The following is a 144,179-nucleotide window of genomic DNA, read 5'->3' on the forward strand; positions in this document are numbered from 1 at the left end:
TTAAGTTTGCCAGACTGAAAGGCTTATCTGAAGGAACAAAAGGTGAAGAATCTCAAGAGAAACAATGAAAAGGAGTGAGGAAAGAGGACCTAACAATACCAGATAACAAGCTATCCTATAAAACAGTAATAATTTTTTAAAAAATGGTACTGGTTAAAAATACAGAGATCAACCAGAGGAACAGATTAAATAAGCAATAGACCAAAGCAAACAAACCTACTCGCCTAGTATTTGATGGACCACACTTACTGGGGAAATGCTTCAACCATTAGCAAAAACTGCTGAAAAAACTGAACAAAGTCTGACACAAATTAGGTTTAGACCTCATACCATATACCTAGATAAACTCCAAATAAATACATGATCTAGTTAGAAAAGGTCCCATCATAAACATATTAGAGGAACAAAGAGGAAATTACCTCTCAGATGTATAGATAGAAAGATTTGTAACAAAATAAGGAAGGATCTCAGAAAATAAAATGGACAATTCTGGTTGCATATGCAAACAAATCCAATGCAGCTAAGATTAGAAGGGAAACAGATGACAGGACAACTTGCAGCAAGTTTCTCTGATAAAGATCTCATTTTCAAGCTATATAAGGAACTCATTCTCTTTTCTTTGCAATAGTGGGGGTGGGAAAGGATAGGGTATAAATATGGAAAACTGAAGATAATATCAGACTAGGTTGATGTGCTGGTTAGTTTTTCTGAACCTCTTTTTTACCCCTTTATTATAAAAGATAGTTCTCTGTTTGGTGGGGAAGGGATTTATTGAAAAAATGAGGGTGATTTAAAAACAAAAGATACCAACAATTTTTCTTAACAAAAAAGAAAAGTTTTGGACCAAAATAAAGGGAAAAAATGAAAAGTAATGTCTTTTGTATCTCACTTTTGTATAGGTACAAGTGTCCATACCTTTAAGAGCTGAGGCATTCTGGAATACAATGATTTTTAAGATAGAAGCAGCCATGCTTAATTGAGAAAAAGAAATCTGCCCTGATAAACCATCAAAATATTGCCCTAATGAACTATTAAAATCTATGTCTCTGTTGCAAGAGTTCAGCTTGAAGCCCTAGCCCAACCTGACTATCCTGTTCAACTATGACACAGTAAGTTTTCTCAATCCATATGGAGAAAACAGGTTAAGTATCTGATTCAGACAAAAGCAGATGTCATCCTAACTTATATTCTGAAGGGAAAACAGAACTTTCCCCATATAATCTGTGCTGACAATTGTAGTGTGGTTGCAAAAAAGATAATGGAGTTCTAAATTACAAGTTAGCAATTGGAGTAAGCATTGACCCCTTAAATAGATGAACTGGTTGAAAAAAAATTTGTGTGGATGATATCTCAAACGTTAGGATATGTACATGTGCACAAAACTACAAAACTATCCATGCTTCTAGCTTCCTTCTTACCAAGCTTCCTGGAATTTCTTTAGTCTGCAAGGTCTTTCTTGATTACGTCGTCTCTTAAACCATATTTCAACCTGTTGTACAGTCTGGTTACACTTCTTTGCTAGACCATATAGATCATTCTGAAAAGGGACAGGACAAAAGAATGAATGATTGATCAACAATAAATGTATATAGAGGGAAATCAAGAAGCATAGACTAAAAGAGGAAAGGACCTATTTGTACAAAAATGTTTATAGCAGCTCTTTTGTGACATCAAAGAATTGGAAATTGAGGGGATACCCATCAATTGAAAAATAACTGAACAAATTGTGTATGTGATTGTAATGGAACACTATAGTGCCAAAAGAAATTACAAACAAGATGATTTCATAAAAACCTGGAAAAACTTACATGAACTGATGCAAAGTGAAGTGAACAGAACCAGGAGAACATTTCACATAGTAACAGCAATACTATGTGATGATCAGTTATGAATGACTTAGCTATTCTCAGCAATACAATGATCCAAGACAATTCCAAAGGACTCATGATGAAAAATGCTATCCACCTCCAGATAAAGAACAGATGGAGTCTGAATGCAGGTTATTTTTCACTTTCATGTGTGTGTGTGTGTATGTGTGTGTGTGTGTGTGAGTGTGTGTGTGTGTGTGTTTTCTTTTGCTGTATTTCTCTTTTCACAACATGACTAATATGGAAATATGTTTTACTTGATTGAATATATATAACCTATATAAAATTGCTTACTGTCTCTGGGAGGGGGGAGGGAAGGGAGGGAGGAAGAAATTTTGGAACTCAAAATTTTTAAAAATAAATGTTAAAAATTATCTTTACATGTATTGGAAAAAATAAAATACTTTTTAAACAAAGAAGAATCAGGACCAAATGTTAGTTATGGTAGTGGAACTATAGGAAACTCTATTAGCAATCTTCTGCATGACCTTGGGGTGGACATTTTGAGTTATGAGCTCAGAATTTTTTTTAAATTAATGCCGATTATACTTGAAACAAACTTCTATGAGATTCTCATAAATAAGATATTTCTTCAAGACCTGCCATCTATAATCCAATAATAATTTCTAACAATACACATGCTGGAATACAAATCTGAGTTTGCCCTAGTTTTTAAAACCATAAAAATCTGTGCCACAAAAGCCAGGTAGACAATTTGCAGTTTAGTATTTCCATTTAAGTGTTCATCCAATACCTTATCTTGGGATACTAGCAACCCTGGTTCTCAAAGGTTATCAGTATAATGCATGATCTGGCAAATGATAAAAAGGCTGGAAAGGTTTTGAGTTTGGGTTTAGTGGGAGGATTTTTTTCCTAGTTCAGAGAGTCTTATTTGCCAAAAAGTGATAAATTTTTCAGTCGCAACAACTTTTAAAAACTATCTCCTAAGTCATGGAGAGGTTATGAATTGCATTATTGAAGGAATGCCCACATCAATTAAATCGCAGATCCTTGAAATACTTGTACAAACTAAGCAGAGGGTAATTGGACAAACAACAAATATTACCACTTTGGGCATGAGAAGGTTCATAAAGTTTTAAAACTACAGCACCTTTTTCTACAGCAAGTTAAAAGCAGTATTAGGAGAAAAAAATAACAAAACATAGAAAAAGTCATTCACTACGAATATAAATTATTTGAAGATTACAATATTTTTTAAAAATTACATGTACTATTTTCACACGTTAGTGAAAATGATCAAGAGGTCTGTATACTTAGAATAAGAATTTTTTAAAACTTAAAGAAACACTGAGATTATGATGTTTAATTACCCCTTCACAGATACTGTTATTGAAACCCAGATTTAAAGCTATAAAGGACCTTGAATATTATTCAGTCCAACCTTCTCATTTGCAGATGAGGAAACTGAAGCCTTGAAAGTTTAAGTGGTTTGTCATCATAGATTTAGAATTTGGAAGGGCCTTAGAAGTCATCTAGCTTAACCACCTCGTGTGACAGATGAGGAAACTGAGGCACAGAAAGGTTAAGTGACTTTCCCAAAATTACATGATACAGATGGGATTTGAATTCAGGTCCTCTGGTTCCAAATACAACATTCTTTTTCTTATACCTTGTTTTCTATCTTACACTGAGGGTGAGAATTATATAACTTGTCTTTGGTCATGGATAATAAGTTTGAGCCAGGACTTGAACCTTGATGTCTTTAGTCAAAATTTCATATTCTTTTCAATACACCATGCTCTTTCTAAGAAGTTATTGTTAGTTAGTGGCACATTTGGTCCTAAAACTCTTAATTCTTGGTCCAGTAGTCTTTTTATCATATCATACTTTTCAACAATTCTGGAAATTACCTTGGGGCGAACTCAAACCAATATTGACCATTTGTTTTCATACTTAATCAGTAACATATGATACATTTCAAGACCACTCCCAAATAATTTCAATGATGAAATCAATTCCTACTTCTCTTTTGGGAAAGAGAAATATGTGCTACTATAAGAAAATGACTTAGTATCTGGAATAACATGGATATATAAAATCATGTTGGATTATTATACAAAATTTATATAGCTTGAAACATTGCAAAAATATTTGCAGCAAATATGCCAGATAAAGGTGTGACATCCAGAATATATATGGAAATCTATAAGACTAATAATACATACTTTCCAGTGGAAACTTACTAGACAATTTATAAAGGAAGAAATACAACTTTAATAACCCCATGAGAGGTTGCTCAAATTCCCTAATAATCAGGAAAATGCAAATCAAGACAACCTGAAGATGTCACTTTAAACCTACCAAACTTGGCAGGGAGGGGAGATATTGACAGGGCTATGAGGAAACTGTTGATAGGACTACAGACTAGAAGAAACGCTTTGGACAGCAATATGTAAATATGGAATACAAGCCAAAAATGGATCTTATCTTTCAAACCATACCTAAAATCCCATCCCCAAAACATATCTGTACAAAAAGCATTCAGAGCTGCTTTATTTGTAATAACAAAAAAGAGACATTATGACAACATTTAATATTTGCATTAGAGTAAGCTAATTTAACATAGTGAAATAAAAAAGTAAGTATGGAGCGTACAAAGAGAGTCAGTGTGGCATAGTAGATGAAGAGCTGATTTAAGAACCAGGAAGACTTGGATTCTGTTTCTACCTCTGACATACTGGAGTATGACCCTGGGCAAGTCACTTAATCTCTTAGTGTTCTAGGCAACTCTCCAAGATTATAAATTACACAGAAGATGATGACCTGCATTGGTAGGGAGAATTTCCTTACCTAAGAGTTCCTAACCAGTGAAAGCACAGATCTGGTCCTCATACCTAACCCTATGAAGCATGCAAGGAAATGTTGAAATACATATCTGGGATGTGTTCAGTTGTCTCTTGAAAGTTTCTCTAAACTCTGCAGTACCAAGGTAGCTAGATGGAAGTGTGGAAATTGCATCCACTCTACTCATATCCTCTCCACTCCAAACAATAAACAGATGGAGAGAAGATGAGAGAGAGAGAGACTTTTGAACTGACACCACAATTACTGTACAACTATGATGCCGTTACAGATCCATACATGAAATCACCTTAGTCTTCAAGATAACCCCCTTTATTTTTAGATTGTCATTTGAGACCAATACTGAAAGTAGTGGATACAGTGCTGGATTTGGATCCAAAGAGAATTTAAATCCTCCTTCAGACATATCACCTCTGTGGCCCAAGCAACAGGGTTTCTGTGAAGATCAAATGTGATAACATGCAAATCTTAAAGCCCTATATAAATGATAGCCCCTATTATTTCCACATTTGCCTCAACTCCTTTATCATGGCAGTACATTTATGGTTTGGAGGTTGAGAGGATTTTGTTGGTTTGGGGGGAAGAGGCATATGTTTTTTGATGTTTTTACAAAGTAAAACTGCTAGCACAATAAGTTTCACTGCATCATTAGTTTTATCAAATAGCAGAATGTTTGATGTGTTGGCTAGAATTGTTGGTCTGTTACTATGGCACTATCCCAATACATCTTGAAGTAGTTAAACTAATATACATACGCATTACACATATATGTATGCACATATACCTCTACATATACATATATTGTGTTTCTTAGGTTCATATGTGTTAAATCCTGTGTTAATTTATCAAGTCACATTTGAGGATTGGCTGCTATGTATGATTTTAGTAGTATTATTATAATATTATTATTTATATGAGTACAATCCATGGTAGCCAAAGTGATGCATACTTTGTTCCATTGTCACTAGTCACAAAACCACATCATACGCAATCTGTACATGTTGCCAAACTTTTCATCACTATATGTATGCAATACTTTTTAGGGGTAATAATTTCTATCCTGAATCATCACTACAAAATCTTTAGTCACACTCAACAAATAACCTTGCATTCCCCTTTCTATATATTTGACAGTTTTATCTACATAATCTTTTCTAAGCTAATGTGCAGAAGTATTTTGAATCTCTTTTTGATAATATATATGAATATATTGATGGGTCATTTATTATAAACTACTGGATCATTATATTCTATTTTCCTAAACTCCAATGATATAAAACTATGGTCAATTTTTTAATAACCAATATACGTAGGTTATAGTCTGATGTTACAGAAATAATGCCTTGATTTCACAACATAAATTGGTGATATCAATTAGTCCTCTGTTGCCTTCTTGGTGTGGTACAGCAACTGTTTCCACCATACATCTTGAATGATATATTCAATGCATCAATACATATTCTTGATGGTATTCTGTTTATCCCTGCCCTTCATTTATTTTTACCACTAATCAGTCTTTTCTAGGACTATGGAATACTAGTGAGTTCCTTCCAACATAATATTATTCAAGTCACTATAATTCAAGCTATAGGGCTTAAGTCTCATTCCATTACTTATGATACTATTTAGGGCTATATTAAATCATGCTGAACTGTCAAATAATTTAGACTGTGTACAGCAACTACTAATTTACTATCTTAAGTTTACTACCTATCCTGTGCGTATATGTGTTGTTTTTTTCTTTACTGAAAAGAGTCATATTGTATAATGGAAAGAGCATGACAATTCAGGTTCTATAATTGGCTATCTCAGCTATGTGACCTAATAAAATGATAACCCCTTTGATTCTATTTCCTACTGTACAATGAAGGGATTGGGTTAGATAATGCCTAAAGGCCCACATAGCTCTAAAATTCAGAAATTCCATAAACAGAATGCTCTTTTTGAAAAGATTTTCTTTAACTATTATGTGGTTAATTCCTCTGATTTGTAAAGTTTTTCTTTGGGTAAATTTTTTTTTTCTTTTTTGATAGCAAACCTACTTATTTCATTAAGTTTTGCTTTTACCACTTGTTGTGTTTACTTTTATTTATTCAAACCAAATTCTAAGAGTGTAACATACCAGATTCATTCATAATTCAATGTCTTGAATAACTTGTTTTAGAGTTGGCATATAGTTCCAAGTCATATAAGCAGAGCAAATGTCTGATAATATGATATTTCCCTTCATGTCTTATGTTAAAATTATGACCAATTGAGTTTTTAAATTCCAAATGGATTCAGGCCCCTAATAAGGAGTCCACCTCTGAAATAGCCTCCACTTTCTTTTTTTCTCTTAAAAGATAAATAATTACATTCAACTAACCTGATTAATCACATGACTATTTGCAATAACAAAAAATATATGAAATTTACATTTCATATAGCCCCTAATTAAAAATGAGAATCCAAACACCAAGGTTAGAATCATGATTGAGGTAAGAGCAAGTTGGTTATTTCATGACCTCATGATGGATTATGACTTGAAGAATTCTGACCACTAGTTTACCTTGTTTTATAAACAAGTATTAACACCCCACTGACATAAGCCAATATCATACCCTTCCGAGAAATAATTTTTCCTTTTCATAGTAGGAATGACCTAAAGCTAGCCACAGAATCAGAATAGAACATTTCCAAAGATTTTGTTACACATGCTAAAACTGTGCTGTCATTAGATGATACTATTTCCATGGTCTAAAGCTGTTAAAATTAATCATAGAAATTGTGATTTTCCAACAAAACAAACAAACAAAAAGTTTCACCATTTTCCATTGTTGCAATTTGTTGGTTTTAGCTATAATAAACTAAAGTTGGAATGAATCACTTCTACTTGGCTTAGGCTATTTGAATTAGAAGGACTAAAACAAAAAAAAAACTACATTTTTCTTTTGCTTCATGGGTCGTCATAACCATATTTCATCATTTTCAGGGCCAACGTGGTGGTAGTAAGCTTCTCCAGTCTTAGAATATTCTTTGAAAAGCACAGTCTCTTGTTGCCAGATCATTCTCTAAAAGTCTTTGCAGTATGGCAAAATTGCAAAAGCTTGACTGGTATTTCATTGCTGTAGCTTTCAAGAAGCCAAGGATTCCTTCCATACCATTAAGAGGCTTTATAGAACATGCCATTGTTACACTTGACCCTTGTCTGTCACTAATACCAAACTCAGATGCAGGCAGTATGGTTTCATTCCCTGGAACCTGAGTAGACCTCTGTTTAGAATGGCCTCTACAGGACATGCTAATGAAAAATGTGATAGAGTGTTGGATACGGATTCAGAAACACTTGAGTTCAAATTTTGCCTTTGACACTGACTAGCAATGAGAGCCTGGATAAGTCATTTAACTTCTCTCAACCTTAATTTCCTCATTTGTAAAATGTGAATAATAACAGCATTTACCTCCTAGGGTTGTTGCGGGAGTCAAATACAAAAATGAACGTAAAATGTTTTATAAGCATTGAAGCACTATACAGATACCAGCTACTCTTACTGATATCAGTTAGTTCAATAACTGAAATTTTGACATTGAATATGCTTCTGCAAGATAGAAGACTCTGAATGGATGTGTGAGGTAACTAATGATATGCTATATCTTTTTGCAGTCAATAAAGAACTTTGATGAACTTGCAGGGCTAATGAAAGCACATGTCTTTTCATCACCATCAGTCTCTGTTCTGAGTTAAATTTTATATTCAAAATCAATAGCCTGATGAGGAAATTGTTGTTTATATTGCTAGGGTGTTCCATGTTGCTTCAATTTTATGTACTTTTGCCAATTTATTGATCATATGTTAAGAGACTGCCTTATATTTAGAATTCACGATGAACTCTATACATAACAACTTTGAATGAGCCAAATTTGGCATTTATAATGACTTAACACCTTAACCAGGGCAGCTAGGTGGTATAGTAGATAGAACACTGGGCTTGGAATCAGGAGGACTCATCTTCATAAGTTCATATCTAGTCTCAGACAAGCTAGTAAGCTAGCCAAGGTCAAGTGTGACCTTGGGCAAGTTGCTAAATCCTGTTTGCCTCAGTTTCCTCATCTGAAAAATGAGCTGGAGAAGGAAATGGCAAACCACTCCAGTATCTTTGCCAAGAAAACCCCAAATGGGGTCAGGAAGAATCAGACATGACTAAAAAATGGCTCAACAACAACAACAAAACACCTTAACTGTTACCTGTCATTGAACTTAAAGGAATATTTTCTGCTGCTCATAATACTCAGGTAAAGAGGTATTGCCAACAGGATTAGCAAAGCACAGAAGATTCAGCATATATTAATTTCTAATAATGTATTTTCATTTACATTAGTAGAGTTTAAGGAATATGTGAACTGGAAACTAAACCGTCATCAATGTACCTTATCACCATCAAACAAACAATCAAAATAAAAGGATGGTTCAGGGCATTAAGGATATTCCAGAGCAAATTGGTGGAAGAAATTGTCCTAGACTTGCCAGGTCATTTATCCTTCAGATCAAAACAAGTCAATCCTGCTTAAAGACCAAGGGTGTAGACTCAAGACCTGCCTTATCATTCAGATTTATATGAGGACTTGTAAGAGAAGTGAAAATATATTCTTGAAATTACTCTGTCTGAACTATAATGCATTCATGTTGATCAATAGAGTCAGTCATCTCTAGAACTATGAATTTCTTCTACAATAAATGAAGTCGCCAGACCTATATCATAAAAGGTCTGGTTCAGAGTTCAAATGAGTTTCTGTGGCATCACTGCAAATCAAAGGCATGAAATTTTAGATAAGTTCCAGTTAATTTTGTTTTAGGGATGTCCACTTTTGATCAATATAACTTATCCTCTTACTATTAAAGATATCAACCTTAAACACTGATTCCTTTATGTTAAATCAACCATTAAAATTTATCCATCACTTTTTTTTTGTTTTGGATGCTATGTGCCCTGTCAGCAGGATAATGAAATGAGTCCAAATGAATCAAATCATTCACAGGTCAACTGGAAGAGATTCCTTAAGCAGATGAGGTAAAATATGGATGCCTGATTAAAACATTAAGGCTGAGGTTTTCTAATCCAAAAGCTATCTGCTAAGAATTAATATGCTTACTTGGGAAGGATGTCTGGCGGATTGGATGAAAAAGTTCTCTAAGACAGCATTGTGCTGAATCTTCTTTGGGATTTTCTTTATGCCCAAAGTCTTTGCTAGAGGTGTGGCAATAAACCTGTAAGAATATAAAAGAGAAAATGAAGAGCTTAGCCCTCAAAGTGGAACTGTAATTTCCTGATTCTATCAAAAGGCTGGTCATTTATTTGTATTATTGCTGACTTTGCCTGGATCAAACATCTGTATAGCAGAAGTTCAGAGAAAGAAACATTTTAGGACTTGCACAAAGGCAGTAGCTTAAAAAGGAAAAAAAAAAACATTAAAACACTAAACACAATTTTGAAATGCAGTTTGTGGCAATCAAAACATGTTTATATGCAAGTTTAGGAATTAAAATAAACAGTTACATTACCTCTTTCAGTTTCATTCTCATAACTCCCAATAATTAAAATAAATAATTGTTCTATTCCCAGAAAGTCACATTTGACAAAAAGGGCTTAAATGTAACTAGTTTGGTATGTTACTACTCTAAATTCTGAGTGATTCTGGCATTTTTAAGTGGCAAGTTTCTTTCCTATCATTTTATCAATGGCCCTGAACTTTAAGTCTTATCTGCAGGTTAGGATTTACTGTGTTTAATGATAGAAGGTTTAGTTGGGAATAAACATTCAGTCATTTAGTTCAGTTTCTTACTCACACCTCTGGGATTAACAAAATAAAACAGGAAAACTCACAAAACTATTTGTTAAGATTTATATGCCATCAAACTTCCAAACAAGCCAAAATTTCCTTGGAAAGGCCCTAATACTGTCAACTAAAAATTGGAAATTCAGCAACGTGAAAAAACAAACTAAAACATCCTTGAAAATTCCTAAGCAAGGCAAGATTTGACAACTTTCAAACAAAGGTATTCCAACTATTTCATCCATCTTTTGGAGGAATTAGGTGTCATAGTTGCAAAATAAGTGTCCACTTATAAAAAAAATCTGGAATTTTCCAATTAAGAAATTTATTCTGTAAAACATGTATCTCTGGGACTGGCAAAATCTTATCCAATGTTTCAAATAAAGATATAGCCAGTATAAATTGACAGTATCACCTTAATAATGTTTAATTAATTGTTGCCCCCCAGAAAGTTAATTTTTAGGAAACATGAGCAAAAATGAAAAAATATAAGATGAAACCAAAATAAAAACATGCAAAAGATTTACATCTAAGTTCACTGTTTGATAACATGAGACAAGCATACTATACCCAGTTCTGAACTACTGGCATAAGAAAATATATGTGTATTTTAAAGTTCAGAGGATCATAGATTTGAAACTAAAAAGGACACCAAACAATAGCTACCAAAGATCATCAAGTCCAATCTCCTCAATCTATAGAGGAAACTGAAATTTAATAGACTTGTCCAAGGTCATGCAGGTAATAAATGGCCAGGCTTAGATTTGAACCCTGGTCCTCTGGCTCCAATTCCAACACTCTTTCCACTGTAGGATGGAGTTCAACTGTCTCATTTTGCAGATAAGATTAAGGTCCAGAGAAGTTAATTGATTTGCCCAAGGTCATACAGGTAGTAAGTAGCAGAGCAGGGATTTGAAATCTCCAATCTCAAATATTGCTCTTTTCATTATACCATCTTGCTAATGAAACTACAGGCCCTCTTAACCCAATGAAAATTACAGGATTAGATAAAATAATAATAAAAGGCAATTCCTTCTTGTTCAGTGAATATGCCCAGAGTTAAGAACTGAAAATAGCATTCTTATAATGAAAGGGAATGGGAAAACATAACAATATAATGTTCTATTTCAGTTCTTTCTTCCATCAACACACATTAGGAACTAAAAAAGTCTACAAAGATAAACTGTGGTTTGGGGAGTTATTTTGTGGTTAAGAATGATAGAAACATATCACAATTTCTATAATATATTTATATGGATATGTATTTACATTCTACTAAATTAATTCATTGACAAGGCATTTATTAAGTTCCCACTATGTGCCAAGCTCTTTGCTAGGTTTTGAAATATAAGGCAAAAACAAACCAGCCCTTGCTCTCAAAAACTTACATTCTATTGGGAGACACACAATAAGTAGGTACAAAATCTAAACAAAGTAAATGTGATGTAATGGAGGAGAAGCAGGGTTAGGAAGGGCCTGAGAGTTCTTGGACCAAGCTTTCTAAGGGAGGGGGGGAATATAGGCAGTGGTAAGGAAGAAAGGCACTCCAGGAAGGGGGTCAGTCCGTGAAAGTAGGGAACTAGGAGATGGAATGGAGGATAGATTGTGTGACCTAAATAATCAATCAATCAACCAAATGATTAGTATTTATTGAGCATCAATTATGTGTTAGGCATTATGCTGGATACAAGTACAAAGAATGAAGTAATCCCTGTTGCAAGAAGATTCCATTCTAATGCGGGAGATAAGTACACATATAATTATATGCAGAATAAACATAAAGAGAACAAATAAATATAACCTAGTTAAATGTAAGGAAATTTGAGAGGGAGGTAAAGAGCAGTGGGGGTAGGTGGGGGGGAATCAAGCAAGTATTTTCATATAAATGATGGTCTTGAGTTGTTTATTTAAAGAGAGAGGGATTCTGTCAGGCAGGCCTCAGGATGGAGGGAATTTCAGATATGGTAAATGACTAGTGTAAAAGCAAGGAGATGAAGTATCCTGAAAGAGGAACAGGGAGGTCAGTTTGCCTGCACTGAAGAACGTGGGTGGGGGAATAAAGTCTAAGGAGGCTGGAAAAATTGGTTGGGTCCATGTTGTGTGGGGCCTTTGAAGGCTCAACATAGGCATTTATGTTTCATCCTAGAGGCAGAAAGCTGTCACTGGAAAGAAAAAAACATTTTTTTTTGGTATGTACGATGATGCTTACTGCCTGTGTCACCATGGGTAAGGTATTTAATCTCCCTGGACTTCGGTTTCTTTACCTGTAAAGTGAAAGGTTTAAACTACATGGCTTCTAAATTCTAAATTACATTTACAATTCTAAATCTATGATTGCATGATCCTATGATGAGAGCCAATCACAGGAAAGTGGTCTCATCTCCTAGGCCTGTGCCTAGCACATAGGGCGTAATTAATAAATACTTGATTAATTGTTTCAAGGTTGTTCTTTTAGAACCATATCACAGGGCCATCCTTACCACCCCCTAAGTTCCAACTACATTGGAGCTAGGAATCCAGAGCTTTCTTTAAACACTTCCATGGAGAGAGAAAAAAAAGAGGCAGGGAGGGGAAGGATATTACTGAATTTTGGGAGTCTTCACTCTACCACATGCATAAAAATATATATGTATACACTGTGCATGTATGTATATGCATGCATAAATATGTGTATACATATGTATGTATACATAATACACATTTGAACTTTCTATTATATACATACACATGTATATACATACACATATATATATACACGTGTACGTATATAATAGGAGATTCAAAAGTGTATTATGTATATATGTCTCTGTGTGTGTGTGTGTGTATTTAAGGTCTAGGTCTTTTAAAGCAAATTTCCCAGGGAAAAAAAGTCTTCTTATGTTTTGATAACTATGAAATACACAGATCTCCATTCAGTCCCACCCTGCAAGACAATTCAGGAGCTGTTTCTCTAGAATTCAATCCCACAAGCGTTTTCTGAGAACACAGACCCTCTTTTTAAACAATAAATCCTCTTAATTAGATAAAGATTAGCTTTTTGACAATGAAGGAGAACAAACAAGTATTAGAGAAATTGCTGGCTGCCTTCCTTTTTCTTTCATGGAAATGGTGTATAATTAACAAAAGGTAAAGCAGCTCTTCCAGATATTTTTGCTTGGAACCTCAAGGGTCTATATTTTAACATGGGTTAATTTGTTTATTTTGTGGGCCCTTGAACTTATATACCTCTTAAATCACCCTTAAATCTGGATATATTAGGCATTTAGATGAATCGAGTACTACACCTGGGGTCAAGAGGATCTTACTCAGACACTTACTAACTGTGAAAATCTGGGCAAGTCATTTAAACTTTGTCTACCTCAGTTTCTTCCATTTTAACATTGGAGTAATAATAGCATTTATCTCCCAGAGCTGTTATGAAAAGAAAATGAGATCATATTTGTAAAGCACTTTACAAATCTTAAAGAGCTATAAAAATTCTTGCTATTATTATAGTTATTCTTACTACATACTAAAGTGGTTCTCATAAGGCATAGAAGCATCAGGGCATACTGATTGGAAATGCTAACCTAGACTAGAAGTCCTTAAAATTTGTAACTGAAGGTTGAGGGAAAGCAGTCTTAAATGCATACATCACCTTCTAAATCACTTTGTCTCCTTTCCCAGTTTGTGTCTCCAAGTTCCTAATAATCTAAGAGGGTTGCTAATTTTCAGTTCTGAAACTGAATGGCTGCTGAGCAAGAAGACAGAATTGGGACAGAATTGGAGCTATCACTGAAGAAAACACTAATGATCCACTTGTAGTCAGGAAAGCCTGAGTTCAAATCATACCTTAAATATTTAATAACTGTGTCATCTGCAAATTATTTAAACTCCTTCAGCCTCAGTTTTCTCATCTATAAAATGAAGATAATAATAGGACCTACTTCACAACACTGTCATAAGGATCAAATGAGATAAAATGTAAAGTGCTTTGCAAATCTTAAAGAACTATATAAATGCTAGTTATTATTACTATTATTATTATTTTAAACTTTTGCCAGTTTTTCCTTCTTGCTAAATTTATAGACTGACACAATTTTAATTCATAAACTTTCCTAAAATTGCTTCTTTATGAAATTAATGATTACTTTTTTTTTAGACAAAGAAAGTAAGTGGATGGAAGAAACAAAACACACAGGCAACTTACCTTTCAAAAAAGTATCTGATGATCAATAAGAGGAAAGCACAGGGAACTGTTATATATAAATGAGAAGGTTTTACAAAGACAAGTCCATCATGATCTTCAAGATCTGACCATTTCATTGTGGGAGGAAGCCATAATTCTTCCAACCAGAACCATTCTTTAATTGTTTGAAACATTCTAAGGAAGGAGAAAAAGAATAAGAAGTCAATACCATAAGAAAAAAACAAGTTCATATCAAACACTGTGCACTAGACATAAGTACCCTCTCACACAGATAGATTTAAGTTGATATTATCAACTAGACTGAAGCTTCATGAACTCACGAATTCAATGATATAGAGAATTCCTGAATAAAGAAATTACCTCAGCAGTTGGGTACCTTTTCTGTAACTTATTGTTTCAGAAAGTTACCAGAGCATTAAAAGTGACTTCCCCAGAGTCACATCACCAGCATATGCCATAGGTAGACTTGGACTCATACCTAGAGTCTGTCTATCTGTCCTCCAGTGTGTCTATAGAGAGCTGTCTACCCACCACACCATGCTGTCTCTCACATTTTACCCATTAAGCTTACATGTTACACTTATGGATCAAATAACTCCCATTTATCTAGTATTTTAAAGTTTATAAAACTGTTTCCTCACAACAACTCTATGAGGTAAATAAACCCTGGTGACCTTCTGCTTTGGAAAGTGACCTTGAATCAAGAATACTCTTAAGTCACATCAGAACTGCACTAGACACCAAGAGAAAGGTTGTCAAGCTTCTCACACACAAAGAATATGCTTCAATATGTTATTGGCTCCTGTGTGCTTATCTATTGATCTATCAATTCTATACTTCTACCCATGAGCTCCAGTGGGGATAGGACTGGGTGAATTACAGAAAATATGAGTATTTTTACTATTACACTGAAGAATGATCTAATAACTATCATACAAATAGGTATAAAAATTACACTTTCCCTCTAGAAATGAAACTCCAGGTGGGATAGAAAATTATAATTAAAATCAGTCTTTTTCACATAGGTGTATTTGGGAGTCAATAGGCAGAACTTTTATTCAGCTAATGGTGTCAAGAATAAATAGCTCATATTGATTATGTTAATTATAAGTATGTATATGTATGTCTGTATTCATTAAAAAAAAAAACCCAGACACTATATTCAAAAATCACTACTCACAGTAGGCTCCTTGAAACATTAACTCACCCATTTAATTTTTAATGTCAGGAAAGCATCACTAAGAAATAACCTATTTTTTTCTTCTGAAAACATGTAAATAAAGGAACAATTGTTTCTGTTCAGAGTTCTTTTATGTAAGATTTTAGCCTAAAGCAAAACATTTTACTGGAAGCCATAAACTGCTGGAAGTCCAGGTTTATGACAAAACTGCTCACAGACCTTGAAGTCCAATGGCTCTAGCAGGCGCCATTATAATGAACTCCTGAACATTAAAGTTTGTGTCAAATATAAAGCCTTATTTTAAAAAATAGTCTATCAAGATACTCTATAGGTTACTATACTAAATAGCTATTTTTGTTTTGCAGGCAGACTACGAATAGAAATATAAAAGCCACTACTATTTTAGCACACAACAAAAGACATATAATAGAAGATGGTATAAAAACTCAGAAATTCTTTGTGGCCTTTTTCAGGAATGCTGTTCAAATTGCTTCAGAAAAAAAAAACCCAAAAAACAACAATTTTCTTTCTTCCCTTATCTACTACAAAATTTCAACTGAGAAACTTCTTCAATATCCCTTATCACCACTACTTTTCCCAACCTCCATCTATCCTCTACCTCCATATATTCTCTAACTCATAAGACTGATTTACTTTTAAAGCACAAATGACTTTGGGCCAGCTCATGACTGTGGCAACATCTTGATAAAAGAACAAGTCTTGAGGAAAAACCTAAACCATTATGTCTCTTAGAGATCATGACAATACCCCAAGAATAAAGATGTCCAGTATATAGCTTAAAGTAAAAATCCTCTCTCCACTGATTGTAGAGAAGGAACCCAACCTGCCTTTTCCCCCCTAGCCTCCTGTGAACCTCCCCACCACGTTCTGTCTCTCTCAAGTTGAGAATGAGTAACTTAAATACAGAATCTCAGAGTTGGTAGGGACCTCAAAGGAAACCTGATCCAAAATGGTGCCTAAACAGGAATGCCCTCTGCAACATAACCCACAAGTGTTCATCCAGCTTTTGCTTAAAGACCTCTAGCATGGGGGAACCCTTGCCAAGGCAATTTGTTGTACTTTGGTATAGTGCTAATGGTTAGGAAAATTTTTGTTACACGAAGTCTAAACCTGCTTTACTGAAATTTCCATCACCTGCACCTAGTTCTTCCCACCGAAGGTTAAACTGTAAGAGCAAAATAAGCAAAGTTGGGACATGCATGCTCCCTCATTTTTTTTTCCATTCAGTGTCATTAGTGAGGAAACAGGCTACTATCCTTGGTGCAATAGCTCCTTTGCCAGTTTAGCACTCCAGATCTTTTATTTGTTGCCCTCTACTGATCCTGTCACCTCTTCATCCTTGGTTAGGTAAATGGTTCTGTTCCTCCTATGTAAAATGAAAGAGTTGGCTAGCTGACTCTCTAAAGTCTCCCCCAACTTCCAATGTCTAAACCACTTCAGTTCCCTGAGCTCTACATTTAGCTGAGGAGCTTCTTCTGAGGATTCTCCTTCAAAACATAAATCATGTCAAAAACAACTTCATTTTGTTTCCCAGGAGGGGAAGTGAAGAGACTACTTCGGCAAATGAGGAGACTGCTGGTGGCATTCTACCATTTCCTTCTCTCTACATTTCTTTTTCTCTACTTCCTTCCTTCTTCCTCCCTCTTCCTATTCCCACACCTATGCTTCAGGCTTGCCAGTGGCACCAGCTGACATTTTTTAAGTCTGCTGGGATGCTAAGTGCCAGAGAGGTGACTGATCCCCAGGAAAGCCTTAGAAGAAGGCAAGGTTGTTATCAAGATGTGGAACTTATACTTGAAACAAGATCTTCAAGGAACTTTGTGCCAATTGTTTATGTGCCACAGTACTTTAGCAATGTCTAGCTAAAAAGATAAGCAGCTTATAAATACCAAGATAGAGAGATACATACATTTTTAAAAGTCCCACAAAACTTCTTGCAATGAAGTAAACCTGAAAGTTCACTATGGCTCTGTAACTCAATGACCTCAGTTGTTCTATCCATCTGCTAAGTCATAAACAATTCACTACTTGTGACACTGCCCTCAGGAACCTCTTAGACTTATAAGTTAAAATCACCACTATTCTCTCATTTTCATTCTTATAGCCCAACTCTAAGGTTTTTGTTTTGTTTGTTTTTTGGCTATAAAATCACCTGTCAATATAATTCACAAACCTATTTAGTATTTTCTTTGCTGTAAACACATTTTTATTTCCTTCCTTTCCAGTTCCCCTCAGCCTAATTTTTTTTCTCTCCAGTTAAAGTTTTTTCCCTGTTATGTTGTCTAAGTACTATACTATGACTGCACCTGCTTTTTTTGAAGAGAAACAACTAAGTAAAATAGCTTATCTCTAGTTAATTTATGCTTCCTCTGAGGAAGCAGTGATTGTGATGGTGGCATCACAGACACAACTGTGTTTGGCCACCTGCTAATGCTAGTGAATGGTTAAGTCTAACTTTCTCTACTTCCATCTGCTATTAGCTTGCAGAGAGAAAACCTAGCCAGCATGGATTTTTATGACTCATTACTTTTTGACTCAATGGATACAAAATTTTTAAAAGTTGATGAAGTCAAAGGAAGAAGGCCTATAGCCACTTTTAAATATGAACTTAAAAGCTAAGACTGAAGAAGTCAGACTATTTGGGTTGAGAATTTATTAGCAATTGGAAATAATGTTTTTTTCAAAGGGAATAAAAATAAGAAACTTGACTTTTCAGTGAAGAATTGTAGACCAGACTGAAATCATAGTGAACTACAGCTTGCACTGTCCACAGATAAGTCTAATCATTGGCTTATTTCCATACGTGCTAAGGAAAAAAATCCTCTGGGAGGAGGTACTGAGATGAAGTAGGCTTAAAAGACAAGAGGAGTCAGGAATAATTGGCCAAGTTGAAGGAAATAAAAGAGAAAGAAAGGAACTCTTACATTCATATGCTCTTTCTTTCAATGTTCACATTACCTAATCAATTGGAAGGCAAGAGAAAACTGGGAGGACTGCTGGATCTGACCACTTACTTTATAAAAATGGTTATGGAACAGGCAATATAGTGTTCCTAGGTTCAGAGCTACTGGGAATTTTGAACAATATAAAGGTTCACTCTGAAGCAAAGCAAGGGAAATGGATATCCTATTGAAAAGAAAGATACTATATGAGTCTGAAGAGCTATCTAATTTATAACAGGCCAAAACAGTTTTATTTTACTAAACCTCAGTGAAAACTCACTGAATCTATTTGACTATCTTCAGGACTGACTTTAAAAATTCAACTAAATAGCAGTGCTCATTAATTTAACAGAAAACATGAAGATGAATACTATCAGCTATTTGTTGTACATGAACAATTTGAAGCCCTATGCCAGATCTAAATCCAACTTGACAAGCACTTAATTCCTTTGGTTATGCAGTTTGATGTAGATAACTCAAAATGAATGGAGAAAGATCAACTTACTATGAGGGATGGTTATCCTATCAGTGCAGATCAAATCACTGAAGGCATAGTGAAAAAAGTGGACTATAAATACCTAGATTTACTAAAGCTTTAAGAAACACAAACTACAGAATAATTTTTAAAAGATTAAGAAAAACTTTAGTTCATGCATAGCTAAGATGCAAACTTAAAGAAACAAGACAAAGACCATAATAATTTTGTAGTACTGTCCTAAAGACTCTTATACTTCCCAAGCCCTTGGCAAGGGCCTATGCATATGCTACAATCTCAGAAGATTCCTTGAAAAATGTAACAATAGAGACAGTATAGTTTGAGAAACCATTAATATAAATATCAAGTAAGATATGAAAGAGGGATATAAATATCTGCCAAAAAATGTTTGCCACTGCCACAGAAGATGTTCAGTACAGAGTTCAAATGAAAGGATAGTCAGGTCCTCCAGATGCTTCTGTTACTGTATGACATTGTGCTGACTGCATCAAGCCCCAGGATCTTGCAAAGCCTCCTAAATGAGATCCATAATCACTCAGAAGCATTAGACCAAACTATCAACACTGGAAAAAGTAAACAAATCAAGAATGCATACTGTCCAGACAGGCGGTCAGGTAGATAGCCCATAAAGTACGTCCATCAGGATATATATCTTGGACAAATATTGCAGATGGCAATTAGCTGGGCTCAGAGAGCAAGCTAGACTGTATTTCAGAAACTATAGGGTATTTTGAATGTCTTCAACTTTCTCCTTAAAACAAAGGCCCATCTTTACAAATACCAACATTCTTCACATGAAGCTAAAAGACGGCAAAGCATGGAATACCAAAATTTCAGTGGTATTAAAATTGTAGGTCACTCTAAGAGTTGAGGAGGGATGCAAGGTAGATATAGGCAGGCATGAGCGTATTAGAAAACATGAAGAATTATCTAGGAGAAGTGGCATTAAGATATTATCAAGAAATACATGACCAGAGGTAATTTCCAGGAGAGGATAGGGGCAAAGCCAAGAGGGCAAAGTAGAAGAAGCACTCGGTCGAGTTCTTCTAATTTCCTCCTCCAAACAGCTTTAAAATAAAGCATCCGATAGGATTCTGGAGTGGCAGAGCCAACAAAAGGTCAGGTAAGACATTCTTCAAGCCAAAGATGACTAGATCGGGGAGAGATCTGTGACAAGAGGGCAGAGGCTGGCTCGCAGCCCACGTGAATGTAACACCAGTGGTGGGACCAGACCTTGGCAATAGCAACTTCTGCAGCTCTCAAGCCAGAAACTGGCCAGAAAAAGGTTACAGGGGACCCCTGTGCGAGCCCTTGATGCAGGAGCAACTCCATTGTTTATACCCACTTCCTGATCACAGTTCAAGGGCGAAGAGGAGCATTTTCATTCAAGAAGGAGCAGGGGCCCTGAGGAGCAGTATCACTTTCAGTCACAAGGGATCAGACTGTGAGGAACAGTGTCCCTTGTGGTACCAAGGGAACAGGGGCTCTGAGGAGCAGGATCACTACTGGTTTCAAAAGAACAGGCGCTCTGAGGAGCAGGATCACTTCCGGTTTAAAGGGAACAGGGGCTCTGAGGAGCAGGATCACTTCCGGTTTAAAGGGAACAGGGGCTCTGAGGAGCAGCATCACTACTGGTTTCAAAAGAACAGGGGCTCTGAGGAGCAGGATCACTTACTCTGAGGAGCAGCATTACTTTTGGTTTAAAGGGAACAGGGGCTCTGAGGAGCAGCATTACTTCCGGTTTAAAGGGACTAAGGGCCCTGAAGAGCTGTATCACTTCAGATCCCAAAAGAATAGGTGGCTCTGAGGAGCAGTAAGGGACCTTTCTTGGGTAAGGACCAGGAAAGCAGTGACCATATCTCTCCCCAGGTCACACCCTGTTGGAAACACCAAAAACTTCCAAACTCCCAGAGCTAGCTCTGAAAACAGCAGTGCAAAAAGGCCTGAAGCTGGAGAGTGTGCTCCTCCTACTCTACACACCCACCCCAGGAAAAGAGCCCAACTTTAGCATAGAATTCCAAGTTAAAATATCAGCTGGAAAAATGAGCAATAGAACCTGACTTCAGATAGTTCTCATTTAACATAAGTGAACTGTTCCAGAGACCTCCTCTCCCTTCAGGAAGTTTGGGGACTCCTCTCCTCCTGGGTTCTACACCTGGAAGCCCAGCTTCAATGCCTGGGGCCACCATAGCCAGAGCAGCTTTAGTGTCTAACCTGCAGGGGTCCTGCTGCCTGCCCTCAGGGGACTAGAATTTGCATAATGCAAATTTACAGAAAGTGAGAGCTATTTGTATAAAAATCTACTATGGTGACACTGAAGACAAAGACACAGACTCAAAAGAAGATAACAATGTCAGAACAGCTACAAACAAAGCCTCAAAGAAAAAAATGTTAAATTAGATGCAAACCCAATAAGAATTCCTGGAAGAGCTAAAATTAATTTCCTTTTTTCTTTTTTTTTTGGCTAGGCAATGGGGTTAAGTGACTTGCCCAGGGTCACACAGCTAGTGAGTGTTATGTGTCTGAGGCCAGATTTGAATGCAGGTTCTCCTGACTTCAGGGCCGGTGCTCTATCCACTGCACCACCTAGCTGCCCCTAAAATTAATTTTCAAAATCAGAGTGTTAGAGTAAAGATTGGGTAAAGAAATGAAAGCAAGAGAAGAAAATTATGGAGAAAAAAACAACAGATTGGTTAAAGAGGTGCAAAAAAATACTAAAGAAAATAATACTCTAAAAAACAGAATCAGCCAAATGGAAAAGGTGGTGCAAAACTTCACTGATGAAAATAATTCCTTAAAAAACAAAATTGACCAAATGGAAAAAGAGGTACAAAAACTCATTGAAGAAGATGATTCTTTAAAAATTAGAATTGGATAAGTGGAAGCTAAGGATTCCATGAGACATCAATAAAAAATAAAACAAAGTCAAAACATTTTTTTTTAAAAAGAAGAAGAAAAAATTATTATTTGAAAAACAACTGACTGGAAAATAGTTTGAGGAGAGATAAATAAAGAATTATTGGCCTAACTGAAAGCCATGATCAAAGAAAGAGCCTAGACATCATATTTCAAGAAATTCTCAAGGAAAACTGCCAATAACCTAGAATCAGAGGGTAAAACAAAAATTGAAAGAATCCAACACCTGAAAGATATTCCAAAATGAAAATACACAGGAATATTATAGCCAAATTCCAGAGCTCCTAGGTTGAAAAGAAAATACTTCAAACAGCCAGAAAGATATCATTCAAATATCATGGAATCATAGTCAGAATGACACAAGATTTAGCAGGTACTACATTAAAGGAGTGAAGGGCTTAGAATTTATATTTGGGAAGGCAAAAGATCTAAGATTATAACCAAGAATAATCTACCAGCAAAACTGAGTATTATCATTCAATAGATATTTAATGAAATAGAGGACTTTCAAGTGTTCCTGATGAAAAGATGAGAGATGATAAGAAAATCTGACTTTCAAAGAGAAGACACAAGAGAAGCATAAAGAGGTAAATATGAAAGAGAAATCCTGAGAGATTCAATAAGATTAAACTGTTTTCTTTCCTATATGGGAAGATGATACATATTTATGATTGTTAGGGCAATTAGAAGGAGTCTATATAGAGTGCATGAGAGTGAGTTGATTATGTTGGGATGATCTTTAAAAAAAAATGAATAGGTGGGAAAGACAGATGAACTGAGAGGAGGGGAAAAGAGGAAGTATAGGGAAAATTAGCTCACATTAAAAAGGTACAAAAAGAAAAGCTTTTACAGAAGAAGTGAATATGTGGGATGGAAGGCAATGCTATCTGAATTAATGCAAAGAAGGAAAAATATCTGTGCACACTCAATTGGGTATAGAAATCTATCTTACCCAATAGGGAAGTAAAAGGGGAAAGGGATAAGAGAAAACAGGGGCAACAAAAGGGAGGACTGTCTGTATTTCCCTTCCTTTGGAAAGGAAGATAGTGATCAGAACTAAAACATTTTGAAGGAGAGACAGGATAAAAAGAGAGAGAGAGAGTGATAAATAGAAGAAACTAAGATGGAGGGAAATGCACAGTTAGCAATCATAACTGAAAATGAACGGGATGAATTCACACATAAAATGGAAGTGGATAGCAGAATGGGTTAGAAACCAAAATCCAACAATATATTGTTTATAAGAAACTCACTAGAAACACAAAAACACATAAAGTTAAAATAACTGCCTGGACCAGAATCTATTATGCTTTAGCTGATAAAAAAGGCAAGGGTCACAATCACAATCATAGACAAAGCAAAAGCAAAAATAGACCTAAGTAAAAGGGATAAGTAGGAAAACTACAACTTGCTAAAAGGTACAACTTGCTAAAAGACTAGGAAGTAATATCAATACTAAATATATATGCACCAAATGTCATAGCATCCAAATTCTATGTTAAATTTAAAGTTAAATGAGTTATAGGAGAAAATAGGTAGTAAAACTATACTAGTGAGGGATCTCAACTTTCCCATCTTAGACTTTAGAAGCAGAAAAGCAGAAATATTAAATGTCTTTTCTTTGCAATACAGCTAATATGGAAATATGTTTTGCATGACTTCTCATGTATAATTGATATATTGCTTGCCTTCTCAACGGGTGAAGGGGTTGTGAGAAGAGAAGAATTTGAAATTCAAAAAATTTTTAATGAATTAAAAAAATTAAATGCAATTGGGAAATATTTAATGAAATAAATATAAACATATTTTTAAAAAATAAAATAACTACATGAAAAAGTATGACCAGAAAAATAGGTGGATCAGACATGTGGTAAAGATGAAAAATACTGGATAGACAGCCTGTGTACTACAATGGCACCCATACCATGTCAAGAAGCTTAATAGACTTCCAGCACTTTTCCCATGTCTGCACTACTTTAGGACTTATCAGACTGAGTTCTCCACTGTGTCCCAGGAATGGAGCAGCACCATGTCTCATTATTCAGATGTCCTTATCAACCAGTAAGATCTCAGCCTTGATCCTCTACTTCATCATCAGTCTCTGCCTCTCTGTTTGGAAGCTGAGGCCATGAACTCCAAACCTCCATTTAAGGAGAGAATTCAGCTCAGAACATCTCTTTTCTCACCTGGTTGCACTACTTTGTGACTTCTTTGACTTTTCCACAATGTCTCCTTATCCAATACCTTCTCCTCCTCTCCTCACCCCTTACCTAGTCCACCTTATTTTGCTTTTCAGCTTCCTTTTTTGTTTTGTCTTCCCTCATTAGCTTGTAAATTCCTTGAAGGTAGGTCTTCTCTTTCTTTTTATTAATATTTGTATTTTCACCACTTAGCACAGTGCCTGGAATATAGTAGGTGCTTAATAAATGTTTTTTGTTTGATTGAAAATCATGAACAAAAATGGCACAAGATCAGAAGGCATGGATGGGTTAAAATCTGTACTATTAGAGGGTGTACCCATAACAGTAAAACCTCAGATACATAGAAGTATTAAAATATTTTGATATTAAATCTAGCATCTTTATTAGCTTTTACAAAGGAATTTAATACAGTTCTAGAAAATATCAAACAACTACAGCATGCTCATAAGAAAGCATTACAACTATTATGTGATAGCTGTCAGAAAGGCTTTCTAAAGGAAGAAGACAAAAAAGGAATAACACCAATAATCTCTATTGTTCTCTGATGATAAATTTAAGGAAAAAACAAAACACTTTTTCCCGGCAGGTTATCTAGCAGTCTGATTTCACTAGAGTTCTGCAGTGACTGGCATCATGGGAATTCACTCTGTGGTATTAGCCTGATTCAGCTGATGAAGGAGCACCACTGTACTTCCATTGCCTATTAATATTCTCCTTTGGTAATTGAGTCCTGCAACAACCCCAATGTTTATATATTTGAATTACAATCTCAGGGAAATATTAAAAGACCAAATATATGAGAGGAATAAAACTGGTTTCTAACGGTAGAAAATAAGGAGGGATGGAGGAGAGGAGAGTTCCTCTAATTTGTCCCTTCTGGTATGATTTTTGGTCCCTAGTGATACCACAAAGACCTTACTGTGATTCTACTGCTCTTTGTTACCTTACTTCAAGCCTTTCTTATTGAAAAATGTAAAATTAATTTAGGATTAGTGGTTAGGATTGACTGGCCCCTTATTCTCTTAGAAGTAGGCCCTCAAGATTATGACTAACCATTGTTATTACAAGCCTATAAATCATCAATGGGTTATAGCCAGACCTTTCCCTTCTCTCCAAAGCTTTGTCTTTTATTTTTATTTTGGGGGGGGAGGATTGATCTTGAAAATATGATTGTCAAAAAGAAAGAAAAATGCTGATGAAGCATTTGGCACCTGGATGTGGCCAAAGCCACAACAGTTACTCCTAAGTTTCATTCAATCAGTCAATAAACATTTATTAAGTACGAACTATACTCCAGACATTGTGTTAAGTACACATCATTGTCTGAGTCTTTTCTTTCCAGAGCAGTGTTTCTTTATTTTTTAAAAGGAAAACTTGCCCAATAATCCCTTGTCCAGGCTGTCATCCAAATAGTCTTTTCCTAAAATAAATACTGAGCTAATGAACTTTAGTTCCTAGAAGAGCACAGGGCAAAATTACTATCCATTGTTGTTTGCCGAAGATTTCCCACACAGAGATGTTTCTCTAAGTAAGTTATTTCCCAGAGTGGTTCCAAGCCTGCTCAGATGGCAGTTAACCACCTGCTGTCCTCATTTAGGGCTGGTTCCAGCCATTTTTCAAGCATAGGAATTCTGTAATTGTACCTACAGAGACTCTGGCTTGTCTAACACTTAGCTCTATCAAGTTTTGATGCCTAAAACTAACTGAGCAAATACAAGATTGGTATGAAAACTAGCTGAAGTGACAAAATCATATTTCCTACTCAACCGCACATATTCCCTCACCCTCCAAAAAGAAAAATTTCCAGTGGAGGTAGAGAGATCTGAAGGTAGGACATCCAAATCATACGAGTTCTAAAAATTAAAAAAAAATAATCACCATAAGCTATCCACTAACTTTTTTTCTGAAATAAATTGTTTAATATGTGGTTGGTAATGTATCATATGACTTATCTGAATCTTGTTCCTAAAAAAAGGGGGTCATTTAAAAAAATTCATTTATTTTAGTTTTCAGTATTCACTTCCATAAGTTTTTGAGTTTTAAATTTTCTCCACCTCCCTCCCTTCTCCCCTCCCTAAGAGGGCATGCAATCTGATATAGGCTCTGCATATACATTGTTATTAGACATATTAGTCATGTCGTAAAGAAGAATTAGAACAAATAGGAAGAACCACGAGAAAGAAGAAACAAAACAAAGAGAGAGAGAGAAAATAGTATGCTTCAATCTGCATTCAGACTCCATAGTTCTTTCTCTGGATATGGGTAGCATTTTCCATCATGAGTCTTTTGGAGTTGTCTTAGATCCTTGTATTGCTGAGAATAGCTAAGTCTATCAAAGTTAGCCATCACACAATGTGGCTGTTACTGTGTACAATGTTCTCTTGGTTCTACTCATTTCACTCAGCATCAGTTCACATAAGTCTTTCCAGGTTTTTCTGAAGTCTGCCTGCTCATCATTTCTTATAGCATAATAATATTCCTTTACATTCATATACCACAACTTGTCGAGCCATTCCCCAATTAATGGGTATGCCCTCAATTTCCAACTTGTGAACACCACAAAAAGAGCTGCTATAAATATTTTTGTACATGTGGGTCCTTCTCCCATTTTTATTATCTCTTTGGGATATAGCCCTAGAAGTGATATTGCTGGGTCAAAGGGTATGCACATTTTTATAGCCCTTTGGGCATGATTCCAAATTGCTCTCCAGAATGGTTGGATCAGTCAACTCCACCGACAATGAATTAGTATTCCAGTTTTCCCACATCTTCTTCAGCATTTATAATTTTCTTGTTTTGTCATGTTAGCCAATCTGATAGGTGTGATGTGGTACCTAAGAGTTGTTTTGATAGTGATTTAGAGCATTTTTTTCACATGATTATAGATAGCTTTAATTTCTTCATCTGAAAACTGCCTATTCATACCCTTTGACCATTTATCAATTGGGGAATGACTTGTATTCTTATAAATTTGATTCACTTCTTTATATATTTTAGAAATGACGCATTTATCAGAGACAATGATTATAAAAATTCCCAATTTTCTGCTTCCCTCTTAATCTTGGTTGCATTGGCCTTGTTTGTGCAAAAACTTTTCAATTTAAAGTAATTAAAATTATTCATTTTGCACTTCACAATGCTCTCTATCTCTTGTTTGGTCACAAATTCTTCCATTCTCCATAAATCTGACAGGTAAACTAGTCCTTGCTCTCCCAGTTTGTTTATAGTATCAGCCTTTATATCTAAATTGTGTACCCATTTTGACTTTACTTTGGTATACAGTGTAAGATGTTGGTCTATGCAAAAAATGGGTCATTACTACAATGGAAAGTACTAAATGATCTTGTGATAGCCCTTTCAGGCCTAAATTAAGTCATTTACTTTATGATGACCCAAAAACTCATGGATCAAGAGTTCACAAAAGAAAGTTTGCTTAAAATAATATAATCATACCATTTAAAAATTGTTAGAAAACATAAAGTGAATTTAGTCTAGTGCCTTAATTCTACAAATCATATAAATGAGGCCCAAAGAAAGATATTTATTCAAGGTCATCTAACTACTTAGTGCCAGAACTAGAATTAGAATCTAGGTCTCTTGATCCAGGATTTTTTCCACTATGCATGCTACTGCCATTGACCATCACATATTAAATTAAAATTATTTTTCCTTTACTCTTAGCTGCTTTAGGCCATATTAGTATTTTGGTATGTCAAAATATCTATGATTTCACTGATACAGCTTGCAGCCTCTCCACACAGTAAACTGTTTCCATAAGTCGTTATGGTCCTTCTTCTGGTGAGCAGCTTTTCCAAACCTTGCTAAACTTTTGTTCAAATAAAACACACAGTTGATCACCAGGTCTGTACTTATGGTTTTTCTATCAATCAATAAACAAATATTTATTTAGCACCTTCTATGCTTCAGGCACAGTACTAGATTCTTAGGAAACAAGTACAAAGAATGAAATAATCCCCACACCTGCTACAGCTTGTTCTCCTCTGGTATAAACCTCAAGAAATGAGGGTCACCTCCATTGGACCATTACATAAAAAGGTAAATTCTTCATAGAGAGTCTTACACAGTCAAAAATCATTACAGCAATGATAAAAATGCAGTAGGGCAATCTTTCCACCTACAGAAAATTCTTTTGTCACCCCTGTTTTACATATATAACTAGCAATCAGAAAACTTTAAACACTAATGTTAACAGCAACTAACAGGTAGACAGAACAACTGAGATAGATGTTCTGCCTTTGGATAATTTTGGTAATCAAAATGAAATGTTAAGTACAACCAAAATAGGATTCTTCTTTCTGAGACCCCACCTTTAATATGGGCAGCTAGGTGGCACACTGGATAGAGTGCCAGGCCTGGAAAAAGGAAGACTCATCTTCCTGAGTTAAAATCTGGCCTCAGACACTTACTAGCTGTGTGACCTTTGACAAGTTACTTAGCCTTGTTTGCCTCAGTTTCCTCATCTGTAAAATCTGCAAACCACTCCTGTATCTTTGCCAAGAAAATCTCATATAGGGTCACAAAGAGTCAGACACAGCTGAAACAAGTGAATAACAACCTTTAATATATCTGACCTCAGTTCAAATCACAATACTGAAGAATTGGTAGAGAATGAAAAGATAAAGGCTCAAGACTAAGAAGAATGAAATAAGATACCAAGGAAGTTTCATTTATGTAGAAAAACTGGTTAAGTGTCAGCTACTTGTGGAAAAACAGGTTTAACTGAAATGCTGAAGGTGAGAAGCAAGGCTTGACAAGTAAGAACTCTATAGAGGAATATTAAACCCAGAGCTTAAAGAAAGTCAGTCAAATATGATTGAGTAGGAATTTATGGTAAAGTTTCAAAGCATGTGGATTAATTCTAACACTATTTTACAGCTAAAAGAAATCTCTCCAATAAATATCCAAACCTTTTTTTTTTTTTTTTTTTTGCAGTGGGGAGCTCCCAAGTATAAAACTAATGTCTCTGGTTATTTAGCCAATAGTGTTATAATGTTAGGAAATTCTGACCCAATTAGCATCATCACCAATCTTCTTTATGAAGAGTATTAACACTATAATCATCTTAACTGGGACTTTGCAATCACTTCTCTCTTAGTGAGTCATATACCTTGCTTCACAAATCACCCTGTTATTATCATTTTTTTCAGGTACTAGTGGTCTTGGCACTGACCCAGAATTCAATGACCAGCTCTATCACTGACTGTCCAACTTCAGGCAAGTCGATTACTCAACTTCTCAGTTTTCTCTATAAAATGCAGAGCCAAGCTATAAGCGTTTGTGAAGCACTTGTAAACAAATGAAAGGGACAATGTGTATTTTATCAATATTCACAAGGTGCAGTAAATTTAACTGTAAGACTCATGCAGAAATAGGATGGCAGTAAATGGTGAGTTAAATATAATATTTTCAGTCCGTATAGTTAAAATAGACTACTGGTAGCAATAGATTACTGGTAGTAATATAGTGAAACTATAAAACTATTAAATGTGAAATGGAATTCAATATATGGCATCAGTCTCTCATTTAACTACTAAGGTAAAGATTTTCACAGGGGAAAAAAAGGAAGTATACATAAAAAGCCAAGTCACTTAACCTCTTTGTGCCTCAGTTTACACACTGGAAAAAAGGGGTATACCAGTACAGTTTTACAGAATGTTTATTAAAAAATCACTTTGTAAACTTTAAGACATCATATAAATGTTATAATGATTATTATTTTAGTATTAAAATTTCACACAGTATTTCACACAAGGTTGCAAAACCTGAAGGTGTTGGTCCTAGGAAAGACTAAAATGGCTTCATTTAGGATGGGGTCGAAAAAAATATACTGAATATGGAGCCAGAAGACAAAGGTTTAAGCCTGGGCCCTGATACTTGTATAATGACCCTAGGCAAGTTAGTTTCTTCTCTCTGAACTTCAGTTTCCTCATCATAGTAGACTATATGACCTCTGAAGCCCCTTTCCTTCCAATTGAAAATACTATGATGCTTTCTTTATTTCAGAATGGAGACTACAGTGCCTGCATGGGCAGATATTGAGCTTTTAATAATTAGTCCTACTCCATTCTCCTCAATAGCACTTGTATAGGGAAGCAGGGAAGTCATAGAGAGGTTGAATAGTCTTTGCTACTTCTCCACAGAATACAAAGTTAAGCTTACATTTCTCCCTCACCTAGCTGGTCAAGCCATGAATGAAAGGACAGCTATTTTGTGCAAGTTTTCTGAGGAAATAAATTACTTTAATTCCTAAAGGATAATAGATCTATTTTTTTTTCTAAAGTGTTCCTTTCATAGGGAAAAATCTCATTGGGCTTTGTCAAAAGAAGCAATTTTCTGGACTCAATGAGAGCCAGAAGAGGGCATGGAATCAATTTTGTTTTGTCATTTCAGCAAAAAAACACCACTTGGAACCACACCTCCTCCAGAGGTGAGCATGAACTGTAACTTTAGCAAAGGAAATGGAATTACCAAATCCTTCTGATTAAGGCAAGCCCAACATTATAATATTTTATATATTCATTTAAATAATATGCTAGGCTAGAGTTTCCTATTGCAAATTCTGCTTCCCTTACAAAATGAGCCATCTTTATGAGAAGGAAGAAAAATATATAATGACAAAAGTCTTAGTAATATGCAGATGGGCATGAGGAACAGTGTGTTTGGAAACTGGGAGGGTGGGGCAAGAGGGAGGTGTGGGGAATTGTAAATGACTGTAGAAAGAAAATCTCAATTTTGTTTTTTCTTTGGTCCTTGGAGAAGAAAAACACAAATTATTATTATTAGTATTCCTTCATCTAGGCTGAGGAGTCATCAGTACAATGCTGAGAGGTTGAGGGGAAGGGGGTAATGGAGAGATTGCACACCTGTTTTAATATTGTTCTGTTCCCCCCTCCCCACCCCCCACCACCAGCAGTCAAATTGGATTTATTTTTCAATGGGTCAAAACAGCTGCTGGCTCTCCTCCAGCTGCTAAAGTCACCCAACCTCTAGCATTCACCATTTATTGGTGCAATATTATTTAGTACAGTGGAAAGAAAGTACATTGGTTCTTAAATCAGAGGACCCAGATCACCAGGGCAAGTGACAATCTCAGTTCCTCAGCACTCAAAAGAGGGGGTTGGCCTTAGAGATAGCCTCTGAGATCCCTCCCAGCTCTATCTAGAACTATGGGATCCTGTTATTTTATGCGCTCTTTAAAAGCTCCATTCTCTTTCTGATTTTCACCTATTGTTTTTCTGAGACATGCCCACACATGCAAAACTAAAATCAATAATAGAAAATATTTCCTGGGCCAACCCCAAAGAGCTACCTCTTATAGGGGAAACTTTTGCACATATACCAATGTAATTATTAAATTATGTGTCTGTTGAATTCAGTTTGGGAATTGCAGGTTAGTAAATTTAATCATACTGAAGTCTTTCTTGACCAAAAATCCACTGCGTGTTTTCTATATTCCTGGTCAGTTTTTTTTTTCCCCCTTTTAAAACAGATAGTGGTATGATTCAATCATATTCATTCATTTAACATTTTGTGTATGAAAATGACCGCTGACAAATTCGTGGTCAACTTTTAAGTGGCAAATAGAAAAAAGAAAAAGTGGGGCTCATCACATGCATCCAAAGGAACCTTGCTGCAAACCCTTTGTTGTTGGGATTCTCTGCCAAAGTGATCCCTCCTTCCAGTCATGGGCTAGTGTTCTGACTTTCCCCTAGAGTAATAGAGAAGCATTGGTCTCTCTGGAAGAAGCTGACCAAAAGAACAGTATAACCTTGGATTTTAAACACTCCAAGTGGAAGCATTGATTGCATAGTATGGTGTGCTTGAGACCTTTGTGAGTTCTAAAATAAACATATAAACACATGTGTGTGTGTGTGTGTGTGTGTGTGTGTGTGTGTACATATATATCTTTAGTGGGATTTTCTTTAATGGAATAAAGGAGGTAATATTAGCTTCCTCCCTTTCCAGGTTGAGAGATGGGAGGGTGTGCTTTCTTATCCCTTTTTTTTTTGCTCTATATTTCTCAAAAGTAGAAGAAATTATGCCCAAGAAAGTATCTCTCTCTCTCTTTTTTTTAAAGATGAAAGCGAAAATTCCTCAAGGCAAAACATCTTCATTACAATTAAAAGAATAGCTTGGGAGGAGGGGGAAAGGAGCAAGGATAGATATGCTAGATATGACAGATATCATCTATGATTCTGGGCCATTTGCCCCTTGGTATTGTCAATTTAAAATTACCACCCATTATCTCCAGATTTAAAAAAAAATGAAAGAAAAATGAATTTGTAATACTTAATATTTTGGCTTTAGCACTAGCTGTGTAATCTCAGGAAAGTTACATTTGACCTCTCTGGACTTCAGTTTTCTCCTTTATAAAATGAAGAGGAGGAAGAGTATGACTAGATCATCTCCAAGGTTCCCCAAAGCTCCAAATCCTATATATTATGAAGTAGTCTTGACGCTAAATATTTCTTTGATGACATTCAACTATAATACGCAAAGCATGTGTCTTTTTAACTAAGATTGCTAAATTCCAGAAGAAGCATAAAACTTTGTTTTACTAAAAGCAGTCATTTGGTGGGTATAATATATAACAAAAATAAAATTACACGATGATAATTAACTTGAATGTATATAGTGCCTTTCTACCAAGAAACTCAAAACACTTTACATATATTTATCTTCTCATTGATTTTCAAACATAACTGAAAGAAGAAAGGGAAAATTATTGTTTACTAATAGATGCAATAAAAGGAATTAAATCTTAGAAGTAATGTAAGGATAATGATTCTAAGGGTAGAGGTAATTTCCTTATCAGGACTACCAGTGAAATCACAAGTTTGCTCTCTCACCTCCTCCACAACTTCCTCACCCCAAATGATCACAAGAGTAAACATAAGTAACTTACAGAATAAGTAAACTCTTAAGCCTTATCAACAATTCACATCTAATTTGTATTCTGAATTACTAAGTGTTATAGTATTGTGGCATATTTTAACTCAGTCTTTGAGACAATATACCGAAGACAAGCATTTTAGAGTCATTATCTACTACATTGATAAAATAGAGGGACTCATTATAGTATTGTTCCTGTTATGTTTTCTACCCAGCATGGACCCTAAAAAGAAAGTGTATACTTCTAATGTATAGCTAATTAAAGAAGACTAAATTACTAGTAAATAATATTAGCAATTTGGACTTTGTATTTTAGAATTTTTAAAGTTTAATCACATGAAGAACAACTAACTAGCTGGTAAATGATTTTCAGTAATTGTCATTGTGAATGAAAATACTTTCAGGATTATTAACTATTTCAGTAAAAATGGCCAATGGCTAAGTAAGAGACTGGTTTTGTTGGTTCTTTTGTCCTCTGTCATGGTCAATCAATAAACTAGTAATTATTTGGTTTAGCATTTTGCTTCAATGAGAAGACATACAGAAGTATACAAGGTCCTATCCAAGGAAGTGGGTGGGGACTGGAGAAGATATGAATTTTAGAAAGAATAATTATAATTAATGATAACTAAACATTCAATTTAAAATGATTTAACATTGATAAATTAAGCTGAGGCAACTTGACTTAAAATGCAAGCTCTTTGAGAACAAGGGCTGGTTTTGCCCTTTTTATTTATTTTTATTTTTTCATCCCCATTGCTTAATGTAGTGTTTAGCATATAGTATGTACTTAAAGAAATACTTGTTGACTAACTAAAGATAGAACACTTGGGTTCAAGGCCCAACTCTGCATAACACTGGGTAAGTCTCTTAGATGCTCAGTCTCCAAGGCAACTTTCTAAGACAATAAATTGCTGATCAGGCACTGACCTGGTACATTGAAAAAGAAAGGTTCCTACACCAGGGAAATCTCAGGTCAAGACCAATCAATCAATCAACAAATGAAAGTGAACTAATCATTATCCTTGGGTAGAGTGTCCTTACTCTTTAGATACCCAAATATATGCTTAACTGCTGTAAATTTTACAAGTTTTTTTTTTTTGTCAACATTAAAATCATAGTGGGATTTGGGGGTGCCAATACCTTGATTTGTGGATTTATTTTTGTCTTGTATCTGAAACAGATTCTCTCCTGTTAGATTTTCTGCTGAATAACTCAACAGAAAATAAAATATAAACTTTTCATCAGAAAAGAGGCACAGTAAAACAGAACTTTAGCTGTGAGTGATGCCTCTAGGTTATTTGACTTAGAAACCAAATCCTACTAATCTCTAGGACAAATACTCTTCTCAGTCTAAGTGGTTAGGCCTATAAACTTAATGAGAAGAAAAGGTTGGATTAAAGATCAAACCCTTTACTTTAACTGAAAATTTGCATAGCACATGTCTACACCAGGACCAGGCAATTTCGAATTTAATGCCAAAAACTTTAGAAAAAACCAGTTTTTCTCCACCTTCACCAGAGTCCCTAGGGCCCCTCTCAGAAGAAGCTGTCTTCCTTTTGTTGACTGACTTCGCAGCCTTTAAGGTTTATTAGTTTCAATAATAAATTTTGGAAATAATTTAACTATTTTAGAAACATCCATGGTTGCTGAAGGCCATTTTTAACTCAACATATGTCCATCATCACTAGAAAGCTCTGTTGAAAATTTGGGCTCCATATACAATTGTTTTTTAGGCTTTTGGATTCTTAATCTATCTTGCTTCTTCTATACCCCAACTCCCAAACTAAAGCTATTAGGGGTTTTAAATGTAAACTCTACTTTATTTTAATTAGGTCTTGAGTTTTATTATATGCCTGTACCCTCAACAACACTTAGAAAGACATGGTTTTAATGCAATATACAAGTGTGACTATAAAGTAGTGAGACTAGTTCTCGTCTATGGTTTGTAGCAATCAGTCTCATTGCTTTGTAGCCAAGGACCCAATATTGACAATTTCCCATCTTTATAAGGTCTTAAACACATATACATTTTTAGTCAATCCTGAGCCCTAGAGCCAATGGATACATAAACAGAAGGACATGGAAAACCACAAACGAGTGGTGTGTCAATGTACATGCTCTGGAGGGGAGTGAATGATAAGAAAATAAGCAGTATTCCACTTAACTCCAAAATGAAGAGCCCTCTATTTCTCCCCTCATCTGTAATACTGCAAGGTTCAAAGTTTAGGATTATTCACAGAAGCACACTAGCCATGAGACTTACTGGCCCACTAACCTGGCTTGACTTGAGGCAAAGGCTAGACAAACATTCTTGTTCCAAATTCATCTTTACACCAAGGCATATTATCTGAATGCCTAATAATGTGACTGGACTCTTAAATCCAGGACTGGCAGGTAGGGTAATTCCAAAACCTATTCCAGAGATGTCTTGAGCTCTAGATAAATATTTGTCACACTCTTAGTTTCACAAATGGAATAAGTTGCTTTAGAACTTTGTTGGCACATTACTCACAAGCATGAAAATAGCCCACACTCATATACATTTTAAGATTTAGAGAGTGTTTTTCTCATAACTACCCCAAAAATACCATCCCAATTTTACAAATGAGGAAACTAAGACTCAGTGAGGTTAAGGTTACTAGGATCACACAAGTAGTAACTAACAGAACCTGGCCTTGAACAGATTCCAAGTACAAGACTATAGTCTTTGGTCCCTGACTTAAAAGCTTAATCTAGGGGACAGAGAGCTAGTCTCAGTCAAAAACAGCTGGGTTCAAGATCTGCCTCTGATATATACTGGCTGTATAGCCCTAGGTAAGTCTCTCAACTCTGAGCATCCCATACAACTGACCTATTATATTAATATGAATATGATTGATATTATAGAAATCATCACTAACATCTAGATATCACATTTTAAAGTTTGCAAAGCCCTTTGAATCATCTCATTTGAGTATCACAGAAACTAAAAGGCACTTTAGGTATTATTATCTCCATTTCATAAATGATGAAACAGGGGTTTAGAAAGGTTAACTGATTTACTTGCTTATGATCACACAGATAGTAGGTATTAGAGAGGAAATTTTAACCCATGTCTTCCTGATTGTCAGTCTAGCCTTCAATCTATTACCAATGTTGTCTCACCATAAGCTATTCCCTACACACAAAAAACAAAACCAAAAAGAAAAACAACAACAACAAAAAAAAATTTGCTTGGCAAAATATACGTCCTAGAATTTCACAAGATTTTTTTTCAGTCATTTTCAATTTGTCTGACTCTTTGTGAACCTTTTTGGGGTTTTCTTGAGAAAGATACTGGACTGGTTTGCCATTTTCTTCTCCAGTTCATTTTGTAGGTGTGGAACTAAGGCAAATAGGGTTAAGTAACTTGCCCATGGTCACACAGCTAATGAGAGTCTGAGACCAGATTTGAACTTAGGAAGATGAGTCAGAGAGGAACTGAGATACTAGGCATTTGAACATTGTTAGATAGGTCCAGAAACTTCTATGGTACAAAGAAATTCAATAGGGGTTAATGAGAAGGGATAGATCTAGGGGAATGCTCTCCAAACAATGCCCATCCCAATAAAAAATAAGTTAAAGCAATTTCTACTTGGGAAAAGGAAGAAATAATTTTGTGGTGACAAAGGGTAAGGAGGAAAAGTTTTGAATTCCTAAATAAGTGAACAGCGTTCCATATTCCCTTTAAAGAACTCACCCCTTTGTCCAGTAGTTCTACAGATGAACCCCAAAGTAGGTCTTGTATCTTGAAAAGTTCTTAAAAATAAAAAGGAGAAATAAAAACCTGAATCACAGAACATAAATTCTTCCCTAATGGTAGGAAAGTCCACTGAAAATAATTAATGAGTAAAAAACCCTCAATCTGGTAAGTCCCAAATTTCTATAGTCCTTATATTGTGTCGTGCATAGGATGTTTCTGAAAATAAAAATTTCCAAGAGAATATCCTTGTATTCAACAATTGCTAAGAAGTAGGGGAAATGTTTTATTTTCTCTGTTAAGCCTACAAGGTGGGTAGTTTGGTGGAATTGACAACCAGCATGCATTCTTCCATGCATGGCATCATAGGTTCTATCCCTTAAGGCAGAATCAGTTTTTCCCCCTAAATGATCAGAAATACCTGTTATTTTAATTTGAGTAAGTCCTTTCCAGTTCTGATTTGTAAGTGTTCAAAATTATTTTAAAATAATCTCCCCTGTGAAACTTTGAAACTTACAGCCTTTTTTACATTACTTGACAATAAATAAATGAGTCTCTTGTGAATAGTGTGTTCAATATTATGTCATTATTCACACCAAAGCTTCTAGATGTTTTAAAGGATCAGTTTTGGGCCCCAAGACATAAGGAGGGGGGGGGAAGAAGTTTAGGAGCAAACACTTTGACTCAACCTTGTTAGAAGGTACTATAATTCTTTCAATGTAAAATTAGTGATGAACATATCTTCATATTCAATTCTTCCTTTCCAACTCTATCCCAACACTGGACTAAGGAGTTTTTGTGAAAATATTAAAATTTCAGTCATTACTCTCAGACAAAAGATAGTCAGGCCTAGTGAGGTTTAAAAGTTCTCCCACTATTGTTGCTTAGCTGACAACATATAAAAGAGGCTCCTACCTTTCTGAAAATTCAGTCCACAATGATGCACCTCACTAGCAAAAAGCCATCAGAGACATGGATTTCCAGCATTCATGCCAGCTTCATTCTCAATAGTGATCAACACACCTCATCTCTGAGCTTTGAAATTCTTTGGGGACGCACCCTCTAAAGTTGCAAGTCAAGATTTCTGACTGAGAGCAATTAGTGACGTGATGAAAAGTGACTGGGTGAAGTTTTGAATTCTCACAGATAATTGCTTCCTGTTTTACCAATTTGAAAAGAGAAAACTGAAGTTCAGACCCCGTATTTTAAAGTGTACTAAATACCCCAGACTTCGGAGCATTTTTGTACACACAATCATTAGTAAGCAGCTGAACAGGATGGGTTGGTTGCAATAAAAGGCAAAAAAAAGAGAGAAAGAAACTTGAAATACAATCTACAATTACATTGTATGAGCTGGTTTGACAACTATATAGCACTGTGTATACTTCTGGGAGTGTTCAGAGGAATCACAACTTATTGAAAAACACTACCATTATCATTGGTTGAAATACAAGCTAAGCAGGCAGCACAAAGAACAAAATAGAAAATTTGCTCCCTTTAATGAGACTTATTTCCATGAAATTTGTTTAAATTATTTTAAGCTAATAAAGCAAATGAAAAAAGTCTCACTTTAATCTTACATTTTTATTACAATAAGATATATAAATCCACTTTGCTTTTTACTTTTTTTGGCTCCAAAGTATAACCATCATGCATATAGTAAGATTTAGAAAAAGCAAGACCTAATTGAATGATGATATAAACAGTGCTTGGCACACAGAAAGCATTTAATGAACATTTTTTTATTCATTAATTCATTCATTTTTGCTTTGAGGATTCCAAATTCACAGTCTAGACCAAGGGTATAAAAGGGTAAGAACATTTCTTTTGGATGGACCACCTCTTTGTGCCCATTTTCCCTTTTCTCATGTCTGAAGATGAAATGCAACCAGAGGCTCAGAATATTTAGAGGTGGTTTTCCAAAGAGGAAAACCCTCAGCAAGTTGATTCACGTTGCTTGGCTAATGTTATACACCCACATTGGCAAACTTGATTCATACTCTTCTCATTGGGCTGTACTTTTCTCTTTAAATCTCTCTTTACTTATAATTTGCTCTAATAGTTGACTGTTGAGCACAGTATGAAGACAAAGAATAGAAAATGCCAGTTTTAAATGCTTAAATGAGATACACCAGTTCCTCATCTTTCACTAATAAATTTGGTTTAAAGCAGAAAAACTGGTAAAGGGTAACCACTGCCTTGTCAAGGGAAACTCTAGCAGTTAGACTCAAAATGATAGGCACTTATAATCTTTTTTTCAGTATATTTTATGAAGTATATTTTTATGACAAGATTCTTACTCTCTTTTAAGGGAGTTTGTTATAATCATAAAAGTTCCAACATATTATAACTTTCATGATGGGAGTTTTAAGTATGTGATATTTACTCTGATACCATTCCTACAAATTAGGAGCTATTATTCTTCCCATTTCATTCCAGTGTTTGGGTCACAAAGGGACAAAGCTGACTAGGGAAAGCTAAAAGCAGACACCTAGAAGAGCAGGAAGGCTCTGGTAGGTAGACAAATAAATGTTCAAGTCCAAGATGGTCAAGTAAGGTAGGGAGAAACAGGAAAGCAGATTGGTGCTGGCAAGGTCCAGATTATGGAAGACACATCACCAGGGATCAGGAATTCAGGATAGGAAACTGGGCAATACGAGGTCAGAATCTGGACAAAGAGCCTATGGGACAGTTAAGAGTACCAGTAGAAGGACAGAGCTTGATGCTGAAGTGAAACCTTTGGGAGTCAAAGAATCCTGTACACTTTCTGCCCAAGGCTAGAGTTTATCTTCAAGTAAAGGTGGGCTTAAGTTTGAAGGCAGTGGGTTAGCAGCCAAAGCTGACTAATGTGGGAAAATAAGGTCAGAAGCAAGAGAGTTTCTCACATCCCATGTTTTAAAAAAAAGTCAGAAAACAAAGAATCCATTTGCAAAAAAAAAAACCCTAAATGACTGCTTCCTTGAGAAGAAATTCTGATTTGAATAGAATCTATTTGTCTTTCCACATATGTTGGCATAAGCTACATAAAAGAAGAGTTCTCTCTCAGGATATAGGGGGCAAGTAATTTCTACACATACAAAAAATGGATGCAACATCTACAATAATTAAATTCCAAGGCCACAGACCATTCACAGAAAATAATTAAGGCGATACATTGTAAGAGACACATTATATAGATAGATTTACATAGTCAATGAAACATATATATTATATATTTATATGTCTATGAAGTATAGGGTGTTCAGGGAGGACTAGCACCTCCGATGAGAGGGCTTGCTGAGCTCTTTTCAGGCTTGTTCATCCATTTTTGGTGTCCACCTTCCATCCATTTCTCACTTGTGGCTCCAAAAAGCTGCAGTATGTGTAGTAACCACACCCCAGTAAACCATCTCAGTAGGTGTGCTAAACCAGATTGAGCATAACCAACAGGCCTCAAACCAGTGAATAAGTTAGGGGAAGTCTACCCCAAGCATGTGAACACTTCCCCTGGTGGAATGGGTTAATGAGAGCATTTATTCTAATGGCCATGAAGGTGGCTGAAGCAGGTGCTATGGAGCACTTAGAGCTTGGGCAGACATTGAAGATGCCAAGGTCATCCACCATCTTAGGCCATTGCTAGTCATCTTGACTTTTGCATTGACATTGGACTTCAATGATTAGAAGGGTGAGTGAGGCTAACAACTTTGTCCAGCTCTGCCTCACTTAAATACAATTCATTCACAAGTCAAAACATCACTCCACTGATCCTCTTTGAAAATAAGGACAAAAACATCAATTTCTATGGAATGTGCACATATATATATATATATATATACGTACATACATATGTATGCACCCAAAGAAGGAATCTGTTTTGTTTGACTGTGAATATTTATTACAAGGAATTTTTCTTTTCTTTTTTCTTCCCAGTGGGGTAGGAAATGGAAAGAAAATAGATTTCTGTTAATTAATAAAACAATTTTTTAAAAAAGAGGTTGGGAGAGTGTGCTATATATGTGGAATGTTGTATGCACTTTCAAATAAGTTGACTATATAGTTGGTTTTATTTGTTTTGTTACAAGAGTTCTTTTGTAACAAGAGTGGGAGTAATCTGTAAATGTTTGTAATGTATAAACAAAACACATCAATAAAACTTTTTTTTAAACTACACACAAAGCTCCCTTTAGTAACTTAATCACCTATCATATTCAAGGAATTATACTAGTAGGGTAAACAGGAATATAAAAATTATTCAGCCACTAACATAACTTCTGTCCCTCAAAGATTATAACTTAATAACTAGTAGGTGATCTGTTCTCCTTTTGGTTTCCATTTGCTTCATAGGATTGCTGATTTTGGGTTGGAAAAGACCTGCCTACCTTTGAAATCATTTCATCAGTGTCCTCAGTTTATAGATGGAAAAACTCAGGGACAGAGAGGTTGTGATTTGCTGAATACCACATAGGTAATAAATATTAGCAACTAAATTTGAACCTAGATCCTTTGACTCAATGCAGCGGTGTTTCCATTCCACCATCGTGGTGTTGTGTCTTGTGTCATCTGGACTCAGTATCAGGGAAATTTTTGATTTTATGCCCATCATGATACACAAGACACAAGCTGGGGCTCCAAGGCAGTCTATTCTATTTCTCTAGTGCATATTCACTTTTTTCCATTTTAAAAATTCTAAACTACACACACGTATGCAAATATTTTCATATACAATGTGGAATAGAAGAAGAAGATTGTATATGAAACCATAAAGTATTTCTATAACGTAATTTGTAGTCATGTCAAGGTGGGGTATAAATGTGTGTGGGGAGGTGGAGGAGGTTATTGACAAATCAATTATTGCCTAGGCAAGAAAGTCTTCCTTGTTAATTCCAACTTTACTTTGATCCTGGAGGGCTTTCAAATACCAGCCCACTAAGGGGATTCAAGCAGTTGGCTTCAAGCCCACTGATGGACAATATGTCTGATGTCTAAAGACCAGCTTAGCTAAGTTCAGAAAGCCTCTTCATCAGGTTGGCCACAAGGTGATGGATTTTCCAACCATCACAATTCTCATATACTATCAATCTGTAGAGAGGTTATGACATGTGTTTGTGGGTGCAGTAGCCACACTGACAAAATCCTTTCACTGTTTAATACTTAATAGGATATTGACATGCTTTGTAACTGATCTCAGGTTACTTCAGGTGTATATAGTTCGTTTCCTAACTAAAGTATAAGCTTTGACAGGTCAAGAACTACATATACTGTTTTTTAAAGCCGTATTAAATAGTACTTATTACACTTCTTTAAACCTACATGGTAGGTGCTCATTAAATGCTTCTGGCAAAGTAATTTTACAGAAACAAAACTGTAAGTTACACAACAGAGCTATAACAATGTTGCCAAAAACAATCAATGAGCATGTACCAAGCACCTACTGTGTGCCAAGCACTGTTAGGCGTTAAACTTATTAACACAAATTAACAAAAGCACCCACAAACCTACCACACAAGTCAGTCAACAAGCATGTATTGAGTGCTGTGTGCTGGGCACTCACTATGCTTAGCCCTGGAAACACAAATACAAACAGAAAGAGACAGCCCCTGACCTCAAGGAATTTACATTCTAATGGGAAAAACAACACATAAAAGAGAGCTAACAATTGGGAGTAGGGGATGGTGAGGATGAAGGTACCCAGCACTGAGACTTAGTAGAGAAAGTCCTGTGAAGATGAGTCAGCAGTGCATCCTGGAGAGAAATTAACCCCTGGTTGTCCTGGACCCCTTCTTAAACCTGAGGTCCTAGAAGGAACCAGCCAATAAGAGAGAGAGGCTTCAGGGGCTGAGGGTATTCCAATGTGAGTAAGTACAGTTTACAGGATGAAGAGGTTTTTATGGTATAGGTAGAGAGAGTCCTATGGAGATGAGTCACCAGGACAGCCTGAAGAGAGGTAAAGTGCTTTGAGGTTTGCAAAGTGCTTAACAATTATCATTTTATTTTATCCTCACAACTACCCTGGGAAATAGGTGTTATTATTATCCTCATTTTTCAGTTGTAGAAACTAAGGCAGATAGAAGGTACATAGAAATAAACAGAAAAACAATACACCCACACACAATTAAAATTCAATTCAATTCAATAAGTGACAAATAATTTCTGAGCACTATGGTGTAGTTATTTTAGAGCCAGAGAACATAGGTATGAATCTGGTTAGTTACTTCATGTGGGATGATGGGCAAGTTTCTTAACCTTTCTGAACATCAGATTTCCTCATCAATGATTGTCTAATTTGAAGGTGAGACAAAACAGATAACCTACTGGATGACAGGATCCAAAATTATCTTGATAAACTAAATCATTGAGCTGACTCTAATAAGATGAAATTCAATCAAGAATTTAAAGACTTGTACTGGGGTTCAAAAATAATTTTAAAAGCACAAGTTGGTGGAGACACAGAGAGAAAGGTTTTCAGAAAAAAGATCTTGGGGGGATAGGGTACAATAAACTCAACATGAGTCATCAGTATAATATGGTACCCAAAAAATCTAATGTGATCTTGAGTAGCATTGAAAGTTATAATTTCTAGGAATAGGGAGATGATAATCCTTCTATATTCATCATTCACTCAACAAAGATTTATTAATGCCTACTTTGTGCCAGACACTCTGCTAAGCAGTGGGAGCATAAAAAAAAGGGAAAAAGTTCTTGCCCTTCAGGGGCTCTTACCACTGTGGTTAGACCACAGGCAGAATATTGTGTTCAGTTCTGAAGGCTACAGTTTAGAAAGGGCATTGTTAAAATGAAGAAAATTCAGAGGACAACCACACCATATTAGGGGACTAGAAACTTATATCCCAGAAAAGAAGTCCATTACAACTATGTGCAAATATTCAAAGAGCTATCATGTGGAAGACATATTAAACTTGTTCCAGCTGACTACACTGGGCAGAACCTGATTCAATATGATAGAAATTACATGGGAAAAATTAGGCTTGATTGTTAGAAGAAATTACCTAATAATCAGAGAGCTGACCAAAAGTGGAATGGGCTTCCTTAGGGGTACTGGATTACCCCTCATTGGAGCTCTTCAAAAGGGTCTGGATGACTCCTGCAAGGATATAGTAGGGCCTCCTTTTGGGTATGGGTCACAACTCTCTTCCACATCTAAAATTCCTCTGATTCTACAGAACTGCATAAAAGCACTTGGACTGGAAGATCTCTTAGGTCCCTTAGAACTCTAAAGCTATAATCCTATAAAATGCTTCTTAAATTGAATTAAATAAACAAGAGGACCCACAAACCCACTAAATATATAAAAATTAAAAAAGAGACACATACATAATGGAAACTTGTACAGAAAAATAAGAAGCAATAAGGAAAGAGCCTTTTACAACACATACTTAGGACAGAAAGTAGAGAAGAAGTTGTGTGTCTATCATCTTCCTACTGATCAAGATTTCAGGAAGATTTTTGAATGACTACATTTCTCCTCCTATATTAGGAAGTATTCCACAAGGAACTCATAGAATAGTTGAGGAGAAAAGGGTAGACATGTAATTAGTAAAAAAACAGTATTATATCAACATTTTACAAAGCTAGTACTTGATTGGATAATAAGATTACAGAATAACAGTACATAAGGTAGTAATAGAATTGTAAAAACAATAAGGGCTAAAGGGGTTTAGAAAAAAAAAACACCTTTGTCTCTGAAACCACACTTACTGTAAGGTCCCTATGCTTCCTAAGAAAGCAACATAAAATTGTTGATATAGATTGTGTTTAAGAAAAAGAAACACTGAATTTACTATATACTTCTCGATTGTAAAACTTTATTTCTAGTTTTCATTATGAACAGTGTATTCAAATATCCTAGTATGGTCACACATGGAAATAGTAGGAATAACCTATAAATCATACTTGCATGAAAAAAGCTGTGGCTCACAGCTTCCATAATCTGCAAATACTGTAGTGATTTGATCTCACATCTTGGAACAATTCTGCCATTCCCTTCATTTAATGTCAATAAAGACATAGATTTAATGTGGAGGAAAAGACACCTAAGCACATACCATGTTAGCAATATGTTTTTTTTTAAAAGCAAAATACTGAATGAACTAGGGCAAAGATATTTTTCTGCCTTACAAATGTCATGTACTTTTCAGTAAATATTTGACATACGCTATTTCTGTACCCATAGCACTTTTCTATTCTACTGAATATTTACTAGATGGTCACAGTACAAACTACTCTAAAATAATCTAATTAAATTATCTCCTTATGAGTTCCAACAGTTCCCCAAACACTGTATGCATTTTGATGCCTAAATTACTTCTCAAATTATCTCTAATGCATTAAGGATATTTTCTAATGGCTTTTAAAAAAATCAACATGCTCAAGTGCTCATGTCACAATTTGCTCATGTAAGCAAACTTACCGCCAGGAAAAGACTCGGGCACTTGGAAAATTTTAGCTCATTTTTTCCTATAGTCTTTAGGAATAGGTAAGACATGCACTATCTCTCCTTTTAATAAGTCAAAACAGATGAAATGATTTGTCTAAAATCACTTGCTATCAGTGGCAGGAACCAGAACCTTAATTTTCTTTGACTCCTGTGCCAATATAGGATGAAGCATAGTATGGTGGAAGGAATCTTGGATGAGATGTTAGAAAATGTGGGTTTGAATTCTGATTCTACTATTTACTATATCCTTTTCTCATTCTCATATCTAAAATTAAGGTTTTAATACTGTTATTGGATGGCAAGAATGCCAAATTTCCTTCTACCTCTAATATCTCATCTACTGTGTTTTAAAGCCCATTACAACTCTTCCATTCTATTTTACATTCTTACTCCCTCTTGCTTTTAGCACATTTTAAAAAGTTTTACCTGACCTTCTCAAATCACTCTGTAAGTAGCCTATATATACCTATATATGTACATGCTGTCTCCCCCATTAATATGTAAGGTCCTTGAGGGAATGGACTCTTTCTCCTTGTTCTTTCCCCAGCCCATAGCACAGTGCCATTTGACACAGTAAACAATAGATGCTTGTTGATTGATTCATGTCCTTTTCTCTTGATACTTTTACCCAACTTGCTCACATCCAAAGAACCAATGAGATAGATTCATCCTGCACAAAAGAATTCAACCACCGTCTGCTTTGCATATCAATGTTTTAAATGGCATGCTGTGTTTGTGTATCTAACGTCCTAGGGTGGATATGTGTCACCACTGACCTGAAATTAATGGAATGACAAATCTCTGGGATACATACTCCTGCCATCCTTTTACTATTAATGTCCAATATTAGTAATAATGTTCATTTACTTTTCATTATATTTAGAAATCTCACCACGCAAACAGGAATGCAGCAAAAATCAGTGAGTATATGGCCCCTTTAGGAAATCTGTGGTCTATGTCAGGGATAGAGAAAGTTAAAAGCTATGATTTCATTTGTAAAAAGAACTCCCACAACAGGAAACTTCTACCAATGCCTCTAAGCACCTTCTCTATAACTTACTGCCTAGAGAACACTGAGAGTTGAGTAACTTGCCTGGGTCACATAGGCCAGTATGTGTCAGAGATGGGCCCTGAACCCAGGTCTTCCTGGCTCCAAGTCTTGCATTCTACACATTCTGCCTTTTATCAAACATTACAGTACCATAAATTCCAAATACTAACATTAAGACCTTCAAATGTCTTAAAATACTGACAAAAGCTTCCAGAGAATCAAGTTCAGTTTATGAAACTTGATTACTCCCAAATGGTGTTCTAGTTCCAATGATTCGTACACTATTAATTTATAATAAAAACCACCCACGAAGTGGAGGGAATATGCTATGGCCAAATATTTTTTAAAACTCACAAGCCATCTTTCCTTCTATGTATACAATTATATATTAAAATTTGTGAATATTTTAAAGGTTATAATTCATTTATCTAATAAAAGATTACCTTACTAAAAACTGCTAAAATGTAAAATGTCTTATTTTTAAAACTTTCTCTACTGTTAAAAAAGGGAGGGGGAAGCATTTTATCCTCAAATGCATAAGGGGAAAAAGCACCTAAGCATCACAATTTAATGGAAAAGTAAAAATTAGAACTCAGGTTTTTACACTAGCAGACTACATAGACCATTTTCTTAAATAAGAGGGAAAACACACCAAAATATGTGATTAGAGAAATTTTAGGGTTGATTACCTCTCTCAAATGAAAAAAATAGGCATTGAAAAATATTCCTGCCTTTATAATTTATTGCATAATTTTAAAAGCATGTGCATATGCAATAATGTTGCATAGTATTCACATTATATGCCTCAAATGAAAAATGAGAATGAAAGCAGAGAACCTTAAGCACCTAAGAAGCACAAATGTTACAATTATCCTAGCAATCTGTTCTGTATCACCATTTCTATAAACTGACTATTTTCATTTTTAATGTAGACTCATGTTTTAAAATTCCACAGCCTTCAATCATTAGTCAGACTATTCTCTGAAACTTAGTTGTATGGATGCCTAAACTTTTCCATGATATAACAGAGCAGGAAAAGGAATGATATGCATTAACCTAACACTCAATGGTTTTGTTTCACGTTCTTCACAAATATTAGGACATGCCATTTGAAGAAAAAAAAAAGTAAATATATATACATATATTTAAATCCTGAAAAAGAAAAGTTCACATCCAGGATGATTCTTAAGCATATAAGATAAAATTCATTTGGAATTTAGAGAATTTTGTGTTCAGTTATTCTCAGAGGAAATGTAATGTTATCAACAGGAATGAAAAAAAAATCTTAATGAAGTGACAAATTTATATGAAATTGTAAGTGATTATTAATACTGACAAAAGCTTATTTCAAAACATGGGAAGGTGTAAAGCATAAGCATTAAACATATAAAGGTAACAAACCACTGAATTATTTATGATTCTACTTTTCATCATTACACAACCCAATCCTTGCTAGATTTTGACTTTATATTTCTTTAGGATTTAGTGCAGTTAAGACAATTCCCTTTTGCAAACAAATAAAGGCAAAAAGACAAAAAAGAAGCTAGATTCAATGATTGAGAACTCCTGAGTCTCTAACTTTCAACATACCGTCTGTAACATAAAATGGAGGCATGATTTTCTATCATATCTAGTTCTTACATCTAGCTTCCCAACTCTAAGGTTCTACCTCACACTCATCTGATTGGCAAAGATGACAAAAGAGGAAAATGACAAATATTGGAAGGGTTCCAGAACAAACATATTAATGTACTGTTGGCAAAGCTGTGAACTGGTCCAGCCATTCAAAAAAGGAATTTGGAACTATATCCCAAAGGACAATAAACTGTGTGTACTCTTTGACCTAGCTTTTCCACTACTAGGCCTATACCCCAAAGGGATCAAAAAGAAGAAAAAAAAAAATATATATATATATATATACATACATACACACTTGTAACAGTTTTGTGTGTTTGTGTGTGTGTGTGTTAGCAAAGAACTGGAAACCAAAGGGATGCCCATCAACTGGGGAAACTGTTGAAAAAATTATGGTAAGGGATGATTTCAGAGAAACCTGGTTGTTTGAAATGATGTAAAGTGAAGTAAATAGAATCTGGAGACTAATTTACATAATAACAATAACACCAAAAAGGCAAACAATTTCAAAAGATTTAAGAAGTCAGTTTGAAATGATCAACAATGATTCCCAAGGGGACATTAGCACTGGGGAAGGAAAATGTAAGCTATTCTCTTGAAAGCATTTCCTCTCTTGGCCTCATCCTCCTGACTGCAGGGTAAAGAGAGAAATACCATTCTAGTCTTCTTGCTTGGCCTCTTCCCATCTTTCAGATACTTACCTCGCTTCTTCCTGCCTGCAGGAAAGGGCAGAAATGCCATCCCATCAAGCCAGTCTCCTTACCTGGTGTTACCTCTACCTATCTCCTATCCTGCACTATTCCTGCTAGCTTGGGAAGAAAACAACATTCCACCCTGCTCCCACCACCACTCTCCTGGCCTGGCTGGCTGACAAAGGGAAGGGAAAAAAAATCATCCGTCTTTTCCAGCAGATTGACCCTTCTAGCATCCCCATTCTTGTACTCATCTTCAGTATCTACTGGCTGCTTCCCTACCGCCTGCAAACAAGTTCACATCTGCATCATTCTCAAAAAGCCCTCATTTGATCCATCCATACACAAAATATCTTCTCACATTTCTCCTCCATTTTGTGGCTAAATTCCTTGAGGCTATCCACAATCGATGCCTCCCTTCCTTTTCCCTTACTCTTAACTCTCTCTAGGCTAGCTTTCAACATCAGCATTCAATCCAAATGGCTAAAAGTGGGCATGAGCCAGCTCATACCCACTTGCTGATTATTAAATTTTCAGTGTAAGCATTGTTACCTCGGAAATCAGCAAACTACAAATCAGGACTTGATTTATTTTGTTAATTACTTATATTTAAGAAAGTGATAAAATGTTAATGCAAATCAAACTTAAAAGTTTATTGTGAGAACTACTTGTTAAACATTTACCAGCAAACCCCTTAAAATGGCTGTCTCCAAGGTTACAAATGATCTCATAATTGCCAAATCTAATGAACTTTTCTCAATATTCATCCTGCTTAACCTCTCTGGAGCTTTTGACAATGCTCATCACCCTTTTTCCCTTCTCTCTTTTTGTAACTCTACTATATCCCTATTTGCCTTCTATCTAACTACTGCTGTCTCCTTTAGTGGATCTTTGTCAAGGTTATACCCACTGTCTCCTTCTCTTCTCTCATGATCTCATCAGTTCCCATGGATTTAATAATCATCTCTATGCTAACAATTCTCCTATCAACTTACCTAACCCTGACTTACCTCCAGACTATCTCAGAATGTCCAGTATCTCAATTAGATGACCTATCTTAAACTCAACATGCCCAAAACCTATCTTCAACCTTTCCCTCTTACTGTTGAGGGTATCGCCATCCTCCCATTCATCCAGTATCTCAACCTAAGTTGACTCATCCTCAACTTCTAGTTTTATCTCCCAAGTCCAATCTGTTGTCTAGTCCTGTCAACTTTAACCTTTAAAACATCTTAGATGTGCCCTCTTCTCTTCTCTCACACTGCCACCACTCTGGTACAGGCCCTTATGATCTCACACCTGGACTACCACAGTAGCCTGATTGGTCTCCCTGCTTCAATTTTCTACCTACTCCACTCTGTCTTCCACTCGGCTGTTAAATAGATCTTCCTAAAGCACAGATCTGAACATGTGACTTCCCTGTTAAAACTCTATTGGCTCCCTATCACAGTGAGAATCAACTGCAAAATCTGGAGTTTCAAAGCCCTTCTTAATCTGGTCCCCTACTCTTCCAGTCTTCTTAAACCTTACTCATCCCTCAAGTGGTCTGGAATTCAAAGACACTGTCCTTTTTGTTCCTTGCATAGGACATTCCCATTTCCACATAAGCCTTTTTCACTGGCTGTCTCTCATGCCAGGAATTCTTTCCCTCTTCATCTCTTCCTCTTAGCTTTTCTGGCTTCCTTTGAATGCTAAATAAAACCCCACCTTCTATGAAAATCCTTTCCCAATCATTATGTGCCTTTCCTCTTTTGGCTACCTCTAAATTTGTCCTGTATATGTCTTGTTAGTAGATAGTTGTTTTCGTGTTGTCTCTTACGTTAGACTGTAAGCTCCTTGAGAACAGATATTATCTTTACATTGTATTCCAAGCCCTTAGCAGAATAGAGTACCTACAACATAGTACACAATACATTCTTGTTGACTGATTATGATTTTGCTACCCACCTCCTTACAGATAAGTGATGGATTCAAGATGTAGACTGAGACATATATTTTTGGATATGGCCAATGTGGAAATTTGTTTTGCTTGACTATACATATCTTTAACAAGGTTTTCCCATCCCACCTTTCTGGAGAGAAATGAGAGGGAGAGAAAAATGTTCATTAAAAAGTAAAATAAAAAACTTATTAAAAGTCTACCTACCCTCTCCTTAACATCATCAAAATTAATCTCACAAGCAAAAATCCTATCTGCTTAAGAGAATCATTATAAGTTGTATTGTGGTTATCAGGCTGTTTGTTAGTTAAGTTGGCTCCAGTAAGGAATAAAGTTCTGATTTAAGCTACACAGTTAGGATTTTTTTCTTTTATTATTACATCTTAAAAATATTAATCCTCTAATAAGATTAAGATCTCTTGAAAATAAAATTCCATTTAGAGATTTGATTCCTTACAAATTAATTCAACACACATTGAATATATATATTACATACATATATATATATTTATACATATATACACACATATACACACACACATACACAAGGCATAGTGCTAGATCTTATGGAGGACAATTAAGACAAGTGTCTTAATAGAACTTACATTTTAACAGGGGAGATGTAAACAACAACTAAATTGAATTCAACACACAATTATTAAATGCCAATGTATAGAAGGCACTGTGCTAGGCACTGGAGTATATAAAGGAAAAATGAAATGGAGACTGATCTCAAGAAGTTTATGTTTTACTGTACAACTTTTATACAACACATATGAAAGTGTAATAAGAAGCACTTTACAGGAAAATTATTTCAAACTTGGAGAGCTGAAGGAATACTTCATGGAGATGGCATTTGAGCTTGGTCCTAATTGATGGGTATGAACTAGGCTAGCAAAGCTATGGGGAAAGAGAGGTGCTATAAGTAAAGACAAAAAGGCAAAGAAGGATTTAGTATTTAGGGGAATGAAAAGGAGTCACTTCCAGTCTCAAGGTGTATGATGGGGAATAATAGGAGACAAGAGCAGAAAGGATAGAATCAAATTATGTAGCACTTGAATGTGAGGCCAAGGAATCAGTGCTTGATTCAGTAAGTAGTACGAAACCAAAGATTTCTTGGTGTGGAGGTTGTATACGATATTATCAGAGCTTGCTTTAAAGAAAACTAATCAGCAACAATGCACAGGATATTTTAGAAGGCAAAAGACACTGAGGGTACAGTTATGAGTTAGGAGATTTATTAGTACATGCCAGATCATCTAGTTCAAGGTATGGTGAGTTATTAAAGGTTAAAAATGAGAAAGAAAATAAAACAATGAAGCAAACAGCAGGAAAAGTAAGAAAAAATGAGATAAAGGATACCATGGGCCAGCTAGCTTTATTTCTTCCTTTGAAAAGGGAAGGAAAAGACAAAAAACTTTTGAGTCAGGAAGGATGGAAGTTGGGAGCACTCATGTCAAACGGCCTCTGTTGTCAAACTGAAGTAAAAAACAAAGTCATCCGCAGTGAGTAAAAGGGGGACTGATGAAAGTGGAATAAATCTATAACAAATTGTGTGAGGAAAGTAATACTAAGCCAATTAAAGATGAATATGATTTTTAAAGTCAAATTGAGGATCTGAGATTAGATAGCATTAATTTGTTTTGGAACAAATCAATACTATTGTGTAACTTTCTCCAGCAATGCTCAGCCCCTAACGCAGGAGGTGAACAAGGGGACCACAAGATGGCAGAAGGGCAAGAGAAGCTGACAAGAGTCCATGGTGTTAGTAAAAGCAACTGAAATAATAATGCTGAGATTCAGTCTGAGTAGGGGAGTGGTGACACCAAAGAGTCAAAGAGGCTAGATTTCAAGGGTAAAAAAACAGCTGATTTTTATTTATTCTTATTTATTGTATCAATGTGTTTTAACAATTTCAATAATGCCGAAGGATTATACGGAAAAAGATGTCTCCTATGCAAACGGGAAATTGCCTTTTCTAGCTCTTTCAAGCATTTAAATGTTTTACAAGATATTACAGTTTGGGAGGCAATACTTTGGGAGGCTGCTTCACAACCAAAAGATGACAAAGTAGAAGACTCTTTTGGATCTAGAAGCCTGGCAGTAGATGCGAGGTAACTCTGGTTCTTTTCTCCAGTCGTAGATGCTAGGTAACTCTGGTTCTTTTTTCCAGTCACACTGACAGTTTCCCTTATCCTTGTAATGACTTGATGGTTTAAAGGAGTCTGTTTAATGTTTGATAAACATTCTTCCACTGACTCCTCTTCAGAATCTTCTGAGCTGTCATAATCGACTAGGCTTTGAGAGGTTCCTGATGAAGATGTATTATCAATGCCTATTACGAAGTTGGGTTGCTTCGATTTCACAGTTTGGTTGTCTTTCTGTTCCATATTTGTCCCAGAAGTAGTAGGGTCAGAAGCCAAGGGTAAAAGAGCATAATAATTTGTACCACAGAAGAGAGGCTGGTGAGTAGCTTGGTTGCTGCTTCTTTCTTCAACATGTGAAGTGACAATACTAGAAATATACACCTCATCTCTTAATTCTGTTGTATCAAATAACTTACAAACTTTTGAAAAATTGTTTCTCTCTCCTTGAAGCAGTTTTAAATACCTAACAAAGTATTCAAGAAAGCAAGTTTCTGATGAAATTAAAAAGTCAAGGAGAACTGTTGCATCAAACCCAATATTTTTTAAGAGAAATAAGAAAATACAGTGAGGATTAAAGCCATTTTCATGTGTCTGATGGTCCCAAGTTTCTTTTTCTTGGGTCATGCCCTTAGCAGCTTCATTCCATGCTCTGTAAATAAATGTAGTTATACAATCCAGATTAAATATCAGCTCAACTACCAATTATTTCTCAAAGCAAATAGACTTCAAAAAACCATCCTTTTCCAATATACTTAATAATCTGATCCAAAACGACAACTAGAGTGAAAAAAACAAGATACTTAATACATTCAGTGTGACCATGACAAACTGAACATCTAACGTTCATAGGGCAGCCATTTCACATGAAAAAATCCAAATTTATGCAAAATCAAATCCAATTTAGAAATATCCCCTTCATTGTGAGGGAATAAGAAACCAATTTTAATATAACTAAGATAAGTTCTAAAAGTTGAATACATTTTCAAACTGGATTTGCATTTGACCTTTTTTAAGCCTAACTCAAATCGCAGAGAAATTTATGTTCTTGATTAAAATCCTTTGAAAATTTGGCCCTAATAAACATTCAGTCTCATAACAGATGCTGCCAGCAATGTCATAATACAAGTAAGTACTGGCAGCAAAAAACTTCACTTAAGATCATTAATAAGTAATCTTTCTCACTAGCCAAGAAGAGAAATGGAATTAAAGAAAATGCTTTTTGGTTTTAAACAAAGCAGAAGCAAGACCAGTGTAAAAGGTTTCAAACAAAGCAGAAGCAGAACCAGTGTAAAGGTCATCACAATTAATTATAGACACTGACTTTATGAAGACATCATCCCAAAATCATTTGCAAAAGAAAATAAAAATAAAATTCAAAAGGGACGGTTTGATTACGTGCAAGTATATACTTACATCTACAAATATAAAGATGAAGATAATTTTTAAAACAAGTAATATTTCTTACTAAAAATTATAGAATTTTAGAACTAGAAGAAATCCTCGACAGCATTTAGTGTAATTTCTCCACTTTACAAATGAAATATTAAAGCCCAGAGAAGATAAATTATTTGACTGAGGTAACATAGTTACTTAGTAGAATGAACCAGGACTAGAATCTGGGTCTCGACCCCTAGTTCAATATTCCTTTTGCTGTGCCACTCATAAGGCTGCCTCAGTTAGACAAGTTTTCATTGTGAGGACTGAAATTCATCCTGTTAATTTCTGTGTATAAAATTGGACCCCCTCAGAAAGTAGGAATAAACACTTAATGGGAAACCACAATTTTAGAGTTTGTTCCAGTTTAAAAAAAAAGTAATAAATACTTTAAAAAGCAACTATTAAAATATTCTCATTTTCTTGGGATTTACTAGTACAATAATTATTTTTAAATATTTTTATTGGGTTAACTAATAAACACTATACCAACCTAGTAAGCTTTAGATAAATGCTTAATGATGCTTTTGCAGCTTCCAACATGTCATCGTCTTGTTCTATAAAGATTTTAGGGAGCCATTCACAGTGATGATGCAATTTCAGGGAGGAATGAAGGTGCTGTTTTAAGAAGGTCAATAACTCAGACATGAATTTCTGTAATTCAGCTTTAAAAAAAATCCCCAAAATAAAACAATTAAAATACAATCAATACTGAAGTATTCTATTTCTTAATACAAAATTCTTACAAAAACACAACCTTGTCAATAAAAGAAATAATAAAAAACATTTTCTCATGGTATCTCAACAAGGCAAAACTAAGTTTTTTGGGTTTTTTTTTGGGCAATTGGGGTTAAGTGACTTGCCCAGGGTCACATAGCTAGTAAATGTGTCAAGTGTTTGGTCTGAGGCCTGATTTGAACTCAGGTCCTCCTGACTTCAGGGCCGGTGCTCCATCCACTGCGCTACCTAGCTGCCCCCAAAACTAAGTTTTAAATGGCCAATGCAAAATAAAGTTATTCACTTAAACACGTAACTCACAAAGATACTTTTTATAAATCAATAGTTTACTATAGGACATTATAGACGAGGATAATTTTTTTCAAGTAAGTTTTTGTTAAATTTAAATTGATGAGTAGAATGTGTATAAAAGATAATTATAACAAGTTCTATAGTGGAAATATGAATTATGTAAATTCAAAAATGATTACTACTGACCAATTAAAGATATGATATAAATAGCTGAAGCATTATTATATAGAAAAACAAGTACCTTTTTAAAAACTCTTTTTAAAAAGAAGTATACCACCAAAAGTGCTAATAAAACTAAAACTTAGAACATTATACCTTGGGCATTTTTTTTTTAACTGCAGTTACATTCTAAAATTACATAGCATATGCCACCTAGTGTTCTAACTTATAACTGCATATGAAATAGAAATATTTCTAGAATGAAAGAGTAGAAACACCAGGGATAAACTTGTAAGGCTTTTAATTTGTTGTAAACGACATCCTAGTGTGAAACTCTACCATAGAATATTCTCTTCAGGTAAGGCTTATATCCTGTGGTTTCTCTGAAGTAAAACCAAGGAATCTTTTTCACACCTAAACTGAAATGTCAGAATTTAAATTGTCTTCATTTGATAGGTTATCAAAATGCAACATAATAAATTCATAAATTAACCTTCTAACTAGTCAATTCAACCAAAAATTCTTTATATGCAACAAAGGATCCCCTATAATAATTCCCTAAGAGATCCTGAATAATTGAAGATTTCATGCAGCCATTTCTTTAGAAAATATGTCACTGGTCAGGTCCATTTCTAATTTTTATGTATTAACACAATATTTTGGCACATATCATTCTTTTATACAGGGTTATTATAAAAATTCAATACTTGTGTGACAACTAATTAATTTTGTTGGTCATTTTGTTCACAGATAACCAGCCACTTACAATATTCTTAAAAATAATAATTTTCTCTAAAATCAATTTAGTCCATAAAATGGTAGCTGCAGAATATGCTCATTTAGAATTAAATGAAAACAACCAATTACACAAATTTATGTACATATAAATGCATTAATTTATGTATGAAAAATTATAAAAACTTATATCATTTACATAAGATTGGGGAAATCTCATTGGTTCAAATTGGAAAGATTTACTAAAGCTTCAAACTTTGAAAATAGCTGATAAGATCATGTATCACTCTCCTTGAAGGGTGGGGGACAAATTGACAAATTACCTTTTACTTCATTTGCTGACATACAATTATCCACCTTGATTTCTAAGGATTTCAGTAAAACCAAACTTGATGCTCTGACGACAATGAGGTCAGGGACAACAACACTTTTATTTCCAGGTTGAACTTCATTGCCTCCAAAATGGCTGGGTTTTCCAGTAACAGATAACTGCTTCAACCATCCCAAATTCACAGCTTGCAAAAAAGCATTACCTAAAGCTAACATGTCCATATCTAAATAAGGATCTTGTTCAATTAAAGTGGAACGTGAAGTATTTAGGACATCCTCACCCACTTTATGTAGCAGACATCTTTTAATAAGGATGATGAACTTCTTTTTGACTAAAGAGTGAACAGGCCAGGTAATAATGTCCAAAGCACAAAATATTTTCAAATAAAAAATTCTCTGGCAAGTGAGATATAACTTCAAGTGAATTCTGGAGGCTATAAGAATTTCAAGCAACTCCAGAAAACAAATCAAGAAATTTGTAATTTTAGGATTTAGTGATGTATCTTCATAGTTTTCAAAATGCTGAGAAAAAACTGAACAGTAAAAGACTTCAAAAAGAAAATCAAAAGATGTCAAAAACTGCTTCAATATTTCTGAAACAATAAAAAAAGTAATTATAAATGGGACATAGATGACTATGTAAGTGATTAAAGCACAATTAAACATACATTTTAACTTTTTTTTTTTTGGCTAGGCAATAAGTTTAAGTGACTTGCCCAGGGTCACACAGCTAATAAGTGTCAAGTGTCTGAGGCCACATTTGAACGCAGGTCCTCGGGACTCCAGAGCTGGTACTCTATCCATTTCGCCACCAAGTTGCCCCCATATTAACATTTTTTTTTTAGGACATTTTTTAGGTAAATGAAACCTGCATTTTATTTTTGTTTTGTTTTGTTTTTGGTTGGGCAATGGGGTTTAAGTGACTTGCCCAGGGTCACACAACTATTACGTGTTATGTGTCTGAGGCCAGATTTGAACTCAGGCCCTCCTGAATCCAGGGTTGGTGCTCTATCCACTGCGCCACCTAGCTGCCCCCCATATTAACATTTTTAAACAAAATTTTAAGACTGATTTTATATTTGTAATAGCCAAAATCATAAGAAAAACAAAATAACCAACAATTTCTAATCATCTAATCTAATCTAATCTAAAAGCCTCTATGAGGACCTTAGAGTCTTATATGGAAAGCCACTTAATAGAAAAATAGAATATAAACCAGAATAAGATAAAACTGGAAGTACAAAGTAGTCTTAAGGTTAGAACTTGCAAAAGAAGGGAAGAGGAAAACTTGAACTTGCAGGTTATGTGGCGAAGCAGAAAAAACACTGGCCTAGTCATCAGGGGACTTAGATTTTAAGATTCAAATCCCGCCTCTGACATTATTACTTGTGAGACCTGGACAAGTTATTTATCCTCTCTGGGCCTCAATTTCCACTATTATAGAATGAGGTTAACTGGATTAGACAGTCTTTTATAGCTCTAAATTTATAATATATAATCTAAAGGTCATAGGATTAGATAATAATCAAAAACTTCAATTTCTACTTCAAAAATACAAACTTATTTTAAAAGTTAACCTATTACTCCAGGACGTTCCAAAGTATTGTGGGGAAGGCCTATCTTTCTTATTTCAGAGATAGATCGGCAGTTACGAAATAGAACTCATTCTATAATATAAGCATGAACTTCTTCCAGTGGTAATGATACTTAATTATGTCAAAAGAACTGGCACCTGCTTTCTGTAAACATGTAGCCTTCAATATTTCTTTTATTACAGCTGTAAGAATCCAGAGACAATATGAGGCTGTATTACTTTCAGGGTAGTCAGAAAGAGTTTTTAAACAAAAAGCTGTCCATGTTTTATTTACTACAGCCTATAAGAGAAAAAAGAATAAGGTATGTTTTAAATTCTACCACAAATCAATTAATTCTATATAAACATTTTAAAATTTAATATTCTTTTGTCAACAAAAATTTATTTTCTCTCCCTCCTGCCCTTGCCATTGGAAAATGATAGTCAGAGAAAACAAATTTTCTCATTGGCCATGACCAAAAATGTCTTACTCTAAATTGAATACTTCACCTCTCTGTCAGGAGGTAGGTGGCACACTTTATAATAAAATATATTATCGTGGGACCTCTGGAATTGTGCCAGGCCACTGTACTGTTTGCCTTTAAAATGTCAATGTTATTGTATAAATTGTTCTCCTAGTTCTGCTTACATCAGTTCAAACAAATCTTCCTAGGTTTCTTCGAAACCACCCTTTCATACTTTTTTACAGGACAATATTATTCTATTACATTAATATACTATAACCTGTTCACAACCACTTCTCCATTTGATAGGCATCCCCTTGGTTTCCTGTTCTTTTCCACCACAAATAACTGTTAGGAATATTATTTTACACGCAGATCCGTTTTTGTTTTTCTCTGATCCCTCTGGGATACAGGCCCAGTAGTGTATAAATAGGTCAAACAGTACACAAGTGTATTGACTTTTTGACAACAGTCTCAAAATGCTTTTCAGAATGACTAAATCAATTTACTGCTTCGCCAACAGAGTATTAATTTGTCTGTTCTACTAGAGTCCCTCTTGTCATTTTCCTTCTTTATCATCTTTGTCAATGGGATGAAAGCAAGGTAAATCTCCAAATTTGTTCTAATTTGAATTTTTCTAATTACTAGCATTTTTTATATGGCTACTGATAGATTTTATTTCTTCCATAGAAAATTACCAGATCATATCATTTGACTATTTATCAATTGGAGAATGGCTTTTACTCTTTTAAATTTGAATCAGTCTCTTATATATCCGCGAAATTTTACCCTTAGAGAAATCTGGGGAAAAGATTTTTTTCCTTGTTAAACATTTCCTCTCTAATTTCTCCTTCAAAGATAACTTATCAGTTATCATTCTAATTTTAGCTGCATTGGTTTTATTTGTGGGAAAAAAAACCAAAACTTGTTACTTTTACATAATCAAAATTTCCCTATAAAATATTTATACCAAATGATATTCCTGCTCACAATTTTAGAACTCTATGAAAAAAGGAAGCTGAATAGGTTGTGTGAAATTACATATTCTAATATTATTCAAGCCAGTAAGTGATATTAATTGCTATTTATTTGTGAAGTAGAAGTTAAAATATAAAAAAGGAAATGAAGCTGAACTTGTTTGTGTATAGTACATATGTGTATATATGTATATAGATAGATGTGGCAGGGGGACTATGTTAAAGTCTATTCTTAAAAACTTATACTAACTTATATACTTACACTAAACTTTATGATAATGATTTATTTGAGTTTTTGGATTCGAATTATTTACTCTAACATTTATATTATTAGAATGCTACTTACTTAGCACAATACAGCACTAATCAAATGGCTTAGAGAATAAAATTTTATCAGTTGCAACCCACAGTTTAAGAAACAGTGAATGGATTGTGAGGGGAAAAAGTTTAAGAAGCCCTGTTTTAAATAAAAAAAAAAAAGAAAGAAATCTCAAAATAATAACTTGAAAGATTTTTAAGAAAGTTTATTTAGAAAAGAAATACAACATTTGGTAACAATTGTCTATACTCACCTTTTCTCTTAGTTGTAAATACAATAGTGAGGCAAGACACTTTGCAGCCATATGAGATAACAACTTATCAGAACCGTGGAACATGGTGATCTGCATAAAAGCAAATATCCATATTTTTAAAATCTGAATTTTAAATGCTAAACCTTGACATTAATATTTTTAAATAAAAAAAAACTTACTAATTTAGATTCCAGTTCATATGGCTTTAAAAGAATTTCAATTATATCACTATACTTCTCTTTTATACCGAATTCCATTTTTTTAGATAGTATTTTGGTTATCATCATCTTGATGACTGTTAATTGAAGTAGCATTATATCTCTGGGATTATTAACTTGAAAATTCATTTTCAAATTTATTGATGTTACAGGAGTGGAAACGGCATCCATGTTGACAGAACTAGCTTGATTACCATGATGAACACATGGCCACTTAAGGAAATTTGACGTGGATAACTCTTGGGCTGAAAAAGGTAGATTGAGATAAAACGCATATTTTTGGCTGTCACTTTCAAGTGGAGCTCCAAGAAGCATCTTCTTATATAACTGTTCTAAAACTTGATAGGAAGCTTCCATTTTTCCCCAAGATGTTATTTGTTTGTTCTCAATTTTCTTGAATAATTGTAGTATCTCCAACCTAGACACAAGCAGAATATTCCTTCAAATATACCTAAAATAAAAACAAATACAACAGCATTAAAAACTTCATTTCTACATTACTACTTAATCATCTACATAACTTCATTACTACAAACTAAACTCTTTCTATTCAATCACTTAATTTACTTTTAAAACTGATGATATGCAATTAAAAAAACATTTAAAAACTTTTAATAGCAACATGGCACAAAATGCAGACTGGCATTTTTTAATGGCTTTTTGAGTAGAATAACTCAAGTTTATAATCAACCATAATTAATATCTTTAAGTGAAAATTATGGTTGAAATAAAGTCGATTTGATTTGGTAAATATTGATTGTCTACTACTACATGTATTACACTCTGTTAGGCACCAGGAGAAACAAAGGGTTTGGTTAAAAAACAATTCTTATACTAAAGTAATTCACAATCTAATAAGGAAATGACACATAGGCAAAACAAATCATCTAAATGCATAAGCAAGGTCCAAGTCAAATGCCGCATGATGTCCAAGTGGACAAAGGTCACTTCTGCCTAGGAAAGATCAAGGAAACAATGCATTATGAACATCTGGTACATTCCCTTCATTGGACATCTTCAAAATGCCAGATAACTATTTGTCAGATAAATTACAGTGGGAATTTGGAGTACGAGTTAGAGTTGGTACCTTCCAACTCTCAAGTTGTGATTTTTTTTTCTTTTAAATTTTGATGTAGCATTTCAGATGGCTTTAAAAGGTGCATGTAAATGTTTTAAAGAAGATAAAATGTAACTGGGAAATATTTAACAAAATAAAGCCATATTAAAATGTAGATAATGTTACATTTTAAAATTATGGTAATATGTGGCTCATAGGGATCCTCATGCACAGATTAGTGGTTCTCATTTCTACTTGAATTTAACTCCACTGCTTAAAAGGATACAGAGACCAGGCAAGCATGAAAGGTAGAAGGTAGTTCTCAGCACAAGGAACAACAGGAAAAAAGGTACAGGGTATGTTTAGCTACAGACAGAGTATGTGGGGGAAAGTAGGGAAGGGATTAGCATATATAGTGTCTATTATGTACCAGGTACTGTGCTAAGAGCTTTCAGAATGACCTCATTTGATCCTCATAACCACCCTGGGAGGTAGCTGTCTCCAGTTTACAAAAAAGAAACTGAGGCAAACAGCTTAAAGTGACTTCCCTAGGGTCATACTGCTAGTAAGTAGCTAAGGTCAAATCTGAACTCAGGGCATTCTGACTCCACATCCAGCACTCTTATCCACTGCATCCCTGAGCTGCCTCAGTAGCAAAAGATAAAGTTAGAAAGACAGGGGGTGGTCGGGTTATGGAGAACTTCAATGCAAGGCAGAAAAGGCTGATTTTAAGCAAAGAAGTAATCCAACAAAAGATGTTTTATAGCAGGCAAAGTTGGAGGCTACAGTCCCAGTAGGGAGGAATAAGGTCCCTGAACAAAGTTGTGGCTATGGGATTAGAGGGGGTGAATGAGATACTACCAAAGTTGTCTCTATAGGACATGAAACAATGGCTTTACCATAGTAGATGCTTAATAAATGTTGATAACTAACTGGATATGAGAGAAAGGAGTGAGGGGAGGGTCAAAGATAACAGCAAGGTTTGAACATAGGAGGCTGGATGAATGGAGGTCCCATTGACAGGAAAAGTAAAGTAGGAAGGAGGAATTTGGTTTTCAGGCTGTAGACTGTGAGGAAATGGATCTTCTAGGTAAACATGTCCTGTAAGAAGAGATATAGGTTTTGGACTGAGAGATGGAAATTTGGGAATTATGTGCATACAGGTGACAGTTAAAATACCAGGAACAAATGGAATTGCTGAGACATTGCAAAAAAAAAGAAAAACCTATTTTACCTATTCAAGAAAAGACAGCAAAGGAGATAAAAGGTATGTTTTGAGAAAAGAATGATGAAAGGGAATGATGAAAAGTCAAGGGAAAGAAGGAGTATTCAGAATCTTTAATTGATCTCTTCTAGAAATATGCAATCCATTTTTAAAAAGAAAAAAAATTCAGTTTTCAAAAAGTTTAAAATCCTCTTTCAAAAGACCATGAACAAAATGCAAAAGAATACTAAAATTGATTACAAAAATATGACATAAATCTATAAGGAACTCATGATGTTAATGCTTAGAATGGGCTTGTAAAAAGCTAAAGACAAAAAACAATTCTTTCTTAAAGCTATGTGTAGAATAGGATAAGATTTAGAGCTGGAAAGGTCCTTTGACTTCACTTAGTCTAACCCTTCATTTTACAGATGAGGAAACTAAGACCCAAAGAGGTTAAATTACTTGTTTAAGGTCAAACAGGTAGTAAGAGAGCAGGTAATAGGACTCAGGCTCTTCAAATATAGGACTAAACTGAACCCAGATATTTCAAATCTGGGACTTGCTTAGGGAAAATGGCATGTTAAGAGATGAGTTGGATTACTCTACCCCTACTTATAATTTTTCCATCAAGGAGAAACTTCACTTTAAAACGGATAAAGCAAACAGCATTAACTAAAGTCTAAAAAAAAAAAAAAAAAAAAAAGGAAACATCTAGCCATTTTAAATTAACTTCAGATTTGTGACCTAGACAAAATATATCCTACAGTTCCAAAAGGACTTCTAAATTATTGCCTAGTTATGCAAGTTCTTACCCGTAGAGTCACTTTTCACTCGTCCCTTTCCCTCACCCCTATCTCCACGTAACCATTCAACTGACTCTCCATCCAAGTCCTGGGTGATTCTACTTTTACAACATCTCTTATATGTGCTCCTTTTTCTCTATTCCCCTAACCTCTAACTCAGGTTTCAGGTCTGCATCATCTCTCATTTTAACTATTCTAACAGCCTTCAAATTGTTATCCCTGGCTTCTCCAACCCATCCTGTCCACAGGTGCAAAAATAATCTTTCTAAGGCAGAGGGCTGACGATGTCACTCACATCCTTGCCATAAAAACCTTCAGTAGCTCCTTAAAAGGAGGAATGCACAACAAAATACAAACTACTTGGCCTTATAATTTAAGTAAAATTCTCTATAATCTGGCTCCAATCTTCCTTTCCAGATTTACTTTAGCATTATTCTCCATGAGATGGAGCTAGGCACAGAATGAGTTCCAGGCACAGGTGACAGCCAGTACAAGGACATAAAGATGGAAATAAATATAGCATGGTGTCAGTAACAGAGAGAAAGCCAGTTAGGGTAGTCTGAAAAATACAGGAGAGAGAGTAATTATGAGGCAGGAAGGATAGGCTGGAATCAGGTTGTGAAGAGCTTTAGGGAGCCACTGGAGGTTATTGCACAGGGGAGCAACATAGATCTGTTCTTTAGGAAAATCATTTTGGTGGCAGTGTGGAGGATAGACTGGAGTGGGGATTGACATGAGAGAGAGAGAGAGAGAGAAGAGACCAATGATGAAGCCATTACAATAACTAAGAGGTAATGAGATCCTAAAGTAAGGTGGTGGTTTTGAGGGAGAACTAGATGTCATAGAGTTTGAAACAAGACCTGGCAACTGACTGAAAGAGGGATGGTGAGGAGATGAGGATGAACATAGCATAACAATTTCTGCAAGATATCTGATAAGACTTTCATGATTTCTTTATGGACAAAAGAAATGTGGCTCATTAATTATAATACAGTTAAATAGGTTCATAAGTGGTTGTATAGTCATAACTAAAAATTTTGATTCATTTCAGGCTAAAAGATCCCTAACGAATGGTATGCCACAAGGCACGTCCTTGGCAGAGGTGGAACAAAACACCCATCCTTAAGCAGGGTTTAAAAATTAGTATACTCTCAGCTTTTGAAAATAGGGTTTTGTATTAAATTCTATTACAGGTTTTAAGACTTTACTGAAATAGGACCAAAATTACTTTTGCTTAAGTAATCAAGCCATTACTTAATGCAGAATACGCATACGCCATAGAAAACAGAATTTTTTTGGCATTAAAAAGTAGACATTGGGGCAAAAAGCATCAAGTCTATACCTGTGATTTAACTGATGTAGAAAACTCCCTGTGTGGAGTTTTTCTCCTTAATAATGCAGTTTCAACTCACCTACATAGGCTTTAAAAATTGCTTGGGGGCACCAAGAGATTAAGTGACTTGCCCATGATCAAACACATAGTATGTGTCAGAGGAAAGACTCCAGCCTGCGTCTTTCTGACTTTGAAGGCCCGTTCTTTATCCATTATATAACACTGCCTTTTCAGGCATTACAAAATGTAATGTTTAAAAGGATTTCTCATTATGACCCTCCCCTCCCCCACAGAATTCTCTATCATTAGAAGTCTTTAGGCTAGATGTCAAGGATATTATAGATATCCTTGGGAATTTCTGCTGAGGTGCTAACTGGACTAAATAACCTAAGTTTCTTAATTGAGATTCAATATAGTCATCCCTTGATATTCATGGTTTTGGTTATTTGTGGGTTGGCCATCAATAATTAAATGGGAATTTTTAGAGATTTGTGGTGTACTGCAGAAAATCACGAATAACACATATATGTAAAGAAAACTTCAAAAAAACTCTAAGTCATAAATGCATAAATATTGTATATTATTAATTTTTTTATTTACTACCATTAATATACATACATAAATTTATTATAAAGTTAAATTCTGTTAAAAGTTTCATTGCATTAAACTAAAAGCTAAGCCAGGGGTGGGGAACCTGCAGCCTCAAGGCCGCATGTGGCCTTCTAAGTCCTTGGGTGCAGCCTTTTGGCTGAGTTCAAGTTTTCAAAACAAATCCTTTTATTAAGGGGATTTGTTCTGTGAAGTTTGGATTGAGTCAAAGGCTGCTCCTAAGGACCTAGAGTGCCATATGTGGCTTTGAGGCCATAGTTCCCCACCCCTGGGCTAGGCATTCTCTTTTGGAATGCTTGCTCTTTGTCTTGTTGCATCTTGTGCTTCTCTTAGAAGGAAATTTGTGAAGCAGTTATACACTGGCAGCTGTGACAAGTCTCCACAGTGTGCAAGACACTAATCTCTCTTGCATAAAAACTGCAACTTTTTTTATGGGTGCAGTATGTTGTTTTACTTGTTTTGTGTGTTAAATAAATATGATCAGAATTATTAAAAATAAAGATTTGGGGGTGGGGCCTAGACTTATTTACAGTTTTTCAGATTCATGGAGGTCCTGTACTCCTAACCCCTACAAATATTGAAGTACAGGTGTACTGCTGTACCCTTAGCAGCAGCCTGTCTTGTATAATTCTAGTTCTTATTCTGATCCTTGGATCTGACCTATTCAACATTTTAATCAGTGATACACTGAAAGCATATTTATCAAATCTGCAGATAACAAAAAACTAAAGACAGCAAATACACTGACTGATAATCAGGATAAAAAATTATCTAGTTAGGAGAGCTAATTTGCTGAGTTCTTAGTGTGTACAAGGCACTGTGAACAGACTGACTTCTAAGGTAGAGGCTTCCTATCACTGAAGGTGTTCAAGCGTTCTAAGTTATAGATAACCTCTCAGGACTGTCAGGAAACTAAATGGGGGGGAGAGAGAAGGGTGCAAGAAAGTAAGTGGAAGAGCACAGAGGAAGTATGATTGGATGACAACTAAAGTCTACTCCAAATCTAAGATTTGTTAATGACCCAGGGTCAATATAATTTCAAACTAGTTTCCTTTATCATCTACACCTATACTTATGGTATTATATAACTGATGCTAAAAAGCATACTTACTATAAAATCCTGAACAATAACTTACATTTCTAGAGCATTTTAAAGTTTACAAAGTACTTTACTTGCATCTGATTCTCAATTCTATGAGTTAGGTACTGCAAGAGATCTGTGACCACATTGATTCCTCCAATAACATAAATTACAATCTGTCCAGGCCTGCTCATCCTGACTGTTCAGTCCTCCCATAAATTCATCATAGAGGGGTCTTTCCAATGTGCTGGTGGCCTTTCTTGAATTCACCTAACAATAAAGCACATAGGGTCATTAATTACCATCATTCTTACCACGTGAGCAGCCCATTTTTTTTTCCCCATCAAAAATTCCTATACCTTTCTTCACATTGTTTCTTTAGACTAATTCCTTACTCAAAATATCTTTCAGACTGTTCAAACTCACCACACACCTCTCCACTGATCTCTGGGTGATTTTCAACTCCATTTCTTTGGAAACTAGTATGGTATGACTTGTAGCCATGTATCACCACCTGAATATTGGCATTAAAAAGATGGGCCTTTGTTTCAAAGCAAAGTCTGGGACTATTACAAGAATTTTACAATTTCCTAAAGGCAATATAATCTATTCACCTAATCCTGTTCAAATCCGGGACCAGTTCAGTGTCCATGTGAAGGGGTTGTCCAAAACACATATGCTAATTTCCAAGTTCTTTAGTTTGTCGAATTGCATCAAAGTCTACACAAGAGTTATGCTTTATCTACTTTTTTTTTTCTATGTGGATAGTCAGGCCAAACTCTTCAAGGGGGATGCTGGATCTTGTTTACGAGGCAATATCCCTGGACTTGATATAATCTATCACCTGTGAACAGCAATATCTGGTTCTCTGACTTATGCTCTCTGCACTAGACCACCTCCATGACAGTGATGTAAATATATTCATACTATTTCATCCTTGCTAGACATGAATAATCAGAGGGTCAAACCAGGTTCCCCATGTGATTATCTCTGTTTCACAGAAACTGAAGTTCAGAAAAGATAAGAGACTTGTCTCCAGTCATACAGCTTGTAAGCAGAAGGGCAAGAACGAAATACATGTCTCTTGATTCTATGGATTTAATACAGTGCCTTGTCAGTGTGGTAGAAAGACTATAGATCTTCAATGTTACTGTCCTTGCCATCACTAACCAGCTAGGGAACCTTGAGCAAATCACTTCCCTTCATTATGCCCTGATTTCTTTACCTATAAAATGAAAGTGCTAGATGGGACAACGACTATAGTCTGCTAGCCCCAAGATTCTTTTTTTTTTTTGGCTAGGCAATGGGGTTAAGTGACTTGCCCAGGGTCACACAGCTAGTAAGTGTTATGTGTCTAAGGCAGGATTTGAACTCAGGTCCTCCTGACTTCAGGGCCGGTGCTCTATCCACTGCGCCACCTACCTGCCCCCCAAGATTCTTTAACTCAATCAACTGAAGCTTTATTCTAAGTGTTTTAAGAGGCATCTGTTTCAGAAATTTCAATTTATAAAGAAAAGCTATCCATATGAAGATGACCTACCTCACAAGATTTTTACAAAATGCAAAAAAAATCAGTGATTTTTAAACATATGCATGTGACCAAGAACTTAAGTTTTATCCATAAGTGGAATACCTTCAACTATATAGATCACTCCACTGATCTAGAACACCACGTTATTTTGTGTCTGCATTTCAATAAAAATTTAAGCTAATTAAGATTTTATTATTTAACAAAATTTCTAAACCTCAAGTGAATCAGAATGGGAATTTTCAATAGGTATAAAAATATGTTTTCCTCAGGAAAAAAATAAAGATAAAACAGAAAAGATATCTGAGTAAGGGCAGATCTCTTAAAAGTACAATTTGTTCACTGGGAAGACAACATTGTCACATCATTGTAATTCCAAAAGTATCAAACGATGGGCTGCAAGTAATCTATGTCTTATACTCAGCCAAACAAAATAGCTGATTCCCTTCTGAAATGCCTAATAATTTTTTGGTTTACTGATAGTTTCAGAAATAAAAAACATTACTGATGCCAATTAGGAAAAATAAAATCTGATAATGGTAGGGAAATGTAGAAATATGAGATTTCAAGTCAGAGAACATGGATATAAATTTTGCCTCTGTTACATACCACCTATGTGACTTTGGGCAAGTCCTTAACCTCTCTGGGTCTCAGTTTCCTCATCTGTAAAATGAAAGTGTTAGACTAGATGGTCTCTATGTTCCCTTTCAGTAGATGATCCTATATAAAGTAATGCCTCTATTAATGAACAAGTTGTATTCCAATGATTTTTTTTTATCAAAAAACGTCACAAGCAGAGGTAGAAATGATACATGAGACACAACTCTGCATTTCAAGACAAAATTTTTAAATCCTTTAACAGTGAAAATCTTGGGGAAGGATGAGAGATTTAGGCAGAGGTTACATTAAAATTAGGATAGGTAAGGAAGAGGGATCCTTCAATTCTCAGGAAAGGAAAAGGAATAAGGAGGTTTAGAAATTATTCACCTGTCGCCAAAAGACTTTATATAAACACTATTAAATTTCATCCTCTTAAGAATCAACCTCTCATTATCCTTTTGAGACTGTTTGAGATCCCAATTCCATCATCCACATGTTAATTATCCCTCTTAGCTTCACAAATTAAGCATATCATCTATGCCTTCATTTAAGTAAATGACAAAAATGTTAAACAGGATAAGGCCTTATGATACTTTACTGAAAGGTTCTAATCATTTTGCCAGTTCCAAATCAACCTGCATAATAATGAAGATACAACAGTATACCCCTGGGCCATACCCCCTCATGGAATTCTCACCTACTTCCTTCAGTATTTGGTTCAAAATATTCCCTGAATGCCCCCTCCTAGAAGGTCTATATTTCTGGTGACCTCACCAAAGCCATGCCCTCCCTAAACACAGCAGCACCTATTGTGATACCTGTAGCTCCAGAATCTGATTATCCTTGCAAATCTTCCCTTCCTAGGACCATGCTCCTCTACTGCCAGAAGGTCCCTGGGTTAAGCTTTAAGCAATTTCACCTAAGCATCCCTAGTGACCTGAGGGAGAAGGGGAGAGAAGAAGAAGGAATATCTGAAAGATAACCACTAAGATTTACATAAAACTGTCAGGACTACTTAACAAATGAAGAAACTGAAGTGACCTGCCCAGGGTCACATATCAGGCAAGTTCCAGTGATTGAATTCAAACTGAGGATTTTAAGACCAGAGAGCTCCTTCTTATCATACTGACATACAATGGATTTTCTCAGCTGGCCTCTAGAACCTCAAGTAATCTGAAAAGGATTAATTAAGAGTTATCTTCAGGTAGATTATACCAGTATACCCAGGGGATTTGAAAGCCTAATCTCACAATCTGGCTTCAGAAGTCAAATTCCTTTAAGGAGCAGAAACAAGCTTTTATTTCACAACCAGAAGCTTTAAAATGCAAATGCTTAGTTGCTTCTATGTGAAATGATCACAAAAAATAAAGTGTAAATCCTCAGCTGAACATAAAAGACTGGAACCAATACAACTTCAAATTTATAAATCTAAGAGCCATTTCCCATTATATAAATGGCAAAAGGATACAAACACAAAATGTTCAAAGGAAGAAACCCAAGTTATCCATAATCATATGAAAAATGCTATTAACTTCTAATAATTACAGAAATGTGTATTAAAGCAACTCTGAAGTTCTAACTTATATCAATTAAACTGGCAAAGATGAAAAAAAAATGGAGGGGCTATGGAAAAAATAGGTACAATTAATGCATTGGTGGTCAATCTGTGAATTGGTCTAGCTATTTTGGAACTAGGCCCATAATGTTACCAAATTGTTCATACCCTTTGACTTAGCTAAAAAGACTTCTAGGCCTACACCCCCCAAAAAAATCAAAGAAAGAAGAAAGGGAACTAATCTAAATATATTATAGTAACTTTCTTCGTGATAGCCCCAAATTGGAAACTAAGGGACTATCCTGCTATTGGGGAATGGATAAACAAATTGTGGTACATAAATGTAATGGGGCATTATCATGCCATAAGAATTGATGAAATGGACAATTTCAGAAGGAACTAGAAGACTTTTGTTAAATGATATGGAACAAAGTGGATAGAACAAGGAAAATAATTCATACTACTATAGATAAAAAAAAACAACTTTGAAAGATTTTAGAACTTTGTCAATGCAATGATAAACCATAGGTCCAAAAGAATGAAGATGAAATACTCCTCACCTCCTGACAAAGACATGATGGAACTTAAAATGCAGAAAAAAGATATACGTTTTCAAACATGGGTAAGTGGAAATTTGTTTTGCTGCACATGCATTTATGTGCCAGTGGATTTCTTTTAGGTTTAAAAAACATCTGGCTTCATGGGTTTGATGAAGTAATAAGAACAAGAAGGCAAGATGTGCCCAAGATATGCACAAAGATGAGGAACTTGTCAACAAGGAAGGTAAAAAGCTTAAGATGTTGGGTACAGAAGAAAAATGTCTTAGATTTAACCTCTACTCTGGTTGCAGGCAAAGAGAATCTGTGCAGAGAGGTATTTTCCCCCAATACAGTTCTAAATTTATGTGGCTGTTTCATATCATTCATAAAGTTTTTCTTATTTTTAAAAAAGTATGAAACAATTTTGTTCCTAGAGAATCAGTAGTCACTTGAATGTCACTATGAGCTAGAACACTAGAAATTACCTACCTTTGTATGTAATGACATAATACAGACAAAATTTAAATGTTTCTATTTTGAGAAATTTTATTTAGATTTCTACTAAAAATAGTTCTACAGTCTAATGTTGGACACTGGCTAAATTACTAAATTACATTTTGCTAGATGATTTCTTTCTTTCTTTCTTTTTTTTTTTGCTTTTTGGTGAGGCAAACAGGGTTAAGTGACTTGCTCAGGGTCACACAGCTAGTAAGTGTGAAGCATCTGAGGCTGGATTTGAACTCAGGTCCTCCTGACTCCAAGGCCAGAGCTCTATTCACTGGGCCACCTAACTGCCCCTAACTGATTTCTTAAAGGCAAAATTGTATTAATCACTGTAAGACAAAGTCTCCTGAATTAAAAATGTCAACTTCTAGTTATGTGGCAATGAAATATTAAATGGAAGACTTGCTAATCACTCTAAAGTACCCCCCCTCCAAATATAACAGAAGCACTGCAGCAGAAAATAAAATTACAGAGTACATATTATTTAACATGGACATGTATACACAGCAAATAATCTGGGATAATGTAATGAAAGCAGCTAAATGGCTCAGTGGATAGAGTGCTGGGCCTGGAGTCAGAAAGACCTGAGTTCAAATCCAGCCTTAGATACTTACTAGTTGTATGATGCAGGGCAAATCACTTAATTTCAATTTGGCTAATTCACTAGAGAAGGAAATGGCAAACCACTCTAGTATCTTTGCCAAGAAAACCCCACACAGGGTCACAAAGAGTGAGACATAACTGAATGACTGAACGAAAACAAATATGCAGTAAATAATCTGGGACAATGTAATGTGGTCATTATATAACTCTACCTCAGCTAACTAAAAAAATGGATTTCATGCATTCATCAGACCTCGGCATTCTTGATGAAATAAGAGATGATTTAGAGAAATAAGAATTTGACAGCCTACTCTACAGTCTTCTATTTCAGACTGTGTTCATTCATTGTTAGCATATATTAATAACAAAACTAAATTATCTCATCTTAGGCTATAAAGTCTTTTTTTCATTCAAGAACTAAACTCAAATCTGAGGCACAACTTTATGATCTAAGGTCTCATAAAATTTATTCCTAATTACCTTGTGAACATGTTCAATTATTGCTTCCATTCAAATTTTATATTTGTCTAAAATGAATGGGAAATAAAATATATGTTAAAAACAAATGATCATTGGTTAAAAATCACTCTGCAGAAATGTTTCTTTGAAAAATCCAAAGTAGGGGCAGGTAGTTGGCGCAGTGGATAGAGCACCGGTCCTGAAGTCAGGGGGACCTGAGTTCAAATCTAGCCTCAGACACATAACTCACTAGCTGTGTGACTCTGGCCAAGTCACTTAGCCCCAATTACCTCACATAAAAAAATAATAATAGTATTAATAATAAATCCAAAGCAGGAAAAAGTTATTGTCAAATTTAGAATGAACCCAAAAAAAGGGTGCGTGTGCGTGTGTGTGTGTGTGTGTGTGTGTGTGTGTGTGTGTGTGTGTGGCAGCAGGGAAGGAAGGAGAGAAGTACTTTGCATTAATCCCAAATCACCCTGGTCCCAGACCAAGCCCTACTTGGTCACAGTTGCTCAGAATGAATTCGAATGACAATTGTCTCAGTTTTGGCCAGAAACCCTGAGGGTCTTCCCCTCCCAGATCTATTTTTTTTTAAAAGAGGCCATTCTTTGCCTTATTTCTTTAAAACCTTAATCACTGAATGGGAGCAGCCTCAGCCAAACTGAGACCTTAAAGGCCTTAGCTTGATAAGGCCAAATGCATCCTGGGCCAACTCCAGTCATCCTGATCCATATCTGGCCACTGGACCCACATGGCTCTAGAGGAGAAAGTGAGGCTGGTGACTTTTCATAGCTCTCTCTCACTTAAATCCAACACATTTGCATGTCATGACATCACATCTCTGATGTCACGGTTCTCTTTGAAAAGGAAGGACTAATAGCAGCAACAGTAGTTGTATCCAATTCTTTGTAACCCTATTTGGGGTTTTCTTGGCAAAGATACGGCATGGTTTGCCATTTCCTTCTCCAGCTCATTTTACAGATAAGAAACTGAGGCAAACAGGGTTAAGTGATTTGCAGAGAGTCACACAGCTGGTAAGTGTCTGAGGTTGAATTTGGATGAGTCTCCCTGACTCCAGGCCCAGCACTCTATCCGCTAGGACACCTAGCTGCCCTACTTCACCATCTGGCAGGCATTTAAATACAAGTTGTTAAATAATAAAGAAAATTAAGTTTTGATGACCTGTACTTTTAATTTCTAATTCTGGGACCAATAGTATGGTCTGTGGTTATGTTAAAGATGACATTCTGATTGTTTCGAAGACCATTTTAACTTCAGTGTAAGAGCAGGAGAAGCAGTATGTAGTAGTAAGGCACTAGACAGAATCAGAAAAACTGGGTATCAACAACTAGCTCAGCGACCTTGGGCAAGTCACTTACCTTTTCTGGGTCACAGTAATCTCATTTGTGGTATAAATGGTTTGTAGTAGATCATCTCTCAAGTGCTCCATTTCAGTAGTAAAACAATCAGTTTTACTATCAATGTAGTTTCCTAAAATGGAATTATTAATTTTGAAATACTCTGCCTGTGGAAATTAATAGTAAAATATAAAAAATTACTGAGGATGTTGAAAAACTGAGTCACTGAAAAGTATAAGTTTTACAAATTTATTAATTCAATAGACTTTATATATATTAAAGGCTAGGTATAAAAGGAAACAAAAAGTATAAGCACACACATACACACAAATCCAGCCTCAGATATTTATTAGCTGTGACCTTGGTCAATTCACTTTACCCTGTTTGCTTCAGTCCTCATTTGTAAGATAAGCTGGAGAAAAAAATGGCAAAACACTCCAGTATCTTTGCCAGGAAAACTCCAAATGGAGTCATGAAGAGTCAGACACAACTCAAATGACTAAACAACAACAAAGTAGTAAGGTTCTCCAGAGGCTTCTTTGCTATGACATTTTGTCAACTACATCAAGCCTAGGCAGGCTTCACAGACTCCTAAATGATATTATCAAGTTTGGCCTACTGATCTACAAAGGGGGTGGGGACAAGCAGATGAAGAATGCCTTTTGTGCAGACTGTAAGTCAGCTGTTACAGATATACCATCAGTATGTATATCTTGAACAGCCACCTCACCTGGGCAATGGTCTACTTCTAGAAGTTCCTGGGAACAGGGGAGTGGGCTGGAGTGACTTTGGAAAATAACACAATGTTTTTAAGTTTCTCTCTGAAACAAAGGTTTATCTTTTTACCCTAATATTTTCTTATAGCACAGTCTAGAACTCCACTCTGTGCTTAAGGCACACTATTTTGTCTTATACTCATTTACACACACACACACAATGGATTGTCAGCTCTTTAATGAGAGGTCCTTTCATCTCTACATTCCCAGTGTAATCATTTTTACATACTTACTTGAATACTTCCAAAACCTATTTCAAGTGGGTACACTGCAGCAATGCAGATCACAACCTGGCATTGCTCAGTGGTGGTTCAATGAATTATAGAAGCCAAAAATAAACAAATGTCATTTTCTTTTCAGTCCTTTGGTGAAGGGATTCTAAACTTAGTTAGCTAGGCTAGACCTTGGAGAACAGACATATAGGGTCCATGCCATACTCATGGCCTTCTCAGCTTAGCAAAACCTATTGTGGCCTGTACTTTGCAGGCATAACATTTGAGGAGTAAGGATCACCTCTCCTGAAACAATGAAGCATTACAGTGGGAATTCAATGGGTGTCTTGAACAATGTTGTTGTTCAGCAGTTTTTCAGTCATGTCTGACTCTTCATGACCCCATTTGGTGTATTCTTGGCAAAGAAATTGGAGTGGTTTGCCATTTTTTTCTCCAGCTCATTTTATAACTGAGGCAAACAGGGTTAAGTGACTTGCCCAGGGTCACACAGCTAGTAAGTGTTTTAAGGCTAGATTTGGACTCAGGAAGATGAGTCTTCCTGACTCCAGGCCCAGCACTCTATAGGCTGCCTATTGTACATAACAGATGCTTATAAACATTTGGTGAATTGAAGGGTTTTAGGATATGTGGGTTGAGAAAAGAAATTAGACTCTCACCAGTCTTAACAATTTTACATTCCCAAATCTCTAGCCATCCTATTCTAAAAAGTTTAAGTTTCAATTTATGAACTAGCAAGAAATTGAGACAGGCCAGTTTCACAGTATTTATGAAATGAGATTAAGCTCTTTGAGAGCAGGCACTGTTTTTTGCCTTTATTTGGATCCCCAGTGTTTAGCACAGTGCCTGTCACAGAGCAGGTGATTAATGCATGCTGCTTTACTGAAACACTGAACTACATCCAGTTTAATTAAGTTTTTTCTAAAAATAAGAACGTTATACTTGGATTTCTATGTTTAGTCTCCTAAGAAATGTCTTGCTTGAGGCTGTGAACAGGCCCTCTCTGCAGTCCCAGGATCACAAGATTGAGAGCCTGAAGGACCCTTAGAGATCATCTAATCCAACTCTATCACTCTACAGAAAGTAGAATGACTAGTGGTCTGGCAAAGTTGGGGGTGGGGGAGAAAAGAGGGGAAGCCCATTATTCCTCATATATGATTGTACTGTTTACATAACGCTGCATTGTGGAATACATTATAAATTATTTAGAAGGAAGTAAAATTTCATGAATTTATACCTCACAATTTGTGATCATCTGGTCTGTGCTCAAAAGTTAGTGACTCAGAGTTTGTAGAGACCTCACAGCACATTAAGGCTTACTTTTTCAAACTTTCTTCATTTAAAAAGATTCACTGAGCAAAACAATAGCATAAATACGATGTCAATTTGGTTAGACGGTAAATATAATTGCTAAGTGAAATATAACACTTATTCCCTAAAATTAAACGAATATTATTCCTTCCTTAAAATAAGTGTTTTTTTTTTTTAATACAGTGGTCCATTAATTAAGTCGGACTTCCCCCGTGACTGCAAAGTAACAAAACTTGTAATTTAGTAATAGAACACTGGCTCAGATTGACTTGGATCTTTATCATTCACAAAACGCTACCCCCCCCAAAACACAGCGAAGTAGACAGACCAAGATCTCTATTTTACAAACACCTAGTCCATGCTCCTTTTTAAGAGTCATGACTTCTCAGTCGTATTTAAGAAGGGCAGGGAAAGACAAGCTGATCGGTGCCGGCCTCTGACCCCGGGAGAACTAACACTTTAGACCCTTAAACTTTTCCAAACGCACGTGCAGAGCTCGGGGTTGGAAAGGCTCCAACCGCTCCTCCCAGCGCCCTCCGCGTCACAGGGAAGGAAGAGCCCGGCAGCCGGGACGGGCTGCGACAGCCGCCGTCACCTGTCCCCACCCTCAGCTTCCCGGGCCTACTCCCTCTTTCTCCCACCCCTTCCCCTTCCGTCAGTCTCAAAAACTCCTCGGCGAAGATTCCCCTACTCGCCGGCGTCCTCCCCTCCTTCCATCATGTCACCGTTTTTATCGGCCCAGGAGTCCCGTTGAAGCCGCCCCGCCTTCACGCTCTGTATCCAAGTGGACCATGGATCCCAGGGATGCTACTCCGTCCCTACCTCCCGGGCACCGTAGTTCGAAGAGATTCGTATGCCCCCCTAGTCTCCGCCCACCGCATGCGTAGAGACCCCTCCCTCGGGCTGTCGTCGCTTAGCAACTTCCCCGAGTCCTCTCACTAGGGGCGGAGTCTGGAAGGGAGTGGAGAAGCGGTGAGGGAAGCGGGGAGCGGAGCCAATCGGAGACGAGTCCTGGCGCAGAACGGCACGCCTCTTCCAACTGTCGCGAACGCGCATGTGGCTTTACGGCAGAGAAGGAGGGGTGGGGGAGCGGGGAGAAGGCGGAGAGAAGAAACCATCCAACCAACCAAGCCACCCCCACCCCCACCCACCTCAGACCTGGTTTACGGCTCCAGGCTTAGTCCCCTGTGAGGCAGCTGATTGGTTGGTGGGGGGTTGGTACCTTCCCTGTGACCCCAAAGTGCTGAAGGGGGGCGGGGGTGGCCCTGTGCAAAGTGCACCCAGAAAGCCCCCTGTCTTGAGCCCCCTGGCCGGCACCTTCCCGCCTCCAGCACTCTCAGACCCTGCATGAGGTGATTTCTTCCTGCCCAGAGACCTTCCCGGTCCCCCCACAACTGCGGCGCTCCTGCCCCTGACATCGGCAACCCCCTGCCCTGAGCACCCTGACTGGATCTCCCCCTTTTTCCTGACCTGGACTTTCTCCCTCCCCCACCCCCTGCCTTGAGGTTCCCCTAAATTAGGATTCCCTCCACCCCCTCTGCTGTCTTGATGCTCGCCTGGCTGAGACTGAGGCGCTGAGGAGAATTGGAAACACCAAGTGATTTGGCCCTGAGGTGATTTTTTTTTTTGAATGGAGAAGTTGGTGGCTGTGGTAGCGGCTGAAAGGAGGAGAAGAAACAGCTGAGGAAAAAAAAAGGTAAAAAGTCAGTTATCTCCTGGGGGTGGCGGGGAGGGGAGGGAGTCATTTCTCCGTCCCTCTGACTCTTCAGTCCTTTGCCCTTTTTACCTTACCTCAGCTTCCTTTCCTTCTCGTACCCTTTTCCCTCAGACATTGCACTAACTGAGTGCCGCTTGCTTGTTTGTTTGTTTTTTTTCCAGGCTAACTGGAGATCTAAAAACAGGAAGATTTCTTCTGCCATTTACGCACGGAGAGGCAGTGAAAGTGGGGTCAGTTTCCAGTACAAAGGTAATCATAATAATCTTCCCCTCCCCCACTTAGTTACTGCCTCCCCCCTCCTCACTGCCGCCTATCTCTATAGTCAGTGCTATATTTTTAGGGTAGAACCAAGGGAGTATTCACAATCCCCTCTCCTCACCCCAGCAAAACAGAGACACTGTCTTGTTTCTTAACCGTGAACATTCAATAACTTCCTTGCCCCAGGGACTATATTTTTCCTACTCTATATGGTGTTTTTCTATGGTTTATGTCATCATTTCTTATACCTCACTTATACTTTGCTTTTCAGCTTTGAGACCTTCTGTGCCATTTTATTGCTACACCCATAGGAATTTCACAAATAAATTGCTTTGCTTGTTCTGTGTAACTATAGTTTTTAAGTAAACTGTGATTTATAGTCATTTTCTCCTTTACCAGTAGCCTAGCTTCATTCTTCCTTATCTTCAAAGTTATCAACCCGGAAATTTGGAGGACACTAATAAATAGTTTGAAAGTTGATGTAGAATAATCTAAGTCCTAGAAAATGTATTGATTACTGTTATGTATAAAATTAATCTTTATACTTTGAATTATTTGCAGGCATTACTTTTGTGAGCACAGCATATAGAGAAATAATTATTTTCACTCTTTTTTGATAACTTCAAATTTGAGATGTAGATAATGGGCCTTGAAATTATTATCAGAGCAGAATGTAATGCATTTCAGGATTTCACAGAGAATTGTTACATCTCACAATATTTTGACAACAGTTGATTCTCCATTTTTTTTTTCTAAAGAGAGAGATGGTTAACATTAAGGTTGGTTGGATTTATCATACGCCATGGTCTGATTAGAAATATGGGACTTTATTTTGGCAGTCTTCACAGTTGGCCTGCTTTTTAAATGTAAAAATTTTGCAGAAAATGTGCTGCTACTATTTTAAAACCTAGTAAAGGTATTTAAAAATCCTCCATTTTGAGGTTATATTATTGAAAGTGATTGAGAGATAAATTCAGGCATTTATACATGTAGCCCATACACTGGAGAAAGAAACAGGAAAATGGGCCAGGAAAATTTTATGTAGGAGTTGGCCAAATGAACAATATGTTTCTGTCATACAATGACATTTAAGGATATAAAATGACTTCTATTAACTTCTCTCGTAATCTTTTTAATATTTCAAATTATTTAGGATGTTTCCTTTTTAGTTACAGTTACAAAGCATCACTTAACAGCAGAAGGAGTTGATAGGAAGTCTTTGCTTCATCTAACTACCCTGTGGCCTTGTGCTTTCCTTGTAGAAAACAAAAACTGTGTCATTAATGGGCCTTTCCACTGTCATTCTAAGATAATTCCTGTCCGATGTGTTGCATTTATAACTACTATGAACCTTAGAGGGAATTGGCTATCAGAGGGACAGTGTACTGTACTGAATACATTTTATAGTTACTATTTACTAATGAAAGTAGATAGTAAAGGTGAAAGTTTAATGCAGTCCCTTTTGCCCACTCACACACTTTTGCATGTGTTTGCATGGGCATAGGGTGTAAGGATGCATAAACATGTGTGGAATCAAAGACAAAGATACTTGCTACATTTCAATAAAACTAGGCAGTACAGTCAAGTTAGAGAATAAGTTTCCACATTGAAATACAAAAATTTCAACTGTAGATAGTATATATGTTAGGATTTTTTTTCCCCTAAACTCTTCAGTTTTTGATACCAAGTTATTTTGTTATTCAAGCTTTCCCACTTAAGCATGTTTCAAGCTTAAATTTGAAGAACCTTCTGAAGGGTCTTTTTATATTCCTTTGCTAAAGTACTACTAAAGCCTCATTAGAGTATGCAAACAATCCTGGTTTCTAGGAGGGGGTGGTGTGAGTGAAGCACATCTCTGGAAGGAGCTATCAAGGTGAAAGGACGTGTAATTCAAAGATAGTCCTAGTTAAATTTGGGGAGGTTCATCACCAGAAGGTTGACTACCAAGTGATAAACTTATTTGCCCACAGCAACACATGAAGACCAAATAAAACATGGAAGAGTTGTGATCTGTATTGGTAGCAATACCTACACCAGTGAAATCAGGGGTTATTTGACATAATGAAGATTTTTTTTTTTTAAATGATAGTTCTACAATTAAGTCTGTAATTAAAGTGCAAATCTAAAGTAAGGAAGGTTTGCACCCTTACCCTACAACTTAACCAGTCCATCATCTTTTTTTTTTTTTGTATTATACCTTTCTTAATTTTATTTCATTGATTTTTAAAATTTGTTGTATGTCTCTAATGAGTTGTTTAGCTGATAAAAGTTCTAAACATCTTTTGTGTCTCTGAGAGTGTAATTGAGTTGCATCAGAAAGGGGGCAGGGGTAGCCCTGTTCGAAGTGCACCTAGAAAGCCCCCTGCCTTGAGCCCCCTGGCTGTCAAAGTTGTGTCAAAGACACTATTTTAACCAGTTCACTGAAGTGTCCTTTATTGTTCATGTCTTAATCCTAATAGGATATTTTTTTTAGTTCATTAACTCTAGTGAAAGACACATTTGAAATTATTTTGAAAAATACATTTTGAAAGAATTACCTAATTTCCTTCGTAACCATGAGGTGATTATAATTTTGTAAAGAGTATTTGCCATCATCACATTAATGAATGATATGTTACAGTGCATCTTTGCCATGTTATACAGAATTTTTTTTACTATATCTGAAAAAAGTAATAATGGTTGTAATTGTCACCTTTTTAATTTTATTTTGTTCAAATCTTGGGTGATTGTGGAAGTTTGTAAACACATAAAAATTGAAAGCCAGATATGGCTCATGTTAGCAAATCTAATTCTTGTAGCTCTTAATTCTAAATTAAAATTATCCCCAGAATGGAGTGATCACAGCTTTTTTCCCCTGAAGATATCTTCAAACACTGACACATAAGACTCCTTAAATGAAGTTTATCCTGCTCATTTCCATTCTAGACAGATATGTTCACCTATTGATCCATATCAATCCATATGTGATGTGGATAGTATTGATTGAATGTATTCTAAATTGAAGTCTTTAGAAACGAAGCTTTGTGGGGTTTTTTTTTCCTCCATTACTTTGTCACTAATTTCTGGTTTTTTTTTTAGTCAGGAAAATTAGAATTTGGATTTTCAAAATTTCTGGCTGACTGATATATGTTAATTATTCCTATTCAACAAAGAAGCGTAGAAAGTTGGAAGTTGTGAGGGGATAGAGATTTGAATTGATTATCTCCTTGGAATGAAAATTGGGAGGTAGTTGCTATTATTTTTTTTTTATTGGATCTGTGATTTCATCATTTTAGGAAGGTCTTTATGAGGAATTTGATCTACCAGTGCAGATCTGCACCTGCTATGCAACATGTAATGATAAAAGAATTGCCTGGACATTGAGAGGTTAAGTGACTTGCCCAGGCTCCTGCCATCAGAATATGTGTAAAGGCCTTACTTGAACTTAGGTCTTACAGACTGCAAGGCCAGCTTTCTAATTAGTTTAGCAAGCTGCCTTTCTCATATTAAAATGTTCACATTTATTTTTCATACCATTATTGACTACATAAAAGTAACAAGTCATTTTGTATCTCAAAAAATAACTTTTCACAATAGATTTGAACATAAAATATTTAGACATACTATTCTTTATATTTTACAAGTGTTAAATAGATGTTTCCTGAGAAAGTCAGCATCATTAAGTTACTGATTTTGTTTCTCTGCTCCCTCCTTGTATCTCTTCACTTGGGAAAGAAATGCTTGTTTCTTTTTTTGTGGAGCAAGCTGTTATCTTGTTTCTAGTTTGTGTGAAATCAGAAAGCACAATTCTCATTTGCATCATCTAATCAAAAATGTGTAGTGTTTTTTTTTTTCTTAGTAAAAATTATATGCAAAACACTATTAATGACTAATTACTTTTGTAGGATCAGATTTTGTAAAAATGATATATTAAATGAAATTTATTTTTTTGAAATTTCTGTATTTATTTGGTAGTAGTTTTGTGCTTCTCATTTTAAGAATATAAGCATTTTATGAACATTAGGAGCAAGGCATTTTTATTATAACCAAATTCAATTTTTATTTGCCATGTGAATGGAAATGGGGTATATATTTCTTGAACTTTTTAATTCACAAGGTTTGTAATATGGTCCTCAATATGAAAAATTAGGTAGGTTTCTTTTGGCTCAGTGTCAGCTGAAACAAATGAACCTTCAGAATGAACTTTTAAATATTCTTTTGAAATAAGATAAACAATTATTTCCAATATAAGATAACCTGGAGAAAACTTATTTTAGCTGTATGATAATACCAGTAATTTGCACACTTTGAAATTTAGATTCATTTGCAGTATTTAGACACATCCTCTCAGAGTTGGAAGGAACCCTAAAGATCCTTTAGTCCAAACCCCTCATTTTATGGATGAGTAAATTGAGGGCTTCAGAGATAAATGGCAAAGCTAGCACTCAAACCCAGGTCCTCTGGCTCTCAGTCCTTACTTTTCATCATAGTATAGTTCCTAAACAACTAGTATTCTTTTATTCCTTTCTTATACTGTAAAACTGGTCTTTCTGATAAATGTACCTGTTTTTCTTCTAATTTCTTGGCCTTGAAGTATAGAATGATATTTGTGGTTATTAAGCTGCAGGTTTCAATTTTCTGTGACACTGAATGCCAGTAAGGACAAGTTGTTGTTATTCATACTCTCTCTTAATAATGAGTTGCATCAAATATATCTGTCAAAGTTGAATCAGACATAATTTGCTGTTTAGAAAATCATCACTTTTGGCTTCATCATGACTAGTAGCTTACATGGAAAGTGTACTATCAGATCCTAAGCTTGGATTTCATGAAAGAAAGCAAACCCATTACTAGGTCTTATCTTTAGAATTGATTTCTTGTTCTCTTGTTTTAATAGTGCCTCAAATAGTGTGTTCATTCCCCCTCTTCCCTTATTTACATAGGTAATTAAATGAAGATGAAATAATAGTAACATCATTCACTATTAGCCTTACACTTCTGGCAATCAGGATATATCTGGTTACATGTTATTGGCCTTTACAATTGAAAATGATTTAAGTGACAGTGATCTCCACTTATATGTGAAGGTATAACCGAAAAGACTGATTTACTATGCATATGCAAAGAATGGTATGTTTTCATTGTTGAGGATGCAGCCAATATTTATAGAACTTGGCACGGTCAGAAAAAGGGATAAATGATAGTGAAATAACCAATATTATTTTATTTGTTTCAGTTGCTCTAAAATCATGTTTTGTTAAAATATAACCTAAAGAAAACGATTGTAAACTATCCAGCATCTACCATAATGCTCATAATAGAGTAATTGCTTAGTAAATCATCCATTGGTTAGTTGATCTATACTGGCTGTAATAGGGGCAAAAGACCCATAGAATCCCAACTACATCACAAGTCAGTATTATTTATGCCTCTTTTCCAAGATATGGGGAAAATAACTTAGTATAATCTCAATATTAACAATGACTGTCTTTGTGTACTGGTAAAATATATTTCATATCCCTCCTCTATCTTCCTTGTTTTCTCTTCTTGAAATTGGTAGGCAGAAACCAATTTTAGGAGCAATAAGGGTTGAAATTATGCTGGAACATTTCTGCTCATACTGGGTACTAGAAGCAGTCAAAGGCATTATGAAAAAAAGGCATTTGGCGGCATTTTCTCTGAAAAAGTGGGCACAGTTTAATATAAAGATTGTTAAACCCTACAGGTTAAAGCATTGTGCAATAATTATCATTGGAAGTGTTTACTAAACACCTTTTTGTATTTGGCATTACATTAATTACATGTATCAGTACATTTGTAAGAGGCATTATGATGAAATACATCAAAGAATATTGGGATTAGAGTCAAGAAGACCTGGATTAAAATGCTACTTTATGTACTTGATAGCTTTGTGACCATGGGCAAGTCACTTAACATTGCTTAAATTTAGTTTCCTCATCTATTGTATGGAGATAATAATATACCTTGCATCATGGATTATTATGAGGACCAAATGAGATCATTTATGTAAAAGCACTTTACCATCCTAAAATCACGATATAAATGCTGGCTATTATTATCATCTTCATCATCATCATTATTATTAATGTAGAAATATTTTATATGCTTAGTTTTAAAATAGTTCCCACTTTGGAATGTTTTATGTAAAGGAGACGTGCATTAAAATACTATATGGAAAGAATGAACAGTATTAAAATTGAAAAGAGACTTTAGGGCCCATCTGATGGATACTTAAGCAAGAATCCCCTCTATCTCTTATTGGTTTGGATAGATGAAACTCAAGATTTCCAGATAGAGCTCAAAGCCCAGAGAAATAGCCTTTGCTCTATAACATCAGAATGCTGTTTTTCATAGCCCAACTCTGCCCATTAATTTCATTGATAGTGGCTGTTTAATGTGTCTTTTCCTCTGAGGTCCCTTCCAATTCTGTGATCCTATGGCCTGAACAGACATTGACAACTATACTAAGAGGTATAAGGGTAACCTATATCTTTTTGTTTTAAAGATGAGTGAGTGTACAGGCTTAGGTGTGATCTAAATAAAATTTGCAAAAATTTTAAATCTTTAGACACGAAGATAATTCCTTGATTATAGTTCTGCATAGTAAAAGTCAATATAGTTTATCTTTTATTTTTCTAAGTAGCTAATATTTAATTGATATAAAAAAGCTGTTTATGGAGAGTAATTATTTTATAGTGGTTTAAGGTAGCAGCTTAAACACAGCTGTTGTCTTTGCTGCACGTGGTTTAGTATACAGGTAAAAAAATAACACTTTCAAAGTTGTGAAACAGTGCCATTGACAATCTAAAAAAAAATTTTCAAGAGCCAAAGTTTAGTTAAATTTTCTTTTAAAAAATGAGCAACAAAGCTTTTATTTTTTACCTAGTCATCTACTTATTGAATGTGTATGTATTCACTTTAGTTTTATTTGGAATGAGCAAATGACCACCTATAGTAGTTTAAAAGTGATTCTTATAAAGTAAGGCAAAAGATAGATTCTGAACATAGAGAGAAGTGTTTCCCTACTTATTTCCATTTCCCAGAAGTATCTCATTTTATTTATTTATTTTTTGAAACTGCCTTTCCAGGGAAAATATCCTTGGAAAAATATCACATTCAACAACCTGGATGAGAAAATAATGAGAAGAATTTCTATAAAAATTGACCTTAACTCTTTTTTTCCTATGTGGACAGGAGAATTGTGATGAAATTTTAGCTTATTAGAAAGAAGCATTTGTAGATACATGTCTTTATATAGTTTTGTAAAGAGATTTTCCTATGACAACTATTTTTTTTTTCATTAAAGGTAAAAGAAGCTTATTTGCTATGTGTTCTGGACACACAGATTTAGCAGAATCCCCCAAATTGTGCCTTATAAGCACAATGATCACTGGCACATATAGCAAGAGAAGTGAAATTCTTCAATAAGGTAATCTTTTGATTATGGGCAAAGTTTTACCTTTGCTGAGTTATATTTGTGGAAAAAAATTAGTTTATTTTTTTTAAAACTATTGATATTTTTTGGTTTTATATTACCTCCATTGCCAAATATATGCCTCCCTAGAAAACCTTCTTTTTTAACAGTGAATAAAAATAGAAAAAAACACTTCAGCAAAACTGACCCAACATATTGTTCAAGTCAGATATACATAGTCAATCCTCAACTTTCACAGGGGTAACATTGCTAGAAAACTGCATGAAAGTAAAAAAAAAACAAAAAAAACCCCAGGAAAGTTGATACCTTGAACCTATAAGAAATAGGGGGTTAGGTTCCTGCAACCACCAAAAACTAATCTTTTGCTAGAGATTGCTGAAAATACACTTTTCTGCATAAAGTTCTTTGTAACAAAACATTAATTCTGATAATGTGTGCTTTTCCTAACACAGTAACCATGAAATAACCCATAAAATGTGGTACACAAAATAAAATTGGTAACATGCAAAACATTTTTTCTTGCTAGTAATTCCCTAGAATTCTGTGACGTTTTGTGCTAACAGCTCAATAAAATAAAAACATTGATTTCAGACAATAGCCACTTTTTATAACACATGAAATCTACAGTACCATAAATACTGTATAGCAAATAAAATTCTTAAAATTAAAACATTTTTTAACCTGAATCTTACCTTCCACTGTGTCAGATGGTAGTGTAAAGATGTTGTACCATATACTATACTGTCACAAACCTCTCTACTTTGGCTGCCCTCCCAAGGAATAGGTTCCTGGGACTTTAGTTGCCATTGAAGATGTCAAGACCAATGAGGTCTCAACATCACCTCTGACACTGTACTTCATGGTTGGTGGCTAGCATTGGAGATTGTGAAATCCCAATGCACCAGCTTGAAATTATATATCCTAGTAGGATATCAGCTGTTCTTCAAACTTGCATGCATTGTGCCTCTCATTTTTTTTTTTTCTATTGCTCATAGCCACAAATGTGCGTGGTTGCCAATGTGAAAGTGAAAATAAGGTACTAATGAAAATCACACAAATGACACAAAATCACACATTAATAAAATCACCAAAAAATGCAGTAATATTGAAAATTGACCATATGCATATATATGTATATTTGCGTATATAACTGTAGTCATCCACCTGTTCAAAGAAGAGAGAAAGATAAATTTTCTTATCTCCTCTTTGAGTCCAGGCTTGATCATTATAATTATATGGCATTTTATTTCTTATCTAAATCTTTTACTTGCTTTCAATATAGCTGATTTATACTAAATCTAACTCTTCGTACCCCAGGTATACATTTTGGTACTTTTTAATTTCTTTTCTTGCATGAAGGACCTCACTTACAAAAATCAAAGAGGTTTAAAAAAACATTTAAAGGTGGTAGTTGTTGTCAAGATAAACTGTTACTTAACTAGTCAATATTTCCATTAGATCTAGCTGACGTGCTTCAACTTTTTCTTTTATTATTCTATATCATTTCCTAAATGGTATGCAATGTCTTAAAAATTCTAAGTCAATATTTATACTTTTAATTGCCAAATTTATGTAGTTTGTGTCACAATGGAAAAATCTATTTGGGCAGAATGATTAAAAACAGCATATTTAAAGTGAACAGAGTTAAGAAAGTTACTAATTTCTCAATTTTCTTTAAGTATCTGTTTGTCGTTATAGGACTAGTTGATCTGAAGTACATACTCTGTTAGCCAACATTATAAAAATATATACACCAACGTAAGTTTAGCTTAAATATTTGAAATTGTGATCTTTCTACTCTGAATAAAGAAAAGATTTCCTGAACAAATTAGCAGTGATTTTAGCGATCATTAATTCATGTACTTAAAAAGTAATAAAATGGATTTCTTTTTAAAATATAGTTCAGCCCATTCACTAATTCAGTATTACTTTTCTCTATCACATTGGTTTGCATTAGTAATATTTTAATTATTTTATATAGTTACTTACCTACTTTCTATTTGCTTCCAAAGTGATTCTGTTGACCGTTTTAAGCTATGTGCCCTATGATTATCCTCATACTAGACTTTTTCATAAATTTTTTTCTCCCATACCATTTAGTCTACTGGACTGTCTCAGTTTTTTGTATCATTATAATGTTTGGTATATTCTTCCTATTGTATTTGTAGTCTTAAAATCATTCTGAAAAAATGAATTTGTGAAAGAATGTAAGAAGAGGATATAACAAGTAAAGTGGGATAATAAATCATGTATTAGATTGACATGACATGTTATAGATTGAGATGGAAGTAAGAATAAACAGAAAAGAAAAATACCTACCAAAAACCTATGAAGTATATGTGTTCTAATTTTCCTTAAGAAAAAGAAATTATTATTGAAATAGTACTTATTGTTAAATATGAATTTCTTCAACCTCTTTTTATAATGAACTTTACTCCTTGCACATTTGTCATCAACTTATACTGACCCTAATTTGTTTGTGAAATAGTCCTTTATTCATTAAAAGAGGTAGGATAGAAAACCTTTGCATAGAAATATTATCACTATTCCTTTTAATAATTGGTTTTTGGTTAGAATAAGCATACAGAGAGAAATACAGTTTTGGCCTGTGAACAGACTGTTCCATTTTGTAATGTTATTATAGTTCTCATAAAAGTTGTCACTGACCTTCTTTTCTAATAAGGGTTTATTAAATGTTTTATCAGTGATTTCATTTTCTGAAGAGCTCTTTCTTTTCTGTTTATTATTCTAGGCTTTTCTTCTATGGATTTTAAGTTTTGTCTTTCTGGTTAATGTTTCTTTTGTGTTATAGGAGAACTACTTTATAAATTGTGATTGGTGTAGAATTTTTGAATGGCATATTACCTGTGATTCATTAATGCTTGTACCTGGCAAATAATTTTCTCTTGCAAACTACTTTCAGTACTGGTACAAATATCCTATCTCTTTGCTGGGCAAGGCATCATCCTTTGTAATAGAATTATTGAATGTGAAGTTCATTTGTGTTGTGTTTCAGAAGGCCAGATCTCAGTAAGTGGAGAAAGAACTTTGCATTTTAGGCATTTTAGGTTTCAAATCCAGTCCATTTTATCATTTGTTGTGCAATCTTGGGGAAATTGTTGAAATTTTCTATTTTAAATATACATGCTCACTTATTGGATCATATGTTATCTGTTTAGTAAGGATTTTGAGTTTTAACAATGTGAAATTCTTTAATCTTATTTTATAAATGCAGCATCAAAAGAACCAAGTATTTTGAGTTGTGTATTCTCCATTTGAAGGTGAATCCCAATGACCCAATGAATCTTTTGTAAAAAGTCGACTCAGCTAGGATGTTACACCACCACTGTCGAAGGAACCCTGAGCTACAGGAAGAATTACAGATTCAGGCAGCAGTGGCTGCTGGGGATGTTCACACAGTACGAAAGATGTTAGAACAGGGCTATTCTCCAAATGGCAGAGATGCTAATGGGTGGACCCTGCTTCATTTCTCTGCAGCGAGAGGAAAAGAAAGATGTGTACGAGTATTTCTTGAACATGGAGGTAAGTGTCCCTTTCTTACCCCAAAATTTTACTCCCAAGTATAAGCTTGAAATTAGTTGTGAGATAATTTTATGTGACATAGTGAGTGAGTAGTGAGATAGTCTCATGGTCCATGGAATTCCTTGTCATTAGTAATTAGAAAATTTTTTAATGTTCTACTTTAATGTTAATTTTTTTCCTCCAATTACTTTCTAATTCTGCTAAGCCCTGATTAGCACCAGATTTTTGAAAAAAGTACCCCCAAAGTCTATTTGCTGTTTTGCTCTCCCACTTGATAACATTGCCGATTGTTTTTGACTCTTTCCTAAACAACTCTTTATTCAGTTGCCTAGCTTATTTTATTTCAGAAGCAGAAGTGTAGACCCTTGATCCCACAGTTAGACATTTAGACAACTTTTTTCCCACAAATAATTTCTCAGATTCAGCCACCTACTAGAGGTCCCCTTATAAGTTATGCTCTTAAGTCTTACTATAAATTACTCTTTGAATTTAGTTCTATAGTGATATTGGTTTAGTTTTCCTGTTTATCTTTCCAAGAATTGCCTTTAGTTTTAGTTTGTAGGCATTAGAAGAATCTAGTTCTAATTTAATATACTTATTATTTAAGTTTACTTATTATAGGCCATTAGACATTTTTATCCCAGCTTTTTTTTATAAGCCTTATAAATATGTCTTATTTTTTACTCATTTGTCTAAAATTAATTTTCCCTGCAATTAAGTCTCTTCATACTTTTGTCACTTACCCAAAGATATATATTGTATCACCTACTTGTCTGAATTTTCTTTGTAAATTACAAACTAAAGCTGTCTTAGTCATGGCATATAGAGTAAATAATAGGAAATAAGTTAAAGGATGTAGAGCTGGAGAAGACCTAGAGGTCATCTAGTCTAAAAAAATTCAGTATTTTGAACATTAATACAAGTCTGTCAGAAACAAATTTATTAATTATCTGTCTAAGCATGGTTGCTGAATGAAAGAGAGAGAAGGGGAGAGGGAAAAGTCAGGTCCAGGGTATAATATTAGGGTTCACTCACCTATGCTAATTGCAGGACAAAACTAAGGACACCTCCTTTGGCTAACAAAGGGACATTCCCTCTGTGCCCCCTTGCTCTTGGAATTTATTCTTTCAGTCTCTTCAAAGGTGTTCTCAAGAGATAATTCTTTTAGTTGATTCAGTGACATTTCTGCTCCTTGTTTGTTCATCATAGACAAGATAAAAGTTTCTTAATTTTCAGGAGGATCCTTCCCTGAATTTGATTGCCCTCAATTACACAAAAGAAATCAAGAGCTTCAGAATTAGGGTATTATTTCCTTGGAACTTTGTATATATATATATTGATAAGATTTTCTATTCAGACTAGCACACTATCAACATATTTTTTTAATGTTTAATAACATAAAAAGAGGCCTTAGTGCTATATGCTTCCATATTCCCAGTTTTACAGATGAAGACCTTGGGAGGTTAAGTCTAAGGTTCTGTAGTTACATAATGGACATTTGAACCCAGGTCTTTTGATTCTAAATTCAGTTTTTTTTTTTTGTTTGTTTGTTTGTTTTTGCCATGTCATATACATGTATTTTTTTTACAGTGTACCAGATGCATATTAGTAATAACCCACTTTCATTTATAGAACATATTCTATAATGATGTAACCAGACTTTGATTCTAACATTTGCACAATTATTTTTTCAAATTTGAGGACCTTACTGTTGACATGGCTATGACCATGAATGAAATAAAAGTTAGTGTTAACTCTTGGACTAGAAGCCTTTAAAAATAGCCTCAAGAAGATAATTTAATTCAGTTACTTGATTTTGGAGATGAGAGAACTGAGGCACAGAAAGTATATGAAACTAGGTCTTCTGAGCTCCTGATTCTCTCAATTTTAATATATCTCTGGGCTTTGGTATGGCGGTTGAGGGTCAGGAATGGTAGATTGATTGACTTAGTCTTGCCCACAAACTGAGGAGTTTGGTTGTGTACAGTCAGTACAATTTTTACATGTTCGTTTTTATTGTCTTGCTACTCCCCTCTGCCTCTTCTGCTTACACCTCACTTTTCTGTTACTGGAACCATAGCCTATTGGTTCCTATTCTGGTTTTGCCACTAGTATTTTTAATTTTTTTTTCCTCCTCTCTCTTTCTGTCTCTCTGTCTCTGTTTCTCTCTCCCCCTCTCTTCCTTTCTCCCTCCCTTCTCCTCTTTCTCTTTTTTCCTTGCCTGCATATGAAAGGCACTTTATAGAATGTAAACTTCAGTGTTCTTTCTATATCCTTCAAAGTCTTTCCATACAAATTATACTAATACTTAATTTAATAATTCCTTCATCATATTTTCCCACTACTTGTCCTCTTTGTAGTTTGTAGAGTTGTGCATTTCCTTTAGAACATGTTCTTATCATTGGCAACCCTAAGTTCTCTTACACCTTAGAGTCTGGCATATTGAGGGCCTACATAAATGTTCTGTATACACTTTACCTTCTGAGATAATGCTTCTGTGTCCTACTATTATCTTTTCTACTGCCTGCTACAATCAGATGTGATTATTGTTAAGAATTGTATATGCCTTAGGCATAGATTTGAAGTAGAAACTACAATTTCCCCAGCCTACTCTTTCCTGTGCCTTGTTTTCTACTACAAGTCTACTTTTTTCTTCCTGCTAACAACCTTCTCCCACATATAAATGATCTTGTCAGTGCTGAAATTAGTGTTGCTATGGTGGTCTTTGATCACCACCACTAGGATCCAGAACTGCTTGGTAATGACACTGTAGATACACAGAAAGGTAGCTGGGCCTAGGCCTGGAAGGAGATTGGACTCAAACTCCTCTTCAGCATCTTCTTAGATCTAGAGCAAATTGATTCAAGGGCAATTAAAATAGACTAACAACTTCAGGCACCAGAGCTGTGTCCCCCTTTAAGGAAAAGAACTCTTCTCTTCTTTTATAGTGATTGTAAGCCCTGCCTATTTTTATGTAAGCATCCTCAAAGTGGGCCTTAGGAAAGTATCTGAATTCAAAACTGCTAGGAGCTGTATGTTAATTATTTAAGAGTTTCTGGCTCTGCAGATGAATATTTGCTACCACTGCTCAGTTGATGGTTGGGCTAGAATGAATAAAGCTGAAAGTAAAATGAATGAGCAAGATTTTAAGTATAAAGAAAAAACTCTATCCCAGGGAGATTCTCTCATTTTCCTAATAAATAAATAAGGTAGCTAGTTAGGCATCTCTACAACATAAAATTCTTGTTGCCACATGTTAACTACTTCCCCATCTTGTTATTTATTTAGCCAAATCTATTTTATTTAGTAGCATTGAGATTTGTTTCTTTTTTAAACAACATGAGATGAGAAGCACTCATATAATTAAAAGAACAATGAACTGAAACCAGTAGTTCTGGATTCTGCTCTCATTTTAACAAAAATTAACCATCAATTACTTGTGAAGCACTGTGCTAGATGCTGAAGATATGATGGCCAAATGAAAATGGCCTTCAAGAGCTTACGTCTCCCTTAACTGTTTAAGGGATGTAGTATTTACACAGGTAAACACTAAGTCATTTGAGAAGGGAGAGAGTATTAATAACCAGAGAGATCAGGACAGGCTTCCTGTGGGAGGTGATACCTGAGATGAGCCTTGAAAGAAGCTTAGGATTCCAGGAGACAGGTGAAGTGGGAGAGTGTTCCAGGTACACGAGACAGCATGTACAAAGTCATGGCAGGTGAGAGATGGAATGCCAAGTTCAGGAAATGGCAAGTAGACTAGTTTGGCAAGAACAGAGAATTCATGAAGGGAAGTAATAGCAATAAGTCTGGAAAGATAAGCTGGAGCCAAACTGTTAAGGGATTTAACTGCCAAACAGAGGAGTTTATGTTTTATCCTGGAGGCAGTAAAAAGCCACTGAAATTTTTTGAGCAAGGGGTGATGCAGTGAGACCTGGATTTTAGAAAGATTATTTTAATTTTGAACTCAGTTTGTGACTGTGAGAGAAGGAAACAGATGGGACAGATGTTGTAGAGGTAGAATCAACAACATTTTTGATAGCAAGTAATTTTATATAATAAATGAGAAAGAGGGAAGATTTGAGGATGATTTCTAGGTTGTAAACCTAGATGACTTGAAGAATCAATCAATTAATAAACATTTATTAAGTGCCTGCTATGTGCCAGGCACTGTGCTAAGAATGGTGGTAAGAATAGGTAGGTTTGGAAAAGGATTTTAGATGGTTTTGAAATTTTGGCTTGGTGAATTTTTTTGTGAGTAGGGGTGAAGGTGGGATGGGTTGCTATTTTGCAAGACAATGGAAATGAATTTTGGACATGTTGAATTCGTGATGCTTGTGAATAGCAACTATCCAGAAGTTAGTGATAAGAGACCTATACAGGTTTTAGAAATAGCTTGTGCAAAGCTGATAACTGAACACATGGCAATTGATAAAATCACCAAAAAAGAATGTAGACAAAGAAGAGGAGAGGGCCTGGGACAGTACCTTTAGGGATAGCACAGTTAAAGGGGTGGGACACTAATGATGACCCAGCAAAGGATACTAAGAGGGAATAGACAGGAGAACTAGAATAGGTCGTCATAAAAGCCAAGAAAAAAGAAAATTATGAAAAAGGAGAAGTGTTGTATCAACACCATCAAAAGCTGTGAAGACAAAAAGGGTAAGGGCTGAAAAAAAGATCAGATTTAACAAATAAGATATATGACCTTGGACGAGTCATTTAACCCCTTTAGACCTCAATTTCCTGTAAATTTAAGGTGTTAGACTAACATTTATGTTTGCTTCTAGTGCTAAAGATCTGTGGTTCTATTCTAAAATGATTGCTTAATACTTAAGTACATTGAGACATAATGCATATTAACCATACTTAGCATTGCCATCATTGGACAACAACAGACACACAAAAATTAAAATATGATAAAAGTTCCGTGCCCCTTCTGGATCACTGCCTTGTTGTGGCAGAGGAGCTTGTGTAGTAGCTCAGTGAAACTGAGCTGTGCCATGAAGAATTACTCAAGATAGACAGGTCATAGCGGAGAACTCTGACAAAAAGTGAACTCTAGACAGAGGTTTACAATATTGTACAGGAAACAACAACAAAAAACATCCCAAAGGAAAAGGACAGCAAGAAAGTGAATTGGCTGTCTGATGAGGCTTTACAAATAGCTGAGGAAAGAAGGAAAGGGAAAGGAGAAGAGGAAAAATATACCCAACTGATTGCAGAGTTCCAGAGAATAGGCAGATAAAAAGTTTTTCTTAAAGGAGCAATTCAAAGAAATAGAAGAAAACAATAGAATGAGAAGGACAAGAGATCTCTTCAAGAAAATTAGAGTTATCAAGGGAATGTTTCATGTAAAAATGGGCATGATAAAAGACAAAATTGGTAGAGACTTAACAGAAGTAGAAGAGATTAAGAAGAGGTGGCAAGAATATGAACTATACAAGAAGGATCTTAACATCATCAATAATTAACATGGTATGGTTACTGATCTAGAAGCATACATCCTAGAGAATGAAGTCAAGTGGGTCTTAAGGAGCATTAACAATAAGGCTAGTGGAGGTAATAGAATTCCAGCTGTGCTATTTAAAATCCTAAAAGATGATGCTATTAAAGTGCTACACTCAATACGCCAGCACATTTGGAAAACACAACCATGGCCACTGGATTGGTAAAGATCAGTTTATATCCCAATCCTAAAGAAGAACAATGCCAAAGAATGTTCAAATTACCGAACAATTATACTTCTCTCATATGCCAGCAAAGGTCATGCTTAAGATTCTGCAAGCTAGGCTTCAGCAATATGTGGCCCAAGAATTACCAGAAGTGCAGGCTGGTTTTCGAAGAGACAGAGGAACTTGAAACCAGATTGCCACTGTTTGCTGGATTATGGAGAAAGCACAGGAGTTCCAGAAAAAAAAAAATCTACTTCTGCTTTATTGACTACACTAAAGCTTTTGACTCTGTAGATCACATCAAAATGTGGCAAATTCTCAAAGAGATGGGAGTACTAGATCATCTTGTCTCCTGAGGAATCTATATGTGGACCAAGAAGCAACAGTTAGAACCAACCATGGAACAACTGGTTGGTTTAAGATTGGGAAAGGAGTATGACAGTGCTGTATACTGTCATCTTACTTAATTCATATGTAGAATACTTACTCGACATGCCAGACTGGATGAATCAAAAGTCAACAAAAATCGACCTCAGATATACAGATGATAACACTCCAATGGCAGAAGGTGAAGAGAAATTAAGAAGCCTTTTGATGAAGGTGAAAGAGGAGAGTATAAAAGATGACTTGAAGCTTAAATAAAAAAGAAAACCCCAAGATCTTGGCAACTGGCCTGTCACTTCCTGGCAAATAGAGAGAAATGGAAGCAGTGTCAGATTTTCTATTCTTAGGTTCAACGATCACTGCATACAATGACTGCAGCAATGAAATTAAAAGACATTTGCTCTTGGAAGGAAAGCTATGGCAAATCTGGACAGCCTACTAAAAGCAGAGGCATCGCTTTGCCAGCAAAGGTCCATATAGTCAAAGCTATGGTTTTTCCGGTTGTAATGTATGGCTCTTAGAGTTGGACTACCAGGAAAGCTGAGAGCTGCAGAATCAATGCTTTTAAATTGTGGTACTGGAAAAGATATTTGAGAGTCCCTTGGACAGCAAGGAAATTAAATCTGTCAATACTTAAATTAATTTAGACTATTCTTTGGAAGGACAGATACTGAAACTGAAGCTTCAATACTTTGGCCACATACTGAGAAGACAGGCTCATTGGAAAAGACCCTGATGTTGGGAAAGATTGAAGGCAAAAGGAGAAGGGGATAGCAAAGAATAAGATGGATGGTGTCATGGAAACAAGGAAAATAAACTTGGAACAGACTTAAGGAGAGAGTGGAAGATAAAAGGGTTCATCAGGTCATGAAGAGTCAGACAAGACTGAACGACTCAACAACAACGAAAAATTGTCAGACCACATTAGGCATTTTGGGCATATAGCTTTAGTAACGGCAGTGGTGATTTTAGGAAGTAGAAATGTATATAGTTTTTATGTTGTCTGTGCAGATTGAGAAAGGGAAGAAAACTTAGTAAAACTACTGAAGTTGAAGAAAGTGTACAGAGCAAGTCACACAGTGGATTTAGGAAAAACATCTCTATCCTCATTTTGTTAATTCTTTCAGTAAGCATTTATTGGAGGAGCCTTTAAATTGGAAGTAAAAGAAGTGAAAAACAAAAATAGAAACTCCTTATAGCTCTCCATACAAATATGCCCCCCCCAAACACACACATGCACATAACTCTAGGAATTCTGAGCAAAATTAGGTGTTCCTAGACATTGACAGTTTATTGAGTCTGTTCCCCTAGATTCTTGCATATTGAAGGAATTCTTGTGTCTGTAGTAGATTTAGGCAAGGCAATCTTTTTTTCTTTTTTCAATTTATTTTTCAATTTTCTTCCATTTTTTCCTTTTTTTATTTCGCTCTCACTTTTTTTGCTTATCATCTTCTGTTCTTAAGCCTTCAAGTACTATTGATACTAATAGACATTAACCTTACTAGTTACATTCAGGTTTTAAGAAGTTTGCTGATAGCTGTACTTACAGATACTTATCAATAAGTAAGCTTATGTTTTTGCCTTGGGTATATAAACATAGATATATAATCTGTAGACCTCTGTGATAATTTTTTTGGCTATATATACTGTCATCAGTGAATTTCTTTACTGACCACTGAGATATATCATTGTAATTTACTAATTAGTTTGAGTTACTGTTATGTGATGTTGGTGGAAGCTAAAAACTCAAGACATATTTAGCATCCATGACATAAACTTTGGAGTAGTTATGAACAGGTAAAAAAGCTTTGGCATAAATATATCTATGTGTATATGCTATATATCCTTATGTAAAAACCTAGAGATTCAAGGGTTTTTAATAGTCTGTCGGTTTTAGTCATGTCAGTTAAACACAACCAACAAATTACATACCTTCTATCTTTTTAAAAATCCAACATTTCTCAGGAAGCCATTCTTTTTTATAGTATGAGCATAACATAATAGAAAAAGTCCTGGGATGGAAATAAAGGCTACTGTGGTATTAGTTATGGCTTTGCTACTAGCTTCACTATATGTCCTTGGCCTAGTTGTTTACTTTTCCTCATATGTAAAATAAGAATTGACCAGATGATTGCTAAATTAAGGTTCCTTCTGCAGTTCTTTGGTCTGTTTACAATCTAGAATTTAACCTAGGTTAATTCAGTGGCAAGATATAAGCAACTTTTAGAAGAAAAGGAGTACCCAACATAGAAGAAACAATCCATACAGGGAAACAAGTTTAAGTTATAGGATCATTACTCTAATTTTACTAATAAATAGAACACATTGGGATGTAAGTAAGGGCCACTAAAGGATCCTTTACTATCTAGCTAAAAATTGTCCACATTATCAATTAGAGAAGAGGGAAAGGTCCAACAATTTCACAAATAGGATAGCATGGGGCATGTCCAGATACAGGTTAAAAATGGGCAACTTATTGGCAGGATCATTTCTTTTCTGAGGAATGGGGGGAAATATTTTGGAGTTCATGACTTGTTGCTTATCTGTTTTAGACAAGTATAGTAGCACTTTCTTCACTGCTGCACTTATTTATGTCAGACAGACTTGACTGAGTCTAAGTATTTCCACTGGATAAAATAAGCCCCCCCAAAAGCAACAAAAAAAACAAAATGAACATTGGTAGCTCAGCTCATCACTATTTGCACCAGGAGGTGGCAGTAGAATACTTTTTTGAAAAAAATTACTAGCTGCTTTCATTTTTTAATCACATTGTTTCTCAGTTTTGTCGCTAAGGCAAACCATGATATTCTCGCTATCACTGTGGATGAAAATAAAACCATATGCTCTTGGTTCTGGTCTTTGTATGTTTTAACTTCCCGTGACGATTTACTCTGATACCTCTTCATGGCATGGAGGTAATTCTGGCTTCTCAAACGTTATGCCAGTGCAGTACAGGCTTTGTCAAGTCTTCAAACTTAATGTTTCTTCAAACCAAATATATCTGTTGTCAGAGGACTAGACTGGCTAAGTTCAGAGAGGCTGCTCATGAGAAGGATTGACCACCACATGATGTTTTTTGGCTTCTACAGCTCACGAACAATTTACTTGTGCATCCTGTGTCAGTGAAGGGAGTATTCACACCAATGAAATCAATGTATGTTTTTATAAATGTCTTGAAGTCTTTATGTTTTTATAGCTCTCATTAACAACTATGTATTTAATTGAAAATTTTTACTTTTCCCAAATATTATCATTATCTTATATATCATTACTTGCCTTATTCATTTACTGAATCCATTGTTTATAATTTTTTTATTTTAACATTTTGTTGAGCAATACACAAATGTTTAATTCCACAACTTTGAAGGTTGATGATTTTTCAAAAGGTTTCATACTTTTTTCCCCTTGTTTTTCCATGAAACAAGGTAAACTAAGAATTCTTTTATATGAATAAAACAGCATTTTAATAAGTCATTTAAATTGACAAATTTAGTTTCATGCATTTAAATGCTATCCTGATAGAAGTATGAGCACGGCAAAGTGACCTACTTAGTCTGGTGACAGCAGAAACTATTGCCCTTGTTTGGCCAGCTGGTCAGGCGATTCTGGTGGAATCAGAGCCACAAACAGTTGTTGATCCAGCCTTTTGGCATAAAGAAAGATTCCAGGGCAGGTGATGAAAGTCTTAGGCTATGGCAGTAGGTAAAAAGTGCACAGGGTTGTAAATCATCATAGTTTTATTAAGTCAGTCAATTTGGGAAGAGTTTTATGTGGTTTTCAAAAATGAGAATATTTACACTACTGAGGTTTCTTCTAATTTTTCACACTGTGCTGCTTACATTCTTGTAAATTCCAAAGTTCTTGTAAAAATAATAATTCAAAACAGACTTTTCATCTTATGAAAACATGCTTTATCAAGATCACTTAAAAAACATATATCTTACATGCTTTGGAAATCCTACAGACCACAGAGAAACTTTTACCTAATACACCCTAAAATAACACAATCTGCCAGACCACAGTACATCCGCAATTTAGAATAGCAGATGTTGCTACACATGCTTCTTTTTAAGACTAAAAAGCAGCACAAGAGAAAATAAAACAAAAGTTTAAAATGGGGGGGAAGCATGATAAAGATGAAGGTTTGGAATAGCCAGAAGAGAGATGTAAGCAATTGGTTTCAAAAAACCAGAAGAAAAAGATGTGACTGTCAGGGAGCTCTATGTTTTGTGGATGCCTTTTCAAACACTTACGTGATCTGTCATCCTCATTCCATTAAGTTAGACTTGTTAACTTTCCATGAAAATGGATTTTAATTTAACTAATGAAAAGAATAGTATATGTTCGTTTAAAAACTTTGATTTAAAGTTTTGTTCTAAAATGTGCATTAGGGTAGTTTTTTCTCTTAATGTTTTTTTTTTTTTTAACATTTTTTGTTTTGGTTTTAACTTTAGCTGATCCCACAGTTAAGGACTTAATTGGAGGCTTCACTGCTCTTCATTATGCAGCCATGCATGGTCGAGCCCGGATTGCACGCTTGATGTTAGAATCTGAATACAGAAGTGACATTATCAATGCAAAAAGCAATGATGGTTGGACTCCCCTCCATGTAGCTGCTCACTATGGTAGGGACTCATTTGTCAGACTCCTGCTAGAGTTCAAGGCTGAGGTCGATCCACTGAGTGATAAAGGTACAACACCGCTTCAGCTGGCCATTATCCGAGAGAGGTCAAGCTGTGTGAAAATCCTTCTGGATCACAATGCCAATATTGACATTCAAAATGGTTTCCTGTTACGATATGCTGTGATCAAAAGCAATCACTCATATTGCCGAATGTTCCTTCAGAGAGGGGCAGACACAAACTTGGGTCGCTTAGAAGATGGACAGACACCATTACACTTGTCTGCCCTTAGGGATGATGTGCTTTGTGCCCGAATGTTATATAATTATGGAGCGGACACTAACACAAGGAACTATGAAGGACAGACCCCATTGGCTGTTTCAATAAGTATTTCTGGAAATAGTCGACCCTGTTTGGATTTCTTACAAGAAGTAACAAGTATGTAATATATTTTATTATAATTGTCATTGGTATTATTGCAGTTGTTGTTTTTACTTTTTACGTGTTTTTTTTTTAAGAATTTGAAGCATTTACAAACTTCATATAATATCAGGCATCAGTCATTCACAACAGCCCTGACTGGTAAGTAATGCTTTATTCCTTCAAAATAAAAAGGAAGTTACCTTCACATCACATTAAACATCCTGTGACAAATTAAAGGGGAATGGATGTTGCTACTGGTGTTGGGGATAGCTGTAGTTGTACAATAGAAAGGGGAAGAGAAGAATGAAGGAGAATCAAGAAAATTACAAAAGGCTCATGTTAGAACAATGGAAAACAATCCCCATTGGCCATAAGGTTTATCTTTTCAGACTCCCCAGATTTGATATTAATTATTAGGATTAACGTAAGTCTAGATATAGAATGATATTGCAGCCTGTGATGTGTAATTAAGATATCTTTCAAATGTTTGTTGTATTTTGTATATTGTGAACTTATATTTAAAGGAACAGTGATGTTATAAGTTCACATTTGGTTAATTCATGAGTATGTGCATCCTAGCAATTACAGATAAAAAAAACATTTGTTTTACAATTTTGTTGTTGTAATGCACTATTTACACTAGATTTTTTGTTTGTTTGTTTTTTAGTTTCTTGAAGCATATTATGCTTACTCTTTATGGGAGTGGAAAAAATAAAGTCAGGCCTAAATGATAGCAAAACAATTCATTAAAACATTTGGTTAGTGCAGTGATAAAAATCAATCATACTTATTTGAATCATTGAATCAACAGTCATTGTGGATCACATGTTAACCCCATGCACTGTTAAATTAAATGTTCCTTGCTGTTGCTCTTTCCTTTATTTTATTTGATATTTTTAAAGTGTAAGTATTTTTAATCAGTTTTCATGATTTCTTCAATTTCACAGTTGCTCCTTTTCCAGCAAAAATTAGAGGTTTTCTTCATAAGTGAATTCATTATTCTACTCCTTAGTCATTTAGATGTATCTTTTTTCTGAAAAGATAGAATGTGTGGTTCAGAAATAAGACATAAAATCAAATTTAGAGTTCAAATCTTGCCTTTATTACTGATTTCAGGCAAGTGGTATCCATGTTGGTTTTCTTCCTTTCTATAAAAAAAGGTAATTACCATGCTTTGCCAATCATCTTTGGATATGTTTCATGATATTATGCCACTAGCAAAGAATTGATACTTAGAGTGCCTAGCTATTTGCTGTCTCTACTACAGGAAGATCTGTGTGATCTATACATGTGTTATATATCACGTATCACACAGTCTTGTTTTTCTTAATAGGGATGTCTGCTTTGGATCTGCTTTCTCTCGTCTAGCTCGTTTATTACTAACCATGTAGTACAACAGAACTGTCGGGCTTTCAGCTCACATTTATATAGTAATTTAAAATTTACAAACCATTTTCCTCAGCATCTTTGTGAATTAAATAGTGTATTATCCCCATTTTACAGATGAGGAAGCTAATGTGTAGAAAGGTTGTGATTTGCCCAAGGTCACACAGCTATTAAATAGCAAAGCCAATACTTAAACCCAGATCTCCTAATTCTAAGCCCGGTGCTCTTTCTGCCACCTCATACCTGTCATATACCCTACTACCACTATGCCTAGGTAGCTTAAATATAGTACTGTTTGTTCCTTGAGTTTTAAAGGCAATTTTTAATGTAGTACCTCATCCCCACTCCTCCCCTGCACCTTTCCTAGGGCTCTTAAATGGTGTATTTGATCATTATTATATAAGATGTAATTTTAACATTGTCTACTTAAGAGTTTGAGGTGTTTTGATCTCATATGTTAATGTTATTGTCATTATCAACAACATTAAATGAAACTGGTTCAGCTACATAGGGAAGGGTATAATGGCCTGCCTCATTTGTCATTATTTGGATAAAATAATTTCAGCTCAACTAGAATTTGAGGAGGATTGGAATAATATGCTTGCAATGATATAGCTTTTTCTTTCTCCCTGTAACCCTGACCATTTCATCTCTAGTGCTATGATTTTTAAAAAGGTATTGAATGAAATTTCAAACCATGCATCTCTCAGCAACTTTCCTAGCAGTCTTCATTACAGCACTGATAAGGACTTTGGTATTGTCACAGATAAAACTAACCTGATGTAGAAGCTTAGAATTATGCCATACTATTATCTCCTGTAAATTTTTCATTTTATTCTTTTATGGACTCTATTTTTTAGAATATTTGATTTTCTTTTCTTCATATGTCACATTTTCTTCATATATAACATTTTTGAGACTCAGTTGAATTAACCTTTGTAAACCAAATCCAAGAGGACACACTGCCATTTATTAATATCCTTCAACTATCCCCTCTAACAGCTTTTTACTGTTAAAATAAGAAGAATTAGGAAGGTGAATTGCTTCTTACCATGTGGACCTAAAAACTTTGGCTCCCTGTGGCCTGGAGCAAAGGTTCTCAACTTTTTTTTGTGTAATGGACCCCTTTGGCAATCTGAAGCTTAAGTATCCCAAGTCAGAATGTTGTGGTTGATATTCATAATTGAAGAAAATGCCAGATTTCAGTTAGAGATTAATGAAAATATTCTTTTTTTCCCCCTGAGTTCATGGACCCCTTGAGGGTCTTTGGACCTCAAGTATAAATTTTGGTTAGAAGAAATAGAAACTTGTTTAAGCATTTTTTAAAAAAGACTTTCAGCAAATAGGTGGCTAAAAATTGTTCAGCTGCTATTAAAGTACCAGAGCTACTAGAGTCAGTTACACTAGTGTTCTAGAAGAGTATGTCAAAGAGGAGGAAACCTGAAATCATATTTATTCATCAAACTGATGGATGGAGTTTTGGAGTAGAATCTGTATTCCCAAAGTACTGAACATAGTGCCTTACACATAGTAGGTATGCAGTATATATCTGTTTAGTAAATGAATGAGGAAAATGAGCATCTCAATAAAATTTTCAGGAGTGATTTCCTTTTATAAGTTAAAAAAATATAGCATTCCATTTGTCTTAAGCTTCAGTAGTCTTAAGATTGTTTATTGCCAGAAATAAATTGAATGTTTCTGTCTGACCTGGGTATTAGTTCAGGTTCGTTCTTTTAGTCAATAGTTATGTAAAAAGTTAGCTGTTCTTCACTAATATTCTTGCTTATGATGTAGGAAATCAAAGTGAAAGAAAATGCTCACTCCTCGGAAGTTCGAGGAGTGCTAAGAACTGGGAACTGCATTCAGTCATTTGACATGGAAGAGAACTGAAACTTATATTACTTTTGATTATCTAGTTAGATTCTATGACCCTCAACGTATGAGGAAAGTAAAATTGCCTCATAATGATTATTTTGTAGAAACATAAAATTTATTGGATGGACTAGCTCTAAGGTCTAAATTTTGATTAGATATATATCATTTGATCCTAAGGAAGGAAGAAAAACACTGTTGCCCTAAGATTCTAAAAATCCTGGGACTTCTTAAAATTATTATTAATGTCTTTTGTTTTTTTTAAATCACCAAAATTTTCCCCAACAGCCCTTCCCCTTGCAGAGAGACATCCTATAAGACAAATGTTTTTAAAGATAAGACATAGAAGGAAAATAAGATGTAGAAGGAAAAAAATTGACAAAATTTATCAAAATTATAAATTTATCAAGAAGTCTGAAAATGTATATAGCATATCATTCATAGACCCCCCCACCCACCTTGGCAAAGGGGTGAAGTGTGGTTATTTTCTCATATCTCTTCTTTGGAGTCGTGCTTACTTTTTGTAATTTTAGAAATGTTCACTTTTGACTTTTTTGTGGTTCTTTCTGTTTACATTGTTGTAGTTGTGAATTTTGTTTTTCTTGGCTCTGCTTACTTCACTTCAGCAGTTCATGTAGATCTTTCCATGATTTTCTGTATTCATCATATTTGTCATTTCTTATGGTACAATAATATTCCATTACATTCATGAATCACAATTTATTTAGCTCTTCTCCAATTGGTGGCTTTGCTATCTCAAAAAGTGCTACTATAAAGATTTTGGAATGTATGGGAACTTTCTTCTTATTTGGGACTTATTTTTCAATAAATGGGTCCCAATTTCCTCAACTGTAAAATAAGAGATTTGGACAAAGGTCTCTTCCTGCTTTACAATTCTGTGACTGTGCCTTTAATAATTTCACGTCTGTTAATCACCTCTTGAAAAGCAGTGTGGCATAATGGTATAGAGAACCAGCCAAGAAGAGACACCAACTGGCTTTTTAACCCAGGGAAAATCATTTAACCCTCGGTGCTGTAGGCAGTTCCCTAAGATTTTAAGTTGCAGAGGAGATGTTGACCTCTGCATTGGTAGTTTCTTATTCCAGTGAAATCCCCTGTCTAGTTTCTTTCTCTAAGAATCTCTCGAAGATAAACATGGAGAGGAAAAGTGTGATTTTAGCATATTGAAGTAAAAAAAGTTGTAGTGAAATCTCAGTTATCCAACATCCTGTCTTTGAGATGAGCTTTATTTTGATGTAGCAAAAATAGTCTTCTTTAGCAAAGCACTGTCTTGATTTCATTTTATAAACATGAAAAACATAGGAGTGACCATACTGGGCAAACTCATCGTCCAACAGATTATTGTCTATAATAATTCCCAGAGATTTTCTATGGACGCCTAGATAGGTGTCCTCCTTGACACTGACTTTAAATATCTCATCTTTTCTCTATAGCTCTTTCTTTATGCTTCTGTCATTCATAAATTTGACCAAAGGTAGTGTGATGAATTGGAAAGGACACTGAACTCTGGCTTCAGACCAGGTTTCCAGTTTTTGCCCTTTATACTGCCTTGTGTGTGAATTTAGGCAAGTCACTTTACCTCACTAGATCTCAGTTTTCTCATCTGTAAAATGGGGAGGTAAGATTAGATGTTATCTTTCAACTCAAAGATCCTATGACTCCATTTATATTTCCTGCCATTACTAGTTTCTGGGGGTACTAAGCCCTTAAATTTATGGCCTGCTATGTAAAATAGCACTTTCTTTCATTTTTCCTTGTATCTGTAAAGCTTCAAAGTATGTCCCTTTGCCAGGCATTTATTAAGAGACTCCTATTTGCCAAATCTAGTATTTCAGTTTAAGTTTTTCTCTTTTTTCTTGCTGTTTTCGTTACTCTGTTATTTAATGTACTGAAAATAGTTATCTGTTGTTTATCTGAATACTGTGTACAGGCAGTCTATAATAAATATGCTGCAAATGGGTGTTATGTGTTAGTTGGTTGCCTTATTCTTAACATCGTAATAAACCTTAATTGATGTAGCATTTTCCTATGATTTTCTCTAATTTATGAAAGATAAATATTATTCTATCCTGCTTTTATTTTTCTCTTATGAATAAATGATTGTGGATAATGTTTTTCCTAGAAGAAAAGTTATTGGTAGAAAAGACATTAGTAGTTATTTGGTAGTACTTTTTAAAGTCCCAGAAACTCTCAATGGGTTACAAGTCTTAGGATATTTTCCATGCAAACTTGTCTATTAAGGACTAATATCTGTCTAGTTTGTTCTGAAAAGCACCACGTATAATATCATTCGTAGGTGCTTAAAAATGCTACTTCACAATGATAGCAGTGACTCTAAACTTCTAACTTTGTTTTAATTACAGCTATATCTTCTTTTAATTGAAGAAGCATAACCGTTTCAAGCTTCCCTTTTACCAAACATAAAGTAACAATAAAAATCACAACACTCCTTTTTTTAAACTCAAGATAGTGAAACTTAGTCTGTGGTGTGTATTGTCGAATACAGTAAAATGCCAGGTATGTGAACTAGAAGACCGCACAAAAACTCCATTACACCAAGTGCTTTTAAATGTATTAACTCATGCATTCCTTTGAGTACTCTTCCTTGATATATCAGCTGAAAGAAGCAGATGGATTTATCAAAGCAGCATTACATAAGAGCTATTTGGTGAAAGTTTATCTGTTAGACTCTTGATTTACTGTATAAATTAAAGGCAACTCCAAATATTCAAGGCAGATGTCCCATTAGATTTTTCAGTCTTGAGTCTTAAAAATCCCTTTTAGAAGAAATGAAATACAGAATCATAGAACGAATTGCATGAGATTTTGGAATATTTCAGATTGAAAAATGCTTTCCCCTTAAATTTTTTTATTCTTTTGTGTGACTTTCTATACTTACTCAAAGATTTCATTCTTAATGTATGATATTATTGGAATTTGTTTGTCATTCAGTGCAACTTGAAATATAAGATAAGACACATAATTTGCCTATGGAAAATGTGATTTATAGACAGAGGTCTCATTACGGCCAACACTGTGTTCTGATTACAGATTAATGAAATTGAAGTTAGCCCTTTGATTTTAGATAACCAGTGATATTTCTCTGCATTCCCCATGAATAAAAAAGAGCAATAAAAGCTGCCTTTGTCCATAGTTATGCTTTTGTTTAACTTGTTTCATACTATCTCTAATGTTTTACTGTTTTAAGTTACTGTGAAATTACAGAGTTTTAAAATAGCAGAATGAGAAGGGAATTCCAAGGCACAGGCAAGGGAGAAAACATATGTTTGTGGTGAGATTTTAAAATGAGATGGTGAGATAAAGCAAAGAAGTACAGGAAGGCTATTCCAGATGTTGTGCTGCAGTGAAGGTCCTCAAACTAACAATAGTGAGATTGTATGAAGTAATCTAGAAAAGGATTCAGAGTTTTTTTTCATAGTCATATTATAAAAACTCCATAACCTTTCTTGGTTCAGTTTTTTAAATGTTACATATCACAGATGTTTTGCCTCTTTCTATATTTTTGAGATTGTTTCTCATCTAAATTAATAACTTTAACCAATTATAAATATTGTAATTTAGATATCAGAAGTGGGTGGACTTGAATTTCTAATTCCAGAAATTACGGTAATGGGTCATGGTTTGTAATGGACCTATAAGAGTTGATTTACTTCTATTTTATACCCACCCATTATGATAGTTTTCTTACAAAATCAAAATGCTAACAATCCTTTGAACTGTTACAGAATATATTTAAATTCTTCAGTATGATTACCTTGCAGTTTCTGTGTATATCCAATAATTGATGTGATCCTTAAATTACACTTTTTGCAATCATTCATCATGCTCATTTCTGCCTTTAAAGTCTTATAGGCATTTGAGCTCTTACAAACTAGAATAAGAATGAAATTCTAGGATACCCAACAAAACTTATACCTAATTATATTTGTGCTTTTCCCTTTCCTTACTTTCTTTTACTCTTTTTACTTCTTCATTCTTCCCTGCTCCCAACTCCCACTCCTCTGGGTTCACATACTTGTAAATAATGATATAATAATAAGAGCTAACATATATAAATCACTGTAAGATTTGTAAACCTTTTTACATTATGTTATCTCATTTTTTGCTCACCACAGCCCTGGGTCAAAAAATTACATACTATATGTATCTAGTAAATTCACTCAACAAACATTTATTAAATACCTATTACACGCTTAATGAACATGCCTTGTTATAAACTGCTAGGATTTTCTTAGTAAATTTTAATATATTTAATGATTAGTCTTTTTACCTCTTTAAATAATATTGCAATCAAATACACTCAGATACAGAAATTTCTGAAGCGTAGGTATTGTTATAGCATTTTAAATCTCCATTCATTCAGACATGTGCTGACTGAATGAATTATTGCCAGTTTTCCTTCAGTAATTTTCTTCTGTATGTTTTCACTAGCATCCCTGCCTAATTCTGTTTAGTAATGTCAGTAATTCTAATATTAAACTATTAATTTATTTGCGGGACCTTAGGGAAATCCTTTCATTTCTGAACCTCAGTTTCTTCATCTTCAGATGAGAATAAAACCTACCTAATCTGATCCCACAAAGTTCTTAAGAAGATTTAATGAGATGAAAGATGTGAAAATATTTTTAAAGTACGATTACAAATTTGTAGTAGTTTATGTCTTAGAGTAGAGTTGTCAAATTTGGGGGTCCACTCTGTGACACAAGCAAAATTCCCCAGTGTAGCCAGAACCAGATTAAAATGTAACTGGGCAGTGTTTAACAAAATAAAAACACACTTCAACATAAATAGTGTTAATTTGTGCTTTTCTAAGTCAATATGCTCCCATTTCCATATCTACATGAGTTTGACACCACTGTCTTAAATTATTGGAAGTTAATATAGTAGATGATTTTCCTTTGTATACTAATAACAGTAACAGCAATGAGAAAAGAGTTTTGTTTTTTTTTTTTTGCACAGCACTTGTTTCGTTTATATATTTTCTGGTGTTTTGGTCAAATGAGAAAGTTGGACTAGATGATCTTCCAGGTACCTTCTAGCTCTAAATCTATGGTCCCATGAGGCTTAAAGTCTTGTGAATATTAAGTGGTTCTTTTGTATTAGAGTGCTGTGAGGAAATTTTTTAAGCTACGTTGGATAAAAAGGAGAAATTATTTTGCCAAATTAGTTCAACTCAGAGGCGTTCAGAATTTTCATTCTGTCCACGACTTCATGTGGCCTAAGATACATTATATAAACTTTTCTTTGTTTCCTCATCTCTTATCTATAAAAAAAATCAAGGAGAGAGATATGGAATGCCCTAATTTAAGACACTGCAAATTGTTACTGTTAATGGGCAGAGATTACACATTCCAAGGAGGGGACAATCAGTTTACCTAGGAAGGCGTTTATTCTATAAAAGTATCCTTGGTGATTAAAGATGCTCAAATTACCCTTACAGTTGTCTGAATACCTGGAGTAATTTCATTTCTTTAGCTTTGCCCCTTCCTTTAATTTAAACGAAGTTTAAGTTTAAAGAATTTTTTTTTTTTTGGTGAAGTGGCCAAAAAAAACCCCAAAACCAAACAAAAAGAACATAGCATTTCATTAAGAAACATTCTTATTGTTCTGAAATTTAAACAAAAATATTTAATTTCAGAACAGTAAGAAAGGACTTAACTCAATTTCTAAGGGAAAGAAACCAAGAGCAAATTAAATCACCTTACCATTGAGACTTAGACCTAGAAGGTACATATTCATAGAGAAGGCTAAGAAAGATGTTTGCAGAGATCAACTGGAACATAATTACATCAGAATACACAGCAATATATCATGCTTTTGACTGACTCACCTTTTCTTCTTTGAATATATTGTTGTAGTGGTTTCTATAAACTAATCTTGTGAATATAGCCTTCGATCATCTGTCTAATAAGGTGATTCATACTGTGAGACGAAATATCATAGTTTAGGTCCAAAAATTGCATTTAAAAAAATGGGAGTATTTAATCCCCCCTTTTGTGGATTAATTTCTACTCTATTACTATTTGCAATTTATTTCAGATATTGCAGATAATCTGTATATAGCAGTAAACCTTGAATTGAAGATTTTAAGAATCCTTTTAGCTCGATAAGGAAAAATTTATGTAAGCATTTATTGAAAATGACAGCGATAGATTATTCTCCTAATAAATGTGATATGTAATGATAATTGGAGATAACTATATGGAGTTTGTATAGTTCCTGTGGCCACACAGCTGGTTTGGCTGCTGGGGGATGTAGTGAGAGAGGGAGGGAATACTACTTTACAAGACCAAGTGTTTGGAATAAATAAGTATCACTTGTTAAGGAGAGGTAATGGTAATAACAGGGCTTTTTTTCCTTTCCACCACAGACTCAGCCTTGAATTAGCACTGGGGGTAGGTCTAGAGCCGAGGCAACAATGGGTTCTGCGTTGTTGAGGAGGGAAAAGGGTAGACATTCTGAATGTTGGCAGGTGTGAGAGGGAGGTAAAGGCCCTGTAGTTCCTCAGTCTTCCTAGCTAGATCTGCGGTGCTTAGGTAGCCATTTATATGTAAGCTGAGCATGCAAAAGTTGAGGTCTGCCTTAACCAGTTTTTACAGTAGAAATACACACATTATTGCAACAGATTTATCCCCTATTAATCTCTATTTCAAACCCTTGCCATGATTTGTCATTGTAGGTACATGCCAACATATGTCGTATATACATGCACACATTCAAACACATATATATGTGCATACTTATATTTTATCATATTATATCATATCATATTATATTGACACATTTTTAATCAGAATAACAGCAACAGAGTGGCAAAGCCTTTTCAGGGATAGGTTAACCATTATCCTGATAGAATTATAAAGATCAAGTTTTATGTAAATTAGTTAAAAGGCAAAGACTTTTCTTTGAGGACATTGTGCATTCACAGAAACTGCATTTTAGATTTACACTGTAAACAAATGCAGTTTCATCTAAACTAGCATGATTTTAAAAATCATTAAGAAGCATTTTGTATAAGATTGCTTAAATAATAAAATGGCCAAGAAGTCTATGAAGTATCTCCATTCCTTCATGAGGAAGATTTTTTATTTTGCCACTATAAAGGTTATATTACCTTACAGGAAAACTTTTTCTGTGTTCCATTTAAGAAGTTGCTGAAAATGATTGAATGAAAATACTTTAATTAAGCATTTACCATGCACCAGGCACTAAGCTAACCATTGTGGATACAGAAATAAAAGAGTTTCTTCCCTCAAGATGATTACATTCTAATGGGTGACTAAACATGTATTAGGAAATGGTGGCTAAGGAAGGGTGTTTTGGTCTGAAAGTTATAGGGATGGTGAGTGGAGTTACAGAATAGTGAGTTTATTCACCCTTTCCAGAAGCAGTGATAGTGTTGATTTGATTACCATTCCCTAAGCCCAAATTGAAAAGCATGGGTGATGGGAGGAAGGTTGCTCTTGGTTGTAACACATAGTGGTGTGGTCAGATGATAGCCAGGTAGAAGTGTGGTTGGGAGTTCTGAAGCCAGCTAGATACAATGAACCCACTTCACCAATTAGAGCAGCACAGCTCCAGCACTGAAGTTCTAGGAGCAGCAGTAGAAAATATATATTCCTGTTTGTGTCTCGTGTGTGTGTGTGTGTGTGTGTGTTAGTGAGTGAGAGAGAGAGAGAATGTGTGAAAGAGATTTGGGTGGGGTTTGGAAATGGAAAGAAATTGGTCATAAGATTTTTAGTTAACTACTAGGCAGTTATGCTTTTGCCTTTTTCTGGTTAGTTGATCAATAATAGAAAAAATAGACAGTGTAAAAGTCATTAGAAAAACAGTCCCTTATTAGGTAAGCCAAAAATACCACCTTAAATATTGCAATTTTAGCTTTATAACTTTTTTTTTTCTAATTTTCTTTTTAGGGCAGCCCAGAAACTTGCAGGACCTGTGCCGAATTAAAATTCGCCAATGTATAGGCCTTCAAAACCTAAAACTACTTGATGAACTACCAATTGCCAAGGTCATGAAAGACTACTTAAAACACAAATTTGATGATATCTGATATCAGTGGGACATCATGAGCAAGATTAGGAGATATATACCAGATACTTAAAAGGCTTGTTGCCTTGCACAAAGTATATCCTATGCAATTTCTGATTTGCTGTGAAGTCAGAAGGCAGGTATACACTTTTGGGTTTTTTTGTTTGTTTTTCACTGTAGGGGAGGGATTTTTTTTTTATACCACATGCTAGAAGGTCTTAATTTTGGTTTCTTGGTCCAAGTTTAAAAGGTCCAAGCTTTCTATACAATATTGCATTTAGAAAATTGTTGTGTTTGTTGTTATTGTTGTTGGGTTTTTTTTTTTGTTTTTTTTTTTTTTAATGAAGCGTGCAGGTTTGGAATGGAGAATTTACCCTTTTCAGAATGTTTATGGTTTCCATTGGCACGCATGGTATTGTAAACCAGCTGAGCAGTTGTTATTAAGCTGAGTGAGGTTTGGAGGTATAGTTTTATCCAGGGGGGGGTCCAGGGATATGCTGGAAAATGCCATAAGAAATTTTAAAATAAATACAGTCACCCCATTCCATTTTAATGAATACAAATTGGCTGTTTTATACAGTTCTTTTCCTAATTGCTATAGCTAAGATATCATAAATCTAGTACCTCGGCTTTTCTGTTAGTGTGCTCGTGTTTTTAACATTGTTTTTTAATAACAGTAGTACACTACCCAGAGACATTGTGTCTCACTTTCTCTTTGTCTCTAGTTGAATATGTTCTTTAAAAAAAAGTTAATGGGAAAGAAAATAACTTTATAAAGCTAATCTATTCTGTTTCTAAAACAGTGCCTCCGGTGCAATAACCTTTCTGGTGTATTTTTTACATTGTTTTATTTAATGTTCATCATTCCATAGCCAACTTAGATATGTCCATGAAGGTAGGAACTGACTGCTACTTTAATTTTGTATTGCCATACCACAATACATCGATTGAAGTTTTGATTTTAATATCTTTTCTGGATACATACTTTTACTTCACTCCAAGCATAGATTTCACACTCATGTTTGTAGGTCTCTTTAAAAGTATAGTCCAGAATTTGATGAAAACATTTTGGTTCAATACAGTTAAATAATTCGATGTGGTTTCAATTTTTTTTCCAATTAAATTGTAATAAAATGTCTGTGGGGTACATATTTAGTAAATCCACATAATTCATAATACAATAACAAAATTTACTCTATATTTTGAAAATTATTATACTGAATGGTTTTATTTTCTAAGTTGACCAGGCACATATTTGCACTGTAAACATAAGACATGATAAAGTGTCTTAACAATTGACAAGATTTCTGGGACCCATAAAGATCTGAGATGATGCCCTTGGAAATGTTTTCTACACATGCTTTGGCATCATATTAACTTCAGAATGTCATTGTTCTTAATGTTTTTGTAGACTTTTCACAGTTTTAGGTACTGGCAATGAGTTTGTTATCAGAAACTTAGGTGCTGAAGCAGTTATTATTTTCTGTATTGCTAGTTTCACATCAGGAAATGTGAGGGAAATGGTTTAACCGAAAAATGTAGCTAAATTCAGAATTAGGCCTCCACTTTGGCTTTATCTCTCTAGAGCCAGAAGTAGTAACTTAAGCACAAAGCTTAATGTTAGTGTGAATGCACAATATCCAGTGGCAGTGAGGATTATCTTACTATGTTGTGCCTAGGCAGTGAGCAGGTTTTCAAAAATGGAGACCTATAGAAAGAAGAGATAGATAATAAGATTCATAAAGCTTTTCAATTTCAGCATATCATTTAAAAAGTGGCCTAATTCAGTAATGACTGAAGAGTTATTATCACTTGGGCATAGTGGGATTTGAGTTGGTCTGTGCTTTTCATAGTAAAAAAGTTATATGCCTCCCAAAAATGGTCTACAAAGAGAGGTCACATACTTAATAAAGGGGGAGTCTGAAATTAACTGCCTTCTCATTCCATTAGGTGATTCCCAGGACAGGGATTAATAATGGTCAAATAGGGACACTTGCATTGTCTGAGTCCACCTGGTTCCTCTCCATGTATGTCACAATGTCTAGTCCTATAACTTGAGGAAATTGCAGCACCTAGGTATGATCAGGTGAGGGTAGGATGGCATGGGAGCCTTGCACTCTTTTAATTTCTTGGCATTCCAGAGCAGTAATGTTAGTTATCTTAAACATAAGATTTTTTCCCCCATAATTGTTAATTTATTAATTTAGTTTAAAACTCTTCTTCCCCCATTTTCATTCAAAAGTGTTACATTAGTATTTTCTAAGCTGATTTAGCCACTGAGTTTTAGTCAGGGAGTTCCAGATAAACAAATCAGATTAAGGTAAATTCTTTGTTCTGTGTTGCTGCTGTGACTTCAGAAAAATTATGAGAGACCTTCCTGGAAATGAAATTTCTATTTAATGAAGAATTGTATAATTCCATTATTTATTGTTTGAAATTTGATTATTCTGGTAACTTAAAAAGAACACTTTATTTTGTTGTTGTTAACAAAATCCCAATCATATATCACATTTAACAGTATCTAAAATTTATCTAGGTAATTGGTCAAATTTATTGATTAAAATGCTAGTCTGTATTTTAATTTGATTTACATGGAGCCATTCTGTTGTCACAATTTGGATAGAAAGAACAAGGAGTTTTAGAAAACAAATTGATTTGATTATACCAGAAAATCTTGACTACAAAAAGTTTAGGCCATATTATAATTTTCATTGATACTCATAGTTTTCTTTTAAACTACTTTATTTAACTTATTACTAAACCTTTAAAAAATATATTTGGCAAATACACCAAAGACGCAGGCGAGTAGAAGATTATGATCATTAATTAACTGCAAACCTCATCCTTTAAAACTAAGCAGAGTGTTTTGTAAATATTTGTGTTTATAAATGTACAGCAGAGTAAGAGTGTTTTTTAGATTATTTAATTCCCATATTTCTAAACTATTTACTGCGTTATAGTCCATACTCATTAGTTTGAAAGGCTTTTGACTGTTTTGGTTTTTAATTCATTATCACTCATGCTTGGAACAGCACTTCAGCTAAAGAATTTAGTGTTCTGGCTAGAGTTGGCAGTAGCAGAAGTGCACATCTGGACAAAGAGGAGCATGATTCATTTCTCATACACACCCTGAAAGAGAAGAGAATATGTAGTTTGATTACCAGAGTGGACCATGAGGAAATTGAAATTCTAACTTTTCTGCAAAGTTGCTCACTAGCCCAAAATGTGATTGGGATAAGAACAACTTCCAATTTGCCCACAAATTTAGCTTCCATGTAACTCCTTGTGTGTTATATCATAATGTATTTTGTTCTTCCTTTGTAATGTAAGTTTTGTTTGGGTCAATTTGAATTTAAAAAAAAAAAAACTTAAACCTGGTTTAAAAAATATTGGAGCCTTGTCCTGTTTATTTCTAGTTTGTTTTAACGTTTTTATTTCCAGCTGTTTTATGAAGAAAAAAGTGAACCACTTTTCATTTATCAGCATTTTGACTGAGCAGGAATATTGTAAGACCATAATATTAGGAACCACTGCTAATGTAGACAAAGTCATCAAATGTTAATGTCTTGTTCAAGTGAACTTCATCATCCAGCCATGACTCTCTAAACCAGAAATATGCAATCTCCAAAAGTCAAAATACATGCATATACTTCAACAAAAGTTGACAGGGCACCACACTTTTGGGGGAAAATTTAACCACTGGTTTTGTGTGTGGCATACAGAAAGAGGTAAGGTTTGGCTCACACATTGCTTAACATACAAAAAGGTATATAGAGACAAGTTAATTAGTTTGAGGTAGTTTAATAGATCTCAAAGAGAAGGAAGCAAAATGGCTCTTTGAACTCACAAACTACATAGCCAGATTAATGTAGAGGAGGGAGGTAGTAGAAACTCTAGCCATTGATTCCTTGAAAAGGAAATCCTATATAGTATATCAGTTTAAAAAATAAAAAACACCTTCGTGCAAACCTACTCAATGCCTGGCTTATTGAAGGCCATGAATGTATATTTGAAACTAAGTCTGATGAAGAACAACAGGTGGGTCAAATTTGGAAAATTACTGAGTTGTTTGAAAGTCTAATTTCAGTCCTATTCATCTATGTAAGTACCCTATTTGTTTTTTCAGCTGAAAGATCGTTTATAAAAATGGTTTGACAGCTGTTGACTTAAGAGATTATCTGTTTGATAAAAACATTTTCAAGTCTCATACAGTTGGGTGTTGAAGATGAAATTAAATGCAACTCTACCTTGTTTGGTTAAACTCTATATAGAAGATGTTCTTGGGTCACTTGAGTATAAGGAAAGAAGTTGTGTAGTTTTAAAATATGATTTTCATTAATCTGAGTACTAGTAAAGATTTTAAATTCTTATATTCAGAAATTTTGAGTTTCAAGACTAAGTGATAGATATGGAGACGTGAAGAATAGTGATTAACTTTCCTTTATCACTCAACTAATTTTGTGCTAAGGATAGCTTGAGATTTTTTAAAAATTATATGTATTTACCAGAAAATCTTGGCATATTTTATGGATATTCTTTTACCTTTTAGAAATACTGTTGACGCATGAGCAATTTTTACTGTGTTTACTTGAGGCAGAAATTTATCCGTTGGATAAATGGCGAGGTAGGAGAGTAGTAGCCTAAAAATAATACCTTGGGTTCCTTTTTTCTGCAGTCCTTCGTTTTTTCTTGACATGTTGCTCTCTAAAAATGGTGCCTTACTTATAGTGGGTGCTCAATAAATAATTTTTATTAGACTAATTGTGAATGTGCCCTGTTCACGTATCTGTGCTACATTTGAATTTAGTACCAAAGAGGTAAGTTATTAATGAATGTAGGAGATTGATAATACATTTCAAATAAACAAATGATTGAGACAAAGTATATGTCCTGTATTGCTGATACTTAAAATTGTGAAAAATATTCCTCTCTAATGAAAAAATGCATTATATTTGACATTTTATCATTTGTGCATCTTAAAAGTAACATGCTTTTGGATTAAAAATTCTTTTGGTTTACAGGTGTAATTTTAATTAGAAAATTTGTTTGAAATGAATACAAATGCAAATACATTTCAAGTATGATCACCTTTTAATAGTCATAAGTAATGTAGTAACTCATTTTTTGATGTCAAACAAAAATATTTAAATTTCAGCAGAATGAGAGTTGAGCTTAGATAATTTATATCAATTGAAACTAGGAGACAACTATTATATGAGAAAAGATATACACTGTGAGTGAAACGGTGGTAATCCAGCTTTAGACACTTCCTATATTATCTGGCAAATAGATGCAAATCTTTTCTCCTCCTAGTTTTGGGGCTGATAGCTATTTTCTTCCTCCCTAATAGTTTCAAATTAGGTCAGTATTCAATGTTTTCTTCCCACCTAGCTGCCTCTTTTTCTCTTTTCCTCCTCTCCTCACCCCCCCCCCCAACTATAGAAGAATAATTTACTGGAAATGATATTTGCATAAAATTAGTTTCAAAAATATTCATTCCCTTAGTTTGCTGATGACTTAACTTTTTACCAAGGCCCAATCACTTTTACCTTAGAAAGTAGTCTGGATTCTGCATTAAATACTGGGAGTTTCTATTGCCACTTATTTCCTATCAGTTACACTGAACTAGATTTCTAATCAGTCATTAAAGATTTACATTCATTAAGCACCTCTTATGTGCCAGGTATTGTGCTAAGTGCTAGGGATGGAAAAAGAGGCAAAAGTCCTAGCACTCAAGCTTAGTCTAATGGGGGAGAAAACAAGCAAACAAACACAACAAGGTATGTACAAGATGAATAGGAAATAATCAAGGGAGAGAGGCAGTAGAATTAAGAAGGGTTTGGAATGGTTTCCTGTAGATGGAATTTTAGTTGGGACTTAAAGGAAACCAGGGAAGGCAGTAGGCAGAGATGAGGAGGGAGTGCATTCCAGCCCAGGGGGACAAACAGAAAATGTCCTTACATACACTTTAGTTTTTTAGTGGGCGTAATCTCCTGTGTATTATTCCTAATAGTATCCACTTCTACTCAGAGCGATTAATATACATATAGATATATGTGTATATATATATACATATATATACACACACACACATATATATAAGACAGTGTTACACCATGTAACTACTATCGAATGTTCTTACACTGAGTGACATACTACTGAGTAGTGTTCAGTGAGAAATAATTGTGTGGGCTTATCTAATATCTTGGACTCTTCATTACATGTGACTGATTAGCAGTGGTAATTTGCTGCTTCTCCATTACATTCAGACTTTGAAATGTCTAACAGTAACATTTATTTATTTATTATATTGAGAAAGTTTACCAAGTTCATTACAAAAACTGATACCCAATTCCTCCACAAAGTCCTTTTTCAGTGCCTTCAGCATGTTGTGGACATGAACATGCAAACTTTAGCAGGTGCTACAATGCTTGAAGGGTTATAAGTAATCTAAGGCAAACACTGCTTTCAAAGACCAACCTAGCTAGGCACAGAATTGTTTATCACCAGTGGGCTGGATGTGTGGTGATGAATTTATTTGACTTGACCAGTGAAACACAAAAATCTAAAATAGCCCTCAATCCTACACAGTCCCTTCCATGTCACCACATTGGTGGCAGAATAGAAAAGGATGCTAAGAATCACAAGTTTTAGATCCTCAATAAATGTTCATTTTGCATTTGAAATTCTGTTGATACCCTGTCCAGTGACCAATGAGAGAGCATACTAGTGAAGGAGACTATCAATCTCATAAATGAAACCAGAAGACAAAAGGAAAATGTAGGAAAATGAAAGAATGAGTTGTATGTATTTGTTAAAAAGGATTTGTTTTTAATGGGAGGAGGTAGGAGGGAGATAAATGCTTATTAATTGTAAAAAAAAAACTAAGCATGTAAAGGAATTGGCAGATTTAGTTTTAGACAAAGACAATATTTCAAGAGAGAATTGATTATCTCGTGTTCTATTCATGATTTAAAAAAAATAATTCAGCTAGTGTAATTGTGAGTGACCTGACATGACCTAAAATCACTAATAGGAAAGGAACATACTTTTCCTTATCCACTAAAGTCTTTATTTTGTCTTTAAAATTGTCTCTGCAATTATGTTTATTCATGGCAAATGTACGCATACATTTATATTGACATGGACCCAGCCTTTTAGTTTTTACTTTTCCCTTTTCATCAGATCACAGTTCCTGAAGGCCTAGAAAATGGTTAATTGGGGTGGGGTTGGGGGTAGGGGAGGGAAAGAGAGGGAAGAGAGACACATGGTTTAGGTCTGAACTCATAAGTGCAGAAAAAGGCCTTTTGAGGAGTAGTTTAAGAGAGCCAGTGGGCACAGTGGTCCTCAGGGGCAGAGGCTTCCTGCAGAGTGAGACACCCTGGAGAGAAAAGGACAAATATGAGGGTTGTGGAGCTAGAAATGACAAGATTTGGCAGTTGAAGTGTGGGTTGCATAAAAGCAGCTGATAATGTCACAGAGGTAGTGAGCCACAAGGATGGTGGTGTTACAAGCAGAAAAAGGGAAGTTCAGAAAACCTTGATCTTGCTACGCAGAAGTGATAGCCAAATTTCTTAGTAGTTTTTTTTTCCCCAAAGTGTGATCCCTAGCCCACTGGAGGACTGTGGCATGACCCCAAAGGGTATTTGATTAATTAGAGTGGAAGGATAGGGTCCCATCTCACACTGCCTGAGGCAATCAGTTTTGGGTGTCACAAGTGTGTCCCCCATATAAATCACATGTACCCTTTACAAATCAAGATGCTCTAGCAGAGGTTCCCAAAGTGGGTGATACTGGGACAGTAGTAGCTTCTTGTGTAATAAGGGGGCAGTGGAAGCATAAGGAAAGAAGAGAAGAAAATTTTGAAAAACCATTTGTACATGTTTCATCTGTTGTATAACAGTTAAAATCATAGTGATTACATTATTTTCCAAATAAACACACAACATGCAAGTTATAACCGATCAGTGGTCAAGTCCGCCAACAGGTCTTAACAAGCAGTTGTTGGCAGGCTAGTATGTTGTGCATTGTCAGGAAATCCAGCATGCCTCAACAGGAATATGTGCATGTAATGACTTTTTACAATCTGATACTATGTGGTTACATGATGCATTGCATCATCAAAATTTCAGCGAAGGAAAAATATGTACAAATTTACAATAAATTATTAAATTTAAGATGTATCATTTAATATATATGTGTGTGTGTGTGTATGTCTTTATGTATAGAAATGATGCAAACTACCAAAAAAAAAAAAAAAACAAAACCTGCTAAAGGATTAAAGAAGGTATGTTTCCAGGGAGTAATTTATTTTAAAAAGGGGCAGTAGGCCAAATAAGTTTGGGAAACTCTGTTCTAAGGGAAGGGAAGGAGCACTAAGTGCCTGCTATGTGCCAAGCACTGTGCTAAGCACTTTACAAATGCGATCTCATTTGATCTTCAACAACCCTGCGAGGTAGGTCATGCTTTATCCCTGTTTTATAGACGAGAAAAATTGAGCCAGTCAAAGGTTAAGTGACTTGCCCAGGGTCACACAACTAATAAGTGTAGGAGACTGGGTTTAAACTCTGGTCTTCCTAACTCTAGTCCCAATGCTCTGTCCACTGTACCACCTAGCTGTTTCTTGTGACACAGTCAGACCCCCAGCTGCAGAAGTTGGCAACTTCCAAAGAGATAACATGCCTCAAAGGCTTCTCTATTTGTATACAAAGAAGAGATATCTTCCTATATTAATGTACTCTTTCTAGCTAGGTTACAGCCAATTATAGAAATGTAGAAGTCTGACTGGAGGAATGAGGGAGTGGGGATCTCATGTAAAATGGAATCGAGCTGACTACCAGTCAAATAAAACTAGCCAATGCTAACATCTTTCAGAGAGATTTTAAGAACTCGAGACCCTCTAAATTAAATCAACATATGCTTTTTTTTTACTTTGTAATCATTAAAATTATTTTAATATTTTAAAAAAATTTTGAGTTCTGTGTTCTCTCCCTCCTGTCCACTAAGAAGGCAAGCAATGTGGTATCAATTATACATGTGAAATCACGCAAAACATTTCTGTATTATGTCACAAAAAAACAATGAAAATAAAGTGAGAAAATTATACTTCAATTTATACTCAGAGCTCTTCAGTCCTCTTTGACAGTAGATAGCATTTTTCATCATGAGTACTTCAGAATTGTCTTGGATCATTGTACTGATGAGAGTAAGTCGTTCACATTTAATCATTAAAATATTGTTACTGTGTACAATTACGTCATAGTTCTGCTCATTTCATATCAATTCATATAGGTGTTCCCAGGTTTTTCTGACACTATGCCCCCTTATCTTTTATAGTGCAATAGTTTCCTATCATAATCATATGCCACAACTTGTTCAGCCATTCCCTAATTGATGGACATTCCCTTGATTTCCAATTCTTTGTGAACACCAAAAGATCTGCCATAAATATTTTAGTACATATAGGCCTTTTCCCTTTACATTTCTCTAATTATTACTTAGATAATTTTTCATATGGCTATAGATAGCTTTGATTTCTTCTGAAAACTGCCTGTTCATGGCATTGGACCAATTAACAATTGGAAAATGGTTCTTATTTTTATAAATTTGACTATTCCCTATATATCTGAAAAATAAGGCCTTTGTTGGAGAAACTCGTTTTAAAAATTTTTTATATTCATTGCAGTATCTTTTAGCAAAATGTAGTTTCCTTGATGGTCTCATTTAGGCCTGTTTTTCCTATTGCTCTGACGTCATGATTGTTACTACTCTTTTTTCTTTTTTTTAACTTCAGCTGAAGCATAATAGATTCTGCTCCAGCCACTTATTTTAACTCGGTGTGTGTCTATTTCTGGGTGTGTGTCTCTTGTAAACAACATATTACTGGATTCTGATGTCTAGTCTATGCTGCTTTACACTTCTGTTTTATGGGTGAGTTCATCTCATTCACATTCACAGTTCTAATTACCATGTAATTCCCTCCATCCTGTTTTCTTCTTTTTATCTTTCTCTTTTTCCCTCCTCAGAAGTCTGTTTTACTTCTGACCACTGCCTCCCTTAATCTGTCTTCCCTTGTATCACCCCTTCTCTTTCTTTCATCCCGTCGCCATCCTTCTTCCCCCATTTCCCCCTCCCTTATAAAAGCTCTTCCTTGTGTGATTCTTTTAGGTGAGATAGTTTTTCTCATTCTTCCTCTCCCTTCTTCTTTCTTCCAGTGCATCCCTGTTTCTTAACACTTCATTTTTTTTAAGATCATCCCAACAAAATCAACTTGCCCTTATGCCCTGTCTATGTAGACTACTTTTAATTTCCCTAATAGTGATAAAGTTCTGAGAAGTTACAGATATCATCTTCCTATGCAGGAATGTAGTAAACATTTTAACCTTACTGAGCTCCTTGTGATTTCTCTTTTGTGTCTACCTTTTTTATGTTTCTATTGAGTCCTGTGTTTGAATGTCAGATTTTCTATTCATCTCTGGGTCTTTTCATTGAGAATGCTTGGAAGTCCTTATTTCATTAAATATCCATTATACTCAGTTTGGCTGAGTAGTTTATTCTTGGTTGTAATTCTAGCTTCTTTGTGTTTTTTGGTGTATCATTTTCCAAGCCCTCCACTCCTTTAATTCCTGACTGTGGCTTCATGGTATTTGAATTGTTTCCTTCTGACTGCCTACAGTGTTTTCTCCTTGATGTGGGAGCTCTATAATTTGGCTATAATATTCCTGGGAGTTTTCATTTTGGGATCTCATTCAGAAGGTGATCAATGGATTCTTTCAATTTCTATTTTACCTTCTGGATCTAGGCTATCGGTACTTCTACTTAATTTCTTGAAACATGATGTCTAGGTTCTTTTTATGATCATAGCTTTCAGATAGTTCAATAATTCTTAAATTATCTCTCTTCAATCTGTTTTCCAGATCAGTTGTTTTTCCACTTAGACATTTCACTTTTTCTTCTATTTTTTCATTCTTTTGACTTTGTTTTATTTATTGTTTCATGATGTCACATTATCTTCTACTTGTCCAATTCTAATGTTTACGAAATTATTTTCTTCAGTGAGCTTTTATACCTTTTTTTTTCCTTTTGGCCAATTCTACATTTTAAGGAGTACTTTCCTTAGTGAATTTGTAAACTTCCTTTTCCATTTGGCCTATTATATTTTTAAGGCGTTATTTCCTTATTATTTTTTGTTCCTCCTTTCTTAAGCTATTAATTCTCTTTTCATAATTTTCTTGCATCACTCTCATTTCTTTTTTCATTTTTTTCTTCTACCACTCATCACTTTTACTTTTTCAGGAATTCTTGTTGGACCTGTGTGCAGTTTTCTTTGAGGCTTTGCTTGTAGCTCTTTTCACATTGTTGTGTTCTTCTAAGTTTGTGTCTTGGGCTTCCCTGCCACTGTAGTATATTTTTGTGGTCATATTATTTTGTTGTTGTTTGCTTATTTTTCCAGTCTATCTCTTAACTTTTAACTTTATGCTAAAGTTGGGCTCTGCTCACATGCAGGTAGAGAGGCACCATCCCAAGCTTCAGGCTTTTTTGTACTGCTATTTTCAGAACTAGTTCTGGGGTCTGGAAATTTTCGGTGCATCCAAGGTAATTGATCCAGGGAGAGATGTGCTTACTGCTCTCCTGGCTTATACTCTGGTCTTTATCCAAAAAGGGCCCTTGCTCCCCTGCAGCCACAAGTACTAGCTCTCCTTGTTGCCTTGGAACTGTGGCCTTATCTCTGTTCCCTTGTGATTGACCACAAGCATCTCCTCTTCATCTTGGAACTGTGACCACCCAAAACTATATCCTTGGAACTGTGACCCAGGGCAATAGAGTTGGCAAACAGCACCAAGTCTTGCACCCAGTGCCAGAAAAGAGTCCCCTGTAATCTCTTTCTGAACAGTTGTCAATCCCCTCCTTGTGGCTGGACTGAGAGCTTGTGAAGCTGCTGTTGCCACCGTCACTGCCACCTCTACCTCCAAAGCCCACCACTTGTGTTGCCACCATGTGTGCTCTAGGCTGCCCCTACCCTAGTGTCCCAGACCTCTCCTGCTGGCCTAAGTTTTCTTATGCTGGAAAAATGTCTCACCCTGACCTTTTGTTGGGTTTGCTGCTGCAGGATTTTATTTGAGGTGTTATTTTTAAGTTGTTTGGAGGAGAATGTTGGGAGAGTTCAGCTGGGTTGCTACCACAGTTGTGTTCCTCAGACCAACTCAGGTAAGAAACTTGTAGTGCTCAGACCAGGAGAGTAGTGCACAGACTTTATCCTGGGTTAGACCACTTTGGGAAAACTTGTAAGTCCTTAGCCTGAGCTATTCCTGAGCTCCTACTCAATGCTACCAAAAAGCGCCATCAGGACCCAAGAGAACACAAAATGGACTGAGCAAGGCCCAGCCATTATCTCCAAAAGTGAACAGTGTATCCCTAATGCAGAGTTCAAAGTCAGGAAGTAAGGCTGGAAGAATAAGCCAAAACAAGTCCTATCATAAAGAGCTATGATGGTGGTAGAGATGATCAACAATATAAAGAAGAAAATGACCCTAAACATCTATAAGCAAAACCTTGAAGGAAAACACAGCTTGGGTACAAGTTCAACTATAATTCCTGAAAGAAATGAACCAAGAGATCAGGTGTTTTGGGGGGTTTTGTTGTTGTTTTTTGTTTGTATGTTTTTTAAGAGCTAAAGATGAATTTATAAATGAAATGGGTGCTAAAAAAAAAAATGAGTGTTTCCTAAATCACTCATGATTTGGCAGCCACCACTAAAAGGGATGAACAGTTTGGAATACGATATTCTAGAAACATAAAAGATACAGATTTGCAACCAAGAATAACTTGCAAAACAGTATAATCCTACAGGGGGAAACTCAGAAAAGAAATGAGATCTATGAATGAAAGAATTGGAAAGAGAATTTAGCAGATTGGCACAAGAGGTACAAAATCTTTACCAAGCAACAGATTCCTTGAAGATTAGAATAAACCAAACAGAAGTTCATGACTCCATGAGACAGCAAGACACATTAAAACAAAATCTAAAGGCTGAACAAATAAAAGATAAACTATCTCTTGGCAAAAACAACAGACCTGAAAAACAGATCAAGAAGAAATAATTTATAAACAATTGGACTACCTGAAAGGCATGACCAAAAAAACCCCCAAAAAACTAGACATCAAATTTCAAGAAATTAAACTAAAACTACATAAAACTGTTAGAGCCAGAGGGCAAAGTAAAAATAGAAAGAATCCACCGGTCATTTCTTGAAAGAAACCCCAAAATAAAAAAGAAAATCAACAAAAAAACAACAAAAAAGCCAAAATCCAGAGCTTCAAGGTCAAAGAAAAAAAAAATGCAAGCAGCCAGAAAGAAAGAAATTCCAAGAAGCCAAATTTAGAATCACACATGATGTAGCAGCTACCACCCAAAAATAACTTAACCTAGCAAAATTGAGTGTAATCCTACAGGGGGAAAAATAAACCTTTAACAAAATAGAGGACTTCCAACCATTCCTGATGAAAAGATAAGAACTATGTAAAAATTCTGAAATTCAAACAGGAATTACTAGGATTATTTAAAAAGTAAAAATGAGCAAGTAACCATAGAAATTAAATAAGGATAAGCTGTTTACATTCTAATGTGGGAAGAAAACATGTGTTTCTAAAGAATCCTGTTATCTTTTTTTTTTTTTTTGGTGAGGCAATTGGAGTTAAGTGACTTGCCCAGGGTCACACAGCTAGTGAGTATTATCTGTCTGAGGCCGGATTTGAACTCGGGTCTTCCTGACTCCAGGGCCAGTGCTCTATCCACTGTGCCACCTAACTGCCCCAAAGAACCCTATTATCATCAAGTGTCAGAGAGAGAGTATAATAAGAAAAAGAACCTGCATATTTTTAAATGTTTTATCTTAAGAAAGAAAAAGGAGGAGGAAAGAAGTACATTGGGGTAAAGGGGAAAAGGAGAATTATCTCACATAATTTGGGTACACAAAGAGAAGCCTATACAGACAACGGAGGGATCATAGGGAGTGAATGACACAAATTTCACTTTCATCTGAACTGATCAAAGAAGAGAAACATACATACATACATATATATTATATACACATATATATGTATATATACACACACATACACACAATTTGCTGCAAATATACATTTCACTCGACAGGGGAACAGGAGGGAAAATGGAGAGAGAATAAGAAAAAGGCAAGATTAAAGGAAAAATCAGTCCTAAATAAAATAATCTCTGTCCAAAGAGGGTGAACTAGGAAGAGAGATTTTAAAGGAAGAAAGAAATGGTAAGAACTTGTAATCAGGCTCGGGACCAGGGAAAGAAAAGATGGACAGAGGAGCAAAAGCAGATTGTATAAAACCAAGAATATCAATGTTGAGCACACTCCTCTCACCATCTTCTTTATAGATAAGAAAATAAGAGGGGATGAGAAATTGATCAAAGCAGTGACCAATCATGATTCTAAAGAATTTTTGAGGGAGCATGTTACCCACCTCCCAACTAGAAGGTGATGAACTCAGAGTTCCAATTGAGAATTTTTTCAGGGGGAAGGACATGACTAATGTGGACATTTGTTTCACTTGACTATGTTTATTTGTGATAAGAGTTTAGTTTTTCTATTTTTTTCCATTGGGGTGGGGAAATAAGAGGAAAAATTAAAAATGTTTGGCAATTGGAAAATTTTTAAATTTAAGTTTATATTCTCTAAATGCAATAGCATCAAATTCATAAAGGAAAAATTAACTCACAAGAAGATATAGACCATAACATGATAATACTAGAAGACTCTAATGTCCCTCTTTAAGATTTAGAGAAATCTAACAAAGATAAGCACAAGAGGAAATAAAGAAATGAAAATTTCTAGAGAAAACTAGGATTAGAAGAATGATAGTGTCTTCTAAGTAAAACTATTAAAGAATATATGTATTTCTTAGCATCATGTGGAGTTTTAAAAAAAAGTTACCATGTTTCAGGCCAAAAAGATATTACAAATAAATGCAAAAAGGCAGAAATAATAAACATCCTTTACAAAGATAATTTTGATCTCATGAAACTGAAGAACTTCTGCATAAACAGAATTATTGCATTTAGGATAAGAAGGGAGCTTGTCAGATGGGGAAAAAATCTTCATATCAAATTTCTCAGAAAATGGTTTGTTTGTTTTCCCAGATATATTGAAAATCAACTATCTAAAAGCAATAAGTGGTCAAAGGCTATCAACAAATAGTTCTAAAATGAATAATTACAAACTATAGCAACCATGTGAAAGAATACTGCAAATCACTAATAATAAGACAAATGCAGATCAAAATAACCCTGAGGTTTCACCTCACACCCAGCAGATTGATAAAGATAAAAAACATGGGAATAGCTAAAGTTGAAGGACATCTGGGAAGATGGGCACACTACTGCATCACTGGTGGAGCTATGAAATGATGTAACCATTTGAGACAGCAATGTGAAAAAGGGTAACTAAAGTTTCCATACCATTTTATGCAGAGATTCCATTATTAGGTATATACCCCAAGGAGGTCATTGATAAAAAGAAATAGCATCATTTTTTGTGACAAAGAATTTAAGGGGAATGAATTGTGTATGAATGTAATGGAATATTACTATGTTCTAAGAAACAATGAATTTGGTGAATACAGAGGAGCATGGGAAAACTTAGATGAATTGATGCAGAGTTAAGTGAACAGAGCCAAGAAAACAATATATACAAAGACTACAACAATGTCAAAGAACAACCACCACAAAAGAATCAGAATTGAATGTTGCAAAATTATAAAGAACAAAACAAGTCCCCAAAGAAAATATATGAGAAGATACTTCCCCCACTCCTTCACAGCTATGAAATTTCAGAATTTTCAATGTATTGGTAAGTTTTGATGTTTGTTTTTTCTCTATTTTTTATTATCTGGGAAGGGAAAAAAGGGAGGGATACGGGGGAAATTTATGCAATATAAAAGCAAAAGATATATATTTTAGACAAATATATTTTAAAAATAAATATCACACAGGTCAAATGAAAGGTACACAGTGAGTGTAATCAGGCTGCAATATATAACCAATAAGCAACCTTAAAGAAGAACAGGAGTTCTGTGATAGAAAGAAAAGATGGGCTGTAACATATCAAGGGTGAGGGATGACAGTCACAATATTCTGATGGCATCTTTGTGACATCAGACATATCAAGATTGGTTTCCAGCAAATTGAGTGGACCTCCCATGGCAAATTTATGGTATGGCATTGACAAACATTACACAGAATGGTCAGGTATAGATATGTTGCAATCTGCATCACTAGAAAGAACTTATATCTGCATCACTAGAAAGAACTTATAAGTCAGTGAGATCACAGATCCATTTGAGTATGTGCAAAGGACTAAGGGAGGAATTGGAGATATAGAAACAATAATGAAATAGTCCCTGCCCTCAAGGATCTTATGATCTCTTGCCAAACATTCTATAAATGTGTTTTCCCTCCATTGCTTCTTATTGTTTTCTGAGTTGATATTACTCAATCTTCCATCTTCCTTCTCTACAAGATTTTACAAATAGTTTTTGCTCTAAATTGGTGGTGCCTGGCTGCCATGTCTCTCCAAATGGGAAGAACATCTTTTTTTTCTGCCTGAGGTGATTTTTAGGCTCTTTTGTTCTTCTTATTACAACTGTTTCTCATTGGTTAATAAGGAAGTGGTGATAGTCTAGGTCAGGGGTGGGGAACCTGTGGTCTCAAGTTGTGGTTTCTCTTGTTTCTTACTTCTGAACCATATTTTTCAACATTTGTTTTTACTATTCCACCTTATGTGCACATTTGCTTTGAAGGTATATAAAATTAGACCTAGGCCAGTCCATGGAAAGCAAACGTAGTCTGTCACTATCCTGTCCAGGTTTGTCCTGAAGGCTTTTCAGCATAGTAGAATGAGCCAGAACTTGAATTCCATTTGCAGTCTTCAAGAATCCAAGGTCACCTCAATGTTATGATGAGAAATCAGAATAGAACTTTGCAGTGGACATTAAGGCTACAATGATGAAACAAGACTCTATCCCTGTTCTCCTAAATTTTAACACTTTTATAAAGAGATAGTATACAAGTGTGTAAGATAAGGCCAAAGGAAAAGTCTGGGGGGGAAAAGGGCTATGAGAAATTTGAATAAAGAAGGCACTTTTATCTGGGAGAATCATGGGAAGGTTCTTAGAGGAGGTAATGAATTTGGTGTTGAAGGAAGGTAATGACTTCAACAGATAAATTTGAGAAAGAAATATCCATTCCAAGTTTGGGGAATAACATGAGCAAGGGGGAAGAGGAAGTTTATTAAGCACCCACCATGTGCCTGGCACTGTGCTAAGTGCCTTACAAATATTATCTCATTTGATCCTTAAAACAACCTTGGTAGGTAAGGGCTATTATCATTCCCATTTTACAGTTGAGGAAACCAATGCAGACACAGGTTAGCGCCTTACCCCTGGGTAATAGGTGACTTAACAGCTAGTATGTGTCTAATATTGGATTTGAGCTCAGGTCTTCCTGACCTCAGTCCTACTGCTCTATCCACTCTATCAATCTAAATGCCAGAGAAGCAAAGGTAACAGAGGACAGAATGGTGGACAATGAGTAGCCAAGGCAGGAATGTACAATACAGCAAGAACAGCCATAAGGAGTTTTTTATGTTTTATTTAAAAGAACGAAAGAAAGAAAAGGGATGGGGAAAGGAATATAGTAGAGCAGTGGTGTCAAACTCAAATAGAAACAGGGGCCACTAAATCTTACAATGTGTGGACTGCCCATTGACTAAGAAAACCACATATCAACATTATCTGCATTCTGTTATTTTTATTTATTTTATTAAATATTTCCCAATTACAGTTTAATCTGACATCTGTGTTCAACACCTCTGCACTAGAGGAGGAAGGAGGGGGTTGACAGTTATCTCATAATTTGGTGAAAAAGTAAAGGACTACATACAAGGAGGTAGGTAGTGGGAGAAGGAACAATTGAGTTTCATTTTTAACTGAACTGATCAAAGGAGAGGAGAAAATACATAGAATTTGAAATATAAGGCTCAGATTCTTAAAATCTAGCCAATAGCTTACTCATGTTCAGACTCCTCTAAGAATCTGCCCAATATAACGGAGGTTCTAATAAACCTTGTCTTTGGCTGAAAGAAAGCTTGAGTCGAATTCTTTCAGGCAGGACCCACGTGTTGTGATTTTGGGGTCCCAGCACTCCTGAACCCCCAAACCTCAAGATTTTGGTGGCCCATATGGGGAAACTAGCTAACCCCAAGTTCTCCTCCAGCCAAGACTGGAAGGTATGTAAGCCTCACCCTCCCACCCCTTTCTTGCTTTGCAGTTGGGGTTGCTCTCCAAGCACCAAGGCTTGGAGGTGCTTTTCAGGCAGACAGTTATGAGGCTGTCTCATACTTGGTCTGACGCTCTCAGGTTCTTGGTCCACAGAGTTGGTTCGAGGCCATGAGCCTGGGAACACCTTCTGCAGCACAGGGGACAAGGAAGGATACCCTATCTGGAAGCATATGCCCAATTCTGTCAATTCTCTCAGTGCTAGGGAATTGGGAAAACTATAGTTCTTTTTGGTTCCCTGAGGCTTACTTACTCCCTTCCCTCTACACCTCTGAATCCTCCTTCATGGAAGTTACAGGGAAAAGTTAGAACAGCTAAAAATATCTTGGCAGATTCTGGAGGTTTTGTGATTGATCATTAAGGAGTTTTAAAACACGTCCTTACAATCCTGGTCACTCCCTTCCCTTGAGTCAAGGGTATCTATTACCCCCCCCCCCCATAGGAGAAGAGAGTTTCACTCTTTTCCCCTCACCTTTGATTTTGCCCTCCCCCACCTGGGGAAAATGAGGGAGGAGGGGCAGCAGCTAAAGCATGGGCCCCCACTGGCAATGGCCTTGGGCTCTGGGGCAACCTTTGCCTGGCAGCATCACCCAGGTTCAGCATATCCTGCTCAAGGTAAAGAAGCTAGCCTCCAAACTTGGGCTACAGGCCATTCACCTACAGTTGGTAGCAACAGTGGGTACCTGTCAATGTCCCCCCATCATTCCCTAGATGCAGCCAGTGCTTGGTTCCAGTCAACCCCCTCAAGGCAGGGACAGCTCTACACCCCTTGCCAGCAGGAAGCAGTTTCAGAAGCTAAGACCTTCACCCCTTACCCCAAAAGAATTTGGGTCCCATTTGTTTGAGGGGGGAATGATGAGGATAAGATCTAGACCCCAAAAAGGAAAAACCCTGGACTTTCCCACATGGCCAAATCTCTGGCATTTGCCTGAGGCTATACTCCCATCAACTGGCCTTTCATTGTGGCTACACTCAATCTCCCAATTCTGTTACCCTTACCCTAGCCTAGCCCTCCTTTGTTCCTCATAGACTGCTTGGCCACTCCTAGATCTCTCCCATAGTCTTTCTGTATATAAGGTCCATCTTGTCTCCATTAAGATGCTCAGAGTTTTACGATCTAGCCAACAGCTCACAGGTGCTCAGATTCCTTAAGAGTGTGGCTATTATGGCAGATCTTTAATAAACCTTGTCTTTGACTGAAAAAAAAAAAGAAATACAAATATATTTAACTCAGTAGGAAGACAAGAAGGAACAGGAAGAGGGAAAAGAGGGCGGGGTAGATTCAGGAAGGGATTAATCAAAAGAAAAACAAATTCTAACCTCAGAGTTTTAGAAAAGATGCTTTAAAAGAGTGAGAAAATCAAATATTGATTTTGTATTTTATATTTTATTCCATTCGGTAATTGATTCTATTCTGCAATTCGATTCTGTGTTTTTTTATAATAACCTAACAACATTTCTCTGTCTCTGAGTAAAGAAACTCATGAGTTTAAAAGGTTCAATCTTCTTCTCTTTTAGATGCAAAAATTCAATTTTCCTATCAATTACTTTTAATTAAAGGAAAATTCTTAGTAAATACAGGTCAATCACTTTTAATTGAAGAAAAAGTCTGAGCTATGTTTAAAAGTTAAGTGCACTCATATAACACTTTAATTCAAAGGGAAACTTGTTATTTTATATACCATTAACTATCCTGATTCAGTTTCAGGTCATCTGTTGTTCTCTATCAGTCAGCATGGTGCTAATCCAGGGGATATATTGCCTCTAGATGTTTTTGTACAATTAGAAGAACTTTGTTACATATCATTAGTTATTCCTGTAAACTCATTGTCAAGATGGAAGGAGTCATTACCAGGCCACATTTCAGACTTTCATCCAATCATATTATCCCCACCCCCATGATGCTGTCATTCCTCTGACCAATCATATTGTTTTCCCCACATACCAACTTCTGTTCTTTGTTCTATGCTTATAAAAAGAGGCTGCTTCTCCTTCTTAGGGTCATTGGCCAACTGAGGTAGCCATTTGACCCTCTTTATTAGTAAATTTGTGCTTTACTAATAAACTGATCATGTTTGGAACTTTGTGCCTCAGTCTACCTAATTTTATTTGCAACAAGGGGAAAAATATATGTAGAGTAAAAATTAGTGATTGGAGTTTCAGAGTAGGAAAGAGAAAAGGATTGTGGGGGGGGGTCAGATAGCATCAAGCATAGCATACTGGTTCTGAACACATTCCTTTCTTACTACCATCTTCTTTTTAAAGAGGGGTAGAGGTTGCCAAAAGAGGCAACAGTAGAAGAGAATAAAATTTGAGAAAAATACAGAATTAACAAATAATCATAACTATGAATGCAAATGAAATTAACTCACCAATAAAACAGAAATGGATAGCAGAATCCAACAATATATTATTTACAAACACACACATGCACACACACAAATACACCACTTGAAACATAAAGATTCACATAGAATTAAAATAATGGACTAGAGGAAAATCTATTCTACTTTAGCTGAATTAAAAAAAAAAAAGAGATAGCAATCATGATTTCAGATAAGATGTTCTGGGCTAGGCCTGCCTCAGACCAGTCCCCTAACAGTTTAGGCTTGATATTGGAACAAAAGGAGATACCTATAGGTTAGTCATAGCAAGAGAAGCAAATCTCCTTTTGTTAACCATTAAATGACTTATAGAAATCTCATAGCTACTCAAAACCCTCAGAAAGATGCTGTTAATGTGCTGCACTCAATATGCCAGCAAATTTGGAGAAAACAAGAGGCCACTGGATTGGAAAAGATCAATTTATATCCCAGTCCTAAAGAAGGGCAATGCCAAGGAATATTCAAATTACCAATTATGCTCATTTCACATGCTAGCAAGGTCATACTTAAGATTCTGCAAGCTAGGCTTCAGCAATATATGAACTGAGAATTACAAGAAAAGCAGGCTGGTTTTTGAAAAGACAGAGGAACTAGAGATCAAATTGCCAACATTCACTGGATTATGGAGACAACAAGAGAGTTCCAGAAAGACATCTACTTCTGCTTCATTGGCTACCCTAAAGCTTTGACTGTGTGGATCAAAACAAAATGTGGCAAGTCCTCAAAGAGAAGGGAGTACCAGATCATCTTTCTTGTCTCCTGAGGAACCTATATGTGGGCCAACAAGCAACAGTTAGAATCAAACATGGAGCAGCTGATTGGTTTAAGATTGGAAAAGGAATACAAGCCTGTAAATTGTCACCTTATTTATTTAACTTATATGCAGAGTACCTCATGTGAAATGCCAGGCTGAGAAAAGTTTTTGCACAAACAAAGCCAATGCAACTAAGATATGAAGGAAGGTAGAAAATTGGGAAAGAATTTTTACAACCATTCTCTCTGATAAGAGCCTCATTTCTAAAATATATAGAGAATTAAGTCAAATTTGTAAGAATATAAGCCATTGCCTAATTGATAAATAGTCAAAGGATATGAATAGACAGTTCTCAGATGAAGAAATTAAAGTCATCTATAGTCATATGAAAAAATGCTCTCAATCTCTATTGATTAGAGAAATGCAAATCAAAAAAACTCTGAGGTACCACATCATACCTATCAGATTGGCCAACATGACAAAATAGGAAAATGATAAATGTTGGAGAAGATGTGGGAAAATTGGAACACTAATGCATTGTTGGTAGAGTTGTGAAATGATCCAACCATTTTGGAGAGCAATTTGGAACTATGCCCAAAGGGCTATAAAAATGTGCATACCCTTTGACCCAGCAATAGCACTTCTAGGGCTATATCCCAAAGAGATCACACAAATGGGAAAAGGATCCACATGTACAAAAATATTCATAGCAGCTCTTTTTGTGGTGGCAAAGAGTTGGAAATTGAGAGGATGCCCATCAATTGCGGAATGGCTGAGCAAGTTGTGGTATATGAATGTGATGGAATGCTACTGTGCAATTTAAGAAATGATGAACAGGCTGACTTCAGAAAAACCTGGAAAGACTTATATGGTCTGATGCTGAGGGAAGTAAGCAGAACCAAGAGAACAATGTACACAATAACAGCCACGTTGTGTGATGACTAATATTGATAAACTTAACCCTTCCCGGCAATGCAGAGATCTAAGACATCTCCAGAGGCCTTGTGATGGAAAATGCTATTCGCATCCAAAGAAAGAACTATGGAAGTTGAATTGCTATTTTTTTCTCTTCTGTTGAGTTTTGTTTCCTCTTTCTGATGGTTCTTCCTATTGGTTTTAATTTTTACTTACAACATCACTAATGTGAAAATATGTTTAATATGAATGTAAATATATAGCCTATATCAGATTGTGTGCCCTCTTGGGGAGGGTGGTGGGGAGGAAGGGGGAGAAAAATTTTAAACTCAAAAGCATATGGAAGTGATTATTGATAAATCAAAATAAATTAATAAAAAAAACATTAAAAAAAAAGAAATGCCAGGCTGAGTGAATCAAAAGCTAGAAGAGCAAGGTTGCTGGGAGAAATATCAATAATCTCAGATATGCAGATGATACAACTCTGATGGCAGAAAATAAAGAAGAATTAAGAAAGTGATGAAGGTGAAAGAGGAGAGTGTAAAAGCTGGCCTGAAGCTTAACAACAAAAAAACCTTGAAATCTTAACAACTGGTCCCATCACTTCCTGACAAATAGAGGGAGAAGAAATGGAAGCAGTGTCAGATTTTCTACTCTTGGGCTCAAAGATCACTGCAAATGGTGACTACAGTCATGAAATTTAAAAAATGCTTGCTCTAAGGAGGAAGGCTATGGCAAATCTGGACAGCAGAGACATCACTTTGCCAGCAAAGTCTGTATAATCAAATTTGGATTTTTCCCATAGCAGTGTATGCCTGTGAGAGTTGGACTATCAACACTTCTGAATTGTGGTGCTGGAGAAGTCTTTTGAGAGTCCCTTGGACAGAAAGGAGGTCAAATCAGTCAACACTTAAAAAAATTAATTCACTCTATTCATTGGAAAGTCAAATACTGAAACTGAAGCTTAAATACTTTGGTCACATAATAAGAAGACAGGACTCATTAAAAAAAAAAAAAGACCCTGATATCAGAAAAGATTGAAGACAAAAGGAAAAGGAGATGGCAAAGGATGAGATGGATAGATAGGATCATATATACAATGAACATCAACTTGAACAGACTTCAGGAGATAGTGGAGGATAGAAGGGAATGGTGTGCTATGGTCCATGGGGTCACAAAAAGTCAGACACGATTGAACAAAGTCAGACATGACTGAACAATATGCAAGAGAAGGATAATTCAACAAGGATAGGCATTAAGAACACCTTGTATCATTTTAATATATATGCACTGAATAGCATGGCATTTATATACTCAAAGAAAAATAGAGAAATAGACAGCAAAACTGTAGTAGTTGGAGACCTTGATCTGCCCATTTCAGACCTAGATGAATTTAATATTCTTTTTAAAAAATGTTTTGAGTTCTAAATTTCTCTCCCTCTTACTCATTGAGAAGGCAAGCAATAAGATATCAATTTTACATGTGAAGTTATACAAAACAAATTTCCCTATTAGCCATGTTGCCAAAAATAGGAAGAAACATAAAGAAAGTGGGAAAATATGCTTTGATCTATACTCAGAGTTCATCAGTTCTCTCTCTGCAGGTGGATTTTTCATCATGGGTCCTTTGGAATTGCCTTGGATTATTGTCTTGATCTGAGTAGCTAAGTCTTCCACAGTTGATCATCATTACAATATTGTAGTTACTATGTACAATGTTTTCCTGGTGCTGCTCAGTTCACTTTGCAACAGTTCATAAAAGTGTTCCTAGGTTTTTCTGAAACCATCGTGCCCATTATTTCTTATAGCACAATAGTATTCCATCACAATCATATTATACAGCTTGTTCAGCCATAACCTAAATGGTGGGCCTCCCTTTAATTTCCAATTCTTTACCACCCCAAAAAGAGCTGCTAAAATATTTTTATACATATAGATACTTTTGTCTTTTCTTTGATCTCTTCAGGATATGGACCTAGTAGTGGTATTGACAGGCCAAAGGGTATGCACAGTTTTTTAGCCCTTTGGGCATAGTTCCAAATAGTTCTCCAGCATACCTTCACCAACAGTACATTAATGTGCCTATTTTTCCACATCCCCTCCAGCATTAATCATTTTCCTCTTCTATCATATTAGCCACTCTGATAAGTGTGAGGTGGTACCTCAGTTGTTTTAATTTATATTTCTCTAATCAATAGTGTTCAGAGCATTTTTCATATGACTGTTGGTAGTTTTGATTTCTTTTTCTGAAAACAGCCTATTCATGTCTTTTGAGCATTTATCAATTGTGGAATGGCTCTTATTTTTTTATAAATTTGGCCCAGTTGCCTATGTATTTGAGAAATGAGGCTTTTATCAGTTAAACTTCCTGTAAAAACTTTCACCAGTTTCCTACTTTCCTTCTAATTTTGAAAACATGGGTTTTGTTTGTGCAAGAACTTTTAAAATTTCATGTAGTTAAAATTATCCATTTTACTTCCTGTGAAGTTTTTCCTTCCTCTGTCTCTTGTTTGATCATAAACTCTTCCCTTATCTATAGACCTGATAGGTAAAAATGTCCATGCTCCCCTAATTCACTTATGACAAAACTCCCTCTGTCTAAATCATGAATATATTTTGAACTTATTTTGATATAAGGTGTGAAATGTTGATCTATGCCTAGTTTATGCCAAACTGCTTTCCAGCTTTCCCAGCAACTTTTGTCAAATGGTGAGTTCTTGTCTCAAAAACTCGAAACTTTGGGTTTATCAAACGCTAAATTACTATGGTCATTCACTACTGCGTACTGTATACCTAATCTATTCCACTGATCCACCACTCTGTTTCTTAGCCAGTATCAGATTGTTTTCATGATTACCACTTTGTGATATAGTTTGAAATCTGGTATTTATAGGCTGCCTTCCTTCAGATTTTTTCTTATTTCCCTTGATATTCTTGACCCTTTTATCTTCTAAATACATTTTGTTATGATTTTTTAGCTCTATAAAATAATTCTTTGGTAGTTTAATTGGTATGACACTAAGTAAATTAACTTAAGTAGAATTATATTTTTTTATATTGGCTTGGGCCACTCATGAGCCATTAATATTTTCCTCTAATTATTTAGATCTGGCTTGATTTGTGTGAAGAGTGTCTTGTTATTATGTTAAAATAGTCCCTAGGCTTATCTTGGCAAGTGGACTCCAAAGTATTTATAATGTTTGCAATGATTTAAAATGGGATTTCTCTTTCTACCTCTTGCTGCTTGATTTTTGTTGGTAATATATAGAAATACTGATGATTTATGCACATTTAATTTATATCCTGCAACTTTGCTAAAGTTGTTGTTTCAACTAGTTTTTAAGATGATTCTCTGGGCTTCTCTAATTATACCATTGTATCATCTTCAAAGAGCAATAGTTTGGTTTCCTCATCATCATTTCTTTATTCCTTCAATTTTTTCTTGTTTTATTGCTATTGCTATTGTTTCTAATGATGGTGATAATGGGCATCCTTGCTTCACCCCTGATCTTATTGGGAAGGCTTCTAGCTTATTCCTATTACAGATAATGCTTACTGATGGATTTAGATAGATACTACTTATCATTTTAAGGAATGTCCCCTTTATTCCTGTGTTTGCTAGTATTTTTAATAGGAATGGGTGCTGTATTTTGTCAAAAGGTTTTTGTGCATTTATTGATATAATCATATGATATTTGTTGTTCTTGTAATTGATATGGTCTATTAAGCTTATACTTTTCCCAGTATTGAACCTACATTCCTAGTATAAATCCCATTTAGTCATAGTGTATGGTCTTTTTTGATATATTACTATAATCTCCTTGCTAGTATTTTATTTAAAATTTTTGCATTGATAATCATTAGGGAAATTGGCCTATGGTTTTCTTTCTCTGCTTTTGCTCATTTTGGTTTAGATATGAAAACCATATCTGAGACAAATGGAATTTGGTAGGACTCCTTTGCTTAGTTTTTCAAAGAGTTTATACAGCATAAGGATTAATTGTTCCTTAAATGTTTGGCAGAATTTGATTGTAAATCCATCTGGTCCTTCGGATTTTTTCTTAGGGATTTCATTTATGGCTCGTTCAATTTCTTTTTCTAAGATAGAGTTATTAAACTATTCTATTTAATCTTCTGTTAATCTGGGCAATTTACATATTTTTAAAAATATTCATCTATTTCACCTAGACTGTCATGTTTACTAACATATAATTGGGCAAAATAACTCCTAATCATTGTTTTAATTTCATCTTTATTGGTAGCACTTTCATCCTTTTCATTGATACTGATAATTTGGTATTTTTTTTTAAAAAAATCAAATTAACCAAAGGTTTATGTATTGTATTGTTTTTTCCTCATCAAACCAACTGTTAGTTTTATTTATTAGTTTAATGGGGTTTTTTTCCTTTCAATTTTTATTAATCTCTCCTTTGATTTTTAGAATTTCTATTTTGGTGTTTAACTGACAATTTTTAATTTATTCTTTTCCTAATTTTGTTGTTGTTGTACACCTAATTTATTTGACTTATTTGATATAGGCATTTAGAGATACAATTTTCCCCCTAAGTACTGATTTGGCTGCATCCTATAAATTTTGGTATGTCTTATTATATTCTCTGTAGATAGCTTGGGACTAGAGATTTGGATATCTAAGTTATTTTCATAGAGATGATAATTAAAACCAAGGCAATAGAAAATATCACTGAGGGGAAGAGAAAAAAATGAATGAAGTAAGGGAACAAGCCTAGGGAAAACCAATGTCTGGGAAAAGGGGGATTGGAGGCAGACTAATAAGAGGATGAGAACTAGCAAAATAACAGAAAGAGCAGGCAGAAGGGTAGGAAGAGAGTCATAAGAGAATAATGTCATGAAAGTCAAAGGAGAAAAGACTTTCAAGAAATTAGGGGTAGTTCTAGACTGCATAGGTTCCCAAAGTGAATGATACCGCCCCCAGGTGAGGGGTGCACCGGAATGATGGGGGGCAGTATTTTTTTAAATGACTCAAATTTCAAAAAAACTTTTAAGGGTTAAAGAAAGTGGATTTCCAGGGGGAGGGTGCTGAGTTTTTTTTTAAAGGGGGCAGTAGGCCGAATGAAGATTAAAAACAGGGATTGGCTCAGTGTATTTACATACACTGCATTAACATGAAAGCCTGCTTATATACATGAGGTTCTGTGTGATACATCTAAACCCCCTGTTATAAAAAGGGCCTGGTCACCAGGAAGCATAGAAGCCCTTCTTTGATGATTCAGTATAAGTACTTGCTGACTAGCCTATAATTAGGCAGCATTGGTTAGCCTCCTAAAAATACCTGAAAGTTATTAGGATTCTTGAGATGAACTGATAACACCATTATTTCCTTGCTCTATTTTTTTTAGGAAAAGGCTATTAAAATTAAATTTTAATGGGCATTAATAAAGCATCTATTTGTAGGACCCCATGATAACATAGGTTATTTATTGTATAGCTTCAGATGTACCTACATGTGTCAAATTATAAACCCCAAAGACCTGAAACTTTGCTTTCTTTGGCTTAAGTGCTCACATCAACATTGCCAACCACATCATTTCTACAATTTCTCATCCCAGGTGGTGTTTGTCCCTGGCTTTTCACAAATCATCTGCAGAGGATCTACCCAAATGTCTGAAAGGCTTTCCTTGGATTCTTTTTAAACCTTAGTGGTCTATTGACTATCTGTTTGTTGCCTCTCATTCTCTCGAGATGGCAGATACACCCCCCTTTTGGGGTCACAGAAGTGAGAATTTTTTTTCATACTGCTTTTACTAAATTGTCTTCATTAATAAAATGCTATTGCCTACATCTGCCTACCATGTGCTTTTTCATTGCCCCATGGGTGACTACATTGTGATTGCTGTTGGTTTTAAAAAGATGTTATTTAGTGGAATGAGCAGTTTGGAATCAATAAAAGCATTATGATAAAATCTTCCAAATGCAGCCCGGCCCAATCTCCTCCTCCTATTTAATCCTGGGCCTAGCTTATGCATCTGCACTCTATGTCCAAGAAAGATAGATAGACAGATCCATATATATGTGAATATGATATTACATATATATTTACATATGTATAATATTATATAATATCATATAAGTATATACAATAACTTGATGGGTTGCCTATGCAGCTATATGTCTGAGCCATATGTATTTTTCATCTGCTTTTCCCCCCAGAGCCAATAGTTAGACCAGTGTCTTTCAAATCTCTGTGGCTATCACTGGGGAGAATTTTCAGTGTTCTAGGGCCCAACGAAGTCAGTATGATGTCATCTGTAAATAAATGTATTTGGGAAACATGACCAATTAGAAATCTTTTTTTTTTTGTATTCTACAAGACATCTTTCATCAAACTGGTGAGCACCTTATATGAGTGTATGTCTTCCTGTTTTAGATCTCTCTCAATGTCAATAGTTAAGTGATACAATGATGCAAAGTCTTTTGCAAATTTTAAAGTGTTATATAAGGGTTAGATATTATTATTATTATTATTATTATTATTATTCAGTGGGTAGCTAAATAATATCATCTCCCTAAGTACATCTGCTGAGAAGTTGTATAATTTTAACACTCTGTATGAGGTTTCTTTAAGACTATTTTTTTTTCTTCTGAGTCAAATACCTTTTAAAAATCAATAAACAATAGATACAGCGAAATCTTATATTGTCTACACTTCTCCCTGGAGTCAATGTAAAATAAAAATTCTTATAGAATACCCGTAAAATGTAATGTTAATCATGTGCCTCCAACAGAAGCATTGTAAAGTAATTGAACTATGCCATTATTTAGACCCCAGTCTAGATCAGCATACTTTTCTAAATAATAGACTTTAAAATCTTCGTTGTTAGTGTTTCTATCCCCAATATAATGCCTGGCATATAGCAGGTACTTGATAAATGCAGATTGATTGATTTGTGTAGTATCCAGCCCAGTGGTGTGGGTAGGCAATTTATTAATGCTCCTCAAGGTATAAAATATTAATAATAGTCTACAGAATAGACACTCGAGCTACAGCTTTTCAAAGTATTTTCTTGTACAAGCTCATTTGTTCTTAGACCATTTCTTTGAGCAGGGAGTGAAAGCAGGGACTACCATCCCCAAAGCACCAAGGATAGATCAGACCCAGAGAGGCCAGGAATGTGCCTGCAGCTATACAGTCATTACAAGATCCCCAGAGTTTATAAATGAGGTGATGTGATGTAGTGAAAATAGCATTTGTTTGGAAGCCAAAAGACATAGGCTTCAGTCTCACCTTTGCCACTCCCTATCTAATTGTCGCTCTCTGGTTCCCCATTTCCTTATTATCAAAGAGGAAGTTGGACTAAATTATCTCTATAGGCCATATCTAGAGAATTTTTATTATGAAATTCCTCATTGGCACTTGTGTTTTCCCTTGTTAAGACATTCTACCACACTCAGGACAACCAGAGAAAGCTTAGATTCCCAGCTGTATGGATCTACATGTCTTCCTGCAGTTAGTTCTCTCTTTTAAATTTAGTTGTCTGGTCCATGAGGTGGCTAAAGTGTTCAGAAACTGAAACCAAACAGGCTAGAAAGTAGACTCAAATAAAGGACCCCAGGTTCCTAATCTCTATGGGGAATCCCACGTGCTCTATAATTGCTGTGAGAACTAATTTGTCTGAGGACAAACGAGCTTGTATTAGCATAACTTCTGAGAAGGGAAGTTCAATTTTCTTTTCCTTTTCATGTTACTCAATATTAACCCCACTTTATGAGTGAGCCCAGAGTAGAGTGAAGGACTTGGCGGAAGAGCAGGAAAAGAAAAATGGGGACTTGGCCTATGGAACTCCAGCCTCAAAGCATGCACAGTAAACTCTGCCTACTGTCAGCCCATGTCAAAGAGACTTGGGAGCCTGCTTCCAGAAAAGCATGATGATATTAGTCAACAAATGCTAATTAAGCACCTACTGTGTGCAAGGCACTGTGCTAAGTACTGGTGATGCAAAGAAAGGTCCAAGACAGTCTCTGTTCTCAAGGAACTTACACTCTGATGGGGGAGATAATATACAAACAACTATGTACAAACACACTATATGGAAGATAAGTAAGCAATAATCAGCAGCAGGAAGATATTAGAAGTAAAGGGGATCAGAAAAGACTACCTATAGATGTGTAAAGGAAACGTACTGCTCCCTGATTTGGAGCATGTGCAGATATATTATAACTGGTTCTGGTCTGCTAGCCATGTGGTAAAGATGTGGATTGTTGATAGCCTATTGAGCTGAAACTGGGGTGTCAAAAGGCACTAACTGGCCAAAGTGAATCACTGTTTCTTACTCTTACCTTTGGCTGTGTTCAAATGAAGAGGCAAGGGTTGCCATAAGTCCTTAGTGGCCCCAGTAGCCACTATGTGGCCTATGAGTACATGGCCCTGCTGTTGCTTCTGTCTCTGTTCTATCCTTCCTGCTTTTAGGTGAAAGAGTACTGGGTACTTCAAAAGTTTAGAATACCAAGAAGTCCAGGATCTGGAGTCCAAGCCAGGAATGACAGGAAGCAGATTGGCAAAACAGCAGCTGAGGTCTTGAATATCAAGTTATTTGACCCAGGACAGGGATAACAAAGATGCAGGCCCATCCATCCATCCATCCGATGGTTATGCTGCATTTGGAAGTGAATTTGGTAGAGTAAATTCTGTGAGGAAACTGCTTTAAGTTCCAGTCCATTCTACATGAAATCAAGGTATAGTATAGAAAAATATAGAGAAGATGTTCCCCTAGGTATTGGGGAGAATAATTTACATTTCTGTTCTTGCTATATCTTCTCAGTAAATATCTCTTTGTAAAAGCTAATTGGTTAAATGAAACTGGGGGCTCTAGTCACTAACAGTTAACATTAGGGAGATTACATCAGAATTACGTCAAGCTAATAGCATTAGATTCTATACTCCCAAATCTTCAAGTATGCCTCTAGTGAGTCAAGTTTATAGCCTAATTATGCAGAAGTGTTAAAGGGAGCTTTACAACAATTTGACTCATAAGTATCTGAGAAAGTTTCCAAGGAGTCCGGCAAAAAACAGAAATCTTAAAAAAGATTTTTTTTTGTTTACTCATTCTGTAATCTTCTAGCACCAAAGCTTGATTCCCTTCATTCCTCATTAGATTTGGGGCCATTCATCCATTCAATTCCTTCAACAAATATTTATGTTAAACTGAAATATATTTGCGTCTGAAAAAAGTTTGGAACAAATGCAGTCTCTCTTTTTTAAACATCCAGTCTTACAAACTAAAAGCCAGTGGTCCATCAGCAGGTACAGTAAATGATTTGAAATTAGCAAATGCTCCAAATCTACACATAATTCATGACTTTTCAAGAATTAAGAGAAAGATAAGAAGCTATTGAATATGAACAGCTATGACGAAAAGACAGGAAGGTCCAAAGATAATTGCAGCCGATAGTCATAGGAAAAGAAATGAGGAAAAAAGCAGAATGAAAACTAGCCATTCCGACCACAGTCTAAAATTTGCACACTGTTGGGCCCCTAAAAGCTTGAATTATGATGCTATTATTCGGCATATGTATTGGAGGTAGGGGCAGGAATTGGTTTGTGGTGGTTGGAAGAGTGAAGGGGAAAGTAGAAGGGGAACTCATATGTATAGGAGAAGATAGACCTAGACCAATCTTTTGGGCTAGATAGAATAAGTGTACTAAGAACTGGTTGAACATAAGAACTGCCCCAAAGAGTGTTGATTAAATAGGTTGATTTCAGTCTAAACAGAGGCTTCTAGGGTTGTGCTATGGAACTTTGTCCTCAACCCTTTTTGTCTCAAAATTTTTATCTATGACTTAAGTGGAAATATTAATTACATGATTATCAGATTTAAAAATGAGAGGAATTAGTAAAGCAGTATTACTAATACTAGGGTGAATAAACTGGGATGCAAAAAGAGCTTAGATCAGAAAAATAGAGCAAATCTATCCATTTAAATTCAATAGGAATAAATGTAAACTCCTAAAATTGGTTGATTCAGAGAATCAACTATATAAATATGGGGAAGACCTAACTTAAGAGCAGTTACTATGGAAAAGGTAGAGGATTTTATTTATTTATTCATTTACTTATTAGTTATATTGATACCTTTTTGCCACCACATTTATTTCATAATGTACCCTTCACCCAGCGAGCTTTCTTACATAAAATAATATGTTTAGAAAAAATAATGAACTTCAACTTTGTCTAACAATACATACAACATTTCATATCCATAGTCTCCCACTTCATAGTGAAAGGAATGAAGGGTACTTTCATATTCTGTCCTCTGGGATAAGTTTAGTTATTATAATTACATATATTCAGTTTCATTTTATTGTTCTTT

General features: G+C 35.3%; 3 protein-coding genes across 13 annotated transcripts in view; 1 reads left to right on the top strand and 2 right to left on the bottom strand.

Moving 5' to 3' along the window:
- Positions 1 to 38,136, bottom strand: part of CERS3 (ceramide synthase 3) — a 98,088-nt gene extending 59,952 nt beyond the window's left edge. The window contains exons 1-5 of one of the 2 annotated variants that reach the window (XM_027852182.1): positions 37,997 to 38,136; positions 37,082 to 37,140; positions 14,692 to 14,865; positions 9,822 to 9,936; positions 1,419 to 1,537 (exon numbers count right to left, since the gene is read on the bottom strand). In XM_027852182.1, coding sequence (XP_027707983.1) covers positions 1,419 to 1,537; positions 9,822 to 9,936; positions 14,692 to 14,864 — 407 coding nt within the window. In that variant the 5' untranslated portion in view covers position 14,865; positions 37,082 to 37,140; positions 37,997 to 38,136. The remainder of the gene's footprint in view (positions 1 to 1,418; positions 1,538 to 9,821; positions 9,937 to 14,691; positions 14,866 to 37,081; positions 37,141 to 37,996) is intronic. The other variant, XM_027852181.1, reaches the window with a different exon arrangement.
- A 14,543-nt stretch (positions 38,137 to 52,679) lies between these two features.
- On the bottom strand, positions 52,680 to 76,872 carry LINS1 (lines homolog 1). Of its 9 annotated transcripts, none has more exons than XM_027852197.1 (10): positions 76,752 to 76,872; positions 75,953 to 76,067; positions 73,731 to 73,876; positions 66,616 to 66,830; positions 60,432 to 60,921; positions 60,253 to 60,342; positions 58,399 to 58,540; positions 56,660 to 57,259; positions 54,907 to 55,078; positions 52,680 to 53,628 (listed from the first exon to the last, which is right to left on the bottom strand). In XM_027852197.1, the coding sequence occupies exons 5-10, from the start codon at positions 60,825 to 60,827 to the stop codon at positions 52,707 to 52,709; spliced, it is 2,322 nt and encodes a 773-aa protein (XP_027707998.1). In that variant the 5' UTR covers positions 60,828 to 60,921; positions 66,616 to 66,830; positions 73,731 to 73,876; positions 75,953 to 76,067; positions 76,752 to 76,872; the 3' UTR covers positions 52,680 to 52,706. The 9 variants fall into 9 exon arrangements, with proteins under 9 accessions (XP_027707998.1, XP_027708004.1, XP_027707997.1 ...); XM_027852203.1 differs by lacking the exon at positions 66,616 to 66,830 and adding an exon at positions 72,370 to 72,416; XM_027852196.1 differs by lacking the exon at positions 66,616 to 66,830 and having other exon boundaries at positions 73,731 to 73,842.
- A 221-nt stretch (positions 76,873 to 77,093) lies between these two features.
- ASB7 (ankyrin repeat and SOCS box containing 7) lies at positions 77,094 to 111,724 on the top strand. Of its 2 annotated transcripts, none has more exons than XM_027851931.1 (6): positions 77,094 to 77,722; positions 77,905 to 77,992; positions 85,308 to 85,430; positions 88,672 to 88,979; positions 99,493 to 100,098; positions 111,300 to 111,724. In XM_027851931.1, exons 4-6 carry the CDS (start codon positions 88,769 to 88,771, stop codon positions 111,437 to 111,439), a joined length of 957 nt encoding a protein of 318 aa, XP_027707732.1. In that variant the 5' UTR covers positions 77,094 to 77,722; positions 77,905 to 77,992; positions 85,308 to 85,430; positions 88,672 to 88,768; the 3' UTR covers positions 111,440 to 111,724. The 2 variants fall into 2 exon arrangements, with proteins under 2 accessions (XP_027707732.1, XP_027707731.1); XM_027851930.1 differs by having other exon boundaries at positions 88,718 to 88,979.
- The last annotated feature ends 32,455 nt before the right edge of the window (positions 111,725 to 144,179 follow it).

This window comes from Vombatus ursinus, unplaced genomic scaffold (assembly GCF_900497805.2).
Source record: "Vombatus ursinus unplaced genomic scaffold, bare-nosed wombat genome assembly UNPS02009205.1, whole genome shotgun sequence".
NCBI lineage: Eukaryota > Metazoa > Chordata > Mammalia > Diprotodontia > Vombatidae > Vombatus > Vombatus ursinus.

Bases quoted from the DNA above. Each gene is read 5' to 3' on its own strand.
- LINS1 (XM_027852202.1), bottom strand. From the start codon at position 60,827: ATGGAAGCTTCCTATCAAGTTTTAGAACAGTTATATAAGAAGATGCTT. The intron at 60,343-60,431 runs GTAAGTTTTTTT...GCTTTTATGCAG, and splicing joins ATGAACTGGAATCTAAATTA to ATCACCATGTTCCACGGTTC. The intron at 55,079-56,659 runs GTAATTTGTCAA...TTTTTTTTAAAG, and splicing joins GTCAGCAAATGAAGTAAAAG to CTGAATTACAGAAATTCATG.
- ASB7 (XM_027851931.1), top strand. From the start codon at position 88,769: ATGTTACACCACCACTGTCGAAGGAACCCTGAGCTACAGGAAGAATTA. The intron at 88,980-99,492 runs GTAAGTGTCCCT...TTTTAACTTTAG, and splicing joins AGTATTTCTTGAACATGGAG to CTGATCCCACAGTTAAGGAC. The intron at 100,099-111,299 runs GTATGTAATATA...TTTTCTTTTTAG, and splicing joins TTTCTTACAAGAAGTAACAA to GGCAGCCCAGAAACTTGCAG.